This window comes from Lutra lutra, chromosome 2 (genome assembly GCF_902655055.1).
Source record: "Lutra lutra chromosome 2, mLutLut1.2, whole genome shotgun sequence".
Taxonomy (NCBI): domain Eukaryota; kingdom Metazoa; phylum Chordata; class Mammalia; order Carnivora; family Mustelidae; genus Lutra; species Lutra lutra.
In genome coordinates, this window is record NC_062279.1 from 11,991,822 (window position 1) to 12,136,000 (window position 144,179).

Below are 144,179 nucleotides of genomic sequence, written 5' to 3' on the forward strand. Positions count from 1 at the left end.
AGAACGTTCTCTGTTTGCTTTCTCCCACTCTGCAGTCCCGAGTTGGGGAACCAGAATCTGGCCAAGCAAAGGGCGGGGGGCAAAGACCAAAAGACCCGCATTTTCAAGAGCCCCATGGGATTGTGATGCATGTGAACATTTGGGCAATGCTGTACTTTACCAGACTGCACTGGACACTGAGCTGTGTACCAAGAATTTTTCATGGTACTGAAAAGAAGTGGCGAGAAATATTGCAGAAGGAGAATCAGAGGTATGGAGGGGCTCTTAAGCGGTGGTCAGTGGTCCTACAGAAAGGTTCTAAATATGAAATTATCAAACACCCTGAGTCATGCGCCATAACTATGTACAATATAAAAATGGTTTATAGAGGCTGGATAGTAGCTCTGCGTCTCTTGGACATGTGCTCACAGTTGAACAGATATCAAAGGATGAGTGAGCACTTTGGGCTGGACCAGCTACTTGGCTGACTGGCATAAAATTCTAATCTTGTGAGAGTCGTGGATTTGCTCACTCTTTGGATCATTTAACTTTAGCTAGACAAAAATTACAGTCTGCCCCTCTACAACGTGCCCCTGTAACGTCTCATAAATGCCATCTGCCTTTTACCGCAGGGAAGGCTGGGAAAGAAGGAATGGTTACTTCCTCACCATCCCAACGTCTCACGGAGAACCGAAATAATCCAGGCCAAGGCCACCTTGAATAGGGAGCATGTGATTTATGACTAAGGGATGGGGTTCTAACATTTTACCTTATAACATTCTCCACATTAACAGAATCTCCTCGGAAAATATTAGCTCTGCTTTGACTAAGTTGACCACGTGGGGCTCCATATCCTCTCTCTTGTGCCACAGAGTGTATAATATGAAAGTTTGAATAGTAGCCTAGAGGCTAAAAGAAAACTGGATGAAACCTATTAATAGCAGCCAATTACAAACATATTTAATATATGGCAGCAATCTTCAAGTTTATTCCCTGGCCCTTTAATTAAAGTAAAATATTATGCCCTCCTGTAATACTGGTTGTGAGTCAAAAATGCAGCTAAATATTGTGACTAAACAAATGAAAGCTATGGGGGGGAAGGCGTTGCTTTGCTTCATACATTGCTCCGTGTGCCTCCTAGCCCCCTTCCAGAGACCTGCGTGAACGGCCCACTTTGACAGTCACAGTGACAGGGGCCGAGGGGGCACCGGGATTACGTGTCCTGCTGAGTGAGCTGTAGTGAGAATTCAACGCGCTGTTCTCACTCTCTCCTTGTGTGTCTCCAGATTGCCCCTGCTAAGAAGGGAAGGGTGCCGAAAGCAAATTGTGCAGTGATATTTGCTGATGGCATGAACCTACAGCACAAGAGCAAATTTGCTTTCCTGGAAGGCTTGTTGTCAGTATTTGCAGACTCCAGGTTTGGCAGATTTTCCAAGAACGCTGATAACAATGCATGTATAATAAGATCAACATAGAACTTGAGTGGGGAAGAGATTAAGATGGTCCAGTCCCTTAATAATTACCACAGGTTCGTGTCCAAGGAGATATAGCAAAATTCCTTCTCTTTAATCTCCTATCACGGAAATGGAAAAGAATCCTTTCATTCATGAGTGGAAATTATAAGGAATATGTATTTTTAGTTGAACGAACACCTTGTTACAGAGATTATTTGATTTATAAAATAAAAATTGCAAAATAAAATAAAACTCAAAGACATACAAATAAAACTCCAGTATTTAAAGCAAAACCAAATTGTGTTTGTTAATGATAAAGAGTCCTTTGAAGTTCACACAAAACAAGACAAAAAATAGATAAGAGGTCCAAAAAAAGTCCTGTGCTTACCCTTCATGTTCATGATTATCTCTTATGTATAAGGGATGGCTATCCTTCTTATGTGGTTCTCAGCCTTGGTCGTACAGAAAAACCAGCTGGGAAGCATTTCCAAAACACTTCTGCCTCCAGAAACACCCCAAAATTTTGATTTCACTGGTCTCTATTGGAGCCGAGGCATGGGTAGTTTTTAAAAACCCACCAGGTGGGGCGCCTGGGTGGCTCAGTGGGTTAAGCCGCTGCCTTCGGCTCAGGTCATGATCTCAGGGTCCTGGGATCGAGTCCCGCATCGGGCTCTCTGCTCAGCAGGGAGCCTGCTTCCCTCTCTCTCCCTCTCTCTCTCTCTCTCTCTCTGCCTTCCTCTCCGTCTACTTGTGATCTCTCTCTGTCAAATAAATAAATAAAATCTTAAAAAAAAAAAAAACCCACCAGGTGACTATAATGTGCAGCTGGGGTGGAAAGGGTGGGCAGAAACTTTTATAACTAGAGCATTTTACAGTATCATGAAGCTGTTAATGGAATGTGCATTTTTTTCCCTCTATTAATGATCGTCTGCCAGCCATTCAGGAAAAAAAATTGGTCTCTGCTTCAATACATGTCATCTGTATAGACCAACCTTGAAAAACATTATCTCTTAATTAGATTCTAACCTTCTGTCCCTCTCTTTCTCCATGCAAAAAGCAATGGAGAAAGGGCAAGGCAGAGAGAAAAGTCATTTGGGTGACCAAGGACTCAAGGGTTAACGCCATATCAATCTTTACCTGCGGGTCAATATTTTGATAAGTGGTAAACAGCATTAATGAAGGATTTACAAATAAAGATCGTTTGAAGTAGTTGTTTATTCTTTCTCCTCTAGAATGTAGTATAAATGTATTTTAAGCCATCTTAAGCCCTCTGTGCAGTTAGGAGTGCTTCAGATGTATGTTTCATGATCCTAGGGTGAAGCACATTTTAAATTCAAATATATACAGAATGGAAAGCTCCTCGTTTCTTTTATCATCAATATGTTGTAAGCAATTTGGAAAATCCGATGGACAAAGCAGTCATAATAGCAAACCTCTAAGTATTTCACAAAAGACCCACAGTTTCTGTAACTTAAAAATTGTGAGTGCGCATGTGTATATGTGTATGTGTGTGTGTGTGTGTGTGTGTGTGCACGCACTTGATTTATAAGTCCATCATGGTTTTTTCCTTATTATTTATATTACAAACATATTGGTTTATCCTTTATTAGAAAATTGCTTATTTTTACTACTCTAATGAGAATAATTATTTTAGGTCTAAAGAGAATAATATGGATGCAAAGTGCTCAACTTTAAAAGTGTCAGTGGTGTTTGTATGACAGGTAATGAGGCAATTTGGCAGAACATCAGAAACTAATTGAGCTCAGCTCACATCAATGAGGCTTGTTCAGCTGAGGCTGTGCCTCCTAAAAAGAACAGTGGAATTAAATGAGACAATGTGACATGTACAATTTTAATTGGAGACTCTAATTTAAAATATTTAAAGGCATGTTTAAAATAATTTGTGAATCCATACAGATGCTTCCTTCTCCAGCTAATTAAGAATATTCAGTGGGTCATATAATGTCTGGGTATCAAAAATATGAATTATTGAAGTCCCTGCACATATAAGTATACTTGCACCTTTAGGCAAGATCAAATTTGGTTTAACAGAGGGAAATGGGAAAGACACAATCCTCAAGACTGCAGAAGAAGGGTAGGTGATTTTTAATTTGATATTTTTACAGCCACTAAAAGTACGATATTATGAAATCACACAACTATTTTGAATACTTGAAATGATAATTATATTTCACAAGAAAAGTCAGCCATGTAAAACTTGAAATGAAATTTAGAGATATGGTGAAAAGATTATTTTGATTTTTTAGGGATGTCATTGCTCCTTTTTTTATTGGTTGTGTTTGGCTCTTGGTCCACATAATTTGGAAGACAGCATTTTAATAGCCCTAAAATTCTTAGTTTTTAATATTGCTTCAAACTCATGGCCACTGATCATTTGGAATTCTTCATTATAGTAGGTTTTTTAAAAAATGAATTTAGGGGAGGAAGACAAGTATTGTATTGCAAATATATTCATAACCCGTAATAAATCACTTGCAGAAAAGAAACTTGTGAAATCTGATACCTGCTAACCGAAAGTATAATCAGAGTCTACTAATGATTTAGAATAACACAAAAACGACTTTTCTAAAACGATGGCAGCCTATCTGCAACTTACTTCAGTAGCCTTAATGTGATTTCTTCAGGAGACTTTCCTAAACTGAAATGTGTACTCACATTTTCTGTATGTTAGCACATGATATCGACAATGAATAATTAGAGAACACAGTGTTTATCATGGCTTTCTCATTTACCTTTTCATCACCATCCTGGGTTGACAAATGTTGGCAAATGCAATGGATTAGTCTCGTGTAGCACTTAAAATTAGCAGAGTTCTTAGAAAAGGAGAAATGTGTCAAAGGTGGGAAATTCTTGGGAAAACAGGCAAGGAAAAATGTGATACAAGAAAGAGAATTGGGGGGCGCCTGGGTGGCTCAGTGGGTTAAGCCGCTGCCTTCGGCTCAGGTCATGATCTCAGGGTCCTGGGATCGAGTCCCACATCGGGCTCTCTGCTCAGCAAGAAGCCTGCTTCCCTCTCTCTCTCTCTCTGCCTGCCTCTCCGTCTACTTGTGATCTCTCTCTGTCAAATAAAATAAATAAAATCTTTAAAAAAAAAAAAAAAAAGAGAATTGGGTTGGGTGAGCGAAGACTGATGTAAGGGAAGCAAATGAGAGTCTACCTTTGAACAGGAGTCCGGGAAAGCAAATCCAAGGACTCAAACGTGCTGAGAGGAGGAAAAGAACCTCATAACATGAGAGCAGGCAATTTTAAGTAAAATACTTGTCTCCAAGCTGCTATACTTTTGTTGTAAGCACTGGATCTTCTTTCTTTAAATTATTTTGTACATAGCTATTACCCAGGGTCCTTAATTTTTCCTGCAGAATTGCAGAGGGAAGGTAAAATTGCAGAGGAAGGAGCTGTCCTCATGCAAAGAAAAATAAGACTGAAATCCTAACTGCGATCATACACTCTGTTATGTCCCGGACGTACATGTCACATCACACATACATGCACACACACTGTGTGTGTGCATACACACATGCAGACATACACAGCACAGATACACCACGTCTGAATGCATCCGACATGGCCAAGCCTCGTGAAGACAGGTACCTGGGTTCGAACTTTTCTAACTCCTGTTCTGGTTCGGAATGGTAATGATAACCGTCTCTCCCCTGATGTAGTCTTGGCTCTTGAGCTATTCTTAGGTATAACCTTTTTTATTCTACTTAGGACCAGAATTGAAAAATGGGCCTGTTTTATTTCTCCGTGAAATACAGCCTAATTTTCTGCCATCTTCAAAAGGAAATGATTAATCTTTACCTAGTTTTAGGCCATGTTCCCAGGCAGGTAACATGACCTGTCAGCATCGCTAACCTGTGTGGGTTTTATATTCGCACCATGTATTAGGATGAACCCAGAGTCACAGAACTTTGGAAACAAATGGAACTTGAGAAAAAAGCTTCCCTGCATTTAAGGGTTGAAAATTTTATTGCTCAGTTTTCATAAAACAAACAAACAAAAAACCAGAATTTCTCCAGGAAATGATATCTGTTAATCATCTACATTGTTGCATTGTAAAACAAATTTAAAAAATAGCTATTCATTTTGTTGTGTAGCTTCTAAGTGTCCTTTAGTAATACTTAGCAAATAATTTTAACTACATATACTTGGGCTCATTTAAAAATAATTTATACCTAATTATTATGCATTACTCCAAGGATTCAAATAATGTAAATAATGGCTGGAAGTGAATTCTCCAAACATATGGACGGTTGGCCTGTGAAGTTTATAGCTCCTTAAGAGAAATCTCCTCTGGTCTCCTAAGAAAAAGAAATCACGTCAATAATCTATGACCATACACATGAGATCTTAGAAACTGCACCACTAGCAAACTGATAATACCTTTGTGTGCAAACCTTTGCATTGTTCTTTTTGTGTAAATATATGATAGTTACTTTCTCAGCTACATGATGCTTTGTGGTACCAACAGTTTGGCTTTCGTAGATCAATGCGATTCAAGAAAGGGTTGTAAAATGTAGTATAATGTATTCTTGGTAATCCTATCGCACTGCACACATGCCAATCTATTTCAATATGTTTTATCTGTAAAATGTGCCTTACAGTCCAATAAACATAATTCTTCCATATGTTAAAGGGCATGCAAGTTCGAGTATGGTGGGGCTGGGGTGGGATGCTGTGTTTGGAATGTTCTCACAAAGCTATTTTTTTTTCAAAGTAGTTGTACAGAGTTAACATGGTTTTCTTCGGGAAACTCAGGCAAACTGTGTTAGTATTCTTGGTGTAATTCTAATTCATTAGTTATGTTTCATTTTTTTGACTAAATGAGGGAAATAAATGTTTTAAGCTTCGTAAAGTAAAAATACCTAGAGCAGCATCTCTCATAGGATTGGACACTCCTCAGAGCATAGTTTTTTCTTCATGCTTCTTCCCAAACCCAACATTGCCAACCAAATCACAAACCCCCCAACGTGGGACCTCTTAAATTGGTTTTCCTAAAGATGTGTAGCTCGGCAACTGATGATTCAGGCCTCTTTGTTAAAACATTTGTAAATAGACATTTCCAGAAGCAGATCAGAAAAATCAAACACTAATTTTTGTGTGAACTCTATTTTTCTATTCACTTAGTATATAGAGCAATTCATTTGAGTAGATTTTATTACAACTTACTATCACCTAGGCAGGCAGCCTAAATGTTTCTTTATTTTGCATTGAAATTACTGGTTTGATTTTCCCCAAATTGAAGACAAATGTACTATTTTAAATGAACACTGAACCTAACTTAGACTGCAGCCAAAAATTCTCAGAAACCTATGGGAAAGAAGATTAGCTAGCATTTAATCACAAGATATACTGATTAACGCTGATGTGATTTAGAAATATAATTAAGTATTTTAACTATAGCAACCTTATTTTATCAAAAACTTGTGTTATCTAGCTGCAGATTTATGACTGTACATAAAGGTAACCCCAGCTTGGCAAACAATAGCTTTTCCAGCAAAGTCATCTTGTGTTACAGAGTATATAGTGTGTCCAGTGAAAGATGATTTGTGTCAGCTGAAACCGTAGCCTGGAGCTACACTTGGTGTGTTATTACTTTAATCTAGTTATTGCGGCCTTGAAGTGTGTGTTAGCAAGTTGAAGAAAGAAATGTCAAAAGCACAGCCAACCCGATCATTAAGAATTTCTAGGAATAGCAAAAACCATCCCCATGCATTCCTCATTCAATTGTTTATTTTGGAATATGTTGACTTTTTACCTGAGAAGTAGTATTCTCTAATGGAAGATAATATTCAGATTTTACCAGAGTTTCATTATTGCCTACCATGATTAAACTTTTGAGAATTTACTTAGGTATGCCAATAATGTAATAATCACATAGATGGAAGATTTAAGATCAAATATAACTGTTAACACTGAATAAGGAGAAGAAATGTAAGACTACTCTTGTGGACTGTGTTGTGGGTTGCTAATTATAAAACTACAACATTTATATAAATATGAGTGTATGTTTAGTAGCAGATAATTCTAAGAAAAATATAGTTATAAAACATTAATAAACAAAGTAGAGCTAGCAAGGTGAATACTTAGTTATCACAATTGAATAAACAAGTAAGTCAGTAATAAGTGTTATTTAAACATCAGTATTTCACCAGTAAAGTGTATTTGTCTTTTTTTTTTGCCCTTTTGCTGATGAAAGGAGGGACATTCAGATTTTTCAGCTTTTTATGTCTTCATAACTTATTTTTAGAAGTATTCATTAAAAGTATAAAGGACAGACAATTCTTTTTTGATGTTGAGTTTTAAGTGGCAGAGTAAATTTTCCATTTTTGTTTAAAGTATTCTTAAATTATTTTTAGTAATGAAATGCTATATAATTTGCTTAAGCAAGTCAAGTGCACGGAGGACACATTGAAATCAGAGTGCAAATTACTTTAAAATTATTTTCTGAAATTGAAGAAACTGGAAATTCTGTTATTTGACTTAAATCTTCCCACGCTCAAGCACAGAAATTATCCAATATATATAAATGATTTAGTAGCAAAACTTTCTTCTAAATGTTGCAGACTATAGGATGATTTTCGAATAATTTTTTTTAAACTTTACTTCAGTGTCAGAATACAGCTTCCAAATATCACCTTGTATTGTTTAAAAAGTTGATAGCCTGTGTTTGAAAGAGTTTTCAAATGTATTTCATCATATTTACCTGTATTAAGTGCAAGAGAAAGTAAAAGTAAAACAGCGAGTCTGTTTGAAAAATCCCACATGGTAATTTTAGCTTTATTGTTATATTTAGCATGATGAATAATATTTTCAGTTAGAGAAAGAAAACTTAGCAATAATAAATATATTTGTGAACAATAGGATGACAGAATTATCATGGACATCACTGCCTACACTTTTTAGTTTATTTATTCTCACATCTTCTATTATAGTCATTATTTTTTTTTAAGACCTACCTATTAACTTCTCCATGAAGGGTTCATTACGTACTTGCCATTCTGCCATTCCATATTTTAGTGGTAGCAAGGATTCTATGAGATATTCTAACCTGAGGGGAGACACCTGGTGGGTTTAATTGGATTACATCTGGCAATAATTAGGAGCAAAGGATAAAAGTTGAACAAGCTCTAATAGTGTAGGTGACTTCCATTTACTAAGACAGTCCAGGAGGAAAGACTTCCAACCTTGCGAAGACCATGAAGATCCCATGGAAAGGTTTTGGGTAGAGAGGTTGAATAGGGAATTAAGAACCTTAGCCAATATTTTCTAACAAAGAGGTTGGTCCTATAGTCTTTAAAATCCATGGAAAGCCAGATCTACTCTACAGTAAGCATTTTGAGAATACTTTTAGAAATTGCCTACCAACGGAGTAGAGGAGGAGTTGGAATGGGATGGTGAATATTTCACAAAATATTGTCTTAAAATTGTGTTTTCTTCAGCTCTGGCAACTCAAATAAATACAGGTCCAAGTTAGAATTTAAAGAGGTTTTATTCACTTGGTGGTCCACTCGGTTTACTCACATTTGGTGTGTTAACGGCCCTTTGTAGTGACATTTATTGACAGAAGGGCAACAATTTTAATGTTACATATTTGTAACCTTCTGGTATCAGAGGCTGCATCGCATGTGTGTTCTGTAAAGGTCTAACTGTGGTTCACAGCATTTGGAGTGAGTTCAGGAGAGAATAAATGCCAAACTTTTGATTGCGTTTTTAATTTTTGAAAATGAGATCATTGATTTACGTTTTGAATACCTACCCATTTCTTAGACAGCTCTGACCACTCCCTTCATTCTTGCCCTTTGATTTGTATTCAGATGTGAGATCATTGTTCAAACAAACGAATGTGTTGAGATGGGCATGGCTATTTAGTTTAGCTGTTGCTGTTTTGTTTTTAAACGGGCATGTGCTGTACCCGTTTGGATGAATAATGCTGATGTACCAAATAAGAAAGTGTCATGTCTCTCTGTCTCTCACTAGATGTCCTGCATTATCTTGTGCACATGTGATTAATTTCTATTTTTAAAAATATTTTATTTATTTATTTGATGGGGAGAGAGACAGGAAGAGAGAACACAAGCAGTGGGAGCAGGAGAGGGAGAAGCAGGCTTTCCGCTGAGCCGGCCCAGGGCTGGATCCCAGGACCATGACCTGAGCCAAAGACAGAGGCTTAACAACTGAGACACCCAGGCACCCCATCAGTGATTAATGTCTAAAGCTATAAACATGATTTAAACATGATTTTTTTTCTATAAATGCAGATGTATTTCTCCCTGAAAATCCCTCTTGTAGGTGATTCCAAAATTACTAATCAAATTGACTAATATATCCTTGACTAATAGAAGTCAAAGTATGGAAGATCAGGTCTGTGCAGTGAACTTTTTGCAGTGATGAAAGTATTTTCCTGAGCTATCCCAGAGGCCAGCCACTTGCTACACATGGCTGTTCAGCACTTGGGAGGTTGCTGGCATGATCAGAGAACAGATTTTTAAATTTGATTTGATTTTCATTCATTTGAACTTACATGGCCAGGTGTATCTGGTGGCTATCATATTCGCAAGGACCTAATCCTTGACCTGCAGGGATTTACAAATTAAACTGTGATGCAGGCACCCTACCCAGCAGAATGATAAAGGAAGCTGGAGTATCATTGCCAGTTTCGTGTCGGTGGATCTTCTTGTTTATTTTAATTCTAAGCTTCTGGAAAATAGGAGCAAGATCTTACCATTTTGGGGGGTATTCTTCATTGATTTTTAAGAAGTTGTAGAAAAATATATTTGAGAAGCAAAATGAGTGACTTGGATAATTATAAGGCTAGAGATGGGTGCCTGGGTGGCTCAGTGGGTTAAGCCTCTACCTTCGGCTCAGGTCGTGATCTCAGGGTCCTGGGATCGAGCCCCGCATCGGGCTCTCTGCTCAGCGAGGAGCCTTCTTCCCCCTCTCTCTCTCTGCCTGCCTCTCTGCCTACTTGTGATCTCTCTTTCTGTCAAATAAATAAATAACATCTTTAAAAAAATTATAAAGCTAGAGAGAAGAAAATGGGGGAAATGAAAAGTAATTCGGGACAGTGAGTTTGCAAAGAAAGGGTTTTTGCCTTGTGTTAGTTATTTCTTTACAACACAGCCTGAGAATTTCTATCCTGCCCATCTTTGTGAGAGAAGAAAGCAGGGGGATTTGCACAGCGGCGACCATTGAGTTCGTAAGCATGGTCATAGTGTGAGCTGTGCCCGGAGAGCAAGCAGAGGGATTCCCTGCACACAGCACTCCCATTCTTTCGTGTTGGGTTAGAAGGCAGGGCAGTCACTTGTCAAGGACTGACTTGTTCCTTGGGTTTTAGGAACTGCACCTGATTGCCATATAAGGAAAGGATTAATCCATTTTGGTTAATAACGTGGAGAAAAAGGTATTGTCATTGAGGTAACTAGTAGCCATTATCATCTTCACCACCACCACCATCATCATCATCATCTTGCTGGTTTTATAAGCCGGAAGCTGTGCTTTACAGCTAAAACAACAACATGAGCAAAAACCAACAACAACAAAAATAAACACCTAACATGTCTTGATGTCTTGAGCACTTACTACCTGGCCATCACGGTGCTTACTGTTTTTAAGTATTAAGCTGCAGATGAACCCAATCTATAGATACTCCTATTCCCCATCAAGTAAGAAACGAGAACATTGTGGCTTACACATTATGAGCACTTTGTCCTCATCTAGTAAGTGGGACACAGTGCCCAGAGTTTTGACTACACTCTGTGGGCCCTACTTTTCTTCTGGTTCACAAAAGAGGAGGGCTCGGCTCACAGTGCCAACATATGTAGAGCCGAGTTGTGGTTTTCATTTGACTCTGTATGGAAGCAGAGAAATAATATGAAATAAACTAAAAAAGAAATTAAATAAATTAAAGCAACTATTTTCTAAACTATGAGTGCTTTATGAAATGTTTTGGGTGTGGAAACCCATGCTGGATCATTTGGCTTGATCCTGTCAGTCACCTTTTTAAATAGCTTTATTTCAAATCACAGATTTGACATGTCCACAGAATCTGCTGGGTGTGCGCATGCATTCAAAAAGGGAAGTTTGTCATTAAGCTCTAACTGTCATTATCTCAAATTTTGTGTGGAAAAAGTTGATTTTCTTCATTGCTAAATTTGGAAAGCCTATTAAAATGAAGATTGACTTGTTTCAAGAAAGGAATTTTAAATACAAATTTTGAATTCATACAATAAGCATATCCTGCCTCTGTTCAATCACATTATACCACCCAGGACTTATGTCCGTCACCTCAGAAGCCGATGCCCCTAGGAAAAGTAAACAGTACAATATTCTCAGGTGACACAAAGGGTTAATGCACCATCAAGTTCAGGTTCTGACATTCAACTAGCCGAGAGAAGGCTACGGTCCAATTAAACAGCCTCAACAGCTAGTGTTTTCATTCTTCTCATCTACAGCAAGCCTCTTGCTTAAATGCTATGAAACAATAGTGGCATGATTGTGCATATAAGACAAGGAAGATTCCTTGAGATCATTCCATTCAGTTTCCTCATTTTACAGATGCTGAATGAAAGGCTCACAGAGGGGACGCTGGGGTGTCTGGGTCAGTTGGTAGAACATGTGACTCTTGATCTTGGTCATGAGTTTGAGCCCCACATTGGAGGTAGAGATTACTTTAAAAAAAAAAAAAAAAGTGAAGTGATTTTTCAAGATCCTAGAGCTGTGGTCTCCAAAATGGCTCTCCTGGCGTGTTAGCTGGTGGCTTTTCCACTGGAGTGTTTTCTCTCTTCAAGGTTTCCCCACTTGGCTTTTCTCTTCAGTCGGGTACTCTCTCCTTGGATGTGTTTAGGATTTTAAAAAGTATATATTTGTTCCCCAAAATTCTAATTAACTAAATTTTTCAAAATACATCAAATTTAAATATTTAAAATTGAACTGTATTTTCCTTTTTGAAAATCATTAAATATTTCATTAAAATGGTACTAACATATTGTGATGTCTTTCACAAAAACTTCACTTGGAAATAAGGATAAAGAATACACTAATTTGAAAGCTTTTTAAAAGTTCGGCCATTTGGGGGCATATGGGTTGATTAAGCATTTGCCTTTGGCTCAGGTCATGAGGCCAGGGTCCTGAGATCGAGCCCCACCTCGGGTTCTCTTCTCAGCAGGGAGCCTCTTCTCTCCCGCCTCTGCCTGTCTTCTGCTTGTGCTCTCTTTTTCTCAGATAAATAAAATCTTTTTTTTTTTAAAGTTTGGCCCTTTTGATTACTGGAAAAATATGATAATTGACTTAAATGATTTAAATATATAAACTATATGCCCTTTTTGATGTTGACATACATGTAATTTTTTAAGTTTTTCATGAAGTGTGTTCAGTCTTCCTAACTGACATGATTTATTGTTGCCTAACTGGTTCAGTCAGTAGAGCATGTGACTCTTGATCTTGGGGTTATCAGTTCAAGCCCCATATTGGGTTTAGAGACCACTTAAAAATAAAATCTTAAAAAAAAAAAAGAAGAAATGTGATTTATTGGAGTATAAGGATGGGCCTTGCCTTTCCTTTTCTCCTCTTGTATCATTCTTTCTTTCTTTTTTTTTTTTTTTTGAGAATTTATTTATTTCAGAGAGAGAGAGAGAGAGCGCATGCATATGAGTAGGAGGGGTAAGAGGAAGGGAGAGAATCTCAAGCAGATTCCACACTGAGTGGGCAGCCTGTCACAGGGCTCAACTTCGCAACTATGAGATCATGACCTGAGTTGAAATCAAGAGCCAGTCACTTCCCTGCACCATTCCAACAACGCCCCCCTTGTATCATTCTTAAAATAATTAGGATAGTACTTCACCCATCCTGATGGTATTTAACACAAGGGAATATTGTAAAGCATAACAGTGTGCTTTATAACAGAGATTCTTTGCCTATCGACCAGATGTGCTGCCATTTTTCTTCTGCTTGGACAGTCACACGGTCTCCCGCAAGATTCAGCCTCAACTTCTAACTTCTGTGGTCATGATGAGGATTATATAGGAATTATATATGAGGTAAGTAGGTGCTGGAACTGGCACAAAATAGACATTCAGTTGCTGGAACTTACTTCATTAAGATGAAAATTTCAATTACATTTGAAGAATGTTTGTTTACCCTTATTTTCTTGTATGATCTTTTTCATGTTAGGATGGAGAGCTGGATTGGTGGTCTCTAGGATTAGGATAGGTGAACTGCAAAGAAAGAACAGAAATCTGTCTGCTTTTGTTTTTCATAATAAGTTTTGCAGCCCATTTTTAAAAACAAGCTCCATGAAAGTCTCCCTTTCTATTGTGGGAGCTAGTCATTTAAGGCAGATATTTCAAAAATATCTCTTTGCATCTCAAGGCCCAGAAATTGCAGAACACACCTAGAGTTTTATTATAAGTTACAGAATGGAGATTTTCCAGCAGTCCTTATGTAAGATACACGAGGATTCCATTTCCTGCCCACAATAAGCTTGCTGCCTGATGAGGGGGAAAGATATTCAAATGCATGATTATAATATAAGTAACACGAGTTATAATAAATTTAAGTACACAATGCTGTAAGAGTAGAGATAGACAGTTCTTTTTTCTGCTTGGGTAAAAAGAGAGCCATCCCAAGGGAATTAACTTTTGAAATAGTTTGAAAGTATGATGCAAATACATCACATACAAATACATATACAACAAATACAAATACAAAAATACAAATACATACAGATACAACAAATTTTGAAATGTGATTTTTTGGTTTATTTAAGATCTGCACTTGGGAGGACACGAAGGAGGTTGAACAGAATGCAGGGAGAGTTACATATCGTGGTTAACACATTGAGTTTGTAGGTCCTCTTTTAAACGTGAGTATCCCTCAAGAACGCCCTTTGCCTTCAAATTCCAGAAATCATTTTGGGATCCACAGAGAAGGGAGGCTTTAGACTTGTAAGTGCATTTCAAAATCTGATGACAGCTATTTGAAAAGCGATTCAAGGATACTTTGAATATCAGAGGATACCATGAAAATGATGAAATATGGATCTGTAAGGAGATGATAATATGCAATTTAAAATCAAAGATTGTAGAAAACCAAATAACATTTACATCAAAAGGAGATTGGGATATACTGAGGGAATGGACATCAGGGATTTTGTATTGATTGTGTGTTTAATTTTACAACATGTGACGACATTGTTTTGATCATAGCAGGGTGAAACCTTTCAGAGAAGGTCAATACCTTCTCTGCCCCTAAATTAAAAGTAGAAGAACAGTATTGCAAAGCAATGGCAGCGTGCCTACAGACTTGACATTAGTGATCACCATGGAATTGTGTGTGTCCAAATGTAAGACACGTGTTCCATGAGTGGTACTTTTTGAAGAAACATTGGAGAGATTATGAAAACATTCCCATTTAGGTTTTGACTGAATAGTTATTAATGTCTGTATTTAGGTAGCCCTAGGCTAATACTCAATACACAACACTTCTAAAACTCAAACATGCTGAAAGTATGAGATACTTTTATTAAAATAAGACAGAAGGATATAAGATAAATTAACTGCATGAAACCAGTGTTTAAGTATCATACAGCAGAATGTGTTTATGAAGTTTCTATCTTGACGAAAATATTTGTTTCATTCCAATATCAGTTACAGCAAAATTACAAGGTACTGCTGTTTGGAAAGGGGTAGGTCAGGCAGGTTCAAGGTCACAAGCCGCATGTGCTCTGTGAATGGTGCCATTTGTGGATAATAAGAGTTGCTCAAAGGATGTGGGGATGTTTGTGCTCAAAGTATGTGGCTACCTTGTGTATCTATTTTTCTGCAACCAGTCTCCTCTGCCCCAAAACTGAGTAGATGTGAAGGAAAACTGACGACGTGAGTCTGTCAGGTTGTTCCTAAAAGACCTGAGGAAGTGATTTGTTTTGGTGGCTGGGCGCCTGTGAACTCCAACAGCTACAGGGTTTCAGAGGACTTTGGGACTAGCCCTAGTTAGGATCCCTGTATTCCTCTATAAATGTATAATGCTTTTCCATTCCTTGTGGCACAAAGTATTTCCACACAGACTTAACCTGGCTGAAACAGCATATACAAAATAGAGAAACTATGCTTCACGAAGGCAGTTCCATTTCTAGTCTTTTCTCACCCTAGGGAGACATCTGGGATCAACACTTGATCTGGAGTAAGTCAGTTTTGCCGGTGTACCTACAGTGATGCAAATTTAGGTTTTTAAGACCCAGTGGGATTCATGAGCCATTCTGGATTCCGACAAAAACCCATCACTTCTCCACTGCAACAAAGGGGAATACTGGCCGGCTGTGAAGAGGTTGTTGGGTAGGCTTTTTAGATCTCCCTACTAGATGGGCTGTCAAAACAGTGCATGTTGTTTAGCATATTGATGATTAATTTGACATAAGATCGCAACACAGCTGTCTCTTTGCCTCTTCATGGGAAGTTCCTGAGATCCCGTTTTAATTCAAAAGTTCCCGTGCAGGCTCTGGGCAGAGCTTTTAAGAAGGTCAGCAGGCCAAAGGCTACTAATTGATCCTTCTGCTTACCATGGCTAATTCTGCATTTGCACTGTCAACAGAAAGCTGATAAAATCTTCCTGGGTTCTAAGGAACAATGCTCTCATGTTCCCAGAGGAATTTTACCTGTGATATCTAGTAACTGGCTTGTTGAGCTGCAGTGTTTACTCACATGGAAACTCTATTTTCTTTCCTGTTAAATACAGCTGCACTGGGGAGCGCATAGAGCTTGATTTCTTTCTTTCTCTTTCTCTTTCTTTCTTTCTTTCTTCCTTCCTTCCTTCCTTCCTTCCTTCCTTCCTTCCTTCCTTCCTTTCTTTCTTTCTTTCTTTCTTTCTTTCTTTCTTTCTTTCTTTCTTTCTTTCTTTCTTGATAAGTCTTGTCTGAAGAAACTTTCTGATGATTACACAGACGTGACTTGTATTTTGACTGAAAGCCATGTGCAGTGTAATATGGCAACTAAAAAGAGGTATAATCTTTAAAATAATTTTTTTAATGAAAAAGCATAAGCGTCATTGACCTTCAAGACCAAAAAAAAAAAATAACTGATGAAATAATCATTAGGGAAATTTTAAATTTTTATTAATAATACATCTTGAAAATAGTTTTGTATGTTGTTTTAATCTGGTAGAATTTTTAAAGGCTTTATTTTCTTAGAACATGTCAAGGTTTCCCACAAAATTGAGAGGAAGGCGTGGAGATTTCCCATCCACCCTCTATCCTCCACAAACGTTTTCTCCCGGTACGTTATGGTCATCACCAAGGATGACCCTACACGTCATGATCACTCAAAGCCCATGGTTTACCTTAGGATTCATTCTTGGTGCTGCACACTCTCTGGGTTTGGAGAAAAGTATCATGAGCCATGCCCATTATTAAAATATTATTCTGAGTACTTTACTGCCCTAGAATTTCTCTGTGTTCTGCCCTTTCATCTCTCCCTCTGCACTGGCAATCATGGATCTGGTTATTGTCTCTGAACTTTTATCTTTTTCAGAATGTCATATCGTTGGAATCATATAGTATGAAGCCTTTTCAGCTTGACTTTCTTCACTTAGTAATCTGCATTTATGTTTTTCCCATATCTTTTCATTTTCTGTTAGCTCATTTCTTTTTAGTGCTGAATAATAGCCCGTTGTCTGTGTGTATCGAAATTTTATCAACTCACCTCCTGAGGGCTCTCTTAGCTGCTCGCAGGTTTGGTCCATTATGCGTAAAACTTCTGTAAACATCTTTGTGTGGGTTTTTCTCTGGACATTCATTTTTCAGCTTATTTGACTAAATACCAAGGAGTGTGGATGCCTGACTGTGTGGTAAGAGTTTGATTACTTTTATAAGAAACTTCCAGATTGTCTTCCAACATGGCTGCACCATTTTCCATTCTCACCAGCAATGCAAGAATGGTGCCCACCAGCATTTGGTGTTCACAGCGTTCCAGATTTTGGCCATTCTAGTAGGAAGTAGTAGTGGAATGACATTGTTTTAATTTGTATTTCCCTGATGGCATATGATGGGGAACAAGTATGTCTTCATATGCTTATTTGTCATCTGTATATATTCTCTGGTGGGGCGATTAAGATTGTTGGCCTATTTTTAAATCAGTTGTTGGTTTTCCTGTTGAGGTATAGGAGTCCTTTGTATCATTTTGGATTAATCCGATGTATCGGGCTGTGGCCACAGGAAAGAAAAAGACCATGTGAGCTCATGCGAGAGTTTATGGCAATGTACATCTTTCCCTCAGAAGTCAAAGAAGAGTCAATTGCTTGCCTTCCTCCACCCCAGCCTGAGAGAATTCCCATCTCCCTTTCCCCACATCCACCATGGACTCATCTTTGAGCTCACCCCCCAATTCACCCCCTTCCTCCTGTCTTCCCTCTAAGGGTAGGTTTTGCCACTGCCCGCCTCAAAGACCCTGTATTTATGTGGGTTTTCTGTATATTTAATAAGATGCACCTTAATTTTTTTAAATAAGACCTAGAGAATAGATTAAAATATTATCAGATGCATCTTCTGCAGATATTTTCTCCCAGTGTGTGGCTTGTCTTCTCATCCTCTTCCATTGTCTTTCGCAAAGCAGAGTGTTTAATTTTTATAAAGTCCGGCTTACCAGTTATTTCCTTCCTGGACTAGGACTTCAGTTTTGCATCTAAAAAGGCATCACATCCAAGGTTATCTTGGTTTTCTCCTGTGCTATCTTCCAGGAGTTGGGCACTCACGCATTTCACATTTAGATCTAGGATCCATTTTCGGTTAAGTTCTCTGAAGGTTGGAAGGTTGTTGGAAGGTCTACGTGTGCCTTCAGTTTTTTTCATGTCAATTTCTAGTTGTACCAGCCCTGGTTATTGACAAGACTGTCTTTGCTCTACTGCATCACCTTCACTTCTTTTCAAAGATCAGGTGATTGTAACAGTGGGGTCTATTTCGGAACTCCCCATTCTGTTGCATTGGCCTATTTGTCCTCTCACCAAGACTACACTGTCTTTTTTTAAAATTTTTTTATTCCAATGTAGTTAACATACAGTGGTATATTAATTTCAGGCATACGATACAGTGATTCAACAATTCCATCTATTACTCAGCACTCATCAGGAGAAGTGTACTCTTAATGCCTTTCACCTGTCTCGCCCATCCCCCACCCACCTCCTTTCTGGTAACCATCTCTTTGTTCTTGATAGTTAAAGAGTCTGGTTTTTTGGGTTTATTCCCCCTTCACTCCTTGTTTTTTTTCTTAAATTCCACATATGAGTGAAATCACATGGTATTTGTCTTTCTCTGGCTGTCTTATTTCCCTTAACATTATACTCTCTGTTGCAAATGGTACAATTTCATTATTTTTTATGGCTGAATCATATTCCATTGTGTATATATACTATGTCTTTTTTATCCATTCATCAATGAACATTTGGGCTGCTTCTATAATTTAGCTATAGTAAATAATGCTGCAAAGATAGTAGGAGTATATATATCCCCATGGATTAGTGTTCTTGTATTTTTTGGATAAATTCCCAGTAGTGTGATGACTGGATCAAAGGATAGTTTTGTGTTGGTTTTTTTTTTTAATTTCTTGAGGAAAGTCCATACTGTTTTACACAGTGGCTATACCAGTTTACATTCCCACCAACAGTGCACAAACATTCCTATTTCTCCCATTCCTCAGCGACACTAGTTGTTTCTTGTGTTTTTGAGATACTGTCTTGAATACTGTAGTTTAATTGTCTTATACTCAGAAACCTCAGTTCTCCAGTTTTGTTGTACTTGAATACTGTGTTGGTTGCTGTAGGTCTTTTGACCCTCCATAGACTTCAAAATCAGTTTGTCAATATCTATAAAATAATTTGCTGGAATATTAATTGGGATTGCATTAAAACTATAGGTTAATTTGGGAAGAACTGACTTCTTAACAATATGGAATTTTTCTAACCATGAAAGTAGACTGTCTCTTCATTTGATTTAGTTCTTTGATGCCATTCACCAGTTTTGTGGTTTTCTTCATATAGAAGTGGTAGATATTTTGTTTGGTTATACCTAAGTATTTTATTTTAGAGGTGCTAATGTAAATGATACTGTGTTTTTAATTTTAAGTTCCACTTTTAAGACTGTATCCTTGGGGAAGCTTCAAGTTTCTCACCATTAAGTATGATGTTAGAAGTAGGTATTTTTTAGATAGTCTTTATCAACTTGAGAAAGTTCTCTTTCTAGCTTGAGAGTTTTTATTATAAACGGATGTTGCATTTTTGTCAGACGTTTTCTCTGCATCTACTTATATGATCATGTGATGAAATGAAGCTATATTAATTGGTTTTCAAATGTTGAAATAGCTTGCATACTTGGGATAAATCCCACTTGGTTGTGCTGTATAATTTATTTGTACTTTTTTTGGATTTGATTTCTTCATATTTTGCTGAGATTTTTGTATCTATATTCATGAGAGATATCTGCTTGTAATTTCCATTCTTATAACATCTTTTTTTTAATTTTATTTTTAATAAACATATAATATATTTTTATCCCCAGGGGTACAGGTGTGTGAATCACCAGGTTTACACACTTCACAGCACTCACCATAGCACATACCCTCCCCAATATCCATAACCCCACCCCCCTCTCCCAACACCCCTCCCCCCCATCAACTCTCAGTTTGTTTTGTGAGATTAAAAGTCACTTATGGTTTGTCTCCCTCCCAACCCCATCTTGTTTCATTTACTCTTCTCCTACCCCCTAACCCCCCATGTTGCATCTCCTCTCCCTCATATCAGGGAGATCATATGATAGTTGTCTTTCTCCGATTGACTTATTTCGCTAAGCATGATACCCTCTAGTTCCATCCACGTCGTCGCAAATGGCAAGATTTCATTTCTTTTGATGGCTGCATAGTATTCCATTGTGTATATATACCACTTCTTCTTTATCCATTCGTCTGCTGATGGACATCTAGGTTCTTTCCATAGTTTGGCTATTGCTGCTATAAACATTTGGGTGCACGTGCCCCTTCGGATCACTACGTTTGTATCTTTAGGGTAAATACCCAGCAGTGCAATTGCTGGGTCATAGGGTAGTTCTATTTTCAACATTTTGAGGAACCTCCATGCTGTTTTCCAGAGTGGTTGCACCAGCTTGCATTCCCACCAACAGTGTAGGAGGGTTCCCCTTTCTCCACATCCTCGCCAGCATCTGTCATTTCCTGACTTGTTAATTTTAGCCATTCTGACTGGTGTGAGGTGATATCTCATTGTGGTTTTGATTTGTATTTCCCTGATGCCGAGTGATGTGGAGCACTATTTCATGTGTCTGTTGGCCATCTGGATGTCTCCTTTGCAGAAATGTCTGTTCATGTCTTCTGCCCATTTCTTGACTGGATTATTTGTTCTTTGGGTGTTGAGTTTGCTAAGTTCTTTATAGATTTTGGACACTAGCCCTTTATCTGATATGTCATCTGCAAATATCTTCTCCCATTCTTGTCAGTTGTCTTTTGGTTTTGTTAACTGTTTCCTTTGCTGTACAAAAGCTTTTGATCTTGATAAAATCCCAATAGTTCATTTTTGCCCTTGCTTCCATTGCCTTTGGTGATGTTCCTAGGAAGATGTTGCTGCGGCTGAGGTCAAAGAGGTTGCTGCCTGTGTTCTCCTCAACGATTTGGATGGATTCCTTTCTCACATTGAGGTCCTTCATGCATTTTGAGTCTATTTTCGTGTGTGGTGTAAGGAAATGATCCTATTTCATTTTTCTGCATGTGGCTGTCCAATTTTCCCAACACATTTATTGAAGAGGCTGTCTTTTTTCCATTGGACATTCTTTCCTGCTTTGTCGAAGATTAGTTGACCATAGAGTTGAGGTTCTATTTCTGGGTTCTCTATTCTGTTCCATTGATCTATGTGTCTGTTTTTGTGCCAGTACCATGCTGTCTTGATGATGACAGCTTTGTAATAGAGTTTGAAGTCCGGAATTGTGATGCCACCAATTTTGGCTTTCTTTTTCAATATTACTTTGAAATATTCCTTTCAATATTCCTTTGGTCTTTTCTGGTTCCATATAAATTTTAGGATTATTTGTTCCATTTCTTTGAAAAAAATGGATGGCACTTTGATAGGAGTTGCATTAAATGAGTAGATTGCTTTAGGTAGCATAGACATTTTCACAATATTTATTCTTCCAATCCAGGAGCATGGAACATTTTTCCATTTCTTTGTGTCTTCCTCAATTTCTTTCATGAGTACTTTATAGTTTTCTGTGTATAGATTCCTAGTCTCTTTGGTTAGGTTTATTCCTAGGTATCTTATAGTTTTGGGTGCAATTGTAAATGAGATTGACTCCTTTAATTTCCCTTTCTTCTGTCTTATTGTTGGTGTAGAGAAATGCAACTGATTTCTGTGCATTGATTTTATATCCTGACACTTTACTGAATTCCTGTACAAGTTCTAGCAGTTTTGGAGTGGAGTCTTTTGGGTTTTCCACATAGAGTATCATATCATCTGCAAAGCGTGATAGTTTGACTTCTTCTTTGCCGATTTGGATGCCTTTAATTTCCTTTTGTTGTCTGATTGCTGAGGCTAGGACTTCTAGTACTATGTTGAATAGGAGTGGTGATAACAGACATCCCTGCCGTGTTCCTGACCTTAGCGGAAAAGCTTTCAGTTTTTCTCAATTAAGAATGATATTTGCGGTGGGTTTTTCATAGATGGCTTTGATAATATTGAGGTATGTGCCCTCTATCCCTACACTTTGAAGAGTTTTGATCAGGAAGGGATGCTGTACTGTGTCAAATGCTTTTTCTGCATCTATGGAGAGTATCATATGGTTCTTGTTCTTTCTTTGATCAATGTGTTGTATCACATTGATTGATTTGCGGATGTTGAACCAACCTTGCAGCCCTGGAATAAATCCCACTTGGTCGTGGTGAATAATCCTTTTAATGTACTGTTGAATCCTATTGGCTAGTATTTTGGCGAGAATTTTTGCATCTGTGTTCATCAGGGATATTGGTCTGTAGTTCTCTTTTTTGATGGGATCCTTGTCTGGTTTTGGGATCAAGGTGATGCTGGCCTCATAAAATGAGTTTGGAAGTTTTTCTTCCATTTCTATTTTTTGGAACAGTTTCAGGAGAATAGGAATTAGTTCTTCTTTAAATGTTTGGTAGAATTCCCCCGGGAAGCCGTCTGGCCCTGGGCTTTTGTTTGTTTGGAGATTTTTGATGACCGTTTCAATCTCCTTACTGGTTATGAGTCTGTTGAGGCTTTCTATTTCTTCCTGGTTCAGTTGTGGTAGTTTATATGTCTCTAGGAATGCATCCATTTCTTCCAGATGGTCAAATTTGTTGGTGTAGAGTTGCTCATAATATGTTCTTATAATTGTCTGTATTTCTTTGGTGTTCGTTGTGATCTCTCCTCTTTCATTCATGATTTTATTTATTTGGGTCCTCTCTCTTTTCTTTTTGATAAGTCTGGCCAGGGATTTATCAATCTTATTAATTCTGTCAAAGAACCAGCTCCTAGTTTCGTTGATTTGTCCTATTGTTTTTTTGATTTCTATTTCATTGATTTCTGCTCTGATCTTTATGATTTCTCTTCTCCTGCTGGGTTTAGGCTTTCTTTCTTGTTCTTTCTCCACCTCCTTTAGGTGTAGGGTTAGGTTGTGTACCTGAGACCTTTCTTGTTTCTTGAGAAAGGCTAGTACCACTATATATTTTCCTCTCAGGACTGCCTTTGTTGTGTCCCACAGGTTTTGAACCGTTGTGTTTTCATTATCATTAGTTTCCATGAATTTTTTCAATTCTTCTTTAATTTCCTGGTTGACCCATTTATTCTTTAGAAGGATGCTGTTTAGTCTCCATGTTTTTGGGTTCTTTCCAAATTTCCTCTTGTGATTGAGATCTAGCTTCAGAGCATTGTGGTCTGAACATATGCAGGGAATGCTTCCAATCTTTTGAAAACAGTTGATACCTGATTTAGGACCGAGAATATGATCTATTCTGGAGAATGTTCCATGTGCACTAGAGAAGAATGTGTATTCTGTTGCTTTGGGATGAAATGATCTGAATATATCTGTGATGTCCATCTGGTCCAGTGTGTCATTTAAGGCCTTTATTTCCTTGTTGATCTTTTGCTTGGATGATCTGTCCATTTCAGTGAGGGGAGTGTTAAAGTCCCCTACTATTATTGTATTATTGTCAATGTGTTTCTTTGATTTTGTTATTATTTGGTTTATATAGTTGACTGCTCCCACGTTAGGGGCATAGATATTTAAAATTGTTAGATCTTCTTGTTGGACAGTTCCTTTGAGTATGATATAGTGTCCTTCCTCATCTCTTATTATAGTCTTTGGCTTAAAATCTAATTGATCTGATATAAGGATTGCCACTCCTGCTTTCTTCTGATGTCCATTAGCATGGTAAATTCTTTTCCACCCCCTCACTTTAAACCTGGAGGTGTCTTCGGGTTTAAGATGAGTTTCTTGTAGGCAATATATAGATGGGTTTAGTTTTTTGATCCATTCTGATACCCTGTGTCTTTTGATTGGGATATTTAGCCCATTAACATTCAGGGTAAGTATTGAGAGATATGAATTTAGTGCCATTGTATTGCCTGTAAGGTGACTGTTATTGTATATTGTCTCTGTTCCTTTCTGATCTACTACTTTTAGGGTCTCTCTTTACTTAGAGGACCCCTTTCAGTATTTCCTGTAGAGCTGGTTTGGTATTTGCAAATTCTTTCAGTTTTTGTTTGTCCTGGAAGCTTTTAATCTCTCCTTCTATTTTCAATGATAGCCTAGCTGGATATAGTATTCTTGGCTGCATGTTTTTCTCGTTTAGTACTCTGAATATATCATGCCAGCTCTTTCTGGCCTGCCAGGTCTCTGTGGATAAGTCTGCTGCCAATCTAATATTTTTACCACTGTATGTTACAGACTTCTTTTCCCAGGCTGCTTTCAGGATCTTCTCTTTGTCACTAAAACTTGTAAATTTTACTATTAGGTGACGGGGTGTGGACCTATTCTTATTGATTTTGAGGGGAGTTCTCTGAACCACCTGGATTTTGATGCTTATTCCCTTTGCCATATTGGGGAAATTCTCTCCAATACTTCTCTCCAATATACCTTCTGCTCCCCTCTCTGTTTCCTCTTCTTCTGGATTCCCAATTATTCTAATGTTGTTTCATCTTATGGTGTCACTTATCTCTCGAATTCTCCCCTCGTGGTCCAGTAGCTGTTTGTCCCTCTTTTGCTCAGCTTCTTTATTCTCTGTCATTTGGTCTTCTATATTGCTAATTCTTTCTTCTGCCTCATTTATCCTAGCAGTGAGAGCCTCCATTTTTGATTGCACCTCATTAATAGCTTTTTTGGTTTCAACTTGGTTCGATTTTAGTTCTTTTATTTCTCCAGAAAAGGCTTTTACATCTCCCGAGAGGGTTTCTCTAATATCTTCCATGCCTTTTTCGAGCCCGGCTAGAACCTTGAGAATCGTCATTCTGAACTCTATATCTGACATATTACCAATGTCTGTATTGATTAGGTCCATTCTTATAACATCTTTGTCAGATTTTGTTATTAGGCTAATGTGCCCCCATAAAATGAGCTAGGAAATATTCCCTTTGCTTCTGTCTTCTGAAAGTGGTTATGGAATGTTGATATGATATTCTTCTTAAATGTTAGAATTCACTAGTGAACCCATCTGGACCTGTGTTTTCTATTTTCAAAGGTTATTCATTATTGATTCAGTTTCTTTAATAGATACAGGATAAATCAGATCATCTTTTTCCTCTCGTGTGAGTTTTAGCAGTTTATATCTTTCAAGAAGTTAAGTTATTTCATCTAATTTATCAAATTTGTGAACATAGAGTTTTTCATAATATTTCTTTACTATTACTTTAATTTCCATGGCATCTATAGTGATGTCCTATTATTCATTTTTGATATTAGCAATTTGTGTTCTCTCCCTTGCATTCTTAATTCTTAAAGCCTGTGTAAAGGGTTATCAATTTTATGGTTCTTTTGTAAGAACCTCATTTTGGCTTAATTGACTCAATTTATTCCTAGTTTTCATTTTCATTGATTTCTGCTCATTTTTTTTTAAACTTTGATTTAATTTTCTCTTCCCCCCCTAGGTTTCTAAGGTGGAATTTTAGATGACTCCTTTTAAATTTTTCTAATTTTCTGTTATATATCTATATCTATATATTTTATCTATTTCTGATATATATATATATGCATTTTATATATTTCTGATATGTTTTTATGTATATTATATATACTAACACTGTAACACTACTTTTGCTGCATCCCACAAATTTTGATAAGTTGGAATTTCACTTTCATTTAGTTCAAAACATTTTGAAATTTCTCTTGAGATTTCTTTTTTGACTCATGTACAATTGAGAATTATATTGTTTAATCTACAGTTATTTGGGGACATTCTAGTTACTTTCTGTCACTGATTTCTCATTTAATCCCAATGTGGCCTGGGAGCAGATATTGAATGATTTCTATTCTATAGAAGGATTTTCAGAAAGTTCAGTAAGTAAATATTAGGCATTGTTGTCTAAGAATATAGTCCTGTGTTTGCCTTTATACAGAAATGGATTCTGAGAATGTCAGAAAAATTTTTTAAGACCCAGAAAATAATTGCATTAAAACTTGCCCTCCATATTTTATTATAAATACTCCATATTTTATTACCTTGTGCTTTATTGGGTGATTAAAAGCTGGAGAAGTGGTTGGGTACATCCCTTTAGTGACTTCATGTCAGTCAGTATCTGGGTTCAAAGAAATATTTAGATGTGAAAGGAAAGAGATTTAGAGATCAAATCTGACTTCCACCACTAGGAGAGAGATTAAAGCAGGCCCTTATGTTTATTACCAATGCCACATATGTAAGTTTTCCAAGGATTAACAGCCATGTACAAGGTGTCCATGTTCTGTACTTTATTAATTATAGAATATTTTCTTATCTTAAAAGTGTCCGGATATCTTCACAAAATTATATACCCATTCAAATAAAAGTTCTTTATGAACTTAATTTATCGCTTTTAAATATCATTTTGTTCCTCTCTGCCCAACACCCTTTCTCAAGATCTTTGACTCGCAGTCCTCACCCATTCCATTAATTGCCACGATGCTTAGAAACACTTAGATGTTATATTTATCTTTTTTCATTTTTCTTATATGCGGAATTACTGATACTATGTTGATAGGGTTGTTAAAACAACACCATCAACCACCAAACAACAAATAGAGATGGATTCTTTTTTTCCCCTCACTTTCTACACTATGAGCATTATCTGTATTTACTAAATCACCTGCTTGATGGTTCACTTAACCTCTTCTCCCTATTAACATAGATATATCAAATTAGAATACTTTCTGTGAAATAGTTCTCTGTTTGAAAGAAATAATGCATGTTAGTATTGACCTTCAAATGCTATTAAAACAAGGTGTTGACCCAGCATTATTGTTTATCAGAAATGTTACATAAAGTATAAAAGGAAACAAAAATAGGTCAACTTTAAGTGTTTTTTGTTTGTTTGTTTGTTTGTTTGTTTGTTTTTACCTAAACAAACCATGCAGAAATTCATGGAGTTGCAGAAGGCACATTATTATGTTGATTTAAACTTTATGGCTTATAAACTGTGCAGACTATCTCAAGTTCTTAATGATTCTGAGTCAAAAGGAAAACATTATGTTTTCACAGGAAATAGAACTCTTACATTGACCGTATCTCACTATCAAAATGATGTGAATAATGGGTCTTAAATAAATCTGTACCTCAAATGCATGTATTTAGAAAAACCATAAATGGACGGGACATCTATGTTATGTACTTGGTAAAAACTTCAGATAACAACCAGCAACTTAAAGTAATAGCAGATACCTCCCTCATCTAGTGCTGTGGTTCCCGGAAGTACTTTATTGAAGAGGACACTGTCCTGTCCTGGAGTTCAAGGAAAAAGTACCATAGCTCTTACTAAGGACTTCAATACAGGAGAACATGCTCAGCTTAGAGCCTTTGTTCTGGGTCTTCCTTTTGCCTGCCGAAGTCGTCCCTCTCAAATTCATATAACTACTCCCCACTTTATTCCAGACTTTGAGCCACAAAGTCTTCTGCAGCAATTCTGTTGAAACTGGTAACTTGCTCCCCTTCTCTTTCCCCTGAACTACTAATCTTTCTTACTCTGTTCTAGTCTTTGCTAATACTTAGGATTCTCCACCATGGTGTATATTATTTATTGTATTTTTTGTGTGTGTGTCAGTCCCAGCTAGACTGTGAACCACACAAGGGCACATTCTGATATATCTCAAAGGTCCTAAGTCAGTAGGAGGCACATCCTAGGCATTTCCTAACAATTTTGCTAAGAATTTGTCATTGCTGGTAGAGATCCCAAGAGAGCAACCCAAGATCCTCTCAATGATTAAGGTATTAAACTTGCAAAGAGTATTTTAGGTATGATGTCAAGTAGAAAATAGCTATAGTATCCATGCCAACCTTAAGAAAATTAGAGGGGGATGAAATGCATCCATGGCATCAACTGCCCTATGCCTCGTCAGACTCAGCAGAATTATTAAATAATAGGGCTTTAAAAAAAAAAGATATTATTTATTTGACAGGGAAAGAGGTCACAAGTAGGAAAAAGGCAGGCAGAGAAAGAAGGGGGGAAGCAGGCTCCCTGCTGAGCAGAGAGCCTGATTTAGGGCTTGATCCCAGGACCCTGAGATCATGAGCTGAGCTGAAGGCAGAGGCTTAACCCACTAAGCCACCCAGGTGCCCATAATAGGACTTTTTATCTTTGAAACCGATTACCACATATTAAGCCACTTCCCCCTCCCTCCCTTTTTTTCTAGACACCCTGGGAGTACAGAGTATAGAATGCAGGAATGAAGTTGGACTTATATTCAGTTTCTGGCTCACTTACCAAATATATGACCTCAGCAAGTCGAGGCACCTACCATGAGTCTGTATTTCCTTAATTCTAAAGTAGAATTGGTCATCTGATTCCTGTGTTATAATACATTTGAAGTAAGGGGAAAAAATGACCACAGATAATGCAGTGACTGAATAAAATAGATACATATTTGACAGAAGCTATTCATTATAAGAAGTTAAGAATTTTAGATAAGATTTATAGTTTGGAAGGCATTTTATAATACATCATCTTATTTGATCATCTCAATATCACTGTGAGGTAAATTTTGTCTAAACCTGTTGACTTTAACAGCCTCTGTGCCTCCAAAGTAAATTACTTGAGGTAACTGAATATATATTGAGTTAAATTATGCAAAAAGATATTAAAATGGAAACAGAGTTCCTAAATCCATGTTAAAGGAGAAGATTTCAAACATAATAACCACATAAGCTAAACATTTATATTGTATTGCATTTTTTATTTAGAGCTAACTTTCCTGGCATCTAAAACAAAATGGGCTTATAGGACTATCAATTATTAAAAAGGGTGTGCCAATTATTTTGTTAGAGAAGTCTGGGCACCAAACTAAGTTTTGAAGATTTTTATTGCATTGGACTGTATATAAGAAATACTGGATGACTTAAAAACAAAAAAGTGTTTGTACATCATATTGCAGAAATTGAAGAAGGAATGTAAATTAGAAGGTAGCTCAGTAAAAGACATGTCTTACAGGGAACGAAGGTAAAGAAGACTAGTTCATTGTCAAGGTAGGATTTAGACAAAACCAAGAAGTGGGTAGAGACCATAACCTTCAGACTACCAGGTTTGCATGTAATTTTTCTTAGCTGTGAAAGTTAAACTTTCTGCTTTGGTTATCAGTGTAAAAAGTGGCAAGTGAGACATTCTGTTACAAAAGATGATAATCCAGAATGGTGGTCTCACCCACGTACTCAAGCCTCTCTTACTCATGGGGAATGCTGGAAATAAATATGGTCTGGCTCAGCCTTTTCTCATAGCGAAGTCTATTCCTATTCTTGTGGTCAAATATCCGTCAAAAAGGAAACGTTGTTACTATAGTATGGCATTTTACTGAAACTTTACTTTTTTTTTTTTAATCACACTTCTCAAATGTTTAATACAATTTTTATATTAAATTCCTTTTAATCTTTTCTGTCAGGAATAGTAACAAAATCAGGAATAAAATAATCTAAAATGGTTGCATATGAATAAAAATAAAATAAGGCATAGTATTCATTATTGTAAGGTATAATTGATTAACATTAGGATAATTAATGTTTCCATTTGTCAAATTATAAAGTTAGCATTCTCTGCTCTTTCTGCTAACCTCCAGAACAAAATATTATGATTTTTTTTAAAAAAATGGCTCTCATTAAAAAAAAAAAAAAAAAAAAAGTCTGGTTTTTTGAGGAGTCAGTTTGGAAATACATAGGACCTTGAAAGTTTTTAGCTATCATCAGAATACATAAAATTAAAACTGTAGGCAACTTAAAGACTGCATTTTTAGCAGAATTTTACCAGAATAGTATGTTGATAAATGTAGAATTAGAGAGAAAAAGGCAAGAGAGCTGTACTTTACATGTTGACAAATGACATGACAAATGATTTTTAAGATTTTTTTTTTCTTAATGTGTTTGTCAGAGAGAGAGAGAGCATAAGCAAGGGGAGAGACAGGCAAAGGGAGAAGCAAGCTCTCCTCTGAGCAAGGAGTCTGATGTGGGACTTGATCCTAGGGCCCTGGGGTCATGACCTGAGCCAAAGGCAGGTGCTGAGCCATTCAGGCATCTCTGCACAGAAATCATTTTGAATACAATATATGTATGTCTCAAAGCTCTACCAAACATTGCTTCATTAATATTGAACAGAAAGTGGGGTGCCCTGGTGTTAGTCTGTTGAACGGTGGATCCTTGGTTTCAGGTCAGTTTGTGATTTCAAGGTCATGGAACCAAGCCCTATATGGGGGGTCCACACTCAGCATGGAGTCTGCTTGTGATTTTTTTCTCTCTCCCCCTCTGCCCCTCCCACTCATGTTGTCTCTCTTTCTCTCACTCTCTAAAATAGATAAATAAATCTTAAAAAAAAAAATCAAACAGAATGTTTGATAGCTCACTTATGTGAATACTGGTTTCCTTCTGTATTAATAGAATAAAATTGTCTTATTTTCAACTACATCATGTAAATATAGGAACGTAAGTGTGTTGCTCTTAAAATAATATATGCCTTGTTTCTATTCATATTTAATTATATGTACCAGAAAATGAAAAGATTTTTATTAATCTTTATGTTACTATTTTTTATTTTATTCTTAGTCTCTTGATTTGAAATTCATCCATTCAACATGTACTTATCCAATGCCTGCTAGATGCCAGATATTGTTCTAGGCACTGGGGAAACTATGAAAAGCAAGGGAGGGGGAAAAAACATCCTGCTTCTGTGAAATGTTCATTCTCATGTGAAAAACAGATAAGAAATAAATAGACCTGTAGGTAAACAATAAAAGTTACTAAGTTGTTAGCAATACAGAGACAAAATAAATTAGGTTAAAGATACAGAAAATGTTGAGGATGCATCTTTGGATAGGATAGTGAGAAATTATATGAATAATGTCAAAAAGAGAGAGAAAACTAGTTATGGAAACATGTTGAAGAAAGACTCAGAAGGAAGGAGAAAAACATTTTTGAGAAGCTTACAAGACCTGCTGATTTAAGGACTGTTGAGTTCAAGGTGAGGTGAAGAAGCCACGTAGACAGCAGATCAAGTAGAACCTTGTAGGTTTTGGTGAAGTTTTAAATTTCTTTTTCGTATGGTGACGGGAAGTCATTAGAAGGTACAAAGCACAGGGGGCACCTAGGTGGCTCAGTGGGTTAAAGCCTCTGCCTTCAGCTCAGGTCATGATCCCAGGGTCCTGGGATCGAGCCCCACATGGGGCTCTCTGTTCAGCAGGGAACCTCCTTTCCTTCCTCTCTCTCTGCCTGCCTCTCTGCCTACTTGTGATCTCTGTCTGTCAAATAAATAAATAAAAATCTTAAAAAAAAAAGAAGGTACAAAGCACAGGAAAGACATAATACAACTTTAAAAGAGCAGTGTTTGCTGTTGAACAAGGAGACTGTTTAGAGACATGGACTTGAAGCAGTGATGGAAGGGGTGACCTATTTCTCTAACTCAGGAAGAGCTCATATGGGCTGGTGACCTTGTGGTGGTAGTCATGGCAATGATTAGGAGAAGTGAGAAAGTAAAAATGCTTTCTCACGGTTTCAGTGTTGGGGTGGAAAAAAGAGATAAGGCTAAAGGATGATCCCTAGTTCTTGGTGTGACTGGATGAATGGGCATGGCCTCTTACTGATCCAGAGAGAAGGCAGTGGGAAGAGAAGAATGGGGAAGTCAAGAGTGTTTTAGACAGGTTATATCCAAAATGCCTATTAAATATCTGGGCATATTAAGATATTATTTAAGACAGGAATTATTGGAAATATAGGAAATCCGTTGGGGTCAAAAGAACACTATAGTATGTTTATAAATAGAATAATGTAGCTCTTTGCCTTATATCATAATGAACATGTGTACCCCTACTACTACTTTCAATTATTTTTTCAATTATTTTTCTATTACAATTTATGATAACTTAGTGCTGTTGATGTGTATGACCCTTTTCCTATAAAGAAAAAATTTATGATTAGTAATATAAATATAGATAGATTCAGATGAATTGTTTGTAGAACTGCCAGGAATAAGGATTATTAGGTAGTAATGGGTTATGTGTGAAAATCTGTTCATTTCATTCCTTTTAATTCACTTCCACCAGTATATTTGATTGTGTTCTCTCCTCAGCTCTTCAGTCATTTTTTATTCTTATGGATCTTCTAGAATTTCTTCAGCAGTGAGCTCCCTAGGGTGGTTTGATGTGGGAACTTTGCACTCAGTTCATTTAAAGCAAACAGAGTGGCTGGAGATAGGCTTCCAGCAAAAGGAATAAATATTTTGAGTAAATGTTGCCAATACCCATTAAATACTTGCAAATACATTGTACAGTGTATTGCTTCATTATCAAAAAGAGCTGTGTTAGAAACATTGCCTAAAACTTAGAAAAAGGGAAGAGATATTCCTGAGTATTCTTTCTGAATGGTGCTAAGCTTAACTTAATATTTTGTAAGAGCTGTTTTATAGCTCTATAGAGGTAAAAGTTAACTTGTAAATTTTTGTCTAGCAGAGATGCAGATAATTGTATCAAATGGAATAGATAACCCCAAAGGTTACAGTTTATGGCCCAGCTGCAAATTATCAAGTATCCTATCTAACCCAGAAAACCTATTCTAACATTGCCTTGAAATACCTCATTTCTCAAATGCTCTTTGGGCCAATTTTAACATCCTGCCAGTTTCATCAATAATGAAGTTGAAGAGAAATTTTACACTTTTTCCCCCAAAAGTCATCTGAGAGTTATGATTTTGTCTTTTTTGAAAAATTATATGTTACCTGAATATAAGTGGAAAGATATCCCTCCTGCCAATATTTTGAAATGCAGTATCAAGCATCATGACATATTTACAAAGCGTAGGAGAAAATAGCCACCTCCGTGTTTTGAATAGTTATTTCGAGATATTCTTTACTATATAAAATATTTAGTATATTGACATAACATTTAGTAATAGAAAAAAGCTAGTCCATTTCCAATGATAAGCAGCATACAACATTGTACAATAAACCCCTCTACATGTATCTTGTCCATATGCTTCATTTTTCAAGGTAAATCCTGTACATATTTAAAACTGTACAAATATCTCATTTCCAAAATTACTTCGAAAACATGAATAAAAGCATAGGGGGTGAAGCACACCCCTGTGGTAAACTTTTGGTTTGTAGGTAAAGTTTTTAGAAACTGTTTTGTAAGGGCATATTCTGAGATCTGAGGTGGCATGAAGGTGTTCTAGGAGAGAAAGTTATATTGTTAGGAAGTAGAACGCATCTGTATATTCATTCACAGAATTTGTATTCATTGAGGGTCAAGTACATGCGAAAACCTCTGTAGGACCCCATCAAAAATAATGGAATGGAAGAGCATAACTCTTTTCCATAGTAAGTTTCCACTTGTAGCATTCATTATTATAGCTAGTCTTTCTTGAGTACCCACAATATGCTATTGACTCTACAAGGTGCTTTACATTATTTGTCACATTTAATTTTATGGATGGGAAAAGGAAGACTCAGAGAGGTTAAGAGGTTAACTCGAACAAGCTATTAGTTTGTAAATGGAAGATCCATCTTATTCCAAAACCTTGCTCGTTCTCTATTCTATCTCTCCATTTCGTAAGGTGCGTGCTCGTGTGTGCATGTGTGTGTGTGTGTGTGTGTGTATGTGCATGTGTGTATGTACACCAGGGCACAAATGGAATTGTAGTGAGTAACAGAATAATCCAAGTTTGAAAGTTAGGTCAACACAAGTCTCCTGGGAATTCATGGAAGAGAGGATATGTTTAAGTGGTAGCATTAGTATGTATTACTTGGCAGTTGGGTTTTGATTTAAACCCTGACAATAGTGGGTGTTTAATTTTCTGAACCAGGAACCAGAGTAATTTAGGAGGAAGCAAAACATCGTTCGCCAAAGACCAGTTTTAGAAATTGGACTTAGCCCAATTTAATTGTGAGTGTCAGTGTATGCCCAGGGGGACTAGAAAACATGTTTGTCCATAATCAAGTCTGTTAAGACCACCAAAGGCCAAAGGAATGAGGTGATTGGTATATTGCAAGAAGAGGTATACTTGAAAACAAAGGAGTATGAAGCAAGAGGCTTATTCAAACTAGGTTAAAAAGTAAACAGGATTGTCTGTTGGAGGAATAAAGAATAAATCTGAGGGCTTGGGTTTGCAGGACTGGTAAAATAGCAATAGAATTGGAAGAAATGAGGAGATGACAGAGAAGAACTACTGCTTGTCCCCGCAGGTCTTCTCTCTATTGAACCACCTGTCACGTTCCATTATTTCTGTCTACAGGCATTCCTCATTTTATTGCACTGTGATTTATCGCCTTGGCAGATACTGTGTTTTTTACAAATTGAAGGTTTATGGTAACTTTGCGTCGAGCAAGTCTATCAGCACTATTTCGCCAACAGCATTTGCTCCCTCCATGCCCCTGTGTCACATTTTGGTAATCTTCACAATATTTCAAAACTTTTTCATGATTATTATATTTGTTCCAATGATCTGTGATCAGTATTCCGTGATGTGACAACTGCAGTTGTGTTGAGGCACCACAAGCCGTGCCCGTAGAAGACAGAAAACTTAATTGAAAAATGTTGCGTGTGTTTTCCGATATCTTCATGGAGCAGCCATTCCCCATCTCTCTTCCTCTCCTTGGACCTCCCTATTTCCTGAGACATAAAGATATTGAAATTAGGCCAGTTCATAGACTACACTGGCCTCTACATGTGCCAAGTGAAAAGAAGGGTTTCACATCTCTCACTTGAGGTCAAAAGCTAGAAATGATTGAGCTGAGTGAGGAACGAACCCCTGTAGAAAGCGAGATAGGGCAAAAGCTAATTAAGCCCCTTGCACCAGTTAGCTAAGTTGTGAACACAAGGAAATGTTTTTAAAGGAAACTAAAAGTGCTACTCCAGGGAACGCATGCATGATAAAACAGACTCACTGATGATGTGGAGAAAGTTTTCACAATCAAAATAGAAGATCAAAGCAGCCATAGCATTCCCTTAAGCCAAAGGCTAATGCAGAGCAAGCCTCTTACTCTTTTTAGTTCTGTGAAGGCTAAGAGAGTTTAGGAAGCTGTGGAAGAAAAGTCTGATGCTAGAAGACATTGGTTCATTCATGAGAATTAGGGAGAGACACAATCTCCATAACGTAGAAGTGTAAGGTAAAACAACCAGTTATCCAGAAGATCTAGCTAAGAGAATTTAGGAAGATGGTAGCTCCAATGAACAACAGGTTTTCGATGTAGACAAAATAGTCTTCTATGGGGAGAAGATGACATCTAGAACTTTGGTAGCTAGAGAACCAAAGTCGGTGCCTGGCTTCAACGGTCATGCTAACTTTCTTGTTAGTCATTGGTGACTTTAATTTGAAGCCAATCTTCATTTACCATTTAAGAACTGTGAAGGCCCTTAAGAACTAAGACGAATCTACTCTGCTTGTGCTCTGTAAATGAAACAACCAAGGCTGGAGGATAGCACATCCGTTTACAACATGGTTTACTGAATATTTGAAGCCCACTGTTGAGATCTGCAAAGAAAACAAACAAGCAAACAAAAAAGTCCTTTCAAAATTTGACTGCTTATTGAGAATGCCCCTGGTCATCCAAGAACTCTGACAGACTCCTCTGATATATCTCCGTCAAGGAAATTAAAAATCTTCCAGAAAGGATTCACCATTTTAGATGCCGTTAAGAACATCAGTGATTTACACAAAGAGGTCAAGATAGCGACACTACCAGGCATTTGGAATACGTGGATTCCAGTCCTTGTGGGTGACTCTGAGAGGTTCAAGACTTCAGGGAAGGAAGTAACTGCAAATGTGGGAGAAAGAGCAAGAGAACCGGAATCAGAGGTAGAGCCTGAAGGTGGAACTGGATTGCTGTAATCTCACGATAGAAATTTAACGGATGAGGAGTTGCTTCTTATGTCAGAGCAAAGAAAGTAGTTTCTTGAAATGGAGTCTACTCCTGGTGAAGATGCTGTGGTGATTGTTGAAATGCCATCAAAGGTTTAGATTATTACACAAACTTAGTAGATTAAGCAATGACAGGGTTTGAGAGGACGACTCCAAGTTTGAAAGGACTTCTAGTATGGATAAATGATATCAAACAGCATCACACACTACAGTGAAATACTTCATGAAAGGAGGAGTCAATGGACATGGCAGACTTCACTGTTGTCGTCTTTCAAGGAATTGCCATGGTCATCCCAGCCTTCAGCAACCACCATCCTGGTCAGTCAGCAGTCATCAATACTGAGGCAGGACTCCCCACCAGCAAAAAAGATCACCACTCACTGAAAGCTTAGATGTTGCTTAGCATTTTTTAGCAATAAAGTATTTTTTAAGTTAAGTTGTGCATTGTATTTTTAGACATAATGCTGTTGCACAGTCAATAAACTATAGTATAATGTAAACATAATTTTTATATGCCCAGGGAAATAAAAACATGCATTCTGCTTGTTTTATTATAACTGCTTTAGTGTGGTAGTTGGGAGCCAAACCCTTGATATCTCTGAAGTATGAGTATATTTATATGTTTCTCGGTTGTGAATTGCACAATGGCAGTGGCACATGGTTGTGTAGTACTCATTCTTGTATCCTGGTTGGTGAACACAGTGTCTGCGTCATAGTGACCACTGTTTATGGAATGAATGAACGAAGAATGACAAAGCCGCCTGAGGCCAAGCAGTCAGATTCTCCATAGGACATTTGCGTAGATATCTTACTAGTAGTTCCAATTCCAGAATGGGCTTGCAGGGGGAATACGACTGTAGACATATCTTTGGAAGTCAGCTACACAGAGATTATAGCTTAAATTCTGAAAGTGCTAGATGAGCAGTAAGGAAGAAATCAGGGAGTATGAAAAGAGAGGAAGATGGGAGTAGAAATTTTGAACTTTTTCTATCATTTATGGGTGAGTTGAAGATGAGGGAGAAAAGCAGTGACTTAGTTCAGGCTGCCGTATATCACAGAATACCACAGACTGGGGGACTTCAACAATAAACATTTCTTCCTCACAGTTCTAGAGGCTGTAAGTTCAAGGTCATGGTATCAGCAGAGTCAGTGCCTGGGGAGGGTCTGCTTGTGGTATACAGATGGCTGTATTCCTGTGTCCTCACAAGGCAGAGAGCAGAGATGGAACAAGCTCTTGGGTCTCTCAGAAGGGAATCCTGGTCTTGAGGGGTCCACCCTCATGACCTTCTTCTTGTAAAGGCTTCACTTCCAAGTATCACCATACTGGGCTTAGAATTTCAACATAGATTTTTTTCAATTTAAATTGTGATTTTTTTTTTTTTTTTTTTTTTTGGCTGGGAGAGGCACAGACATTTAGTCTACAACAAATACAAATACCATAGATGATTATATAGAAACTGTTAAGCAGGTGAAAAGAGAATAAGAATGTAGTCTCACAGAGGGGTGCCTGCATGGCTGTTTGTTAAGCTTCAGACTCTTGATTTTGGCTTAGGGTCGTGATCTCAGGGTCCTGAGATCAAGCCCCACACAGGCTCTGCACTGGACGTGGAGTGTGCTTGAGATTCTGTCTCTCCCTTTCCCGTTGCCCCTCCCACCCATGCACATGAGCTCTCTCTCTCTCTTTCAGGAAAAACAACAACAACAACAACAAAAACAAACAAACAAACAAACCCAGTAGTTTCACGGAAATCAAGATGGAAGTTTCAAACGCTACAGCTGTTCTAAGTAGTGTGGACTTTAAGGAAGGTGTTTGGTTTTGATAACTAAAAGGTCATTATTGACTACTGAGAGGGATCAAGAAAAGAATCAAAATGCAAAGAGTTAATGAATAAGTGGAAGCTGATTTAAAAAAAAAACATACTCTATCTTCCTTTCAATAGTAAAAATCAGGCACATTAGAACAGTGGTACCATGTGTGGTTGGTACGAAGATGAGAAATTACAGGGTTCAGTGATAGGTTGATTTGCAACTTATTCATTTGGTGAGGGAAATGGTTTCACCTTACTGATTTCTCAGCGCTAACCAAGTCATGTTTGCCTGTTCATTAGAACTTGCTTCATTTCTTTTCAATTTGTTTCTTTATCAATTTGACACTTCTTTGTGTCAGGGTATTGCTTTGTAGTGCAATTCTCAACTATTGATGGATGTGACTTTCCCACTCTGAAATATGAAAGGGTATAAAATGCAGCATCATCATGGGGAACACAGATGCAAATTTACTGGCACAGACGGAATGGTTGCTCCGTTTCACTCTATTAAAGCCCTTGTAGAACAGTTCTTATTTCCAGATATGAAATAACAATAAATATTAAGGAAATAAAGATCTATACTTCAAGTATTTATTTGTACACAGTAAAAGAATAAGTACAGATCCCTTAGCTGACTCTTAACAAATTTTATTAGGCATATATATTCTACTTTATTATATAACCATAAAATAGCTCAAGAAAAATTAAATGAGCTAATTCGGCACTATTTACTAAGGGAAACTTCTCGTTGAGTTCATTAGGAGTTTTGCCCGGGAAAAAAACTAAATAATCAGGTCTTTTTTTTTTTTCCCTCCCCAAGAATATTCACAGTAGTACAGAAAGTAGTTTTTCAATGTCTAAGTGCTAGTGTATTTCTGCGTGAGAAGTCAGCTCTCCAGAGTATGGATAGGGTACCTTATTCAGAGTACAGCCACTATGTGACTTATGACGTGAGTTATAGCTTCAGCCTACTGCTGTTAACTCCACTTGAGGGATCAGAATGTTATGATCAACTAGCTTTTTTTATTATTATTATCCAAAGAATTGTAGTCAGTACATGATTTTGGCAGAAATATGCCATCAGAGACAAACTGGTATATCAAATGTACTCCTGGGGTGGAAATAAATTCCTTACTCCAATCTAAGAGAAACATGGCGTGTCTTAAGTATGCGATGGGGGACATGTTAAGAAAGCTTTTTGCCAATGTCTGAGCCATACTTCAGTTAACTTGCAGGCAAGGATCCGGGGCATAAACTGAACCTGGGCGTTAGGACCTCGCAGGAGACTATTAGCAATTGGTCCAAGAAAACAAGTTGTTAACACGAGCTTTTTGCTAAATTTGAGCAGATTGTTTATTTTCTCATAGCTTTTGGTGTTATGATTCTGAGAGACTTTAGAAATATTCCTTCTCTCATGCTGTTCAAGGATCAGATTCTGACTTGTTGAATTACTTATAGAGATGTGCTCAAAATAAAATATGTGCTATGATAGGTAACCCTCTGAATGTGTTTTTTAGTTCCTATCTCTGTCTACACAAGGGGCCACTATGGATAAAAACTTAGATTATAAAAACCCTAGTTTTTCATTTGTCCTGGAATAAGGATTTAAAGTATATTTATTTCTGATCCAGAAGCAGGAAATTAAGCCTCATGCAATGTACAGAATAGTGTCACATTTTAATGCACATTATAATAGAAAGTTAAACATAGAAATTAATATATTAGTATACCTGCATACTAAATCCGAATGTGGAAGTGACATATTTCAGAAACCAGTTCTGTTGGAAAAGTAATATGGTGTTCTGTATTAGGTTGTTGACAAGATACTAATAGCAGTTGTGGCCCTCCTTGTTTTTCTTCCTCATTTCAGGAACCATGTTTCCTTCTTTGATAGCCCTGCTTTGATCAGATGGTCTGGAAAGTCATTACTGAAACATACTATTTACCAGGAGAGATCAATATTGCCTTTTGAATGCAGTGTAAACCGTATTTTGTGTTGTAAGACTTAAGTTCTTAAGGGTGTGGAGATGACTTTGTTCAAAACAAATTTTGAGACACAAACTCTTCAGCTTTATAAAGCTTAAGGAAGATGTGGACAGTTCTCTGTAAATGGAAGGGAGTTTTAGATAGGGCTGAAATACTGTGTAGGTATATCTTGTGACAATTTATTGGCCCAGGCAAGCTCCCAGTCCTGTATAAGCACAGATCCTCCTCTCCCGCTGTTCGGCAGGCACTGGTGGGAGTGTGCTCTCTTTTGCTCCCTACATCTTCTTACCAATCTCCAATCATTTATTAAAAACCTACAAAGAGTAAGGCATTTGCCTCAGTGTTGGGGATTCTGACAAGCAGGGAACCTGATCTTGCCATGTAAGCCCATGGTCTGGGGGTCACATGGCTGCAAATACTGTGATTGCATGTGAAAGGAAAGGCATGAGTCTCCCATCTCCAGAGCCTGGTAATGCTAGAGAAGGCTTTTCAGAAGCTGTGGTATTTGGCTTTTGAAGACAGAATGAATATCGTCCAGGTGGACAAGGTGGGAATGGGCTAAGGACAGAGAACAGGAAAATGGGAACAATGGACAATAGGGACAATACATAAAAATACAAGAGGTAGGAAAAGTTAGCCCTATGACAAAAGTGTCTAACAGTTACGGGGCATGTGGTTGCTCTGAGATGAGGATTAATCGAGGAGGAACCATAATCATGAAGTTCTATTCTAGTCATTGATGTTAACTTTGTTCTTTGGACAGGAGACAGAGGGATTTTAAGCAAGAAAATGTGGCACGATTTAGGTTGTGTTTTAGAAAGACTGTCAGTGGATCAGTGGAGCTAACAACTGGCGGCCAGGAACCAGCCATGAGAATCTGACTGAGTTCTAATATTTTCCTTTGTACTTTGGAAGGATTTATTTATTTATTTTTGTTTGGTTGGTTTTTAAGGTTTTTTTTTTTTTTTTTTAAATTTGAGAGAAGAAGAGAGACCATGGATGGAGGGGGGAGAGTGGCAGATGGAGAGGGAGAAGCAGACTCCCCACTCATTGGGGAGCCCAGCGGGGGGCTCGATTCCAAGACCCTGACATCATGACTTGAGCCAAAGGCAGACACTTAACCCACTGAGCCACCCAGGTGCCCCTGGAAGTATTTGATCATATTACCAAATAGGGGGAATTCTGGAAATAACATTGTGGTAAAGATTGGAGTTTTACAGACTATTTATATTTTATTTATTCTATAATGCATCTTTATGCATTAATCACAGTCAGCATTTCTTACTTCAAAATATTTACTGTTAATCTTAATTTCTCTCCCCTGTTTCAATTTATCTATCTTACATATTTCTGTTTTGCTGTACTTTGCGTACTTTCTGTAAACTGCCATAATTCCTTTTCTTAAGCAGAATGGAATACAAATTTTCCTTTAAGGAAGGGAAAAAACCTTATATTCATTGATTTACATTGGTTCCTGGGTTCAAAAATAATTCATGTAAGTCAAGGTCTTTATTTCCTTTCTTGAATTAAAAAAAAAAAGTTATGACTAGAAAGCAAGATGAATACCATCTTTTAAAATCATAATATGTATTCTATTGAAATAGTTTATAGATACAATAATTTTTTCTTTTTTAAACTTTTTGTGAAGATTGACAGAATTCTTCAAATGATTTTAGAAACAGAAATCACTAGTCAAAATTAAGGCTTCATGATTACTGAAATTTCTATCATATTACTGTTTATTTTGCATTCTCATCTGAAAATACCACATATTCATAGAAAAACAAAATCCCATTTTCCCTTGGCAGGTAAAACCAATGTGCAATTTTTTGCAATTTCTTTCTTTCTGTTACGTTAGCTATGGATATTTTGCATGCTGACATTGACGTGACTCTGCTTAATGTGACATTGCCCTCTCTCTGCATAGTTCTTGGATTTATTAGAATATTTTGCTTATATATGCCTTTCGGGGAAAAAGAATGAATTACAGAGATGCACATGGTTCCATGCCAAGAGGTAAAACACGTAGCAAGCTTGAATGAAGTTTAAAAATTCTGCGTCCTAAGCTCTGAAAACCTTTGGCCAGCCAGGAGCCATGTTGCAGAGAGGTAGATGGAGGTCCTCTGGAATTGTCAAATAACACAAAACTCCCCTTACATCCCACTGTATTTGTAGTAAAGAAAAATTGCATTGCAAGAAATATATTGTCTGTGAGCAATGCAAATGAGTTTTTTAATGACTAATATAAAATCTTAATGAGATGATTGATTCATACATTAACTGAGTATCCAAAGCAATTGATTTCAGAACAAAAAAGACATAGAAAAATAGGACAGACTTGCCTGCGGGTTTTGTTTTGCAGTGCAAATACCTTGCATGTTGGAAGATCTTTTAAGTTTTATACAAAAATTTCAATCTTGAAAAATTTACAGGCCCTGGGTTACAGGTTACAGGACAAAATGCCTTTGGGGTATCCTATTTGTACTGCAAGGTTCAGCAGAAAGTAATCCAGTAACCTTGTAAATGAATTTGTTACTATAATTTATTTTTTTTTAAATTTTTAAGCTTTACCAAACATCGTTGCATCCATTGAAGCTGAATCATTGGATCTCCATATTATATACTCCATCAGTATATAAAAGAATGTTTTCCAAGAGCTTATACCTTTCATTTATCATTTTGTAGTGATTCTCCAAAACCCCATTTTGGAGAAATTAATATCATGAATCTTAAAGCCCTTAGTAAAGACCAAGGGCTTTAGGGTTTTAAAGATCTGGATTTGAATCCTAATCAAACCATTCCTTTACTGGGTCATCTTTGGTGATGACTTAATCTCTTTAACCCTCATTTTCTTCAACTGTGAAAATGGACAATTTTACTTAATCTGTAGGGCTTTGAGAGAGGTGAAATAAGGGGTTATCTAAATAGCTAACTACTATAGCAAAACTCAAGAAATTATTGCCGTCACTACCACGACCACCACCATTATCATCATCCATATCTTTATCATTGATTTGCTAAAAGAACCATATTCTGGCTTGTTTGGGTTTTTTTCCTTCTTTTTTGGAACTTTTTTCTTAGTTACCTTTTATAGAATCTGAGTAAAAAGAAGCAGCAAATTAAAAAAAAATTTTTTTATGTGGAGCTCTTTTTTTTAAAAGATTATTTATTTATTTATTTGGAAGAGAGAGAGAGAGAGAGAGAGATCACAAGTAGGCAGAGAGGCAGGCAGAGGGAGAGGGGGAAGCAGGCTCCCTGCTGAACAGAGAGCCCGATGTGGGGCTGGATCCCAGGACCCTGAGACCATGACTCGAGCCAAAGGTAGAGGCTGAACCCACTGAGCCACCCAGGCGCCACTCAAAAATAATTTTTTAAACTAGGCTCCATGTCCAGCATGGAACCCAATGTGGGGCTTGAACTCACAACCCAGAGATCAAGACCTGAGAGGAGACCAAGAGTCAGATGCTTAACTGACTGAACCACCCAGGTGCCCCAGGAAAGGCAAATTTAAATAGTATGGGAATAATATCAAAATATGCCGTGCAAATCATAGTATGTATAAAGCTTGTCAATGTACTTAGCTAAGCAAGTGTCATGACTGCATAGACAGTTAAAAAGAATGAAATCTGTCTTCTGGCTTTTGAACAATTCCAGTGACTTTCAAAACAGTTGATCCAATCATGCCGTATATAAAACATCATTTTCAGGGCAATATATTTTAATTGCTGTTGGAACTGTGTCTTGACAACATAACTATGCCTGAATTGAGTTGTTTTATTTGCCTCCAAATATTTTTTTTTTTCTACACGCTAAACAAAATGTTTGTAGAGAGGGCATCCAAAACAAACAAACAAAAAAATAAACAGGCTAGAATTCAGATGATTACAGTAACAGTGCAATGAAATCCTTTCTTCCCCTTTCCCACTGAATGTTATTTCTGTTTAAAAGTAGATAAATATAAAAAATGAATGACTGACTAAATAAATAAATAATGAATAAACCCATGCAAATAGCCCTAGAAAAACGGCATTCAATAGGTATAAGCAGTTTTCCCATTTAAAAGCTAAAACTTTGCAGTTACAGACCTACCAATGTGTCTGTACCTCAAATTATACTTTGAGTTCTACATAATTTTAATGGAAGAACAGAGCAACCTTAATAAAGTTAATGTGTGTCTTTATCCCTTTTCTTAGATTGCATTTTGGCAATTAAGGAAGAAAAGGATTATAAATAGCTTTTTTTTTTTTGCCTCATAACCAAGTTGAACTGTATTAGTCTTAGATTGGGGGGAAAGGGTGATGGTGGGTGGCAGGAGAAGTCTTTTTATTTATTTCTTAAATAAGGAAAAGGCACAGCTCCCCACTTATGTTGGTCCTTGCTACCCCCTTTGTAGACCCATTGTAACAACTAGTGGAACAATTAAAATCATTGTACAGTCTCCTGGAGGACCTTGCTAAACCTCCCTAAGTTCCATTCTGCTGCAGGTAGAGGAGATGAACTTATCTTGGAAGAGGGAGCTTCTGGTCTACTAAGCAGAGGAGAGAGGAATGAGAAAGTCAAAGACTCAAGCCAGACTGCTTGAGTATGCATTTTTGCTCTGCCTTTGGCCAGCTGGACGAGCTGGGTCCTCTCCTTTAACTTTCTGCTTCAATTTTTTTTCATCTGTAAGATGGGATAAGACTTGTACCCTTACCATAGAGTTGTGAAATGAAGTGAGATAATCAAATACAAGCTTGTGCAATACTTAACATGGCTTGTGACACGTGTTCATTGTCATGATGGTTGTGTGACAATGAGATCCCATCTTGCTGACCCAACTCAAATTTTGAAGGCCGTATACTCTTTCGACAATTCCTTTAGAAAGGTCAGGAAGTTAGCGGTGCTCTGGGCGTGGATGCCGTATGTGTGCATTGACTTACCCATGACTGAGCATAGAGAAAAATGTGTTAGCTAACTAGCTGTGTTAAAATGACTGGGTTTATATCAATGTGCTGCCTCAAATAGCTACAGGTTGAGGGAAATGGTCCCTGGTTATTCTAAATAGTGTAGGGCTGGGGTTCACTTTTAGTTCTTGACACTTGGCACGTCAGCATTCAGGCATAGGGAAACCACTCAGTCGGAATGTGGTCTACACCATTGGTTGGATCTGCTTATTGTGTTGTTCCTATTTATTTCTCTTTTTAGTGCACGAGCTTTTAAATTCGATCTTCATTTTCAGTAGTATATTACACAGGAAACATCTCTTTACTGTTCCAATTACCCCTTTTATTTCATTTTCGAAAAGGCATTATGTTACCCTCTCTTGTAAGATGCTGAGGTTGAGAACTAATGTCGTTAAATACCATTTTTAAAAGAACCCTTTCCTGTCTTCAGGCACATTATCATAAAAGAAAAGAAAAAGAGAGAAATAATGAAGCAGAGTTTTTGTGGGGCACAATGAGATGGCATTAAAATGGCACATACTTATAATGAGAATACAAAGTGACTGGAAAGAACTAAGATTTGAGGCATAAAAGATGTTTCTAATCCATTTATGTTCCTCTAATGTTGCTGATTGAAAGTCCTCATGGAAATGTAATCCTTTTTTTAAAACTCAGTCCTCCAGTAGAGAAAACAAGGGCCAACTGTTCCAATGATCTTGGCAGATGCAGTCTCACTTCTAAAACAGTCTTTCCAACCAGTCCCCTCGCCTGAAGGAAGATAACATTTCACTAGGTGCCTGTCTTTCGTTGGGGAACCAGTTTATGCAAATCCTAAATAGTGACCCCATGTGGTGGTTTGAAATGCAAAACCTTTAGAGAGAGAAACAGAGGCTACACTTTGTACTTTGATATAGCATTGAATTTTACTAGGAAAGAGTTTGGAAGAGCATTAAAAATGAACTCTTGACTTTTATGATGAGATTTCTATTCTTCTTTCTTCCTGAAGTTACACTATCTGCTTCACCTAGTTCCTTGACATCAGCCCACATCCCTCTCAGGAATTAAGAAAGAGTAATTCTGCCTGTCATACTTTGAGAGTTCATTTAAATAGACTGGATTCTCATAACCAGTGACATCAGCAGGATGACATTGTAAGAGACCCCAGCCTCTGTCCCCACAGTGAAGAACAACTTATAGACAGCTATCCAGGAACAAAAGTAGTTCTGGGAGAGCTCAGGAGTCTATTTTAGAAGCTTCAGCAACACAGAGACCAAAACAAAATTAGAAAATAAAACGAAATAAAAAACACCTAGAATGATTACACAACACAGGATAAGGATGAACAGTTCCGTTTTGCCTGTGTTATCTCATGCCCCAGGTCAGTACTACTCAAAAGCAAGAAGGAACTCCTCTGTCCAAGGGAGTTCCCCTCACTGGGAAAAAGAAAGCAGATTTGCCAGGCTTTCCAGGCACTGCTTGAAGGGATCCCTAGGAGATGTGATATAAATCAAGAAGGCTTCATGAATGACCACATGGGATTACATCAATGGAGGGATGACAAAATCCTGAAAAAAGTGCTCGCTGTTTAAGGATATAGGTAGACACATGTCCAAACTGAACCTTGTACAGTAGACTGTCTTCCTGATTTCAGAGTGGAGGGATTAAAGTATAATCAGAAGTCAGGTATCTTTTAGAGACTCACAGGATTACCTAGCTATGTTCATCAATATTTCTAACATTTACACGGAGCTATTTAAATGATTAGTTAATATTAGTTGATTAGTTGATTAGTTTAATAATAGTTGATTATTAAAATGATTTGATAAATGTTAAGTAATGCTGATGCAGGAATTGAATTTTCCGAAGAAACCAGGGTAAACATAACTATGTTGCCTTCCTTTACAATTATTTTGGACACCTATACAGCAAAGATAAGTATCCCTTATAACTCTTTGGACTGTGTACCTGTGGAAAATTTTGAGAACCAGTTTTACCTTGGAAATTGTAATGCCGCGTGTATGTGTATGAAACTGTTCAAATTTTATCTAAAATATTTCTATATGCCCTGGTTTATTTATTCCCAAAGATCGTTTTGCCATTGCGGACACTGAAGCAATAAACTCTGTATAAGTATTTGCAAATGCCCCTTTCCAATTCCCACGTTGAAAAAATATGCATATACTTCTATGTGACAAAATGTTATTTTCACCAAATCAAAACATAAGATTTTATTATTGTCCACTGAGATTTGATGTCTTTGGATCGAAATCATACTTGCCCTCTATATTGCAAATGCATTTCCAAAGAGACTGTGGGAACAACTGTTATTTTCCCACTGTTGCACTGTCTTTTTAATAGTGATAGTTTAAAATTAATGCTTCTCTAGCTTGACTGGGGACATTAGTCAAACCAAGTGAAAGTGACATTTCCCTAAGATGCTGAATCTGTCGGCAACTCTGCTTACCTATATTTACACCCCAATTATTCTTGAAAATAAAATTAGAGCTGCATGCATTATTTCATTTTGTGAAGAAAATGAACTTCATATTTTAGCACTTAACAATACTCCAAGGCGTGACCTTCAGACTCTCACTGTTAGGATCACTTTTCTTTGGAAATCTTTTTCTTTGATGATTTTCCTATTGACAGTATAATTTTGCAGATAAAAAAAAAAGGAAAAGAAAAGAAAAGCCCACCTTAATTTAAATGTATTTGTATTACTGGTTTTCAGAACTCCAACGAGCCCCAAGTTCTAGGGTTACAGACCCCTCCCTTTTTAAAGCATGCTTCCAGGTTTAAGGCAAACCCCTAGGTAGCAAAATATTCTTGTATTATATGGTATACTCTCCTGGCCCACGCAGCTGTGCACATCATGTACGCATTTCTTGTAAGCTCTGTTTTCTAAATAAGAATTTTATTTTCCCGTTTGAAAGAAGTTGGCCATGTTCTAAAAACAAAACAAAACAAAACAAAACACCCCATGTTTCAAAGGACATCACATGGTTCAAAAGAACATAAATACTCTTTTTTCAGTCTTTGCAGTACCTAAGAAAATAAGGTCCTAATTCTCCACTCCACCAACACCTCTAGATTTATTGTCTTGAAAGTAAGTCCGGTCTTAGGCTATCTCTGTGGACAACAGATATATGTTGAGCATGGGGAAAATGTACAACAAAAAAGCCTGTAAATGTAAAACGAAAAACTAGATGGGGATAGATTATAGGGGGCTGTCCAATGCCCAGTTAAAATAGCACTATGCGTTTTCTATGTTTTGTTCAGTTAACGAAGTTTTGTATCATTCTTATTTTAAATATACACGTGCATGTTTGTGTTTATATGATTAATCCAGATTTATTTTATATTCTTACTCATTGTTTTTCTTTTGTATAAACAATATGTATATGACATGTATGTGTACACATGTATGTATATATGTCATATATATGGTATACAATAAACATCCTTATGCATACATGAAAGTGTGTGTAATATATATAATAAGCCACACTGTTTTTATTCATTTTTTGAGAGGCTCCTTCTCTCTTTCTCTTTATGTTTTATTTTATTGTAGCATATATAGGACCAAATATGATCATCTCCATCCCCTTCCTTTGAAGTGTATGTCAAGATCTAGGCCTCAACTAGTTGTACCCTCAGTGAAACTAGTCATTCTCTCTGGGTTCTGTCTGCTTGGGCTACTTTTTTTAATTTTTTTAAGATTTTATTTTATTTATTTGACAGAGAGATCACAAGTAGGCGGAGAGGCAGGCAGAGAGAGGGGGTGGGGGAAGCAGGCTCCCCGCTGAGCAAGGAGCCCGATGCAGGACTCGATCCCAAGACCCTGAGATCATGACCTGAGCTGAAGGCAGCGGCCCAACCCACTGAGCCACCCAGGCGCCCTGCTTGGGCTACTTTAACAAAATAGCTTAGACTGGGGACTTAAACAACACACATTTATTTGTCACAGTTCTGGAGGCCAGGCCATCTAAAATCCAAGTGCCCACTAGTCTGGTTTCTAGTGAAGCCCTCTTCCTGGCTTGCAGAGTGTGGTCTTGATGTGACCTCACATGGCAGCACGAGAGAGATCTCTCATGTTTCTTCTTATAAGGGCACTAATCCCATCCTAAAGACTGCACCCTCATGACCTCATTGCCTCCTACAGATCACTATCTCCTAAAGATACCATCACATTAGGGGTTAGGGCTTCAACATACACATTTTGAGAGTGACAGTTCAATGCATAGCAATAGCGATTTCTCCAGAATTAGTACCAGCCACGTTAAGTCACTGGTTAGTGATGGAGTTCTGCTGGGCACATTCCTTCATGATCATGTATTCATTTTTATATCAGTTCATTCATTCCGTAGAAGTAAATTTCTAACAGTTAATGATGGTTTGGGTGCTACGACCACCAGATCTCATTTGACTTGTGCTTTCAATGCCTGAGTGAAATGAGTGAGTGATGTAAACAATCCCAAGAGTATAGGAAAGGTTGGAGAAAGGGCATGTCCTAGAACCAAACCTTGTCCTTATGGGAAGATAGAGTCCACATCCGTCCCTGGAATTTCATATACCTCCATCTCCACTGTTTGTTTGATTCATGAAATATGTCATTATTTACATTCATCTATTAATCCAACAGATATATTTTAATATCTTCAAGACTCTTTCAAGAACATATCTTCTGTTAGGATCTTACAGGTATTTTATATTATTAACCTCACTTGTTCATTTAGTTAACTAATGTGCTATCAGTTTGCCAGAAATAGATGAATAAACATAAGTAAACACAGAAACAAGTCAAGTGTCTGACAGAATAGTATGGGTTTTAATGACAATATCAGCAAGAGATTAGGCAGTGAGATAAGACAACACAAAGTAGAAGTTTAAATGAGTACGTTGTTCTAGATCACACAAATAGTGAAGAACTTTGAGCCAGACTCAAATTCTGTTCCCTGTCTGGAAATAGGAATGGCTAAGTCAAGGAGGAAATGGACCCAGGGAAGAGACAAGGCCTCAGGTCACAGAATGGATCTCATTTACCTTAGAATCCCTCCCTGTTTTCTTTTTATTTCCCTCTTGTTTCCTCTCCATAATGGACTCACACCTCACCTCACAACTAGTATTAAGAACGTTCTTCATGCTTGTAACACTAGAGATCCAATAATCACTCCGGATACTTAAAACTTCAAGGATAGAAAATCTTGATGACAATAAATGGAAAATGAAAAATGTCTTGGTTTGAATGACTGGATGGTCTCTATATCTGTTCACCCTACAAAGCTTTGTGACTACAACCAGGTGAACATACACAGAATATATATGGATTTATATATGGACACACCTACGTGTGGTTTTAGTTTAGCTTTGGATTGATTCGATTGTTGAATATTTCAATATATTTGTGGGCAGACTGTATTTACATTGAAATAAAATATATGCTAAGTTATTAGAATGAGCCAGAATGATATTTAGAATCAGCTAACACAGTGTATAATTTCTTCTCACACCCCCATGGCCTGGTGTAGTGCCTGGCAAATATTAGAGTTTCAATAAACGTTTGCTGAACTGAAATAATTTAAGAGGGCTAAACTGAATTTTCTTACTTAGTTTACAAATTATGAAATCAGGGGCTCTTAACTGTTTAAGATATGTGCCTAAATGCTCTAATTCCATTGAACAATTTATATTTTTAACTGCCACACTAATTTATGCTGAGAAATTACATTACTTCACTATAGGATTACTGATATAAATATATTTCATCTCTTTTAAAAGAAACAAGATGAGGAGTTTTCAACAAATGGGTGCTTTTCTGTAGTAACTCGAGGATCTATTCATATAAAATCCAGTATGGATGTTTAATTTATTTCAAATCAGAGTACTGTCAATGCATCATATTTTCAAGTAACATCAAATGATTCATGTCAATCATTTTGGTAGTTCATGGAGTTAGTGATAATCAGTAGTTCATAGAAATAAAATGCTAACTGAACATTTGAATATGAAATCAAGTATCTTTTCCTTTAGACTCCCAATCTGTAAGTGCTGTTTCTGGAAATGCTGTTATGCTGACCTAATATGCCTTACAGTTCTTTTTACTCCTCAATGCTCATCAGTACTGCGCCAAAATTTCAAGACCTATATCCATTTGTGACTCCGTTTGGGAAATTTCTACCCCAGTTGAGAGAGCAGTAGGCTGCCTGCCATGGCTGATTGCTGACACTTCATAATGCTGCCATGTCATATTTGAATTTGTGCTTTATAACACTTCTGGTTCCCTCTCTTAAATTCATCTCTCAGCTCCCCCCAGAATGCTCTCTTAGGTATTACACTGTCATTTCTAGTTCAAATACGTTGACTGCAAAGCTTCTGTGTCATAAGCACAAAATGCTGATGGGCAGGAAGAGTTGTTCTATTATGAGCAGGAGTTGATCCTTCTGGTTTGTCATTTAATGTTGAATTTGCTTTAGATAGGATCCTTATTTAAAAAAAAAAAAAATTCTGCTAAGCACAACGGAAAGTCTTTCCCAAATCCAGCATTTACAACTAATGGCACAATAGGCCTGTGACATTTCCTTAAGTGAAAATGTAAATAAAGAAGATACCATAAATATCATGTCACCTTGGAAGGGAGATGTGAGTAGGAGTGACTCCTGGGGAGGAAACAATCATGTTTTGTATATTTAAATGGCTGGAAAGTCCTTTTTAGGAATAAGTAGCTTCTTGTTGAGCTATCAATTAGAGAATACCTTACATTTCAGTCTCTGAAGTAGGATTTTGGGATCTTCCCAGCCTGGCCTACTTTGCCTTCTCTTTCCTTCTCTCTCATCACTGAACTACTGAGAAAGATAAACATTTACATCTTTTAATGCAAAAGTTAGGCAACTTTCATCCAGGATTACAGTTTAATCTAGAAAGCGATGTCTCATTAACTTCAACTGTAGCCAACAGAAAAAGAAATATCTCTTGTTCTAACGTTATGATGTTTTATTATAATGGTACCTGATTTTGTCTCTACAATTGAGGTTAAATCAGTTGAAATATCAGAATATTGTTTGTAAGAAAAATGTTTATAATGTCATGTGTAATAGTGTATAATTATACAAGATATATCAAGAGTACAAACACGAGGCATCTGGATGGCTCTGTCCATGAAGCATTTGCCTTCAGCTCAGGTCATGATCTCTGGGTTCTGGGATTGAGCCCCACATCAGGATCCCCGCTCAGTGGGGAGTCTGCTTCTCCCTCTCCCTCCGCTCCTCCCCCTGCTTATGCTCTCATCTCTCCCCCAGTCTCTCTCAAACAAATAAAATCTTAAAAAAAAAAAAAGTACAAACATGCAATGCATTATTATCAATTTAATATAAAATAAGACCACACGTTGGTACTGAAAGTAACATTCAGTCAAGTACACTGTTTTATTGATTTATAGAGAGAATACCTAATCATTGTAAATTTGAAACCATACTTCCTTTTTCATTGCTTGAGGTTGCTTGACAATAGTCTTTTAAAAGCAGATAGCTACTTAATGGCTTTTGCATCATGACTAGTGAAATTCCTGCTTCAGCTGAAGAACTGTAATATGTGCATATTCTAGATTGAATTATTTTGATATTATATAGTGTTCAGCATAGTTTGGCATGCAATAGATCAACCACAATTGTATTTGAAATAATAAATGTGGCATTCATGTCATTAAAATGCATTGCACTCCTAATTAAGAATACATTATAAGTGACTAACTTTGCAAAGTCAGTGTTTTTAGTCATACTGCAGCAGGCTTTGTTTGTGATCTCTATATCTATATACACATTTTTTAAGAATAGTGGACTTCGGGGCCCCTGGGTGGCTCAGTGGGTCAGAGCCTCTGCCTTTGGCTCAGGTCATGATCCCAGGGTCCTGGGATGGAGCCCTGCATCGGGCTCTCTGCTCAGTGAAGAGTCTGCTTCCTACCCCCTCTCTCTGCCTGCCTCTCTGCCTACTTGTGATCTCTCTCTGTCAAATAAATAAATAAATAAAATCTTAAAAAGAAAAAAGAGTGGTGGACATCATGTAAAACTTTTTAGGTATAAAGATAAAGAAAATTCTATCAACTTGTGCCTTTATAAAATGTTTTTATAGTACATTTCATGATCCTGCATGCTTAAAAGGTTAAAAATAAGTAGTAAAAAATATGGCTGGATTGTCACGAAAAGGATATACACTACCAAGTTATTTTTTTTAAGTTCTATAAAATTAACTGCCTCTTTCCCCAGCATCAGTACACATTTTTCAAAATGTGTGTCAGCCAACATAGACTTTACCAGCATCCCAAGACCTACTTAGGGTCACCTTATAAACCCCAAAGTAATGTGCCTGCCAGTGGAGATTCTAGTCCAAGGGTACATTGAAAGTTCTAATTTAATAACAGGAATAATATAAAGATAAATGCGAAATGTTGTTTAAAATGCTTAGGGGCGCCTGGGTGGCTCAGTTGGCAAGCACCTGCCTTCAGCTCAGGTCATGATCTCAGGGTCCTGGAATCAAGTCCCCCATAGGGCTCTCTGCTCAGCAGGGAGTCTGCTTCTCCCTCCCTCTCCCTCTTCCCTGTCTTGTGCTCTCTCTCAAATAAATAATTAAAATCTAAAATAAATAAACAAACAAAATGTTTAAAAAAGAATTTGCATCTATTGGGAATTAAGAATGGTTGCCGTTGCAAACATGTCGATTATGGCTTAAACAAGATGGAAATTCATTTTTTCTCTGACATGAGAATCGGAGTTTAACAAACCAGTGCCGCTCTCGTGGTGTGCTGTGATGAGGACCCAGACTCCTTCCATTTATTTTACTGTTCAGCCCTCCTCAATGTGCAGCTTTAATCTACTGATTCTAAGATAGCTGTGCTGCCTGTGAGCATCCTTCTGCATTCCAGATGGCGTTAGAGAGAAGCCATGCATTCTCTCTTTAAAGATAAAGGTGAGAAATTCCATGGTTCACTTCTCATGTACCACTGACCATGACTTAGTTCTGTGTCCATACCTAATTACAAGGGAGACTGGGAGAGATGGTCTTTATTATTTTTTGAAAAAAAAATTCTATTTGATTAATTTAACATGTTATATTTTATAAACTGAAAATGTACAGTGTGTTATTTTGACACATTTATATGTTTTCATATGATTGCCCTTGAAGCATGTATCGCATTACATCATTATATTACGGCATTGTTTGTTAGATCTCAATGGCTTATTCACTGTTGTTACAAATTTGTACTCTTTAAATGGTTAACCATGTGGCTAGCTAAAAATCTTAGATACCATTTTTTTTTTAAGAGAAGTTTAAAAGTAGCTTTTCTTGGCTCAGAGCAAGGTTAGGAAAGTACTGTACAAAGGCGTTCTAAGTTTCTGGAAGGAAAGTAAAGAGCAAAACTGAGCCTAAAACAAAAATATGAAAAAGAAAAAAAAACTAATTATGTCACCTTCCATATATTTTTAATAGAATCAATATTTTGAACATGATTCAAATTTCCAGGTCTGTTTTACATCAACTGCATCTTTTTCTTTTTACCTTTTGACCCTCTTCATCCATTACTTCTACTCCCCACCCCCACCTTTGGCAATCAACAGTCTCTTCAGTATCTATGAGGTTTTTATTATTATTTTCATTATTTTCGTATTTTTTTTTAATTCTGCACATATGAGATATATTTGTCTTCCTCTGACTTATTTCACTTGGCATAGTGCCCTTGAGTTCCATCCATGTTGTTGCAAATTATAAGATTTTATTCTATCTTATGGCATATTCTATGTGTGTATATGTATGTGTGTATATGCATCTCACAATTAATCCAGTCATACATCAGTGAACACGTAGGTTGTTTCCCTGCCTTAGCTATTGGAAGTAACGCTTCAGTGATAATGGGGATGCACATACCTTTACAAGTGTTCTGCCTTCTTTGGATAAATACCTGAAAATGAAATTGCAGCATCATCTAGGAGTTTTATTAATTTTTTGAGAAACTTCCATAATATTTTCAGTAGTGGCTGCACTAATTTACCTTCACACCAGCAGTGCACAAAGATTCTTGGTTTTCCATGTCCTTGTTGGTACTTGTTACTTCTTGTGTTTTTGGTACTAGCAATCTTAACAGGTGAGAGGTGATTTTACTTTGCTTTTCCTTGAAGAGTAATGATGTTGAACATTTTTTTTTCATGTACCTATTGTCTATCTGTATGTCTTCCTTGGAAAAAATATTCTGCTCAGTTTTAAATCAGATTATATATTGGGTTTTGCTATTGAGTGGTATGAGTTCTTTATATATTTTGGATTTTAGCCCCTTATCAGAGATATGATTTGCAAGTATATCTTCAATTCAGTAGGTTACCTTTTCGTTTTGTTGACAATTTCCTTTGTGGTGCAGAAGAATTTTAGTGTGATGTTGTCCTACTTGCTTATTTTTGCTTTTGTTGCTTTTGCTTTTAGTGTCAGATTAAAAAAAAAAAATCCTCACCAAGGCCATTGTCAGGGAGCTTACCATCTATATTTTCTTCCAGAAGTTTTATAGTTTCAGGTCTTATATTCAATACTTCAATTTATTTTCAGTTAGTTTTTGTGTATGATGTAAGAGTTTCATTCTTTCCCATGTGGCTATCCAGTTTTCCCAGCAGCATTTATTAAAGAAATGGTCTTTCCCCCTTGTATACTCTTGATTCCTTTGTCATAAATTATTTGACCATGTAGTGTCTGTTTATTTCTGGGCTGTCCATTGTGTTCCATGGGGCTGTGTGTCTGTTTTTATGCGTGTATCATGTGGCCTTAAGTACTATAGTTTGTAATATTGTTTGAGATCAGGGAGCATGATGCCATCTGCTTTGTTCTTTCTCAAAATGACTTTGGTTTCTGGTTTTGTTTTGATTTTTGTGATTGGTTCCATACAAAATTCAGGATTATTTGTTTTATTTCTCTGAAAAGTGTCATTGAAATTTGATAGGGATTCCATTGAATCTGCAGATTACTTTAGGTAGTATGAAAATCTTACCAATATTGAGTTTTCCAATCCATGAGAATGGTCTAGCTTTCCATTTATTTTTGTCATCCTTGATTAATTAATGTCATGTGGTTTTCAATATACAGACTTGCACCTCCTTGGTTAAATTTACTTGTAGTTATTTTATGATTTTTGCTGCAATTGTAAACTGGGGTTTTTGTTTGTCTTTTTATTAGTTGATTATTTGTGTATAGCAATACAACAGATTTTTATGTATTGATTTTGTGTTCTGCACCTTTACTGAATTTTAGTTCTAACAGATCTTTTAAAGGGAGTCTTTAGAGTTTTGTTTTGTTTTTTTAAATATATATAATGTCATATCATCTGCGATTAGTGATAGTTTTTCTTCTTCTTTTCCAATTTGGATGCCTTTTAATTCTTATCTAGTTGCTCTGGCTAGGACTTCCAATATTACGTTGCATAGGAGTGGCGAAAGTAGGAATCCTCTTGTTTCTGATCTTAGAGGAAAGCTTCTAGCTTTTTAGCATTGAGTATAATTTTAGCTGTGGGCTTATCATATGTGACTTAATATGTTGTATATTTCCACTATATCCACTTTGTTGAAAGTTTTTATCGTAAATGGATATTGAATTTTATCACATGTTTCTGTGCCTCTGTTGAGGTGATCATATATTTATTTATCTTTTGCTAGTGTGGTATATCATACCGATTTGCAGATGTCAAACCATCCTTGTACCCATGAAGCGATTCTTATTTGGTCATGGTGTGTGATCATTTCAATGTATCATTGAGTTTGGTTTGCTAATACTGTGTTGAGGACTTAGGCATCTGTGTTGATTCAGTATATTGTCCCATAATTTTCATTTCTTACAGCATCCTTGTCTGGTGTTTGTGTCAGTTATGGTGGCCTTATAAAATGAGTTTTGTAAGATCTTCCTCCTCTTCTACTTTCTGGAACAGTTCAGGAAGGATTAGTCTTAGCTATTCTTTGAACTTTGGGTAGAATTCAGCAGTGAAGCTTTTTCCTGGGCTTATGTTTGCTGGGAGGTTTTGATTACAGATTCAGTCTCCTTACTAGGAAATGGTCTGTTGAGGTTTCCTGTTTCATCATGATTCAGTCTTGATAGGTTGTATGTTTCTAGAAATTTATTCTTTTCATTTAGGTGGTCTAATATTCCATTTTTAAAGAAAGGAGGAAAATAATATGTATTACGAGGACTTTCAAATAAGCAAGGCATAATTATTAATAATTAACATAAATTGTTGTAGTCTAGAGTAACCTTGAAAAACAGTGCCATGTTTCTCTTTTATGCCTAGGCTTAGACATCTTTCTAGAATACTTTTAATTACTTCCACTTTATACGCTAATTCCTGTTTAGTTTTTGGTATTTCTCTAAGATAAACATTTCCCAAAGAAACTTTTATTGACACCTAGGTAATTATCCATTGTAATGGCTTCAGTAATCCTGTGGTGTACTTCCTTAATCGCCTGCACAAATCCGCTTGGTTGCAGTTGTAGTAATGTCTTCTAATTGTTTCTCTCTGTATCTCTGTTCTCCTATTCTCTAAGAACCTTCTGGCAAGGACTATTTTATTCTTTCTACTCCTAGACCAAGACCTAGTATATAATATGGACACAGATACATTTTTTAAAAGACTTTATCTATTTATTTGACAGAGAGAGAAAGCAAGAGAGGGAACAACAAGCACGGGGGACCTAGAGAGGAACAAGCTGGCAGATCTGAGCGGAAGGCAGACGCATAAGGGATTGAGCCACCCAGTCACCCCCTTCCCCCAGATACTTTTTAAATGAATAAATTAATGAATACATAAATGAGATTACTCTGAGGTACTCCAGAATATTCACTTAAGTGTAGTGGGATCCCAGACATGGAAATGTGTACCCGTCACAGACTTTCAGCTTCAGAACTAGAGGCCAGTGTTATCTCATTAATGAGCATATTTTGTTCTCGATACACAGAGTGCTGTATCTCTCGGAAATGCTAAATAAATGAAATTAAAGGAAGAGAAGACAAATTTTCAGGGGCTGGGTGCAGAAGGGAGTGGTCATGCACACCTTTAGGTGCAGACATTCATAGGGGCTATAAACTCAAATAGTGCCAACTTGCACAAATACATCGGCCCGATATTTTAAGTTAAATGATTTTAACTTTGTTACACAAAAAATAGAAGAAGCATCTTAAAAATATGAAATATGTTACCAAAATAGTTCTTATAAAGTGAATATACTTTAGATGTTTAAACATTGTAAGGTATTAAATATAACACAGAGAGAAATAAAGTGTCCGTGATAATTAATGTCATTTATAATTTTGCTTTGAAAACCTGTGTGTTTATTGTTTATATGTTATATATAGAGAGAAAGACATGGAGACATATAAAAGAAAAAGAAAATTTCCTGCAACAATTCTCAAGTACAAAAAAAACTATGTTTAAAGATTTTATTTATTTATTTGACAGAGATCACAGGGAGGCAAAGAGGCAGGCAGAGAGAGAGAGAGGAGGAAGCAGGCTCCCTGCTAAGCAGAGAGTCCGATGCGGGGCTCGATCCCAGGACTCTGGGATCATGACCTGAGCCACAGGCAGAGGCTTTAACCCACTGAGCCACCCCAGTGCCCCCCAAAAAACTATGTTTAAATGGAAAGTTTATGAAAACTAAGTTGTAGAATGCAATCTAATTATAATCCTTTGTGTATGTGTGTGTTTATATATATATATACACACACATATTTATAAAGACATATATATACAGATATATACACACATACGCATATGTATAAGGACATATATATACATATATGTATATGTACATACGTATGCACACACACATATTTATATAATTATATAATCAATCCTTGGAAGGTATTCTCTTCACTTCTCTAATTTACTATTATTTCAACCTAGTTGTTATTTTCTTTTTCCTAGTTGTGCTTTATGAAATTTCTATTAGCTTTTGATTTTAATATTCATATAGGTAAGAGACTATCATAATCCCTTTATAGTTGGGTAGACGTAACATTCTTATTTTGATACTGAATTTTTTTTTCTGTCAGTTCTGTGATCTTTATTTACATTTGATTTTCAATTCAATACTATTCTGTATTTTTACATCCTAAAAATTAGTTTCCTTTATGCACTTTCTGGTAGTTTCTAAAGGGCATATTTAAAACAAGGTCTTGTTGAGGGTTAATGGAGGGACATGGGTAGGAGATGGGCTAAATGGGGGCGCCTGGGTGGCTCACTGGGTTAAAGCGTCTGCCTTCGGCTCAGATCATGATCTCAGGGTCCTGGGATCGAGCCCCGCATTGGGCTCTCTGCTCAGCGGGGACCCTGCTTTCCCCTCTCTCTCTGCCTGCCTCTCTGCCTACTTGTGATCTCTGTCTGTCAAATAAATATATATATAAAAAAAAGAGATGGGCTAAATGGGTGATGGGGATTAAGGAGGGCACTTGCGATGAGCGGTGGGTGTTGCATGTAATTGATGAATCATTAAATTCTCCTCATGAAACCAACATCACCCTATATGTTAACTAACCAGAATTTAAATAAAAACTTGAAACAATAAAAAATAAATAGACAAAAATATAAAACAAAGGTCTTTTCTCATTCATTACAGTTGTGGGGTTTAAATTCGGTGTGCATTTTGGGATCATGGTTAAGGACTGGATTCCAGTTAAATGCTTTGCCACTTTCTTTACATTTGTATGCTTTCTGTCTAGTATGAATTCTGGAATGTTGAGGAAGGTGTGAGCACTGATGAAAGGCCTTGACACCTTCTTAAAAATTGTGCTTTTAAATAAGTTCTTTTTAAAGGTTATCAAAGAAAAACAATTGGTCTTTCTCAAAATGGAGTCATTGGTTAAGACATTTTGTTTAGTATATGTGCTGCCGAAGCGAGCACGGTTAAGACATTTTTAAGCAGACAAATGCCTAACTGATCCTAAGTTGGGCATTCTATTACTGTACCACGTGTAATTCTTGTCATACAGGTCCTCAATAAGTGTAACTTTTATTTTGAGTACTATGAATGTCAGATTAGTGTATATTATAATTCACATGTTACAAAGACAAAGTAATATTCTAGGACAGTGCCATCAGGTAGAACTTTCTGCGATGACAGAGATGTTCTGTACATCTGAGCTGCACAGTACGCTAACCACTATACATGTGGCTGTTGACTACTTGTGACTAGGACAACTGAAGAATTAAATTTTTAATTAATTTAAATTCAAAATAGCCCTAGATAGCTAATGACTACCATTGGATAGTGCAGTGCTAAAAGATTCTATAAGAACTATCTTTGAAAGTTACCCATTTTAATTCAGTCTAAGAATTAAACATTTTGCATGCGTTTTTAAGAGTATTATTGAAATCAGTTTGAATTTGTGCTTGGGACATAGATTATGTGATTTTGTTTTGTAATACACAGTATTTTTGTAAAAGAAAAGAAAAGAATAACTATTTTTAGTGTTAAAAGCTACTGTAGGGGTGCCTGGGTGGCTCAATCATTAGGCGTCTGCCTTTGGCTCAGGTCATGATCCCAGAGTCCTGGGATCTAGCCCTGCTTCGGGCTCCCCGCTCAGTGGGAAGCCTACTTCTCCCTTTCCCACTCCCCCTGCTATGTTACCTCTCTCGCTGTGTTTCTCTCTATCAAGTAAATAAATAAATAATCTTAAAAAAAAAGCTACATTAACTTAGGGATTCTGCTATTTAAAAATCCCACCCCCAATTAATATATTAAAATAATGGGGTGCCTGGCTGACTCACTGGGTGAAAGCCTCTGCCTTCAGTTCAGGTCATGATCCCAGCATCCTGGAATCAAGCCCCACATCGGGCTCCCTGCTCCACTCAGAGCCTGCTTCCCTCTCTCTCTCTGTCTGCCTCTGCCTACTTGTGATCTCTGTCTGTCAAATAAATAAAATCTTTTAAAAAATATATTAAAATAATAATGTTAGGTATCCATGTATAATTTGAATAATATACTCCATACTGAAATTGATAACCTATCCCATTTACATTATTATGAAATCCCAGGTTTGGGAGCAGGAAAAGAAGCCTTTTAGGATAAGGCTTCAAGGAACCATTCATGTCATTGGTTTAAAAAATACTGTACTTGAATGGAACAATTTAGTTGTTAATGGAGGAAATTTTAATATAGTCACACTGCTTTTAGACTAGATACAAAGTGATTTTTCACTATAGAAATGTCTTATTTTAAATAGTTAACAACCTCAGGCTGATTAGATTAAAATCTAAAGCATTAAATGATTAGCAGATAGCAAGCAGCTGGCAGCAAACACAGGTACTGTGTCTTACTGCTTTCTGTGATAGAGGTACAATCAGATGGAAAGAAAATAAGGAAATGTACATTAGGTGCCTGGTTTAAAAAAAAAAAAAAACTGTCTGCAATCAGCTACAGCTGACTGCAACAAAAATTAGTTTCCTGGGATCAAAGGAAATGAACGGCTGACCAGGGCAACTAGAATATCCCACAGTGTGTTAAATATTTATTACCAAGACACTCTGCCCCAAACAATTTGAATCCTGGCATATTTCCACTGAAATAGCTCATCAGTAATTAATTTGGCATGTCATTTTGCATAAAATTAGTAATTAATATTAGTCTCTGTGCATTACACTGAACCTTTTTCACCAAAGGATTCAATCTTCCTCCCTTCAGAAACATGATAAAACAGCCATTTTCCGTTTTGTTTCGAACTCAGGCCATCTATTAAAAAGGAAGAGGAAAAAGCATTGTACTCTCCCTGAAAGAGGCATCAAAGTTTATAGACTCGATTTATTTGAGGTTTTTCAAGGTTATTGCATTTTTCCCCCTTTCCACTATTTGATATCTTAAGGACTGAAATACAAGTGGATCTCTAGACCAGTCCCAGAGCTTTAATGAACTATTAAGGCATGTTCATGATATTTTCTGGTCTTTAAATGGGTCTCTTTCAAAGTTTAACAAGTTATAAATGGAACCTCTGCAAAATGTATCATTTTGCATGGGCCATTTTCCTCATCTTTTGAAATTAATCTCTTTTCTAAATAAGAGCACCATTATAAGCAGAGAAAATGGCTGTATTAGGTGATCTCGCTGTCATAAATAACTCCACCTGTCACCTTTATAAGTTTCAGCAAAATCACTTAGTAAGCATTATATGTTTTATAGACTTTAGTTTCAAGGAGTACATTATTTTACTCAATCCAGTTATTTAAAGTAAAGTACTGTGTGCCTACATTAAAAAAAAAATGCCCAACTAATTGTTGATTTCTATCTCTTGGTGATACTTCCTTTCAGATCAATCTTTGGAGGCTACTTTTAGCTAAGGATGATTTCAACAAAGTTTCTTTCTGTGGTTTCTTTTTGTGTGCACTTTGCTCCACATCTACTTTATGAGGAATTCTGTTAAAAGAAGAAAATCTTTATGTAGTTTTATTTGAGGGCTTTTTTTTTTTTCCTCTTCCAGAAAGGCATGGGGTTAAAGCACCGACCAAAGATCATTGCCCACATTATTGCCCTGCCCCTTTACTCCTTCTGTGGTTGCCTCGGGTCCCCACTGCCTTCTTAGAATATCTGGTCATTGTTTGTGCTACCCCTTTCCTTGCCCTCGGCTGCCATTTCTCTCTTCCGAGGTGGCACCAGACAGAGAGAAACTGGCTGAAAGGTAGAGAAATATTAATAGTATGAATCACAACTACATCTCAACTTCTAATGGTGTTGCTGTTCTCTGACACATGTCTTTATTTTTGTCTGGGCTGGCCATTGAATTAAGCACTTAGATTTTTGTGATCTCATTGAGTCCAACAGCAATCTCGCATATAATCTGCAACTATCCCCATTTTTTAATTGAGGAAACAGGAGAATTAGAAATCACTTGCTCAGGACCATTCAGCAATTACGGAACCTGGGATTCCAAATCACATCTGTTTAATTCTGCATATGGGTGTCTGTAAATGTTTGTGCATCGTTTATAGATATGTAACAAATGTAAATATATTATATGCAAATGCTATAAGCATAAATAAAACTATATGTTTATATATAAATATATGGTTTGGACCATATATAAACATTTGCAAACATTTGTAAATATATATGCAAATGTTTACAAATACATACACAGGAAGAATTATAGTAATAAACTCGTTTTCTCCATTCTGTATATAATGCAATGTCATTTTATACCCTGATAACTCCTTTAATGAAAAAAAAAACTGAGTTATTTTAAATTAGTGGTAACCTTTTTTGGGGGTCCTTTTCTTAAAAAAAAAAAATAAAAACCCCACAACCACAACAACAACAAAAAACAATAAAAACAACATCTGCCTCTTATTTAGGAAACTCTTACTAATTTTTTCCCCAGCCAAATACTGGCTTTTTCTCCCAGTGCCAGACCTATTTCATTTGTAGAGGTCATCTAGCTGTGACTTTCCTGCCCTCACCTCTGCACCCTGCCCAGCCCTGCCACAGCCCTATGCATCCTCCTTCCCCTTATGCTTGCTCTCTCTGTCCCCTATCAGACTGCACTACCTTTTCTGTATTTCTAGATCTTCACCCTCTGTTCCTTCCAAGCAGATAATTAGTAAACTTGAGAAAGTATTTTATATGGATATATGCTGATATCCTCCCCATGTTAGAAAACAGCAGGAGCCAAATAAGTCAACACTTAAATTGTAAGTAATACACAAGCATGGGATCAGAAGTCACCTCCCTTCTCCCACTTAAAAAAGTAATTTTTTAAAAAAGGTCTCCGGATACTTGATGATATTAGTTATTATTAATTTTAGATGTTCTAACGGTATAGGTTTGCAAAGAGTATTTAACTTAAGATTAGATACTGAATGGGATCTAGTAGACAGGAGAAGGGGAAATGAATGAACAAAAGCAGGAGTGGCCATGAGGGATGGTTCCTGATGTCGGGGTATGGAGCCTAGAGGTCAGTGTCGTTCTTTCTACCTTTATATTCACTTGACATCTTTGCTAATAACTGACAAGTGTCTTTAAGAGAAAGTACTTAGTGCTTTACCTTTCATTCCAACTTTGTTTAATAGAGTCTGTTGTGACTCCATGCCCAGCTTTTTCTTCCAACCCTCTCAAGTGAACATGTTCTTCCTTATAGTCGGGCAAATACCCAGTGGTAGAAGATTCTGTCGCATCACTTTATGGAGGTGCAAAGATGAAGTCAGCCAAACCCCTAGGAATACTCTTGACTGTCTCTTTAATGTATTAAGAACCTGGAAATGTGTGCTACACGTGACCCAAATTGTTACAGCATGCCATGCATTGTTCCAGGGACTTGATAAATGTTGACTTACTTTGTACTGGGGATCTAGGGTAGCAGCAGGTGCTGTTATCTCCATGCTGCTGTTCAAGAAACTGTAACACGAAGGGGTCACTTTCCTTGGCCGCATAGCTCACAGGTCACAGAGCTGGATCTGAATCCCAGCTGTCCTCACTGGGCCAGATACCTCTACCCAGTACTTCCTCAATACTTCCTCAGTAGTCCTGGGCCAATCTATTAGCTTTCCAACCTATTTTTATCTTACCAAATTCCTCTTTAAGCAACAAAGCAGATTCAGCACCCCCCTTTGTACTTCGTCCCTTCCCAAGTTCCTATCTTTAACTGGCTCTACCAGTACCCACCCTCCCGGAGACTCCGACTTTCCCACAATGTGGGATGCTAGTCACTGATCCTGCGGTGCCTGTGATCTCCTCCTTCCACGGGAGGCAGGTGGGCAGAACAAAACTCAAAGGCACACTCACTGATCTTCCACACACCAGCAGACTTATTTGAATGGCTCCCCGCTCCTGGCTCGACCCACGTGTTTCGGGATCAGTCTAGAGATCTGAGGCACTGCGGGAGGAGCCTGACAATGCAGGACCCCATGAGCAGGGCTTCTACTCTAAGAAGTTTCCCTAGTTAGAGTACTATCCCCGAAGATCCTGTCACTTGTAAGGGCAGCTTTTATAACGTGACTGGACTTCTCATGCTTGACTCTACTGCACCTAAAATGGAATCAGTATGACATATGTTAGTTTAGTTAACTTGTTGAACAGCTAGTAGTAGTCTTTCTTTTATTTTTTTTCTTTAACTTAGGACTAGTTCATGCACTAGGAATCACTTTCCAACTCAGTGACCGCTGTATTAACCACTATGCCTGGTATCAGCTCCTTAGGTTATAAATTGGACTTAACTGGAAGCACGCATAGCATGCTGGGTAGTAAGTTATGAGCTGGGAAATTACAGTCAAATGGGGGAGTTTGTAGCTTAGATAGAACACTGGGAAGTATCTGCAGAATGACAACCTTCTAACAGTTGAAGCATTTAGAAAAAAGGGAAGATGAGAAGAATTAAGGGACATATTTCAGTCTATCCATGATGACAACTGAGTGAAAATTTGTGTTTCATAATTAAGAAATCCACTTTTTGCTCTTTAGATTAAATGTCATCAGGTTGTTCATTTTTTTTTTTTTTCAACAAGCAGAGAGTGCCTAGTATGCAGAAGCCCTTGTAGTAGTCCCTTAAGGACTTCATAGTACAAAAGAAAACTGGAAATGGCTATTATATATACAAGGGATAGAATAGAGGAGTATGATTAAATATTTAGACAAGAGTTAAGACAAAGATGTCAGCTGGAAAGGTGGATACATTCACACTTAGCCAGTATGTTTCCTTTGCATTCCAGTAAAGCCAAAGGTAATGATAGGGAAAGAACCATTAGCTTTGGGTCAGAGAATGAGCATATGCTGAGACAATTTCAAGACCATAAAGTATTAATCAAATCTTAGTTATGGTGAGTGTATGTGCTTATCCCACTACCACAGTGGTTGTTTCTGCTCTCAGAGCCAAGCTCTTCCCCAGGAGATTAAGACTATTGCAAAGGAGATTAAAGTTATTTCTCTTTAGACAATAGAGTGTGTATGTGTTAAGTAGCCACTGGAAAACAAAAACAAAACAAAACAAATCCATCAGCTGGATGGTAATTTGGCTTTTCAGCATCTGGTACTACTAGTTCTCTCTCTCCCACCCCTCTCGCCCCCAACTGACTGATTGTTTTGCCTTTGTATAAAAGCCCATAGGAGTCAGATTTTCCCCTGTGAATTTCATTTACTAGTACCGTCAAGTACAAATCCTTATTAGACCACAGTGATGCACAGTGTAAACCTCTTTAATCACCTAATTGTTTAGTCGGGGAGAAATAGCTCTAGTAGGAAGAATAAAATTCCTTTAGTGATTACAGCAGTATCCTCTAGCCTTCTAGATTAAGAAGTATCAGAAGAACAGATTCTAAACTCATTGAGAGTACCGATTTTTTATTGGATCTTACCCTCTTTATTTTCCTTGTTTTGCAACAGGCTCTTTATCTTTCTGAACTGCGTGTGATTAATTATAACATAATACATTAAGATAGCATTTTTTTTCCTGAGTAAGCTGTATTTCAGAGAGGCTTTGTGATATATAGATAAGTTTATCTTGACATACGGAATGATTTAGAGACAAAGACAGCAGACCTTCTCAGGAAAAATGCTCTCTCTGGCTTACTAGAAAGCTCACTAAAATTTATCAAGAACAAAACTAAGGCTACCTTCAAACTCTATATTTCTTTGCCATTTTCAAGCTCTATTAGAAAAGATTTTATTTTTTTTAGCCATTGCTGTATATTCTCTGAATTTTAATACCTTAGATACTTTGCTAATACCTGGGTTATAAAGCTCTAGCACTGCACAAGAAAATAATCTTTTAATTGCAGAAAAACTACCCAGTGATGAGTGTGTATGTGTGGGGGGGAGACAGTGATGCTAGCTTTAAGTGATTAATGATATAAAGAAATAAATTAGACATATGAGATTTCTATAAGGATAGTTTAAATCAAGTACGGAACAAAATATTCCAAGATCTAAGGTGCGTTAGTTATAATGAAATTAGAAACCGACTTTTATCTTGGAGGAAGCACTATGACAGAACTGGAGGGAAGAATGAGCTAGTGGATGTGCTGGCTTGCATACGCCTGTGCTGCAGACAACTTAGAAGACAGCAGGTTGATACTGTGGTAGTAAAATGGGACAGGATGGATATCTATTCTAACCCAGCATTTCTCAGTTTTAGGCTTGCAGACTCTCTCACCTACAGGGATAGAACTTATCTAGGAGATGGCAGTCGACTGAAAGTTCATGTCCCTCCAATATTCCTAGGTTGCAATGCTAATACCATCCCTGAGTGGGGCCTTTGGGAAGTGATTAGGTCCTAAGCTTGAGGCCCTCATGAATGACCACAGAGCACTCTCTCACCTTCTCTCTGCCATGTGATGGTCCAAGGAGAAAATGATCATTTGCGACCCAGAAGAGGGCTCTCGGTGGAACCTGACCATGCTGGAACTCTATCTCGGACTGCTAGCCTCCAAAACCTAGAAATTTCTGTCAGTTAGAAGTCTCCCAGTCCGCAGAATTCTGTCATAGCTGCCTTAACCGACAGAACCGTCATGTGAACTCATTCATTTGTCCTGCTGGGTGCACAACCTGAGACACAGCCTCATCTTCCTACACAGCTCAACTCCTGGCCCCCCCCCCCACACACACCCAGCATTTAATCCAGCACAAAGTCTGCATTCAAGGGCACATCCCTCTGTGAGGGGTCTCATGCTCCTCCTGCCACCCGACTGATTCATTGTGACGGGGCTTTTGGAGCTTCTAAGCCAAGGCTGTCAGTCGCTATTGAAAATAGGCAGCACACCGGGCAGCTCGAAATTCACTCGAGATGTGGAAGGAACTACGGATCCCAGGGAGCCTGTTTGCCAATCAGGGTACATGCAGAGTGGTTACTGTTAGAAGCGTTTGCTCATAGCTGCAGGACCAAAAGCAAAGGATAGGTGTCTTTTCAAAGGTGTTCAGACCTGAAAGGAGTCAAGTGTTGAGAAATCTGTCAAGACAGGTAGAAGGCACTGGGAGGAACCGGCATCGTGACGTCTGAACACTGCACAGATATCAGCTTTGGTCCCTCTGGTGGGCATTGTGTTTTATTGTTCCCACCCCAAGGCACTGATTTCATATGAGAAAATAACTTAAGTTGCCCAGTGGCTTCTGTAAGTTCCTGGACATGAGGACAAGCCTTTAGACCTAGGAATACACCTAGGTGAAAATACTAACGATCTTTCTCTATGCTGATTATTTGAATATATTTATTAATATGTAAAATATTTTTATTTATATACTTATATTTCATATATTTGTATAATATATTTTGTACTTATAAATATTTCTTTGTAAATATAAATATTAATATATTTAATTTATTTTTATTTAAATCCAATTAACATTTTTTAATCATTTTTTTTAATTTATTTTCAGCATACCAGTATTCATTGTTTTTTGTACCACACCCAGTGCTCCATGAAGTCTGTGCCCTCTCTAATACCCACCACCTGGTTCCCCCAACCTCCCACCCCCCGACCTCTTCAAACCCTTCAGATAGTTTTTCAGAGTCCATACATTTAATGTATTATTGGTTTCAGAGGTAGAGGTCAGCGATTCATCAATCTTCTCTTCACCCAGGGCTCATTATATCACATGCCCTCCTTAATGTCCATCCTGCCAGCCCTTGAATATATTTTACATAATTAACAGTGAAGCAGAGGGGCACCTGGGTGGCTCAGTCATGAGCCACCGCTCAGGTCATGATCTCAGGGTCCTGGGATCGAGCCCCACATTGGGCTCTCTGCTTGGCGGGGAGCCTGCTTCCCTTCCTCTCTCTCTGCCTGCCTCTCTGCCTACTTGTGATCTCTGTCTGTAAATTAAATAAAAAAAATCTTTAAAAAAAAAAGAGTGAAGCAGAGTAGACATTTTAGGATAAAGTATGATTAAACTCTTATTTGTGGCAGGCACTGGACAATATCACATATTAGTATATTCTCAGCACTCCATACGATCAGGTATGGAAAATGAATGACAAGACTACTGAAATTCCAGATTAATCTGTGTCTAGGAAAAAAAAAAGTCCAAATTTATAAATCTGAGTTTTCCAAGGTGTTCTTGAAATATGTATGATATATAATATGTTTGTTATATATTTATATATTAAATATTGCATATTATATGTATATAAAATAGAGAAACATATATATAATTTTAGGATGTGCTGGGTGTGTCCTAACAAAGACTTTCTCTAGGTTAACCTGTTGCCTAAATAGTGAGAATTCTTAATACACTGTAAACATTGAAGGTAGAGCAAAACAAAATAAAAAAACTCTTAAACCCTACTCCTACTCCCAAAGAGTCTAATTAGTTTGACTGACATAACCCAGGGGCCACTCCCATGGGTTCTTTCATAAACAGATAGATTTGCTCCAATGTGACTTTCAGCTTTGAAGAACCCCTTGAGAGATGCAAGAAGTCACGTACTTACTGTTCCAGGCAAGGGATGGAAGGGACAGATGGCGACTTTATGGAATCGTTTAGCTACTTTTATTGTGTGCTGACTGTATGCCGTATACCAGTAGATGCTTTGCACACTATTACTGTTGTAATCTCCATAACAATGGATGAAGTAGTTGCTTGCCGGACCATTTTGCAAAGGAGAAGACTCAAGAGTTTGGATAAGTTGACCAAAGCCAAATCCAGAGATCCGGAACCCATTCTTACCTCTGCCTCGTGTTTCATTATTTACATGTTGAAAATGGTTTATGGAAATTTTAGCCACTACCTTGGACAATGGATCTGATGCCAGTTCCCCCCAAATTAAGAGTAAACAAGTCCGATGAAAGAAATCAGAAGAACGAGGGTTGAGGTAGGCAGAGTAAGAGACTGTTTCCTTCACCCGTTAACCTCCAGTTCGGTTCTCTTGGTTACAAAGGTGAGGAAAGAAAGGAAACATCCAACACATTACATTCTGTTCTGCCCCTGTCCCTGCTGACACAAACCAGAGGAGAACTTTTGAAGAATAGTGACAGATGGGGCAGGGTGTGGGCGGGAAGCAATCTGGTTTCTCAGGACAAATCATTGTCGTGCTGCTCCTCTATGTTAATGACGGTTCTAATACATGATTGGACTATGGAACGTTCAGCCTTGCCGTTGCTTTGCAAAGCACCATTTCTGAACATATTAGACCTTTGGCAACATTACTTACCTGAAGGTACATTTGCTTAGATTTTTAAATTTTATGGCCTTGGATTTAATGCATAACTTACGTAGCAAAGGAAGAAAAACTTACAGTGATAATCCCTGGATTTATCGAGGTCTTTGACCTCAGACAAATAATATGCTTTCTGTCCTCAGTTTCTCATCAGTTAAATACAGTTGCAATCCCTATTCTGGGGTAAAGCTCATCATCTGGAAAAAACCCACATAGAACGGGTCTGAACACAGGAAAGTAATACACCAATACAAAGTATTGAGGCAGTGATTCTGAGAAGCTGCAGAGCTCTGTCACTTCCTCTCTAACACAGCCAAAACTGAAAAAGCAGAAATTAACCGGAAGAAAAGGAAATAGCCTCAGGTGTAGGAATGATCACTTTCCCGGGATGACTCTGAAACCTTTGCAAGAGACGGAGCAGGTGCCACAGTCCCCGTCAGAGGGGTGAGCCAGCTTTGGAGGGAAAACCTGACTAGGCTACACCCTCCCCCAATTTTATTTCACTTATCAACCCTGACACTGGGGTATCCAGTCTCTATTTCCCTAAGTCCCTGCAGTAGTGACTGTGTCTGTCTTCATTACAGTTTTATCCCCAATTCTACCATGCTTTCTTGGACACACTCAAAGTACTCAATAAATACTAGGTGAAGAAATGGACACTGAGTAAATTAAGAATACACAGTATTATTTCAGTAGGGAAAATACTCATTTTCCAAGTTCATTACTCTGCATAGAAGATTGTCATTGTGTTCTTGGGGCTACTGAGCAGATACTCCTGTATAAAAATCAAACTTTGTTATAAAATTCAAGGAAACATAACTAATCATTGATTAAAATAAGACAAAAAAGTGTGATGTTGAAAACTTCAGAGAAGTTCAGATATCTGGACTATTCTTTGGACCAGTACTTCTTTAATCTTTGACTGCATAAATGTAAGGAAATATAACACACATTCAAACAGCTAAAGCCAGTCATACTAGGAATGGATTTCAGTCTCTGTTTAAAGAAAACATGGTACATGTGCCACCATTTGGTGAGATTATAGAGTTGCAAATAATTATTGCTAATTTTCACATCAGAATATAATAGAGAAGTTGCTCACATAATTTATATTTAAAATGAGAAATGATGCCTCTTTTTTTAAACCATGGCTTAAATAATACATGAAATCATAAAATAGAAATCCGTAATTTTAAAATGATGTAAATCAGTTTCTACTTTGAAGAAGCTTAACAGTTTGGGGTTAACTTGAAGGAGAGATTTTTGCTTCCCTGAACGCTCAGGGTTTTTTCGGATGTTAGTTTCTGACCAGTGAAAATGGGACCCAAGATCTTCAAAGCTTCTGGGCACCATTTCTTGTCTAAAGAGAAAAAAGGGGTTTGAGCAAAACTTTCACTTTGCATACTTATTGCCATCCAGTTTCTCTGTCATCTGTTACATTTGGACCAATTACTGGTAGATTTCAACTTGTCCCCAAGCAAGCACGAATTCGGAAAACCTACACATTCTGATAATTTCGGCTTTTTTTCTTTTCATTCTGTCTTATTTCCAAGTTTTCTGATTCACAGTTTCAAATAGAATTAATTTAGGGGCACCCGGGGGGCTCAGTCAGTTAAGTGTCTGCCTTCAGCTCAGGTCATGATCCCAAGGTCCTGGGATGGAACTCCAAGTTTAGCTCCTTTCTTAGTGGGGGGCCTACTTCTCCCTCTCCCTTTGCCTGCTGCTTCCGCAGCTTGTGCGCGCTCTCTCTCTCTCTGTGTTAAACGAATAAAAAAAATCTTAAAAAAATATAGTCTATGATTACTTCCAAAAACAAAAGTTGACATATAATTACATATAAAAAAATAGTCTATGATTACTTCCAAAAACAAAAGTTGACATGTAATTACATAATAATTACATATATTTGACATATAATGACAAAAAAAAAGTTTTGTTTGATTCCTAGGTCATTTTATTATTTATTACATTGATTAATGTTGCTAAGTCATTGGTGGTAAGGATTCGAAAGCAGAAGTGATAGAGCTGTTTTTATTTTGTTTTGTTTTCTCTTAAGTACTCTGTTTGTAAAAATGCAGTGAGACCTGGTGTTTTATACCCAGATTTGATGAGAATTTTGTAGACTATCTGTGACCGTGATTCTGTGGGCTTGTCAATGCAAAGCCTCTGAAGACTTCGCCTCTAGAGTATGGTGGCACACAATTTCTTTGTTGTTCACTGTTATATCTGGGGATGAAAATGCCCTGATATGTTTTAGGTAAAATTTTTTTGCTTGCAGATATTGGTATTTTACTTGCATTGTGTACCAATGAAGAAAGTGAAACTGGAAAAAAACAAAGACTCCATAGATAGAAATAGAATAAAATAGTTAAATAACAATGAAATTAGGTCTAGATTTTGAACTTTTTCTGAATCACAGGAATTTTTATGTAAATAAGATTTCCTTTTGGATGTTAACCAAATGAAATATGAGTAATATTATGTATGTAATATAAAATATATGTAATTATTTAGTATTAAATATGTTCTAATATATTAAATATATGTTAATTTATATATGATATAAATTAAAATATAAAGTATATATGCTATTTTAGACTTACTTTAGTAATGCTGTAGACTCATATAAAAGTACATTTTAAAACTATATTAGAATTTTCAAATTATCAGTTAAGTGATTACTATAATGATTTGATTATTTCAAGTAATCAGTATGAAATGACTTATATCTAGATGCTGTCCACATATTTCAGAAATACATGCATTATGTTTATCTTGAATTATTTTGCAACTTTTTTGCGTGAGTATATAGTACCATAAGAAAAATGTGTCTTTTCCTTTTTTTTTTTTTCCCTTTTTTTCTTTTTTGGCTGACTTTGCTCCTTTGAAAGTAGGCACCTGGATTAATAAATCACCCAAATGTATTATTTGTGCATTCCCTGTATTTTTCCTTACAAAGAAATTCAAAGAATTAGCAAAAATTGGTGTCACCATTTGTTTAAGAGTAGATGGCTATGAATGGTTATTTTCATTGTAGAATCCACCATAAATTCATGGCATTTGAAAATTTATTAGCTAGGTGGAATAATGGTTTATGATCAAAGTCAGTTGAGACTGGATGCAAGGAACTTGTGCTACACTTGAAGACTATTTTAGCACCTAGGTGCAGAAAGCACTTCACACATTTTAAGGTATTTTTTCATAACTTACCCTCAGTTTTATAATAATGTGAGATAGGGATGGGTGGGAAGGTGGGACGTGCATGTTGATATTTCATAATGCTGAAAATGGCACTTCAAAGTTAATGCACAATTATAGATTCTATGACTTGCCAGATAGTACTTCGTCAAGGAAAACACTTGGGGTTATTTTGTTCTCATCCTTTATGGTGTAAATTTCAGCACCGCACAGCCAAGGAGCTCAAAACTGTCAAGTGTGCCTGCTTTTTCCACTGTCACTGGCCCTTCCAGAAATACATAATAACCAAAGAGATCCCAACTCATCTTAATAGAACCTCTTAAAAAACTGCATTTCTATTAAATTTCTCCTCCTCCTTATCCAAGGAGGGAACTGTGGAGCCAGTAAACCTGGCAGTCTCGTGAGGAAACTTTGACAGGCTAAATGGTATTTACTTCATCCCACAAGTCCCGTCCTTGTTCATTCTATGTCCCCAAGGTGTGGAGATACTCACTGGTGACACTTGTCCTTACCGTCTGTGTGGCTGAGCAGAAAAAGCGAAATTCAGGCAACACCTGCAAAAAAAAAAAGCTGGGTGAACCTGGTTTACAAACAGATTAATGTCCTTTCTCCTTTTTCTCCATTGCTGGCTAACAGCTCCCTCCAAGCACCAATTTTTTGCCCTTTAATCTTACCCTATGTCATAAAGCACACTGCAATTGTTAGCAGCTAATAGTATCACTGAATTATTGTGTTTGGCCCACTGTCCTGCGTAACTGTGATTGTGACATTGATCATATCGCCAAATAGCACAGGCACGAGGAGTTATGGAGAAAGCATCTTTTAGATATCTTTTATACTATGGCATGCTATTATGTAGAGATTATTAGCAACATTGTTCAGACCATACAACCATAGTCAAATCTTCATGGGTACCATGAAGATTTAAGAAACCTTTTGCGATAATTCCAACCAAAAGCACGATTCCATGTTGGGTTTTCAGGTTTTCTAAAATGGTCATATAATTGACACCATATTGCAACCCATAGCATACAGTATCAGCAGTTCAAGTTTTGAAACTCACATGAGATGTGGTCTCCAATTAAGCACATTTAAGTCAAAGTATAAATTAGAAACTATTATCTTTAAAAGATCCTGGCTCTTAGATATGTATGCCAGAAATATCTAGTAAATTTTGCTTTTGTTTTGCTTGAGTTTCCTCAACAATTTCCTGTCTTTTCCAGAGTCATTTAAGTTCATAAAATTTACCTATCTGGGGTGCCTGGGTGGCTGAGTGGGTTAAAGCCTCTGCCTTCAGCTCAGGTCATGATACCAGGGTCCTGAGATCAAGCCCCGCATCGGGTTCCCTGTTCAACAGGGAGCCTGCTTCCTCCTCTCTCTCTCTGCCTGCCTACTTGTGATCTCTCTCTCTCTCTGTCAAATAAATAAACAAAATCTTTAAAAAAATTATTTATCTATAGCATGTAACCAGCCTATGCGTTACTTTCCTTCCCATTTCTTCATTTCACTGGGGATATTAATGATGGCTTTTTTTTTACAAATTTGATTAATTTTTATGGGTGATCTTCCTATGACTTACTTAATATCAACTTGAACCTAAAAATTGTTTGGAGAAAGATCCCGCATGCTACCAGTTAGCGTCCCACGTAAAGTGAGGAACGGCAAGTGACAGCTGCATGTCTCCCAAGTTTCACAGGGCTGAGATGCTGTTTTCCATGGAGTTGAAATAAAAACTGTTTGTAAGGCACATGAGCACGATTTTCTTTTCTACTTGACCTGGAGATTTTTTCAGCATTTCGGTGCTTTGAAGTATTTTTTAAGGGCTCTGTCTTGGCGGGCGCAGAATCAAAGTTCCTGAGAAAGAATAAAGAATATGCATCACATATCAGAATTAGCACTCAGAAAACATCATCTGCTGTGGTGTGGAGCAGAGCGTTTCATGTTTGTTTTCGGGTCAAGATAGGCTGCATATTGTTCAGACTTCATGCTGATAACTGCACACACATGATTAGAGCAAATTTGCCTTTCATCAGCCACCGCATTTCAGAACATCTTAGCCTGCTCAGTCATCTCATAGAGTTTTGTATATTTTTTTACTATAGAAAGCTGAGAAAATGGAACTGGGAGGGGAAATAGGATTCTGTGCTGTTCTGGTAGTTTCACACCATCATCAGTATCTGGTGTTGTTTGTGAATACAAATCATGAGAATCTTGGACTCTCCATTTTAAAGCCCTTTCTTCAGTTTGAAGCTAAATTTTAATAAGATCGAACAACAGGTTCCCCTTTTATTTTTTATTTGATAACACCTTCTTAATCCCAAACAGTCCTTAGAATAATGTCTCCATGCCATTTCTGTAAGGGGTCTTGAATAGGAAGCACTAACTAATCATGGATTAAGCTTTTCCTCAAATTTTTCAATTATGGACCCACACTCAAAAAGAAATCGTTTGATTGACAGACACTGAATATTGCTTTCAGGTTTTGCTTTTTATCAAGGGTAGCCATCCCGTGGGTCTATGACGCTTAGAAGAAGGATCTCGGATTAAGTCATTTTGATGACTAAGGGAAAGAAGGTGATCTTAAAACCTGGCGTGATAAATGTCCAGTTGCTCCTGGGACAATATTTGGGGTTTATGACTCCTATTGAGAAAGCCATCCTAGAGAGTTTACCGAAAATTACTCTCTTCTCACCTTTAATTGCATTATTCAAGTCGAATATTGCTCCTACTGAATGAAGCACAGGGAATAAAATTGTTTTCATTTATTATGCAAAGTTCTTTTCAAATAAATTATTGGGACTGATGGAGGAGTCAGGCCTTCTTTGCTGAATTACATAAAGATTGAGGCATGTAGACTGATTTGCAAATGCAAGAGGATTTTAATAGAGTTGAAACAAATACCAGTTTCTGTAGTAAAGAGAAAAAAAGGCAGACAGTGTTCTTTGGAATTGTTTCTTTTTACTGTTTAAGCCTTTGTATGTTACAGTAAGAACAACAAAACAACTGATTTCTTCTAAAAAATCACTAGAAAATTATTCCTTTGGCGTAAAGGTATATGGCCAATAAGTGTTCCTTTCTCCTCTCAAAAATAGTAACTCTTCCTCCATTTTAAGACATTTTTGAAGTACAACATATTACTTTTTCTCAAATTATTACTAAATTGAAAAATTATTATTTTAATAGCAAGCCTATAGGATGCAATTACTGTTTTAATTTGGAGCTAAATTAGTTTGAATAGTGTAAGAATTAGTCAAGATGGGCTTAATTAGAGCCATTTTAATAATTCTACTTTACTTGGACCTTAAATGTTATTTAATATAAATTGATGAGTGCTATTCAAATGTTAGAATACTGTGTGGTATTTGAAGGAGTCCCACTTGTAAGTGAAATCTGGTGATACTTTCCTTTTTTTTTTTTTAAGATTTTTTTATTTATTTGACAGACAGAGATCACAAGTAGGCAGAGAGGCAGGCAGAGAGAGAGAGTGGGGGAAGCAGGCTCCCTGTTGAGCAGAGAGCCCGATGCGGGGCTCGATCCCAGGACCCTGAGATCATGACCTGAGCCGAAGGCAGAGGCTTAACCCACTGAGCCACCCAGGCGCCCCTTGTGAACCTTTTCCTATGTGCCTGTGCATATTTCTGTTTCCAAGGGGTCTTGAGGAAGAAAGCAAACATGAAATTAGCATTTGTAAACTGTGGTGGCTTTTTCAAAATGTCATACACTTGTTTAAAAGAAGGTAAGTGTATCTTTCATAGATTCAGCAGCTTTCCCCTTAATAAGATGGAGATAATTAAGTGGGAAAGTATGTGAAAGCACTTTATAAGCTACAAAGTATTTTTATAATATTGGCTGGCATCATTACATATGATTATTTTAAACGTTATCCCTGGTATTTGCCATTACCAGAAAATGGCTAACAGTTAAACACACAGGGGTTAGGGATGCTGACCCTGTGTGTTTGATAATCCAATAAAACCTTTGACTCCCCCCAAAACTTAACTACTAATAGCCTCTTGTTGACTATAAACTTTACCAATGACATAAAGCTAATGAAAACATACTTGGTTATATGTGTTATATACTACATTCTTAAAGTAAGATAGAGAAAAAAATGTTAAGAAAATAATAAGGAAAAAAATTTTACAGTATTTTACTCTATTTATCTAAGAAAAAATTATCTATTTATCTATTTATTTATCTGCTTATAAGGAAATTGGTACAGTTCAAACCTGTTTTGTTCAAGGATCAGCTATACATATATTTTGTTTTAATTTCTTCCTTCAGTAACCATAATATATAAGTTACAGATGTAACAAGTAAGAATATAAGGGACAACGTGAGTCAGCAGATACTAAATATTAGTCAGTGGAACAGTTTCCAAGTCAATATTCAATGTAAATTTCAAGATTAAACTAATAAGGAAAGCCTAGGATTTTGCTAATATTCTACAGCCTGAGCAAATAATTGTCACTTTTGTCATCACTATAGTGTTGGTCAGTTTGAATATTATGTATGCAATTTTTTTGTTTGTCAGAATTTGCCTGTCATTTGCAACCCAATTCTATATGAATTTACAAATAATTTAAAATTCAGGAATTATACAATTTTTTTTAGATCAAGAAGCTATAGACTTAAGTTTCTTTCTTTCTTTTTTTTTTTTTTTTTAGACTTAGGTTTCTTAAAGAAGCTGTGGATAATATCTGTTATACTAACCTCCCAGCTGGTATTTCAATATTTTATTAAAAATAAATATATTACAGCCTGTAGCAACAATTTATTGACTCCAGATGGTCCACATGGTTTATCCTGGGCCTCTGATTCTACATTTTCTGTTTTTTATTTTTAAAGATTTTTATTTTATTTATTTATTTGACAGAGAGACATACAACAAGAGAGGGAAAACAAGCGGGGAGAGTGGGAGAGGGAGAAAGCAGATAAGCCTGATGCAGAGCTCAGTCCCAGGACCCTGAGATCATGATGGCAGACGCTTAATGACTGAGCCACCCAGGCACCCCTTAATTCCATCTTTTCTACAGGTCTTTTCTTTTGTTTTGTTTTTCCCAATATGTTTTTATAATATTTTGACAGTAAACAAAATATTTGAGGTCAAATGTTTTTAAAACTAATATTATTTGAACAGCCAAAATGGTAACTGACATTGTTTGGCAAAATCACACACACACACACACACACACACACACACACACACACACACACGAGTTTCCTTGACTTAAGTGGCTTCTCTTTTTAAAAATTAAATTAATAAATGCTGCTGCAAACAACAGCAATCATAGACTGGAAGTAAGATTTTGAAAAGATTCTAGAATGTTGAAAATTATTAAGCTATAAGCAATCTACTAAACCAAATAAAAGATAAATATTCAAAAGAGCAGTGGATTGTGGCCAGTAATGGCTAAAGCTATACCAAAACATTTCTAGCAGGTGTTAACGAATAGGACAGGAGACACGGGCTGTGAATATCGGTTTCCATTTCCTGTAACTGTGCTTGCCATTCCCACTTGGTCTCTTTCCTCTCTGGATCCGATAATGTCTATATCTCCCTGAGCCCTATAATCCATCTTCCTCCCATGTGTCAGCAGTCCTCACTGGAAAACAAATTCCTAACTTTGGGCTCAGAGTAAATCATAGAAACATATTTGTGCATGTTGAAATGGGATTTTGACACCAACTGTATCACCACAAAATTGAGACATTGGCAATGCCACTGGGCCACTGAGGATTGCCACATCCAGACACAACTTTGAGGTAGATAAAGGTGTCCCGAGAGAGGCGTTTTCCTTTATGTGAAAGCCGCTCCTCTGCTACGAGGGTACCCCTCTGCTGCCCCATCCTTCCTACTGCGTAAAAGAATGAGATTGTAAATTAATTACTATTGAGTAACAAATAGTACAGCCTCTGTAACAGATTTTTGCAATGAAATTTTAGAGATGCCATCATGAAGAGAACATTCCCGTAATGCGAAGTGCTGTATTTAGGAAAAAAAAAAAAAAATTCCTGTTCTGAACAGTTCTTTTTGTTTGGGTTTGGGTTTTAATGTGGGATGTAGAATTTTTCCCACATCTTTTGAATTATAGCACAAAGAGCTTCTTTTTGTTTACATCCATATTTCTCACATACCTGGCTCTCTAACTTACTGTCTAAAACTACTTATTAGGCAGTAGAGCTGGATCATGAATTCAATTTGAGTGTAAGGGTACAATTATGTATCTTTTCTAAAGGAGGAAAAATTGTAATTTTGACTTCCATAGTTGGTTGGCTTGAAATCAACATCTATCAAGCTTCTTCTATGTTCTTTCTTATTTGAAACATATGTTCCAGAAGAGAGAGATTTTTTTTTTATGTTTCTGTTGTTGTCCTTTGTGAATTTGATGACACAAAAAGATAGCATAGAGACAACAAGTTTTAGATAGATACAGACATACCTTGTTTTCTCACGCTTTGCTTTACTGCCCTTTGCAGATACTGCATTTTTTAGAAATTGAGGTCAGTGGGTACCGTTTTTCCAACAGCATTTGCTCACTTCATATCTCTGTGTCCTGTTTGGATAATTCTCACAATATTTCAGACTTTATTATTATATCATCATGGTCATCCCTGATCAGTGATTAGGACGGAGCTGAAAGCTCAGATGATGGTTAACATTTTTTAGCAAAAAAAAAAAAAAAAAAAAAATTTTAAATTAAGGTTAGAATATTGGGTTTTTTGGACATACCATTATTGCACACTTAGCAGACCAACATAACTTTTATATGCACTGGGAAATAAAAAGAAATTGACTAGCTTTGATGCAATATTCGCTTTATTGTGGTGGTCTAGAACAGAACCCACATATCTCTGAGGTATGGCCTGTAATGGAAACATCCAAAAGTGTGTTGAATGGCCTTGTCGAGCAGATATTGATGGAAATTTCTTTTCTCTCTGAATATGTGAATTGAAGAGATACCCCAAATTTTGATGTTATAACACTCATTACCATATCTCAATATGGAGATCATTGTAAGAAATAATTTACAAGTATTTAAAAAAGTAAGACCTCTACAAATTATAGCATCTTATGTGTATATTTTTTTAAGATTTTATTTATTCATTTTTAAAGAGAGAGTGCTCATGAGTGCCCACAAGGAAGGGCAAGGGGAAGGGAGTGGGGAGAAGGATCTGAATTAGACTCCACACTGAGCACAGAGCCCGATGCGGGATTTAGTCCCACAATCATGAGATGATGGCTTGAACCCACACCAAGAGCCAGATGCTTAACCAACTGAGACACCCAGGCTCCCCATGTGTGTATGTTCTGAAACATTGATTTTGTAGATCTCTCAAATTAAATTAGGAAAGTTTTATATAAAAAAGAAAATGGCCTCACCTGGTTACCCCATCCCCCCACCCCCATTCCTTCTGTAACCCTCATACATCAAAAACCTATGATGTACTATATGCTTGTCAAGTGATAATTTAAAAAAACATAATGAAAAAAAAAAGAAACTCATCAAGTCTATTTAAATTAAGGCATTTTCCCATCATAGAAATAAACATGCTTGTTTGAAGAATGCAGACATAGTGAATCCATTAAAAGAAGTCTATCCCCCCAAAATAAAAATAAATAAATTTTTAAAATGGCCTCATCTAACCAGACTAACATAAAAATGAACACATTTTTGTCACACTATTCTATGTTAATTATAGAACATTGATGTAGGAAAAGTAAGCAACAGATAAGCCAAGGAACATACCATAATCTTTCCTAAGAAATTTGTCTTTGAAGAATGAGGTGCTGAAGGCGTCCATATTCACTCACACACAAAGGTCCACCCATCACCTACTTTTGCTACTGCCCAAGACTCTGTGTCTCAGAAGGTAGACCAGATATCCCTGAAAGAGCACACCCCTCACCCCCAGGAGAAACAACCTTGACTACAGTGCATCATCATGTTCCCCCTGACTACTGAATTGGCCATGAAGAAAATAGAAGACAGCAGCTCCCTTGTGTTTCTTACAGCTCTCAAGGCCAACAAGCACCAGATCAGATAGGCTGTGAAGAAGTTCTGTGACATTGACATGGCCAAGGTCAACACCCTGATCTGGCCCTATGCAGAGAAGAAGACCCATGTTCCACTGGCTGCTGACTATGATGTTTTGGATGTTGCCAACAAAATTAGGATTGTTGAAACTGAGCCTAGCTGGCTGAATCTAAATATAAATTTTTTTTCACCAACAAACAAATTCACAACCTTGGACCTGCCATTATAACGTCTGTCCACTACTTACTCAGTAGTATTAGTATAAGCTTTAAATGACATAGCATATAAAAAGATTACAGTTCAATTCCAAAAGATTCTGCTATTGTGTTATGTCTGTCTCCCCCTTTTTGCTTGTTCTCCCTCTTTCAGCAAGCTGGCATGGGATGAGATCATCTCTTTCCTGCTTTTATAGACCTCATCCAACACTGGGTTAATAGCACTTCCACTATGGCAAGCCCTATCATGATGCCTCCACACAGGAGAAATCCGTGTTTTCAAGTTGTACTTCCATTTTGAAGGGTTACTGGTATGTGATAAAGGGTTTGACAAGTATGCATGATTATACATGAGCTAGGTGCAGCTGTATTTCAAACAAAGATGCAGGGCTTAGGAAGGGATGGTAATTGCAGCAGGGGTCATGTGTCCTAACACCCAGGGTTAGAATCCCAGTTCTAGTTACTAGCTGGCTGACCTCAGGCAAGTTATGGAAACTCTCTGTGCTTGGTTTCCCCCATTTGTAAAATGCGGCTAATGACAGCACTTCCCTTATGGAAGTTTGTAAGAATTACATTAAAATTCACACACACCCATGCACGCACACATGTAGCTCTATACGAAGCATGTATGATACAGAACAGGTAGGTAGAGCCCCAGAGGTGAGGGAGCTTGTTTCAATCCTTGGTCAGTCCATGCATGCAACAAAGCAAATGTGTAGTAGAATTTTTAAAAGGGAAATTGGTTAGGTAGTTTCCATTAGTTTACTTATGGCAATCTTTAGAAAAATAATTAAACCAACCCTATAACTCTATTCTGAGGTCATGGAGGGTAATGCAAGGAAAGATTTTTCTATTAAATCTACCTTATTAACAACTATCATTCGTGAGTAGAAATTATTGCATGTCTGAGTAAACACGTTCTGTTTTTGTTCAGAAGGTGGGCGTGCTTCCCTTGGTACTTACAGAGGTGGAGGCAAGTGATGATTACTGATAGAATACTTCCTTAGTGTTGTGTGGGAATGGGGAGGATGGTTCTGTAACTGATTAAGAAGTTCCTTCATCTTGTGAAGATTCTAATGGGGTCAAATGACAAAGCACAATCTAGGAGATTGAAAACTTGCCTGCTGGTTGAAGTAGCATATATGTAAATCTGGTAATCTGGTGAAAAAAATTAAGTCTTCATGAAAGAGGTAGAACTTGATATGCTCCTTGAAGATGTGAACAATTTAGAGAGAGAGGAAGAAAGGTAGAAATAATCCAGGGTAAGAGGAAAATACCAAGAATAAAGGCAAGAGTAAATTATGAAGCCCGGGTTGGAAAACCATGAGCTAGCAGAAAGGATCTACAATTTTCTAGGCACACCACACAACCAGAGGGAAGAGTCTGTATACGACTGCCCTCCTTTAAGACCCAAGTCTCATATGCAGAAGTCCTCAGGGCCACACTCACTTCAGACCAGGCAGTGACAAATTCAGGGGTTTCCATGGCCACCTTTAGATTCAATAATCCATACTCACAAAACTCACTTTTATATCTGCAGTTATGTTTATTACAGGAAAAGATACAAATTTCCCCCAAAGGAAGAGATGCATGGAATAGGATAGAGGAGAGATTCCCCCCAAACATGGAGCTTCCACTTGTCTTTCCTACATGGAGTCATGGATAGCATTACTTCCTCCAAGCCACTATGTGTGACAGTATCCATAGAATATTGCCAGTTAGGAAAGCTTATCCAAGTCTTTGGTGCCCAGAGTTTTTATCGGTGTTCTACCATATACTGATTATATGGCTGATTTTTGGTTTCTAGCCCTTCTTGGAGGTTGGAACTAATACCTTTGGTCTTCAGTTCCTATGGGGTTGGAACCTATATGGCTTATCTCAAAGCCCCCTCTATAAATCACATTGTTAGGCTGTCCTATGGCCACAGGCCTCAGACATCAAAGACCCTCCTGTGAGGCAGGATGTCACAGGAGCTTACTGATCACCTCCCAGGAGCTAAAGGCAAAAGCCAGACCTCTCTCTAACTAAAGCTAATTTTTCATTACACAGGACAGCATAGCAATCGCAAGGCAAGGCAGCCGCTACCATGAACACTCTATGATTTACTGAAATTAAGCAAGCATAATGGATGCAATTTTTTAGGAAGTTGGTTCTTATTAAGATGTGGAGTAGATAAAAGGAAGTGAAACATTTTGCAATAATACAGGTTTGTTAAAATGAGGACCTGAGGAGGGCCATATTTTGAATCTGTGATGTGTTAAGCCAGTTTTCATTGTAGTCATAGCACCTGACACACTCCCTGGCACATGACCAACGAAAGCATTGGCAGCAGAACAGATTGTTTGAACATTAAGGATGAAATATACCAAAGCAGCCAATGTGACTTCACTTTTCGATCCAGGGCTATGAAAATAATGGCGTCATGGAAAGACTAAGGAGGTTTGGAGATGAACTTGACAGCATGGGGCATAGTTTTAGATATGTTGAATCTGTGATTATGAGCAATTCACTTGGAAACTTTCTACAACTAGTTGGAATTACGGAATTCAGATATAGTTAAGAGATTAAGATAGACCTATTTCAGGCCCAACTACGTAGCTATGATACTGAGAGTCTGAGTGCAAATGATTCTTCAAAGACATGAGTGTTTAAGAGTAAAATTTGGTCATGTGTAAACAGTGGCTCATTTTTTTCAGACCCAGTTTCTAAATACTTTGTACTCCCAGGAAATATCTTCTCCATGTATCACAAATTTCAGTTATTTTCACCAGATAGCCATATATACAACATAAACCACATACACATACTCCCTTCCCATGTGCTGTCTGACAGAGACAGAGGGGAAGGAGCTCTGGAGGAAGACAAAAGAAATTAAAATGTCTTTGCTCTCTTGCAGGAGAGCTAGTGGTTGGCTTACTCATTTTCTTGTATCATCCCTTTTCTCTGGCTACCTTCCAGAGGGGTGACCATTGGACTCCGTCTGTAAATAAAACCAGCCAGAGCCTACCACACGGGTCTGTGTGGGCTTTGTCTTCCTGATGCGGCGTCACTCCTCTCTTCCTCTTTGACCGTCTGATGGCTGGAACGTAGCCTCCCGTGGCCGTGAAGAAAACTAGTCAGGGAGACTTTGGTGCCAACATCATTGAACGGGGGAAGGACCACCGGCTAACTGTGGACAACTTGTGATGTAAACAGTGAGTCTCCGCGTGCTCCAGACGTGTTATCTGAGTTGACTGATACAGCCCTATTCCAAACTTATAATCTTGCCAACTCACATTCCTCATTAGTAAATTGTAGATGATCTTAATAACACCGAACTACAACTGTGGCTGTGGGGAGTGAAATTATGTCTAGGAAAACTGCTCCGCAAATTGTAAAATGCTGTACAAATGTTAGTTGTGAGTGCTCATAAAATCACGCGTGCCCTTTCTCCACATCCAATTATAAAGCTTGACGAAAATGGTTGAAGTGGTGAATAAGTTTGCTGAAAGAGAGAGGAATAATTCTTAATGAATTATTAACAGCAATTATCTTCTGTGACCACATTGTGTAAATGAACATCTGCCTGTTGTGGTGCTGTGTTCTTGGATTCAGCTCAAGAGCACCTAAGAGGAATTTATATGCATAATCTCATTTCTCCCACGTTCATATGATCCGTGGCAGAATTTGTTACTTGAATTTCCGTGGCATGGAGAAAATCGTGTGGCTTGTGTTGATAAAAGAAATATGTGAAAAGGTAGAGTCCTGTTGTCATTGTTTTGTTTTGAAAACAAGGAAAGGTGCCACAGTGCACACATCCAAAAGTCTACTGAAGGAGAGCAAAATATAGTATTAAGACGGCAAAGTACATAGTTCATAAGCTAATCTAAGGCTATTATTTAATAAAACAGAGTCCATCCCCAGGGTATTGGCCATCATAGAGAAAATGGTGGTGGTGAAGGAGCTTCTTCACAAGTAACTGTGTCAAGCTGAAGGTACAAGTTGCAAACTTTCTTTTAATTTTTATGTCATTTTAACTGTGCATGAATTTCTTCTGAGTGAGTTACTTGATAATGGCCTTATGTCCCCAATGACGGCCATCAGATGAGTACGCAGGTAGATAGTGGCCGATTGAGTTCTGTATGGTGAGTGAATGTGGACTCTGAAAAGGACCTGACCTTGGATGTTATTCCTCCCCTTCTGGGAGGTTAAAGTAGGCCCCCAACAAAATAGTGCTGTAGCACAACTTCAGGAATTGACACAGGACAGAGGTGGTGTTAGGCGAGTGATATGCAAATTTAAAGGGATCCACAAAAAACAAAACCTCAGTTATCGAGATAAATACATTTCAATGCAGTATCATAATTTAAAAAAGCAAGATATCTATAGTGATCAAAATTTCAAAAAATATGCATTTATTTTGAATTTTTTTAAAATATAATTCATCCTGTTTCCTAAGGAGGTTTATGCGTTTATATACCTCCTTACATTTTATATCTAAGGCGGGTGTTTCACTCACCTTTCCCTAGTTCCAGTTCTGCTGGGGAAGAAAAATAACCTTAATTCCCTACCAGAAACACACACACACACACACACACACACACACACACAGTCTTTACTGTTTCTTCATGGGGCTCACTATTCATCACTGGAGTGGTTTCCTTAGAGTCAGTGAAATGACCACTCTGGGTCTTTCGTGGTCACCTGGTTTCATGTAACGTCAGACTTCTACACCTAGAGCGCCTGGCTCAGTGGCTTAAGCCTCTGCCTTTAGCTCAGGTCATGATCCCAGGGTCCTGGGATGGAGCCCCACATCAGACTCTCTGCTCAGCAGGGAGCCTGCCTTCCCCTCTCTCTCTGCCTGCCTCTCTGCCTACTTGTGATTTCTCTCTCTGTGTTAAATAAGTAAATAAAATATTAAAAAAAAGAAGAAGAAGAAGAAAGAAAGAAAGAAAAGACTTCTACACCTAGATCCTACCCTTGGAGTGCACAGGCAGGATTTAGAGAATGGGGCATAGTATGTGTATCATAAACAACATGTTGTTCATCATTGCGAATCCTCTATCATGTGTCAGCTTTTAAAACATCCTGCAAAATATCTCAGCCCACTTTCATAAGAACGGAGACATGGAGGGCCCACACGTGCTCTGCGGAATCTTAAACACACCTGTATTCATGGTTTCATTCACCAGTACTTACGGACTCACTACTTCTTCTGTGCAAGCAGTTTTCAAGGCACTGGGGAGGCAACATGGAATAAACTGTCTGTAAAATCACCTCACTGTGGTGACAGACAAAGTGAGAAAATAAATATGAAACACTGTGAAGGAATATACAATAGGGTCAGAGAGGAATGGGGATGGGAGGGTTTGCATCTTTGATATCAATTACATCATCTCTTTTCCCACTGTCATTACATTCTTAGTATTTGAACGGAATTGCCACCACGCTTGTGAAGTCTCAAAACTGTGGTTGCAGTGCCGGTGATGGCGGCTGTTCTGACGGGCCTTACTCATGAATTTAGTGATCTTCTCCAGCACGGGTGGAGCAGAGAAGACTGATACCACTGATTCATACGTAATTCTACTAGGAGCTGGTTAGGCATCGTGTCATTAATTCACTCAGTGACAATCTCCATCGCCCATGAGTATTGTCGTGGACGTTAGAGGTGACCCAGCAACAGGGGCCACTGCCAGAGTTGACTTCGACAATCTATTGGACGGTTGTCATCAGTGTCGTCATGCATTGTCAATATTATCATCAATTATGGTCCTGTCCATATGTCTTACACCATCAGTACACCGGAGAACTAGTTATGTAGGTAATCCTGCCGAAGTCCATAAGATTTAGGCTTTGATGCCTGGTATTTGTGTGGTTTGTTCTCTTTAAGGAAATACACAAGAGATGAGCATCACTTTAAACAGTTTTATTATGTTAGCATTGTTACATATGATATTAATTTCATGACTTTAGAGACTACTAGGAAGCTGCTCATCTGGACCAGAGAACATGCCAAGTGTGGGGAGGGAGCCTGAGGAGGGCGAGGGTACACACGAGAATCACTGCAAACCTTATGAAGACCGTGAAAAATCACGAAATGTTTTCTGCACGCCTGGGGGAACTGATCTGGATTTGGGGGTCAAGGAAGGCTGCTTCGGGGCCATTATTAACTTTAATCAAGAAGTGATTTAAAAGGAAGTCAATATTTGGGAGAAAGAAAATGAGAATGAGCATTACAGACTAAATTCATGAGGTTGGAACTTGTCTGTGATGTTTCAGGAAATCAAAGTAAGACCAGTGTGCTTGAAGCGTTGGCTTGAGAGCAGAAAATTGGCTTAGATGTTGGTGGGGAGGTTAGCAAGAGCCAGATCAGGCAATGGCGAGCAGAGCCATTAAGGAGTTTGGACTTATTCCCTATGAGGCAAAAGGGAGTGATCTTAGGGGGTTCAATGGTCATGAAAATATCTGTATTTTAAATAAATCCTTCTGACTATGCTGTAAAGACTGGAGGCAGTTTGAGACCACTAGTTAGGAGGCTAACGTACAAGTCAGAGCAAAGCATGATTGTCAACTTGGCTAGGGTACTGACAGTTGACATTGGACCCGGTGGGCAGAGTCCACGAATGGCAAGGCGGACCAGTTAGCAAGACTGAGCAATTGATGAGATGAAGTTCAGGAAAGAAGAGATAAGCATGAGGCCTGGATTTCTGAGCAACTGAGTGGAAAGCGATGAGCTTTCTTATTGCTACTGATGTGTTCCCAGGAGAGCAGATCTTCATGGAAGACTGTAAGCATTTTCTACACTCTTTTGGATGTTGCTCTCTGGTTTCTCAGCTTCAGGGGTATTATACTTCTTCTAGGGAGTATTTAGGAAATAATTTCAAATCAGAGGAGCCAATAGGGTCCCAGCCAGATTGCAATTACTAAGAGACTCGTGTGTGTGGCGGGGGGATTTGTTAGCTAAGAAATTCTGACCATAAGGGTTTGGTCAGTAGCTTTTCTTGAGTTCAGTCAAAAGCTTAAAAGGTCTGATACAGGATATGTGCTGTGCTGGGAGGAAGATGTAGCCCTTGTCAAATCGTATCCTACAGCTCTCTAGTTCTCCGATTCTGGAAATTTCCATGAATATCAGACTTGAATATCACTGGAAGACTTGAAGCCATTCTTACATACCCTCCCTCTTCTTAATGGTCCATCTCCTTTTTCTGTCCTTGTTTTTCTAATGAAAACACCAAATACATTTCTCTGTCCTTACAAGGCATATCCCACTTCCTAATTCTATTTTCCGTGCTTAAATTTTCAACATTTTCTCTGTTATTCAATGTGCTCTACCGCTTTTCACCAAAAAAGTCATTTATTGCTGATATTTCTGTTTGTTTATTACAAAGGATCTAAAAAAAAGTTTACGTTGGAAAAATAACACTAATTACTTTATCTTACCTTCTTGCAAATAGGCAAACACCCTGCAAACCTCTGCCTTTTCTGTTCCACGTCTGTGGCTTTCATTTGTTTGTTTTAAGACTCAACTCCAAATGTATTATTTGTGTATCTGGCTATATGTTAAATAATGACCTAATGGCATATTTAGATTATAAAGAGACATAATAAATACCAGCATGTAATTGTGCAAACTATGTAGGGGTATAACTGATAGAAAATCTCTATTAGTTTCAGTTTTCCATTCAGAATGTATATACTTGTTCTCATCTGTCAGGCATATTATCTCTCAGCCGCAGGTCAGCCTTTTGCCTGAGGAAAGCCAGCCACCCTCCACACTGAGGAGTGTGGCCTGATAGGTTCCTCTTCAGGGCACCTTCTTTTTGGAATCCATTCACTCTCATCAAAGAATAGGATCACCTTTGGAAGATTTAAAATCAGAAGTCCTATCCTAGGCCTGCTCGATGCACCTGTCTCCCAGCCCAGCATTGTGATTCATTTCCCCATTGAGAAAGCTCTAATAATTAGCCTGTGTTTTCTCTCTCTCTCTCTCTCTCTCTCACACACACACACACAAGTTCATAGCGTAGATTAGATGAATACTCTCAAATCCCTGTCTCATACCTTCTAGCAATATTGATCGGACTAATCTCTAAGCTAAAAGACTCAGAAATTGTTTTAAAATATGGCATCTGGACTTTCTTTGACAAGTTCATCCTTGATTCACATGCAGCGTCTGTTCCAGACTTTGAAGCCAAGGGGTAAATCAAGACACTCTGAACTTCTGCAGAAATGTTATTAAATGCATTCCCTGTGCCTCCATTTCCTCATTTATAAATCAAATGAGCATTAAGAGTCTAAGGCCACTCCTGGGCCTAACTTGGTATGTTTTTATGATTTGACTTTCCATATATTAAAAGCAAATAGGAAAATCAAGTTCATTAGGTCATCTACATAGATATTTTCCAATTTTCTTGACATGCTTATTTCTAAAACTTTGGTTGGTTCTTTGTAATTGAAAACCTCATGCAGCGAAATGGTATGTAAGTGATTTTTTTTGTTGTTCTAGTAAAAATTTGCTTGGCAACTATTCCTTTCTAATGCTTGGGGATAGAAAACTGTGTTACTAAGACTTACTCAGAAGGATGCCTTTAGTAGGAGCATATAACGAGAACACATTATATGTCATATGTTGTCATATAAGAAGTCATATTAAAGACAAATTAATGCTGAGTTTACCCAGTAAATTGTGGTTTTATCATAACAGCTTATTAAAATCTGTATCACCTAAATCTTGCTTTGGTTTATTTCCATTTATAAGCAATGAATATATTATGCAAATGTGTTATTTTATGTACACATGTGTATAGAAGTCATTTCTTTGGTAGGTAGGGTCATTGGTTATTGGTTTGATGGCTTTTTAAAGTAAAATATATTTTTACAATGAAAAGGAACCAGAATATTTTATACATGTTTATATTTTCTCTAGACATTCACTGACAACTTTTGAAAGTTCCATAAATGTTCAATATGACTAATATATGATCTGAGTATTTCAGCCAGAGAAAATAGAACATATCAAAATACCAGTTTTCTTTTTTAGTTATGAGAAATCAAGAAATTTGTTAAAACAAACAAGAGCAACAACAACAAAAAAATTAAAAAACCCCTCAATTCAGTGTCAACAAGGCAATCTGACAATAATATCCCCCAAAGCCACGTGTCATTTCATGAGAAAAAAGCTAACAGATGTGAACTATCCTCTTTCCTTCCACCTTTGCTTTGTGATCAGATCTTACTATGTAATGAAGGGAAACAATACTAATATTACTTGCTCATGAAGTGTCCGCTTTTGATTTCTCTTGTAATTTATCTTCAATTGAACTGATATTGATTTCGTGGGGAAAATTGCATAATCTCCAAGGAGATTTTTAAAGGACTAATCTTAGTTTGTGCTTTATTTTTGTTTCCACTGGTTTATTCTTCCCAGTGATTTATCTACCTAATAACATTATAGATAAAACCTGGTCTTTCAATTTATTTCTTCAAGTGCTGTTCATGTTTGAGCACGCTTGGTCCTTAATTGCCTGGGGATTTCAGATAGCCCTGTCTTTAGTGGTCTGGAACAACTTGCAATATAAGTAATTAAGGCACTGAGCAGCAGAAGTCTACAAATTGCTGTTTTGCTACCGTGTGTGATATTTAACTGATTGCTCATTGCTGTGAAAACCTTTAACTTCCTAGATGTCATGACTTTAAAGTGAATAAACATTCCTTTTGTATTTATTAAAATAGCATAGTGTATTAGTGAATACTAAGGCTTCCAAGCACTTTAACATACCACCTCTGTTATATATATGCTGTTCGGTTTAATTTCAGATTGTTGAAATTATCAGCCATTCCTTAGAAAACTGTAAATTACCTTTTGCCTCTACCAGGAGAGGATAGGATAGACTGAGAATTACAAAGGTTACAAAGGAGTAAGAGAAGGGTTCCCTAGGCAATCCCTGTCTACCCGCCCTACTTGACTTCTTTGGTCCTATCACGGTGTCTGTGGAGTTAGGGTTACATGAAACGATGGTAAATGGACCTTTCAGCTGAGTGTCTTCATGGGAGAATCAAGAGGATGTATATGGAGTGAAATGAATGCCTTGTACATTGAAACATTATAATCAAAATACATATCTAGAAGAAAGTTTCTGAAAAAGAAAATTTTAAGATTTTATTTATTCATGAGAGACAAAGAGAGGGAGGCAGAGGCAGAGGGACAGGGACAGGCATGCTCCCCGCTGAGCAGGGACCCAGGTTCAGGACTGGATTACAGGATGCTGGGATGCTGGGATCATGACCTGAGCCGAAGGCAGATGCTTAACGGACTGAGCCACCCAGGCACTGGAAAATTCTCTTTTAGTCATTCTTTTGTCCTTAAATATTAAGACATTAGTAGAACCTTTACGTGAGCCTGAAAATTAAAATAATATTCCTGACCAAACTGACAAATGCTGCTGGAGGGAAAAATTATCTTTGCTGCAGAAGAGGGAACGACCTTTGTGTCTACTTAAAACTTATTCAGGAAGTGTGACGTGTGAACTTGGTTCTTAAGTTCAGATCATGCATCATGAACTCCGTGTCTGCTGTGTGGTTGTTTGTTGTGGTGGTGCTGGTGGTGGTGCTGGTTATTTCCTTGCAGTTTTGCATGTAACCTTTCTCCCCGCTATGGCTTGGAGCCTGCTGTAATAACAATGCCCCCCAAAACAAATCCATATGAGTAAATAGCAGTAGTTCCTTTCATCCTCTCTCAAAGAGGAATCTGATGCCTTGTAAGGCATTTTCTTGTTTCCCGGGCCTTTAAAATGACCTTAATCTGCAGACACGATCGGGCATCATCACCGCCTGTAATAGAGATGTCAGTGTTAGAAGGCATACCTTTCAACAGTTTGCATCCTGGAGCGAACCCAAGTTGTAAGATTTCAGTCCTAGACGGCTGGCAGTTGAGGGCAAGGAAGATACACTTGAAACATTGTCTAAGGGATCTGTGTTTTGCTGTTTTGGTTCCCAACAAGAGAAGGGAAAGGATTTAAATCGGAAGCCGGCTTGATAAAAGAGGGGTTGCTTTAAAGCCGTGAGAAAGAACAATATTTTTATTCCCAGACACATGAAGCTTGTTTTCATCCCTACCTGCCTGGGGTGCTGTTTGCAGAACTTCTCCGCCGGCTGCGGAGGTTTTTATCAATGAGAATCGTGAAGCTTTGGCGAAGGTATACAGAGACGGGAGACAGCAGCTCTTACTAGGCCTTCTCAGCCATCTGGTATAAAATTCGCGTTTATTTTTGCAAACGAAACGTTCATTCGTAAAATTGCCTCTGACCTGGAAGTCATCCGTCTGTATTAGAAGGCTGCTTCTTCGCACCACTAGGTGGCAGTGTAGTCACGCACTTACGGTAATTCCTGTTCAGTTGCTAAGCACCTCGCGCATCCTGATGCTGTGTCTCCTTTATCCAAAGGACAAGCATATCTGTGCTAAATGATTTACTCTGTACACCAGACTCTGAAATTTCCACTTGTATGTGCTTTTGTTTTCAGAGAAAACACTTGGATAAATTCTCAACACAGGGAGTAGTTCACGTTACCCTGCTGTTCTTCAACTAATTTTTTTTTTTTAATTTAAAATGTTCACCGAGAAAGTGTTTTTATGGAGCATATTTTTAAAGACGAGAAACTTGAGAGGTGTTACTGTTTAAAAAAATATTCTGAACAACAGCAACAAAAAATCACAAAGCTTAAATCTGTCTCTTTTTTTTTTTTTTTTAAGGGGAAAATGAGCATAGGTGAATCAAATCTTGGAGTCTTACCAAGGGCCTCACTGTGTGAATTATTTAATGTATTTATTTAAAATATTTTTACATGAGCCTTTACAGAAATAGCTATGTTTAGAAGGATGCATTTTATGCTGTTACACTTTTTGTGTAGTTTAGAATAATTTGTGTAGGTTATTATAAAGTCTTTTCTGGAAATACCCTAATAATAACTGAGGTACTTTTGGATTCCTATGTAGAGAACTTTATAGTATCCCATATCATACATTTTTGGCAGACTTCCATGTTTCAGCCTGTCTTTATCACCTTCTTTGACACGCAAAGTGCAGTATCTGCAATTTAGAGGAGAAAAAAAAAAATCAATGAAGTTATTTCCTGCTTCTCACGACTTTCCTCAAACTAAAATTCAAGTCCAAATAGGTAAACATCTGACTAAACGTTTTACATATGCCAAATCTAAACTTTCTTCTTTATTTGGTATTCTTGTACACTCTTACTCTGATACTTGGTAGAAAAGCTGGTTTAGAAAAAATCCTGGTGGGAAGACTCATTTCTCCTCCAAAGGCTTAAGTCGGGCAGTAAGCACTGCAGCTTCTTCCTGAGGAGTGACCCCCACAACACCCGCCATCTCTTCACGCCCCACCCTCCTCCTCACCGAGGGATTCTGCATCGCCTGGACCATGAGGCACACTGAGCCCTTGTGTGAGGTCAAGGGAGTCCTCTGTCCTGTTCCAGGAGAAAAGCATCCATTAGAAGGAAGACCTTATTGAGAGAGACAATGGGCAAAAGCCAGAAGATTGTTTATTTTGTGAGCTGACTAGAATAGTGTTGGGACCCCGTGTGAGTCTGCAGTGGTAGGCTACTGGAACTTTGCAATAATGGGATAAGAATGTGTAACACACTGTTAAATCTAGTAAAACACGCTTTTCCTTGATGGACCCTCTTCAAAGCATGAATCTTCCTGGCTTTATAAATTCTGAGACTTCATTTTTCATCTTTCCATATGTATTTTTTTTCCTATTTCTTCCCTTTATAGGTGGGAGATGGTAGTGTAGGAAGAAAAGGGGTATCATCAACTCCTATGGGGAGTTTTATCAGTATTAGGTCTTCTGGGGCCCTTGGCTCCATCTGTGCTCACAGTGCCCCCTGGTGGCAGAATAGGTCTGGGATGTGCTCTGAAGTTGATGTTCTACTGCTATCAATCATAATCATTTTTAATTGTTTTTATCTGATCTTTTTTTTTTTGGAGATGCATTTCGTCAGATTGTCTTTTGTTTCTATAAACAATAATTCTTCATTCTTGAATTCATACATCAGGTTTTATGCCAGGCATCGTGGTGGTAAAGACAACTGGGGAGAGGCAAGCCCTGGGTTCCCCTTTACATGCACTGACCCTGCTGTCATCTGGGAGGCAGGAGATTTAATCAGGTTACTACTCTACAGCTCTCCCTTCTTTGTGATGTTGTTACTGGGTTTATAAGGATGTGACAGGGATTATGTACAAACCAGAATGCATAATTTATCCCCAGAGAACAGTTCAGGTCCTGGGGATCCTGGCGTGCAACACAGAGGAACACATAGATTTTCTTTCATCTCCATGTTTCATTACTCTAGTCATTTAAGTTTAATGCCCAAACAATTGACTTTTCAATATTTAAATTCCCCAAATTGAATGACATGACCACCCTTTTGCTTGTCACATTTTGGCTTTTTCTGGAGACTTTCATTATTTATCTATATTGATTGGGTGACCTTTGCCATCTATTTGCCAACCTTTAAAAGATTTAAGTCTTCCATACATATAATCTGGCTGCATTCTGCCCCAAATTAATTAGTATTATTGGTCTTCTGTCATATATTTATGAATTGTGTTTCCTTTACCTCTGCACCTGCTCTGACTCATTTCACGGCTGTGTTGTTTTTTTTTTTTTTTTTAATAAAATATGAAGATTAACTTTTATTGCACAACCAAATAAAAAACTGTATTAATTTTAGGGAGCTAAAATTTACTGCATTCCTATCAAGATGTGCTTGCTCTTTTCATGCTGAAAATATTGTAAATATCAATTACTACATTTCAAACATGTAAAGACAGTACTATGTAAAGTTCATCGAAATGAAATTTTTCTAGATTTTTTTTTCTGGCTCTGCAATAAAGAAACACTATAACGTAGCTTTGAGTAGCTTTTATTTCCTCAGTTCACTGCAGGGTTTCAGACTACTATAAACTTATTTTTTGAGCTATCTAGAATTTTCCAGACTTCTTTTTTTAAGATTATTTATTTATTTATTTATTTGACAGACAGAAATCACAAGTAGGCAGAGAGGCAGGCAGAGAGAGAGAGAGGAAGAAGCAGGCTTCCCGCTGAGCAGAGAGCCCGATGCGGGGCTCGATCCCAGGACCCTGGGATCATGACCCGAGCCAAAGGCAGAGGCTTTAACCCACTGAGCCACCCAGGCGCCCCTAGAATTTTCCAGACTTTTCAAAGAAGAATCATAAAGGCATATTCATTGTGATATAAAATAAGTACAATTAGGATACTGAAAGAAAACTGTTGACCACTTCACCATGTAAGAAATTGGGAAGTACTATAAGTCCCAGGAGATTTGTAAGGGTGTTTGGAATGAATGTTGATGCATGAATTTTCAAACACTTTTCCCAGAAGTTTCTGAAGAGTCCATGACTTCCTGCCATGCTTAGGCATGGTGGCTCATCTGTAGCAAATGTGAAATTTGGAGTCAAAGTGAACTTCCTTTCCTTGTATTTCTAGTACCATGTCTTCGTCCTCAAGAATGTGGTACCACAATTCAGTGAAATGAGAGTGAAACATCAGGGCTGTTGTGTTATGTGTGAAGGCAGTGTTATATCCAGCTTGAACTTGCAAGTAACCAGTTATGGTATTTTTAAGAATTACAAATCAAAACATTTATTTTGTTCTTTTGCACAGACACTGTTAAAATGTCGCTACTACAGCAATGCCTGCTGTCTACCAGCTTACAACATGAACTGTACACTCAGTGGAGGGCCATTATATTAAATTACACAGTGACGAGCTATTTAAAACATAATATAACATGTACGTTTTGCTGAGTTCTCACATCCTATCATAAACTGCCAAATACTAAGTGAATTTAGTTTCTAGACATAAAATTTTGGCTCTAAAGAAAGTTTAGCTCACCAGGCTTACTGAGAGTTTTGATTTTTTTTCCCCTGCTAAAGGTCTTGCCTCTAAAGAATGGCCTTTTAAAGGGTTAATACTACAAAGTAGGATCAGCTTGTTGTTATTGTTGTTTTTGTTTAAACTTATCAATTTTGGGGGAAGAGTTTGAGACATGGATGGAGTATTTTGATGGAATACAAAGGAGAGTCAAATTTCTAGGACCTGGTGACCCAGGGTGGGCAGAGCTCAATGGAAAGCATGTGAGCAGAGACTTTGCCTGAAACATGGAGGACTGAGCACTCCTGAGCTCAGGGTGACTTTATCGGTAACAGCAGAGGTTAAGGAACTCGCTTAGAATGCCCTTCATCTAATTTACAGTGTTGCCATTGGCCAGAGTAAGAAAGTACAACACCATAGCTTCCAGGTCTGGTATCCCCCAAAATGTATACTCTGGTGGGGGAAAGCTCCAAGCTAGCTTACTCCTGTCTCTGCTTCTCCATCTTCTTCAGTACCTCTTATTTTAAGTATGTTGGGTCATCTTCCATTTTCCTTATTCTTGGTGCAGAGTTATCTGAGTTAGGCTTATATAGGGTTACTTTCAAAGAACAAGTAAAAGAAGGCCAATCACGCATCTTAAAAGACCATTTGGTATGTAAGTTTGGATATGTGTTTTTGGCAGTTCTATTTTGCAAGAAATGGAGCTAAACGTCAGGGTCACTGCCTTGGCCAACAACCCAGCCAAAGCCACATCTTCTTTCTCTGCACAATTGTTTGCAAAGCACACGGTGGCTTCTCAAAAGGAGGCTGTGTCTTATTGATCATTTGTCGATGTAGAGTAACTGCACCAAGAACTCATGGTGCTCAAAATGTTACATTTGCTTCCTGACACTGGTTTAAATGTGAGCATAGTCAATACAAGGTATGAGATAATGCCAGAAGGACAGCATACTTCACTGGACCGTATTTTTTCCAAGGTGAAAATTCTACATGTTGTAGATGTTTCTGAAATGCACATGAATGTTTGTTACCATTTTTCTTTGATACTAATTTGTGCATCAAATAGTGTCTACAATTGAATAAGCATTGATGATACCATGAAGTGGCTTGTTTTATGTATGTGGGTGAAGAAAAAGGAAGGACTTAAGTGCCTCATCATCTCCTTGAGCCCTACCTAACATTTAAAACAAAGAAAAACAAAGAGACAAGCAAACTAAAGTTTACAAAGAGACAAGCAAACTAAAGTTACAAAGAACCAGGTAAAAACGAAATCACTCTTCTTGAAAGGCATGACAATCAATGCTTCCTATTAAAATGAATTTTGAATCCGATAATGTATCATTTTTGCTTTGGCATAAACCTTCAGCGTAAGATTCTAAAATCTTTAGGACATTGGCTCACTTTGTTTTGTGTCTTGGAATGGTAGACTTTTCTTGACTCTGCATGGCTTCCTGGGAATGTATGAAGTAGAATTCTGATAAGGAAAAACAAAACAAAACAAAAAAACCAACAATGAAACATCCTAGAATTTAATGATTATAATTCTAGTTCTGATAACTCTTAACATTTGTGTTTGGGAACTTGGTGGCCCTGTTTCTGCAATCTCAATTTCTAATGTAGCAACCAGCTAAGAACTTCACGTCACCTTTTTAAATTTTATTTTAAGATTTTATTTATTTATCTGACAGACAGAGATCATAAGTAGGCAGAGAGGCAGGCAGAGAGAGAGAGAGGCAAGCAGGCTCCCTGCTGAGCAGAGAGCCTGATGTGGGGCTCAATCCCAGGATCCTGAGATCATGACCTGAGCCAAAGGCAGAGGCTTAACCCACTGAGCCACCCAGGTGCCTCAATTCACGTCACCATTTATGGTGTTTAGTCTATAGCGCAAGAGAAGAAATGCTGAGTCAGCTCTCCCAGATAGCTTAGGTGTTTCAGGTCATGTCTCAACATGTATTGACCCCTTCATGTTCTTAGAATGCTTCTATTCCAGGCACCTGGGTGGCTCAGTTGGTTGGGCAACTGCCTTCGGCTCAGGTCATGATCCGTGATCGAGTCCCAAGATCAAGTCCCTCATCGGGCTCCTGCTTTGGCAAGGAGTCTGCTTCTCCCTCTGACCTTCTCCCCTCTCATGCTCCTCTCTCGGTCTCTCTGTCAAATAAATAAATAAATAAGATCTTTAAAAAAAAAAAAAAGAAAAAAGAAATGCTTCTATTCCATGGAAGCTTTAAACTGCCTCTTTTCCTATTTAGTGCAATGAGGAGCATCTCCTGTGTGGAATCTGTCATATGTAATCTACAAGCAAATAAGCAGCTTTGCACATTCAATTGTCTCCATTGCCCTCTTCAGTGTTCCTTAGTGATCGGGAAGAATTCAGTCACTTCCCAGAGCACCTGGTCAAGCGATAGAATTTTTACCGTGGAAAAATACGGTTCAGTGGAGTTTTATATTAGATGCATCTGCCTTGTCAAGCGCTAACCTAAATATTTTTCCACAAGAAATATTATTTCCTCACTCCCGCCTATGGCCTCATGGATTTTCATACAGTTAGCCTAGGACGGGGGTTTCAAAGGTGACAGAATGTCATTCCCATAATAATGTTACTCTCATATTCAGTTTCAAGGATTCCGTATCAATAATTTAGAAAGAATTAATAATATATTTATAAACACATGCTAGAAGTAGGATAAATTATTTATAAATGCTCAATAAATGTTTGATAACGTTTTTGCCATCGTGTTATAAATGATAAATAGATATCTATAGATGCCTTGTTAAAAATTAATGCCCAGTGGTTATGGTTATTCTATAATGGCTGAAACAAAGTTATTAAAAGAGTGAATTAACCTCATGCATATATTCTATAAACAGTTATGGCAAACTACGTAAGCTTGAAGTGGTTCGTAGGAATTGTTCGTTATTAGGGCTAACGGTATTTATTCGGGGCTCGTCATTTACTGCCCAAAATACTGAACACATGAACGTATAGTTTCTCTGAGTCCTAAATTCCAAATCAGTCGTTGCCAGACTGGGCTTCGTCACAACCCGAAGTACTGCTGTTTTAAGGAAATTATGCCTAGATCATCCACACTTGAACTCCACACTGCACTTTATGTAAGGAGAAAGGAAAGGCTGTAGCATTGGACTGCAGCTTCCCAGGGAGTTCTGTAACTGGCATTGTCACACGTTCTGTTGAACCATGAGTATGGAGTGAGAGGGGCTATCTTGCAGATTAGCTGGGTCCCTTCTGGGCAGTCACTGGGGTTACAGGTGTGCCATCCAGTTCTCTGCCACATCCCAGAAAGAGGAGCTACCTTACTGGCCGAGTCCATATAAGGTGTGAGCCAGCCCCCTGGCAGTGCACCTGATGTATCTCTACGTGTGTATAACACTGTGCAAACTCAGCCAGCATTTGTGTTAAAACCATCTAATACCCTTATCTCGGTCCGTATCTAGTAAAGTCATAGTCTTGCTTAACTTTTCCCAATGGCTCCCTGTTGCTTGCAGAATGATGTTTAGACTAATTTGCATTTTAATATAGCTAGGGTGCCAGGATACTAGATTGGAAGTTTTAATTTAGGCAACGAAGATATATCAGATACCAAAGACATGTGAGACAGATCAAAATGCAGATTTAGTGGGAGGGCGATGTCACTGGAGTGTGAGTCCAACCTGCCCCACGAAGGAGAAAGGAGAGGTTACCACCTTTTGACTCATGTCTACTGTCGGGACGTTTAAGGAGACAACTCTGAGAATCTGATATATGTCTACTAGCCTACTGCAAAGATGAGCAGCTGTGTCTTGTGGCCTAATGCAGAAGGCAGAGAGAGAAAGAGTTGCTACCTCTATCAGGTCACAAAGGTGCATGGATTCTTAGGGACAAACGTGAAAGCCTCAGGAGCGGTTCTCATCTGTGTTAGTCTAAAGGATGCTGCTTAAGAAACGCTTTACCAAAAGGGCGAAGGACTCCAATGAAAAGGCGGTTGTAGGAGCAGCAGGAAGAGCTAAATCGGAATTGTGGAGGCAGCTTTTCTGCACAGCTGGGCTTAAGTCGGTGCTACAGGAACTCATTCACCATCCCCCTTACTGAATCAGGATTTAGGCAGCCAACCGTACGGAGCGTGCACTGCATGGCGGGGGGACACGGCCATAACAGGTCCTGTAGGAAATGATTAATGAAGGCTTTTCTGGCCACAGCTCTGTGCCAGCTTAATGCACAAAGAAAGTCACACACGCACACACCCCGACTTGGCACCGTCACACTTATCTTTATTGATAAAAACAATGCGTACATTTCACAACTGTACAGAAACAGGCGTAAGCATACAGAGTGACCACGATATAAAGCCCATGATATTACTAGAGTTGGTTTAAAGAACTGGAACCTGGGAAGGACAGCTGAGCATCCCCACAGACAAGGGGAAGCAGATGCGGAAGATGCTGAGGGAGAAGAGGAAGATGTAGCAAGAGGAAGTGGACACGGCGTTCGAGGAAGGGTGCGTTGCACACGGTGTGTATCATCCCCACATGTGAGAAAATGAGTGCTATGTAGAAGTGAAAAGTCGGTTTGCTTTACTGGGGCAAAAACAGTGAGAGTAAAGACCAAGAAATTGAAGAAATTGAAGAGTTAACTAAAAAACTCAGCAATGACCTCTCCTCTGAATTCCGATGCCATGCACTGCCGGAGCGATTTATTTTGTACCTTCCAAGAACTGCCTTTCCTCATTAATAATATTTGACTTTTCGTCTCCTTAATTAAATTCTAAGCATTTGGGGAGCAAAAACTGCCTGCTATTCTTCACCGGCTCCCAAGGCACCAAGCCCTGGGCTGGCTACCTAACAGGCATCCAACAATTATTTGTGGATTTCAGGATTATTCCCAACATCGCGCAATGACGGTCACTTTGTCGTCTTTGCTTGACTTTACTGAATGCAGTTGCAGTAATTAATTCAGTTAGATCTGACTAGGACTCCGGCAGACCATGAACATGGAAATTAAGGGATCGACTTGATAAATATGGAGAAAAGCATCAGTAGGATTTAGTGACAGGCTGGATAGACTATGACAGAAACTCAGGTGCCATTTTGGAAAATGCCAAAAGCATCGTTGAGGGCAAAATCACCTGAGCAGGTGCCTTTATGCAATCAGGCAGCGCCATGAAGGATCTCGTTATCACAGGAGGATTTTTCTCCGTCTCCTTCCTGGTTTGCACATACTGTCAAGCTACATTAGCACCGAAAGGAGTTAGATTGCAGTGACCTTTACTAATGCACTGCATTTATGTTTGTACTTTTCTTGCAATAAATGTAACATTACAATTATTAATGTCAGCATTTTCTGTGGAAACAGTGGTGAACTCATTAAGAACACTGCCAGGTGTTACCAACCCCAGGTGTGAACCTCGTGGTTAGTGAGATGTAAATAACTCTTTATGGAAAATTTGCAGTCTAACGAATTAGCAGGCTCGCACAAAGCCAAGCTAGTTTCCCGTGATTAGCTTCATTACAGCACTAGCTGCTTTTGTGCAGGTCAAATAGGAAAGCAGCATATGCCCCTCCTTTTAGGATATAAATCAGATTAGCGTCTACCTCGTCGCCCACTGTTTCCAGAGATAGCTGTCAGCCTTTTCACAAAAATGTTGAAAAGTCTACACTAAAGGGCATGTCAGGACACTTGGTATGATTTTGCTCCCATTCTCTGAGATCATGCCCTGTTCGCAGAGATGAATTATGCCCGACCACTAAGAGATCCTCATACCCTTTGCTGCTCCCCTATTACTTGCTATTTCGAGGAATGACACCTGCTGATGAGGGGAGAGAGGGAGCGTGCTCTCAGATCCTTGTTCAACATCTGCTTCATGGCCAGCAGCTGCTTGGGACTTCCCTTCCTGGTTTCGACTCGATTTCCCATTTCTCTTTCTATAATCTCTGAGACAAATGTCAACCTGATTGTGACATGGAAAAAGCAAGCATTTGGGGATCTGAAAGTCCAGATGAGCTACTTTGCTGGGCTACCCCGACTGGCTCTTGTGAGTCTTTGACATGATCCTCTAATGCATCCAGATACGTGAACGGTTTGTGGATCCCCAACAATGTCGTGATAACAGGAAAGACAAAGCATCTGTAGGTACGCCGACAGCTGTACTAAATATGTGCACCTGAGAAATAGAGTTGATTAATGTCGTTTAGATGTGATGATTTTTAAAGCCGTCATTTTTAATTTTTTCCTTTGCTTTTTTTTTTCCCCAATATGGAGACTGTGTGTGTTACTTGTTTGGCATTGCCCTTTATATAGGTATTACCTGTGGTCATCTCAGTGAAGGACAGTTGTGTTGTAGAAGCCAGACCCCAACTGTAAGGGCTTGGGCAAGTTCCTGAACCTCTTGGGCAAAGTACAGGTAATAATTCCAACTTCATAAGGTTGTAGTGAGTAATGAATGAGATAATATGTAATTATCAATTAATACGGACTACATTATGGGTTCATAAATGCTGGTGTCCTGCTGTTTCAGTATAAGAGCAATCAATGGAATGCAGTGCAGATTTTGGTTCTTGGGTAAATATGCATTGATTTCAGATAAATTATGTTGTCGATGCCATTCATACGTTTGTATCAATTATCTCAAGTGTCCTCCTGGCCCAGTATCCTCACCTCTGCCAACACTGCTCATGGGAAGGGCTCACTATTAGGGAAGACTGAGTGTGTCACATGGAGTGCCCATCTCTCATCATACTCGGAAATGTCCAGATGTGTCTCTTCCTACAGTTTCTGGGTAGATGTGTGAAGTTGAGGAGAAGCACTACTTTTCAAGGTTCATTTTCCTTGTCTATATAATATGAAAATTATAATAGAATGCCCTCCTTGCCTTCCAACATTGCAAATATCAATTGAGTAAGTACAGAGAGATGCTCTGTAACCTAAGGAACAGTTTCACTGGAATTAGCTACACAAAAACAAGGACTGTCTTTTTTATTATCTTATGGTCATTTCTCAGACAAATGCATGTGGTAGATTTTCAACAAACATTCACTGAGTGAGATGAAAGAACCAGAATCAACTAGGAGGTCTCATGATGGATAATTTAGAAGTCTGCCTTATGACAATGAGCATCAATTCAGAAGAAATTAAATATAGTGGGTTTAGGTTTATTGGAAAAAATGCATTTAGTCATCTTAAGCTGCTCCTAGAAGGAAATGTACATATATTTTTAATCACAAAATAGCTTTATATTGGGGCGCCTGGGTGGCTCAGTGGGTTAAACCTCTGCCTTCGGCTCAGGTCATGGTCTCAGGGTCCTGGGATCAGGCCCCGAATTGGGCTCTCTGCTCAGCGGGGAACCTGCTTCCCCCTCTCTCTCTGCCTGCCTCTCTGCCAACTTGTGATCTCTCTCTCTCTCTCTCTGTCAAATAAATAAATAAAAAATAAAAATCTTTTTAAAAAAAGTTTTATATTTGCTATGTGCCACTGTTTATATAACCCTTAGAGTAATCCTATAAGGGCACGCTTGTACCCTTCATGTAAAGGAAGAAATGAGGGCAGAGGAAAGTTAGGTGCCTTGCTTTTGTTCCCACAGTTAGTTGGCCACAGTGATCTGACTTCCAGAGTCCATCCTTATCACATTATGTCATACCATCTATGTCTGATAGCTTGTTACGCATGATGAATGTGTGTGGGGGAAAGCAACATACAGCAAGGAATAAAAATAATACATATTTTTTAAAAATTGTGAAAAGAGGTAAGGAACATTGTAGTGCCATTGAGAGAAACCAAGAATTGGAGATTTGTTTCACTGAGTAAACAGGTTAGTACAAAATAAAAGTTCTTTAGCACTTGGTTCCTAGTCTACTTCTAGACCTTCCCTGTATATCTGCCCTCCATGCACACCCATGATTAATTCATAACTGGTAGTATTCTCTAAGGTCTATAATGCTTTGTCACTTCCTTTTCTCTCTTCTTACTATACCTTCTGCAGTAATCACCCCTCCAACCTCTACCACGATTGCCACCCTTTTTCCTGAGACTGAGCTCCCACACTAACTCCTCTAGGGATGAATCCCACAGAGCTGCATAATTTCTTCTCCATGCTTCTCTTGCACCTTTTGAGAACTTGCTTAGAACAATGTCCCTGTGTTCCCTAGGATCACACTTGTCTTTGAAAGCTTCATATTGCTGTATAAATAATTAGCCACTATGTTCTCTGCTGAAGTAAAGGTATTCAGTATCCTAACTTAGCTTTTGTGACTTTATGTGTTTTCTTAAAGATTTTATTTCTTTATTTATTAAAGAGAGAGAGAGATAGAACATACAAGCAGGGGGAGGGGCAGAGGGAGAGGGAGAAGCAGACTCCCCACTGAGCAGGGAGCCCAACGTGGCAGGACTCGATCCTGGGACCCAGAGATCATAACCCGAGCCAAAGGCAGACACTTAACCAACTGAGCCACCCAGGTGCCCTTATAAGTACTAGTTTTTAGCATTTTATTTGCATCATTTTGAGAGAGAAAATAAAGACTTGTATTATCCGAAACAAACATTCAGGTTGTGTTATCCGTGCAAACATCACAAACGAAGTACTGCCTTTCCACAATCAAATGATTCAGGGTTAGGAGAGGCAATGCGATTAGATGAAGATTTTAGCAGTATCTCCCGCCTTTGCTCTTCTAATCCCTGGCAGGAAGAGTCATTAATAAATTCTTCAAAAGCTTTTTTTTTCCCCCTTTCGTCCTCAGATCAAAGGTAACATCAAACTATAGGCAATTGTCCTTGGTAATTGCAGAACTAGAAGATGGAGTAGGAACTCAGATCAGATAGCATGACAGCTCATCCTTGGTGCTGTAGCAGGTGAATCCGTGAGACCAGGATGCACATATTTATTCAGGAGAGAGTACTTGTGTCTTCTCAAAGGAATATGCAGTAAATCAGGGCAACCTTGGCTTTAAAAGACAGTTTACCAAAGTTCCATACTTCTCCTGCCATGAAAGGCAGAGACGTATTCTGAAGACCTTCTCAGGAGTGACCTCTGTGTTTTAAGTTTTATTTACCTCACCGCTCACCTGTGTGTAAATGACAACTCTGGTCTTAACGTAAGTCACGGAGTTTAGATATCATTTGTCTTTCAAATATTTTAGAAACGTCCTCATCAATCCTTGCCTTTCCTTCTTGGTAGAAAGGAACAGTACAGTCAGGAAAAGTAGTTGTGTTAGTTCAAGTAGCAGGGTTGTAATGGATTTTTTTTTTTTTTTTAATCTTTATGATGTTACCCATTGCTTATCCTGTGCTTTGGTAGTTCAGAAATATGGCAATTATTAGCCAAGCAGACAGGGTCCCGGGGCTCTAAATGCACAGGGACTATAATTTTCCAAGCATTAGAGCCCATATCCTGTTGTCCTCGGTTTTTGAGGTCACCAGCACTTTACTCCAGTATTTACATTTAATTTTTTTGTGTGTGGCAAATGAACATGAGACCTTTAATGGATTCCATAATGCCCATTTTGTATTTAGTTTTTGTTCCTTACTTGCGTCTTAACAGGGTTCATTGTTGTGAAGCAGAATTGTCTGTTTGGGGGTAAAGGCTGGGGGCAGGGGCATAGGCTGAGACTGATTTGGATCTAGTGGAAAAATTTCGCTTTTAGGGATGAGATGTACATTCATCCTCTAATCAGAGGGCATAAAGGCTGAAGAAGTGTTATTTAAAAAGGGAGGTGATGCATTTTATGTTCCTTATTAAAGGAAACTTTTATTATATTTTAATTTATAATGTTTTCTTGATGAAGCTGGGATAATTAGGTATCTTATTTTTAAAATAATCATAAAGAGAAGTATATATCAAAATGAGTAATTTTGTTAGACCTCGTTTACTTACAAGATAATCCTATTAAAAACGATTTATATACGTCATACATTCATGCAGAATAATAATTACCATCTGTCCGATTAATATTGCAAACCATTTTATTTGAAATAAAACAGAACATTGACAAGAAACAAGTGAAATAGTACTTCTCATCTGCCATTCTACTCCTTAGCATTTTAAAAGCAAATTATATTAAGCTTTCCAGGAGTGTTCTATGTGAGTAAGACAGTCTTTAAAAGTAAGATGTTTCGTTGGAATGTCTTTGTTCCTTTAGTCATTAGGATATTCTTTAGGGTGTAATTGCCGCAATGAGTGATTTTTCATAAATAGTATATGATGTATTCTATAGCATAGAGATGAAATTTGTGTTTAAATATGCAGAAAGATAGAGTAGTGTGTAATGTTTGTTTCCAATTTGTTCTTTCTTCGCACAGCAGGACAGTAATAATAGGGCAGGGAAAGGATACAATGACTTCTCAAAGTAGCTTCCAACTCTTGTTTTCTGCTTACTATAATATGAGGTGGGAGGTCAATTGAAACACAAAGGAATAATTTTGAAACACAAATAATGTGTTTATTCCAAACATTCATGTGTTTGAAATTGACCTTTTTTTATGACCTATTCAGTCTTTGGGCAAATCATTACTACATTTGGGCTAATTTTTCTTTCGGTGGTCTTTAGTACGCCATAGACTGTGAGGGGCTGCTGCGTAATTTTTAGTTGTCCTCAAGCTAATTGTGCATGAAAGTCATGGAGGAAGAGTGTGCCAGACCGGAGTCCCCACGGTTGTTTCTTCCAATTATCATTTTGAGATGAGTCCATCCCGTGACCTTCCACAAGATGTGAGACTTACCTAGCTGTATCCTTGCATCATAGCCAGGGACTGTTCTAAGGACATAGTGGCCTCACGGACCTTATATTCTGCATAGGGGATTGAAAAATAAATAAGTATATGAATATTTAAATAAGATCATTACACCTTGCCACTGGTACCCTGAAGGAAATAAACCTGCTGCTCTGAGAGATAATAAAAAGGGTAGATCCACTTCAGATGGTGTCTCAGGACGTATCAATTAGAAGCACGTAAGTGCAGGGAACAGTGAGAGGTCAAAACCATGACCTATGATAACACCTGATCACTTCCCTCTCAAGCATGTTGTAAGAGGCATCTGAGGTCACAGTTGTGGAAGGACATGAAGAAATCTAAAATGAAATATATATGTACAATGTTGTGAATATTTAAGAGGGAGTAGAAAGATGGTTTTCTTTCCCCATTACTCAGAAAACTAGATGCACGTGACCGACCTTAGTCTCCTGCTAGGGTAGGCATGGGGTTGGGACAGGAATCAGGACATCACAGCAAATCCAAGAACTTTGTTTGATAATGCGATTTGGCACTCTATGCTACCACCTAAAGCCTAGCTCTGTTGTTCTAGTTTATAAAATCATTTGGTTTAATGGTACTTTTTAATATACTAAAATCCATTATAATATAAACACATGCAATTTTTCATATTCCTGAATTTTATCATAGGGTTATTTAAGTTTTTAAAGATTTAATAAACACTAATATAGAAAGCCAAGCAGAAGCACAAAAACATTTTTTCTCTAACAGCAGGGCCCATTTAATTTAATCTTAGAATACATGATTTATCCTTAAAGAGAGATACTGTTAGAGAAAAAATGAAAAACATTGTTCATGGCCATATGTTATTGTAAAACAGCATATTTGAATATTTTAAAGACACTAAATTTGGTCCAAATCAAAGTAGGCTTTTTTCTTTTGTTGACAGTATGAAGCATATGCTGGGGATATGAGCCATAATTAAGCAGTAAGACACAACAGGGTGTGTGTGTTGTGTTGGGAATGTGCCATTTACGGGGTGTGTAAAATGTGAGGCCAAGAAGAGAGAAGCCCACAGCCACTGTGGCGATGGCAAAATTCCAACCCAACACACGAGCATATGCCTTGCAGCATGCTTTTGCTATATTAACATGCCCTTATTATGAATCACGTCACTTTATACTATAGGAACATTTTAAACCGTTATAGTTTGGGCCAAACCCAGAAAAAATGAAAATTCCACAATGAGACCTTTTCCTTTTCTTGTATGTGAAAGGGTTTGCTTTATATTATTATTTCCTGTGTTTTAAGGGTATGCGCCAGATCGGGATAGAGCTTCGCTGCTGAACATCGCCGAGTAGTCAGCTGAAAACAGAGGCAATCTGAACCCGACAGGGAAGTGCTAACTCACAGATGAACCTTGAACACTCCCACACAATTGAAAACTGAAGTCATTTGCTTTGCTTCTCCAATTTTAGGAAATAGGTTTGACCCTCTGAAGTTCTTAAACAAGACAAACATAAATCTTGTTCCAAGTATCCCTTGAGCTTTCGAACATGGTGCATAGAGGGAGAGAACAGAGTGGACTTCAACTTTACCATTTCTTGTTACATTTTCAGGAATGTATTTGGAGAAATGGAAAGAACACAATGTTGCCTTTTACTTTAATTAACATTGTGGTGTTGCTTTTAAGAATTGGTAATGACTTAGGTATATTATATGTCTTTCAACCAACTGTTTAAAAATGCATACTGGCAAGGGATAGACATTAAGGGAGAGAAGGAAGATTTTTCGAGAGGAGAAGCCAAGGAACGAACTGTAATGTATTAGATAACATTGTTACTCTCAGAGAGTAGATATGTGTCTTTCTAGTACATACATCGACCTGAATGTCAGTGGGTAGAATTGAGAACATATAATTTGTAATAAAACTACATACAGTCTGTGTTGCAGAATATTTTTTTTTAATTATATGTCTTTGTTCAATTAGGAAGGACCATAATTAAATGAGACTCTATTTGTGGTCATATACAGTAATCAAAATGCCAATACTCTTAGAAATAGGATGAATAATGACCTTGATGTAGCCTGAGGAAGTTAAAGAATTATGAACTAAGTGGAGGAGAAATGAAATAGGAAAATATCAAACTATACCAAAATTTATATGCTAGTATTTTCTGGAATATGCTTACATTTTTTAAATTAAGTTCTTATAATATTTTCATAGTTAAAAAATCTTGAGACTATAATGTGAATTCAAAAAATATATAAAGTAGATAATCTATTTGCAACATAAAACTTACACATATATGAACAAGGAACAATTTCTTTTCTCAAGAAGCTTAAAATTTGTAAAAGGATTAGGAAATTCCCAGGGGATGGCATTATAAAGAAGGAATAGGTCACATGCTGTAGAAACAGAAACAAAAACTCAAAGGAAGGAACTATTGCTCCTTATTGGAGAAGCGAGGGCAGGCTCTTTGGGAAGGAGGATGGTAGTTCAGGTGTGGACGGGCTAAGGATAAGGAGGGAAGAGGTAATTTGGACAGTGATTAGACAATGTGTTGATCTACTACTGGTAGAGTAGTGACCATGCAGGGGGTGGAATGGGGAGGGAAGGGGATAGCTTTAGGTTTAGTTTGTCCTGGAAGTAGACGTCCCGAAGGTTGGAATGTTATAGAAGGAGAGGGTCTTATGAGCATACTTCTGATCACCCACCTTTCAGAGAACCTCAGTGCTCCCAGAATTGTTGGTTGTCTCAAAGATCCACAGTTAGAATGACCCCAGACTTGAATGTGAATTTGCTGACTTGACAGTCCACTGCTTTTTTTCAAACTGTGAACTGACTCAAAAGCAGAATGAAGAAGTATTTTATTTCAGCAGCAATAGAAAGCCTATGAAGGATTCTGCCTGAGGTAGGATGGAGAGAAACGATTAACAAAGAGTCTCTGAGAGTTGTATGTGGGAAGGATTGGGCACTTCACTCAGCTGGTGTCAGTTCTAAAAGCAGCGAAATACGTTCATGAAGATGGAAGTGTAACAGATTGTTAAGAGGGCATTTTGATTATATGGAGACTTTATGTAGATCTTGAAATTGTGGAAGATAATTTCCAGACCAAAGGAATTGTTATAATCCACCAGAGAACCCTATTTTGTCATGCTTGAAGGAACTTCTCATACATCCAAACTTGTGTTGTCTTCTCTCTCAAATATAGATCATGGTCTTGAGAAAAATAATATATGCATCCAAAGAGATTAATGAAATCATTAGAGGGACATGAATAAATGGGGGAAATAAGAAGATATTTTGGGGGGCACTTGGGTGGCTCAGTGGATTAAATCTCTGCCTTCGGCTCAGGTCACAGTCTCAGGGGCCTGGGATGGAGCCCCACATCGGGCTCTCTGATCAGCGGGGAGCCTGCGTCCCCCTCTCTCTCTCTGCCTGCCTCTCTGCTTACTAGTGATCTCTGTCTGTCAAATAAACAAATAAAATCTTTAAAAAAAAAGATATTTTCCTTCTTAGATGCACTTGTCATTTTAAACCAAGGAAGAGAGAAAGAAAGAAAGAAAGAAAGAAAGAAAGAAAGAAAGAAAGAAAGAAAGAAAATTAGTCATTAGTAGTAAGAATAAAATAATAAACAATCATGAATACCTGTAAAGCCAAAAGGAACTCAAGACGTTAAGATTTTAGACTTGAACAAAATTAATAACCTGGCATTTGTGGAGCGTAAAAAGCTCAAGGGAAGGTTTCCTTCCTAGATATCCACAATCTGGTGATAACATCCATCACAGTTGTCTTAAATATCAGGGTTGATTGATGAAATGAAGATGTTGCTCTAGAAGTTTATGTTTTAGGTTAGAGCCTGTGCTGTTAGGCTCCTGAACTTCTTTTGGATGGTCACGTGTGTGTCAGTTACCTTGGTCTTTTATTCCCATGGAGTGGCTCAAGCCTGGGGAAAAACAGGTAGATAGGACCAGTGACACCACTCACTTCTCTTTTTTTGTAGTCTTGGGGGAGCAAATAAAGGGTATTCCTGGTTGAAAATACCCCAGGAGGAGCTCTGTATCTTTTATGATCAGGAAGGAAATAAAAGTAAACAAGGAGACAAACTGAGGAGAGAGTAATTGAGATGAAATAGCTGAAAAAGAGATCGGTCTTTGCAAAACAGTTACTTTTAGGGGGGTAAGTCAGAAGTCTGTTACCCCTGAAATGTTGTTCCTCTATCACATTCGCTCGTACTCTACTACTGCAGACTGGAAACTAAAACGACCTCTGGAAAATAAAGGGAAATTGTTCATTCTTTGTTCATCATAATAGAGCCTGAAAATTTCAAATAACACTGCTCCAGTGGAAAATGCCACAGAAAACACAGTGCTGATCTGGCTCAAGGGGGCAGATGTGAAGCATTTGCTAAAAAAAATGCACCTTTAAACAGTGAGATGTTTCATAAAACTTTTTCTATTATACTTCAGAGTTGTCTAAATTTAATGCAGGCATTTGAGACCTATTAGACTCTTAAACATGAATTTATTTGAAAATGATTTAAATATTTTATTTTATAACTCTTGAGATTTAGGGATATTTTTGTGACTGCATAGGTAATTCCATATAATTTTTTAACATTGAACTTATTGTTGTTCTAGAGCTTGGAGAGGATTTAGCTCAGACAATGGAAGTGTTCAGACAATGTAGTAATGACATTAATAGCCACGGTTTGTTAGTAGTTATTAGGTGCATGGCATTTGTTGTTCCTTCAAGTACATCGATCATGTATAGGCTCAATATTTCTATTTTTATTCGCTAAATTTGGCAACCCTACTACTTACAGAAATAAGAAAATTAAAGTCAAAGAATTCTTCCCAAAACAGAGAGTTGGGAAAAAAAGTAGACTGGGACTGGAACCAAGATTTTTCTTTCTTTAATTTTTTCTTTTTTCTTTCTCCTTTCACAGCCTATATTTTAACTTCCATAATTCAGTATGTTCTCATGAATCAATGCAAAAATTCAACGTACAGAAAAACGTAATGACAAAAAAAGATAGGCAGAATATGTCTCATTGATAATGACTTTCCAATACTGTTAAAATGAAGGAAAGTATAGTCTAGTTTTCTTTGAACTTAGATTTGACATATTTATTATGCCTTTGGAGGAGGATAGGTTTTCCTTCAACTTGATTTGAACAGGCAGTGAATAAGCACAGCTGTTTCATGTTAACTTCGTCACAGAGAAGAATGTGTGCAGAGGTTCAAGAGAGTGAGCAGAAACTCTTGAGAAAAATGGAGCCAGAGGAGGAATGGAATTCTACCACTATGGAAAAGGAACACATTCTTACCATAAACCCCTCTAAACTGAAATGAGCACATTGATAACTATTCATTATGTGCCCACAGTGTGACCAGGACTGCACCGTCCACAGTGGAGTGAAAAGCTTGGGGGGTGGGGTGGGAAGGGATGCATGACTCTTGCCCACAGGTGGCTCAAAAGTAGCATGTATGTGAGACAACATAGGGCCTTAGGTAGCGGGGGCTTGAGGTGATGACTTGCAGAGTCTGGACAGAATTCTCTGCTCCTTCTCTTACTAGCTGTGTATCTCTCTGATCAGTCTCCTCATCTGCAAAATGGAGATCATAATTCTTCTGTTGGGAAATATAATTTAAAAAATAGTAATAATCTGCCAACCCAATAAATCTCCCCACAAACACAGAAGTGAAAGAAAACAGTTTTATTATTGCATAGGCCCTAAAGCAGACTCCGACGTGTGCTCATCCTAGGCAAATTCCAGAAAGAGATCGTAAAGGCAAAAAGAAATGTCGCCCGTTTACATAGCCAAGCAGAAACAACTCATGAAGTACATGTTCTCAAGATCAAGATTAGAGGATTTGATAGCACCCTTGGTTACACATAGTCCTACCTAAATTTACCTGGTGAGTGTGGTTAGTGTTTGGGTTAATTAACTGGCTTTCTCTAACGGAAAAATAAACTTCTCATATTGTTTTGGCAGTGTATTTGTCTAGCTTGGAACAGGGTGCCTACTGAGGTTAGGCTCCTGCCCTCCCACTGAATCCCAGGGACAGGGGACTAGCTTCCTTGATGAATACATTTCAAGGAGATGTTTCTCGGGTCTTTGAAAAAAGACATCCCTGACTCTTATAAGACTGAAATAAGGCTTATTTAGCTTTTAAAAAGATTTACATACACTTCGACCAAGGAGTCAAAGAACTTAGAATTACAAGTTTCCTTAAGTAAATTCTCTATGAAGAGGAAAGGAGGAGTCCGTCTCCTCATTTTCAATAGGAAAATTTAATCCTCTTATTTTTAATCTACGTTTGTCCTTATACTTACCAAATAGGGGAAGGTGTTTGGTATAGTGATTGGGATATCATAAATGCTGTAAAATATTATTTTTATTACCATGACTGTTGATTTTATATATACACACATATACGCACACACACATAAATCAATTTATATACAAATTGATGACAGTACACTGATAGTACAGTGACAATGGTAGTACAATTAGTTGATAATAAATGATTGTATAATCACTGATATATATCAACTGTGTAAATGTGTGTGTGTGTGTGTGTGTGTAGACTAAGCCCCAAGAAGGACAGGGTTTTGGAGTTATGGGAAGGTGTAAGAAAACAGCTATGAGGGGCACCTGGATGGCTCAGTCAGTTGAGTGTCTGCCTTCAACTCAGGTCATGATCTCAGAGTCCTGGGATTGAGTCCCGCATCGGGCTCTCTGCTCAGTGGGGAGCCTGCTTCCTCCTCTGCCCCACTTCTCCCCCACTCATGCTCTCTCTCTCTCTCAAAGAAATAAACAAAATCTTAAAAAAAATAGCTGAAGAAATTGCTAGAACAAATTGCTAGATGTCTACAGCATAGAGAGCAGTGCTTTATAAAAGAAGGTGGGAGGGAGAATGAAACTTTCACACATGGATAAAAATATATCTGCTAGGAAGTCTGATTGGAGAACATAAATAAATGGGTCTGATCTAGGGGTTACGCTGTGTTTGGGCAGAGGGAGAGCAATCATGCTGAGAAATTTAGGCGAGAGGTATTTATAGAAATTTTTTAATATGAACTTTACACTGGATGCAATGACAGAGTATCATGTAGGAGACGGTACAGGAGGAAAGCAATGGGCTGAAAAAAATTTTAATATGTTGAGTCTCTTCTTGGCGTGTAGGTAAAATGAGTTTTGTAAAAGCGAGGTTCTCGGGCGCACTGTATGTTAAAGAACCTGTGAGCTGAGATAAGGTCCCAAGTAAGGTGGCAGCCAGGGAAATGGGATGTTGCATTCAGTGTCCGGGCAGAGGAATAGAAGGAATCAGAATGACAGAAAAATGGTCAGCGTATACGATTACCTGAGGAGTAACGGCTTTAGAAAAATAAATTAATTAATTAAAATGAAGGACATCAGGATACTGCATCTCCTTATGTCCAAAAGTTGAGCTAAAGATGAAAAGCGAGGAGTTGGACAAATCTCCAAAAGGAAGGGCGAAACCAGTTACCGAAGTCTGTATTTCTAAGTTGGCTTATTATATCAATTGATGAATTTGCCAAATGCAAGAAATGTTAAATTTATCAAACATACCTATAAATCCACAAATTGAAGTACCCCTCATAGATTCCTAGGGGGCGTGAAGTCACAGAGCCTTTCATTTGCTCACAGGCGGCCCTCCCCCCTCCTGTCTCTAAAACGAACACGGGAAGCTGCCTATGGTTGTGAAGACGGACCTGGGGACGGATGAGGGACAGAGGTGTCTCATGACTCCTGAAAACCTTGCATGTGTTCACACCATGAGTCTGCAATCACGCGGAGGACGAGGGGTTTTTAGTCATTGTTTTACTTCCCAAGCACTTGGTCTGATGCTGGTTCTCTACAAAGAGTTGTTGAACCGAAATGTGCCTTTGAGCCAATGGTGGAAGAAGCAGTGTGTTCACTGAGAATCGCCACCCAGCAGAGTTCTGGGGGAGCAGAGGTGGTTTGGTGCAGATTCCCAAGCAACACCGAGGGCCACATAGATACGTACTGACTTAAATAAAGCCCTATGGCAATCAGTGTTCCTGGAAAAGAGTTGGGAGATGGGAGTAGAACCTAAGAAAGCAGAGAGTGGAGTTAATACAAAATTAGGCTTGGTGTGGAATACTCAGTAGATTGTCAGAAGAAAGAAGTTTGTTTTGAAAAACTATAATATAAATCCACTCCATTCAATTCTTTGTTTGCAATTTAAGGGAATTTCTCCAGTCACTCTTCCCAGCAAGAATTGTAGGCACCTCATTAAGCTGCCTCTAAATTGTATTGTATGAATATTTTATAAGGCAATTTTGTTCATCTAATCATCATATTGAGATGGATTAAAGAGAAGAGGAGTATTGGTTCATTTCAGATATCTGCACTATTTGTTGTTGTTGTTTAAAGAAACTTTCCTTGCCTCTACAGAATTGGATTTCATTATCCTAAGGACATTCATGCTTTATTCAGAATTTTCTGCCTATTTGAATTGGCAAATTCAGTACCAGTCCTTAACAATGATGTCTCAGAGGAACTTTCTCTTTCGATGTTGTCAATTTTTTTTCTTCCTTTCCATCATAGGAATAAAAAAAAAAAAAAAAAGTCATAATACCAAAGTGCCACAGGCTTTGGCAAAACATTTGTCCTCCACAGAAAAGTTCAGACTCTTAAAATTTTTACAAGGTTCTGTCCCCTTTGCTAAGAAGAGTAAGAATCTTCAGTGAGAGCTAGATGGTCAGTATTCAAAGTGGTATTTCTTTTCCAATTGTCAATAATCCCATGAACCCTTACACTATTTCCCTTTGTTTAGGGATAATAAGTAATTTGATTTCTAAAAACCAGAAAGAAAACAAACCAAGACAAAGACTAAAGTAGTAACTGTGTTATCTAATAATACTGAGAGGATTTAAAGAAGAAAGAAGAAAAAGAGAAAGAAACTTTTTTTTTCAAAAACTAACCTTTTTAAAAATTCCAGCTTAAACTAAAAAGCCTCTCATTACTAACCCTAGTCCTAGTATTATTCCAAGTTTTTCTGGTTGGGGATTTTCCCTTAAATCAAGTAAGAAACATTTTTCTTGAGATTGTTATGATTTATAATGATTTTATGTTTTTGGTGAACCACTCTCCTTCATCACTTTGGGATGAAAACAAAAGAAGCCATGGCCCCAAGTACTTAGTTGTCTAGGTCTCATACGGATTATGTTATTTTCCTGGATTTATGTTTTCAGAGCAATAGTCAGGAATGACAGCATGTGCAGTGGAGGGTAAGTGGGGTGGGAAAGGTCTAGACTTCTCAAGGATCTGATAATATTTAGCAAGAAGAGAAGGCTTGGGGACAGTTGCACGTGACTGGTTATCACTTAAAAACCATTTCAGTTGAGCTCCAAATACAGAGCAGCCTTTGTATAGCACAGGTGGGCAAATTTAGAAAGGGTATACTGAATAATAAATTTAATAACTTTAATTATGCAAAACTATAATGAATACACTCAGGAAATAGTTCTTCCATAATCTTCAGCAGCTTATAGAACAAAGTTATTTTCCATGGAACTCTTATAACCTTTGAAATGAGGTCTGTATGTGCAAAGTGTTTAATTCATTTTTAATGAAATATAAATAATATTACTTTTAATAAATACAATACAATAATATTTGGTCATATATTTGCTTATAAGATATTAGAAGCTTATGACAGTAAGATTTGAAAATTCAAATATACAAAAACATGTATTATATGTTAAATATGTATGTACTTTATATGACATAAAAGCATTTATGTTTGCTAAATTATAGTTTTCTCAAAATTTTATGTGATTAGTTTAAGTTATATATATATATATTTTTTTTTTTTTCTTTTTGAGAATCTTACTTTAACAACTGATCACACGAAAGGTACTTGTCCAATCTCTACTAAAACTTGTTTTTCTCACCAGCAGATGTTATTAGGCTCAATTTGCCTGGCTTTTTATGTCATTAGTCTGTGAAATATACCCTGGGCTCATCCATTAATATCTTCATGAGTTTTTAACAGGTTTTGAAAGAAAAATAAAATTAATAGGATCAGAATTTTCATAAGGGGGTACAGTTTTCTCTGCTAGATATCTGATCATTTTGGTGTCAAACAGCTCTTATTTCTGGGGCATTTCTACATGAAATGAACAACCTTATTAGCTTTTGCCACATAGCATGGTGTTCTTATGTCCTTTGCATGTGTTTAAACTCAAAAGCCTCAAAAGAAAATACAGTGAAAGCAAAGGATGCTGGACAAGTTACCTGTCACTTTGTATTCTAATGAGTTCCTGTGGTTCTAGAAGCCCTAGAACCTGTCTGCATCCCCACACTTTCCATGTGCCTAAACTTGATCTCATCTCCCTGGCTGGAGAATTATAGAGCTTGGTGGAAAGACTGATTTCAGAAACTCAAAGGAAGGCCCCAACCATTGGAAATACTCTCCCTTAAAATACAGGCTTACTGATCATGCATGTTTACTGACGTTGCAATGTGTAGGACACGACCAGAGCTTAACAAAGAGCTGACATTTCCTGCCTCCGGTAGGTTTATAAATTCAGTTTTATGGTGAGTGATTCAGGGAGGGAACTTGTTTTGGGGAAGGAAGGAGGCAATAAGTTACATTTTAAGCATATATGAGCATTAAAGTACTATCAGAACGCAGCTCTGGGGTCCTGGTAGTTGAGGAGGATGTAGGGCTGGGATTCACAATGAGTCATTTCAGTAGAAGTGGACTATGAAGGTAGAGAAGACAAAGCTAGCGAAGACGTCAGGGCTCTCTCTTCCTAGGGCTGACAGGAGGATGGGTGTAGCTTGTGGAGGAAGAGAATCAAGGTCAGAACTGAGTAGATGGAACCTCAGCTGAAATATTAAATCATGCAAGCAAGTCTGCAAGATGCCAATAGATTGAGAAACAATCCTGCTGTCCTCCACATTGCCTCTCCCTGTAAGTCTCTAGATAAAGCTTCTTTTTTCTATCCAGAAATCCTCTTGAGTTGACAAATCATTACACCACAGCTACCTCAGAATTAATATAAGAGTCCAATTCCTTTATCTTCAGAGGGCATTTAAAAGGCAACTCCTTTCCCCTAAGCATATACCTCAATGGATGCATCCCTTCACCCATGCTACAGAAACCTTACTGCTCAAATTCTAATAGAACACTTGAGAAAACACCCTCACTCACGTGTGAGGAAGTGTGGCTGCTTGTGTGTGTGTGTGATGCTCTGTTTAAGGATCCACTAAGCTTTGGAAAAACAAACAAACTTACACCCTTCATTTATATGCTTGACCTTTCCCAACACAGAGAAAAAGGACCATATGCTTAGAGTTTTTAAGACTAATGATAGATTCTGAGTATGGATGGGTAAACAGAAAATAGGCAATGACATATTTATGTAAATACTGAGAAATATGTCAAGCTAAAACGATAGGATTAAAAGGAATCTTAGAAGTCTGATTGGATAGCCATATATAGTAGATTATGAAGTTGCTTCTGTGTTTATGCAGGTTTTAGTAGAAAGGCTTTTGTGACTTAACTATTACTCTTATTTCAGTTTTATTTACTTTATTATATTTAATGCTTTATGGCAAAGAACACTAGGAAATAGGATTTTGCCTACAGTAAAAGCCCATTTCCTAGTAACTCGATGTATTCCAGATTTATCCATGGGTCTAACACCATCCCCCATGATAAGGTAAATTTTGCAAAACATAATCCAGAAAATATTCTGAATTATCTTTACCTTTTATTTGTTTTATTGTCTTCATCCGTGGCTTGGCCTACTATATTGGCGTTGTGATCAAATTTTTCATCTCAACATTTATGAAAAATCAATAGCAGGAACTCAGGTAGACGGAATTTTAACTGGTGTCTAGAGGAATTCCTCAGTGCCCGCCTCTCTCACAAGAGAAGAGGCCAGAATTGTGGTTCCAGAGAGTATCTACCATTTACAGGCCAATTTTCAATGAGGTAATTCTAGTCATAAATCTTAGTGGGGAAACACTATTATTGAACACTGGGTTCCATTAATGGAGAGGAATGTTGGGTGTAGGGGGATACTCTCCTTACCCAAGGGTCTTCTTGTTTCTCTGTGTTTGGGTGCACTCAGCTATTAAAAAACAAAACAAAACAAAACAAAAAACAAACAAACAAACAAAAAACAGAACAAAAAACCCATAACAACAACAAAAACCTGCACTGATTTAACTCTGGCCATTACAAGTGGGATTTCCAGATGCTAAGTGCTAATGTATCATTTAAAAGTATGCTATTTCCTAGCTCCTTTTGGGCGGCAAAGGCTTTTGTCTTCAAGCTAGAACCCATCAAGGTCGCTTCAAGGTCGGACTGAGAATAAACCACATGACGTAAACCTCTGTGGTTGGGTTATGTTCCACGAACAAGCCTGTGGTCTCTTAACTTCTACTTCTAGCTTGCAATAACTATTCCTTTAGAGATTAAAAAAAAAGTTGCTTGATTATAGTTGATCCAATATTTCTGGAAGGTTAAAATATTACAGTTGAGATAAAATCAGTAGTGAGGATAAAGTAAATTTTAATAGTTTGCAGTCATTTTAATGATGGGTATTAAGTCCTAGAAACCCCAATACTCTATATAAATTTCAGAAATTAATTTTGCAGTAATGGTTTGAGTTGACCAATTATATTATATACTTAATAAAATACATTACATCAAAGTATTCAAAATGGTATGTAATTCTGATGCATGTTTTTCATTTTTCATTAGGGCATATAGTTTTCTTTATGGAAACTCATTATTTGATGTACAAATCAAAAATTATGAAAAAATAAAAATGCCACTCAACCTCAAATTGAGGAATTTTTTTTTTTATAATAGATTAGTCAATGAGAATAAGAAATAAGACACTTGAAGCTTCCCCTGATACATAATTTTTGAATTGCATCTTTCCATTGTGCTGATGTGCCTTTCCTGTCACATTATGAGGTATAATACAGCTCTAGAAAGATTGGCAATAAAGAAACATTAAGTACCAGAAATTAATTTCCTCAATGGATCCTGAAAATTTTCATTAGCCTCGAGGGTTAATTTTATAATTTTAGTGCAATCATTATTTATCATCTCTTGGTTTACGGGAAAGAATTAGAGTTATTAGCTATTAAATTATCCATGAAAATTTGACACTCCTCTAGACCAAACAAACCCTGAGGCTTGCTGATTTTCCCAGTGTGAAACATCTGTGGCTTCAACTAGAAAGAACTTAACATTGTCTAATTAGATTTCCAAGATTTATAAGGTTCAAATACTCTGTTATTAGAAACCTGAGAATTAGCACAAAAGTTTAAATTCTTACTTATTAAAGTTTATTTAAAACATCCTTAACAAGAATGGCATTTTTTTGGAGGAGTATTGATTTGCAATTTATTCAAATCAACCAAGAGATACCTGTGATTGCAAAATTGGTCTTAGATAACATGCTTCATATAAATATGTACAAAACTATCTTCCCTTCCCCTCAAAAAAAAAAATTGAAAACAATTTTGACAATGTTTGGAAAGTACTGGAGAAATTTTAAACCTAACATTTTCTCCAGACCGTTGAATTAAAGGCACATGTACTTGCTAAAGATGTTGACGGGTCTCTGATTCTTGACTATCTGAGGATTAGAAGACAAACAACAGTGACTTAAAGTTATTCTACAAACTTCCACATCTGTTTTCCCACTGTATCTTTACCAAGGGAATTGGCCAAAAGAAATTCAGCTCCTGGCCGGGGAATTTGTGAAGATGTTGTGATCTCTATTTTATACTCTTCTTGGCATAATCTCCCAAGGAAACCAACAGAGTTGCCTCTTGGGGCTTTCCATAGAGGAGACCCTGGGATTGAATTGCCCTTCTGTTTTGTGAGACAGAGGACAAGTTTAGATGGGAACATCTGGATGTCCACTCCTGTTCCAGGAAGCTACATAAGGTAGCAGAATATTTTCTGCCAACCACGTTGCTACCCACCATCTTAACCCTACATTTTCAGTAATTTATCTCATCCAAGCTGGCTCCAGGGGTTATGTTGACAACAGAACCCTGCTGCCACTGTATAGGAAGGGTCTCCAGATAACTAAAACCAGACAGACTGCCGAATAGAACATGCCGCTTTCACATCAGGGGGTAGAACATGTTTATTCTCCCTATCTAGCAAAAACCCATTATGTCTTACTCTAATGGATTTCAAGGACTCACATTTTATTGATTCTTCATTCAACTTCTGAACTGTTATTTAAAGTACATGTAACATATAGTCAAATAAAAGGATTTAGCACATAATAAATAAACCATATATTATATATATATATCATATATAAATAAACCATATACATATAGATAATTATAATATATACATGTATATATATACATATATATGTAGTCAGTTATTAAAATGGATGGTAATTTTTCTTTGGCATGAATTTTTTTTCAGATACCACCTGGAATTCTCTCTTTTTTTGGAGTAATTTTGGGTTAATTGACAAAAATTAATATCCAGATACAACAAAAATTAGAGAAACCTTGTAAAATTTCCACACAGTGCTAGAGATGTGAAATTAACTATTTCAGAAGCTCTTTCAACAATATTGATATATCAGAAGAGGAAGAGCATGGTATCAAATGAAGCTTTGAGGTCTATAAGAAAAAAACCTGTCTTTTATCAAGTGGGATAAATAGGTAAAGTGGGAAATTAACCAGCCTACCAATGTTTATTAAGCCATAGAAAATAGTAAGAAATGTATATTCACTCTATGTTCCAGTCTCATGCATAACCAAACTGTACCACAAAATGAGTGCCGAAGGGAGTCGGTGATAATAACAGCACTAAGAAATTTTTTTTAAGATGTTTTATTTATTTATTTGAGAGAGAGAGAAAATAAGCAGTGGGAGCAGCAGGTTCCCTCTGAGAAAGGAGCCCGATGCGGAGCCTCAATGCGGGCCTGATCCGAGGACCCTGGGTTCATGACCCGATCTGAAGGCAGAAGCTCAACCGACTGAGCCACCCAGGTGCCCCAGCACTAAGAATTTTTAAGTTGGAATCATCACTGTGCGCTTACATAAAGATTGAAATCATGGAGGAAGGGAGGGTTTAAAACATGTGCAGGATTTAATGGACAAAGTGAGTCAGGGAGGACCTCCCTGGGCACGGTAAGAACACTACAGGTCGGGAAGAAAGAGTCGAAGACAAAAAGCCGTCATGAATCAGGTGGTTGGTCAGTGGAGCTGGATTAACGGGTCCAGTTCCTAAAACCCTGCTATGGGTATGTGGGTTTGTTGCCTGTAAACTTGTCAAGATTAAATCCCAATTACCTGTATTCGTTGGCTTTGGATGCCGTAACCACAGGATACCACAGGCTGGGCGGCTTCAACAGAACCTTTTCTCTTACTGTTTGGAAGCCAAAAGTCCAAGGAGGGTTGGGCTGGCGAAATTGGTCTCTGGTGAGACTCCCACCCTTGGCTGCCTAATCACCCTGTCCTCTCATGGCCTTTCCTTTGTGAAAGCTCATTCCTGGTCTCTCTTCCTCTGTGATGAAGTTCTAGAACATAGGTGAGGTTCGGTGGGGTGAGGCATAGAGCCGATGACCAAGAAAGAATTCTTGAGACATTTTTGGTGCAAAATGGTGGTTTATTAAAGCAAGAAGAGCCTCTGCCCCGGGGATGTGAGGAGTGGTCCATTATATACTTGTAAGTTGGGGAGGGGGTTAGGGAAAGTGTTAAGTCTCTAAGGAATTTTGGAAGCAAGTTCTCCAGGACCTTGAGGGGCTAGCTATTGTTGGAAGAAAGGTTATTTATTACCAGTAATAAAAATCTTCTCGTGAGACCCTTTAGATACATATCAGTGGGTCATATGCTTGGGAATGATTGTCGACACTATCTTGGAGGTTTAGAGATAAAGTTTCCTAAAGGAATTGTTAAAGTAGACTTACAGGATCCTGGTTGGGGATAGGGGGTTGGTCAGGCTAGGATTGTCCTTTGCCCTTAACAAAGCCTTAAGGTAGAGGTCACTCTGCCTGTTTTAAGGGCTTGTCAGTAGGTAAGAAAATTTCATGACTTTCTTCTGCCTCTGTGTCCCACATCATCTGTTCGTATGGACTCCAGTCTTGTTGGATTCAGGCCACATCCTTATGACTTCATTTAACTTTAATTACCTCCTTAAAAGCTCTACCTCCAAATTTGTAACATTGAGGGCCAAGGCTCCAACCTATGGCTTATGGTCAGGTAGAAATAAGCACCCCCTTTTTCAGTCTCAAACACTGTCTTTGCAACTTTAACATTAGTTTCCCAAGATTGGACTAGGAGGTGATCTTACAAGGAGAATATTCTCATGACCTTCCCATTAAAACTCTCCCACCCGCTTTCCATCGTTTTCTCAAAACTTAGAACACTGAATCTGAGGAAAGCAACAGCTCATTTGCCTGGCACCCAATTAATTAATTACAGGATGAGTCTTTGGAAACGTGGCTTTCCGAAGAAAAGAGATGGTGAACTGAAAATAACTCTCCTTTAAAAACTGACTCATGATCCCTGGGATTAAGTTTTTTAAAAATATATAACCTGATTTTATAGTCTCTAGGTTAGTATTTCTAGCAACTCACACTAACTTGAATAAGAGAACCTAGCATGAATTAGGCTTGTAATCCTGTTTTTTTCTGATGGCTCCTTCTGTTTTTCTATTTACAATCCTATTCCAAGAAAATGGAATAGTACACATCCCTTTATAGAAAGAACCTCAATAGTGCAGGGCAAGATGTGTGCATTAATGTCTTTTGGAAATCTCCTGGGCTCTTTCAACTTGAGCAGTGGCAGCAGAGAGAACAGATTCTGAATTCTCCAGCATGGGGAGGGATTTCCAGGGAGTATGACTTTGTGTTTGTGAAATAAAACCCTGTTTTTGACCTGAAAATTTTCAATCAAGCTTCTCCTCTATAGTTGTAAAAAGCCAAAAACCTTAGAAAGAAAGAAAAAAAAGTTATGGATTTTAGACTTTACCAAAGACATCTGTAATAGCCAAAAAAAGTAATAATAATAATTCTCTAAATCTCAGCATAACAGGAAGCATAATACAATCATACATATTAAAACCAATTTTCATATACACAACTGCAAAGGTCATATCCATTTCAGACATCATGTGCAAAAAAATCTGTCAGACAATTGTCTTATTCTTTTAAAGACATGAACTTTTTTAAGATTCAAAATATGCTGAAATTAATCGAGACTATTCTTTGGATTTGAAACTAACTCCTAATCATACAATAGGGGCACTTATTTCTTTGTCATCTGGAATTGATGAGGCTGTTAGATGCTAATTTCAGGGTGTCACTAGTAACCATTTGGGGAGTAAAGATTGATTTGAATAACAGTGGGTTTTCCTTGCAGTAAAGCAGAAATACAATTAGAGAAGGAAGCTCATAATTTATCTCAGCTTTATGTAAAAATATTATCAGAAAGGATAGGAGCAAATAACAAATGCTAAAATATGCCAAGAATTCTAAATCTTCTGTCAAGGTTAGACAAGAATCTGAAATTCTCTTTATTTTAGTTGGTCTTATAAATGGTGGTGAAAACACTGGTGTAAGTAAAGATAGTCTTAGGTATTCTATTTAGAGCTGGTTTAGGCCAGAACTGAGAACACATTTCGTAGTGTTACCTGAGCATGAAGGTATTCAGAATTTAGATCGCTAAAGGAATGTCGCAATTTCCCAGAAACATCAATATTTCCATTATCTCTCTGTTAAAAAATTTAGACAGCTAATAATAGCTGTTCTTCAGGTTGAAAAATCATCTTTATGAACTTAGAAAAATTGCATGAAAGTATTTCTGTGCCTTGCAGTATAATTCTAGAAGTTGATACTTAAACATTTAAATATAATATGAAGTGAGAATTTGTTCTTTAATAGACTCATTTTGAAGCAGATTATTTAACAAGCAAGTCTTCATTTTATGCTTTATATTGGAATCTTTGGTAGTTTATATTTTTTTATTTTTTTTTTTTATTAAAGATTTTACTTATTTTTTGACCGAGAGAGAGGGAACACAAGCAGGGGGAGTGGGAGAGGGAGAAGCAGGCTCCCCGCTGAGCAGGGAGCCCGATGTGGGACTCTATCTCAGCACCCTGGGATCATGACCTGAGCCAAAGGCAGATGCTTAAGGACTGAGCCACCCAGGCACCCTGGTAGTTTAATTAGATGTGAATATTTAAGGATTATTATGATTCTTTAGGTAGGATTTTTCTTCTAAACCATAGCCCATATAAAAAAAAAAACAACTCCACAAATAGTTTCTTTTGAGTAGTTTACCCCTTGGTTCACTTTTCTTATTTTAATTACATTATTTCTATAAGTCTGGCATAGGGTTTCTTATTGACATGTGTATAATGCATGGGGGAGGAAAAACTTTCCTTCTATCAGCTTAAATTCTGTTTCTTGGGCCTTTGATTTAAATTGACAAGAATAGGAGAGGGTCCCCTGGTTGGCTTTGTCCTGATCAGGGATATAGGTTGGAGCCCCATGTGGGGTACAGAGATTACTTTAAAAAATATACATTTTTTTAAAAGACCACAGGACAAAAAAAACTTATAAATTTTATTAGTATTTTTAGTTTTATGTTCACAAGGGCTTCACAGAAGAAAAAGTGAAAACCCAAAGATGCAGTTAAATTTTGGGACTTCTGTTCCATCTTAAGAAAGCATAATAAACTGCTGAAAGTGACTAGATAAAGGAAAAGGATTTGAGCCTGTAGGGGTAATAAATTATGCAAAGATGACTAGAAAATATACAAGGGGGGTGGGTGCCTGGGTGACCCAGGTCACGATCTCAGGGTTCTGGGATGGAGCCCCATCGGGCTCCCCCCCTCAGCTGGGAATCTGTTTCTCCCTCTCCTTCTGTTTCTCCCCTGATTAAGCTCCTGCTATCTTGCTCTCTGTCTCTCTCAAATAAATAATAACTTTAAAAAAAAAGAAATAAAATAAAATATTTGAGGGAAACTAATGGTAGATAGGATTATGGTGCATACTCTTCCCTGTACCATCTCTCAGGTGATAAGGATAGTTCTCTTTCTGGTATGGAGAAGGGAAGTTTATGTCCTTAGGCAGATAAGGGAAGGGCAGAGATCTTCCACATGGGCTTTTTCTCAGTTTCCTTTACCTCAAAGTAATCTCTACACCAAAATAACATATTTTGGAGTGTCATATTCTAATCCCCTCTAAATGCATTCCATTTACTAGTATGAATGAATGATGTGTGAATTTGTTTGCATGCTTATACCTTGCCTTATCACTAAAAAGCATTTGAGGTGTTCATCAAGCCTTTTAAAAAGTAAGAGGATATATAGACTTTACCCTTTGTGTGATCGAAGTAACATATACTTTCTGTATGAAGGTTCCTTAATATAGCAAATATTTATTTTAGGTATGTTTGTATTTGTTTCATTATATTTCTCATCAGTGTTTATTTTTATGGTCTTTATGTCAGTCTCATTCGTTCTGCTTGATTTTTAGTTTCGTTTAAATGCACTACATTTTAATTGTTGTAGTAAAATCTACCTTCGGGGATAGCTGGAAGGCTGGACTAGATGTCAGAATCCTGACCTCCTGCTGTTCATGCATAGCTTCTGAGCTTCAATGTTCTCAGCTGTAAAATGGAGATAATTTCCGACCGTACTTGAGAGCATTTACAACGGTAAGAAATGGAAACTTTCCTTTGGTGTTTCATGTATTCTTAACCTCATAGTTGAATTTTATGGAGAAAACTATTGTTTTAGTGTCGTCTTACATTTAACATGACACAGTGAATTATATTCTGTTTGAATAGTCGTCTACTATCCGTCCACATCCACGCATATGTCATAAAAATCTGTAGAATGTGTATTTTTCATATTTTCCATGAAAACAAAATGGTATTTTCCTCTGGTATGGCTAGGAGTGAGACGTTTTAAAGGGTCTGTATGATCATACTTCAAACTTAAGTTATTTTAGTTGTTGGAAAATTCCATGCTCATTAGCATCTGGCCTGAGTTCTGCTAACTGCACACCCTTGCTCTCTCTGAAATATTAAAATGTGTGTATGTGTGTTTTAATATTGGAGGGAATGGCCAGTGAATCAGAAAGAAGGAACCATGAGGCAAATTAAAGTAATACACAACAACTGCAGTAGAATATTTGAACTAATATAAGATCTTATCTGGACTCTTTTTATCATATTTGAAGTAGGGGATTGGGACTATATATGTACTATGCAAGTTAACAGTAAGTTATCTAAATTTTTTCTAAATATCCATAAGGATAGAACACAGCTTGCTATGAAGCAGGTCACTCTGTTAGAAGAGACACATTAATCTTGTTTTTTTTTCCTCACTAAATGCATGACAGCTAATATATAAAAACAAAGTGCTTTTAAAGGATAGAAATTATCTTATGTTTACAAAATATGCTTGGGTAACAATGCATCTCAAATATGCAACTGTATGAATTTATTTTCTGTTAGCACCAATCGGAATGAATTAATGTAGTATTCCTGTGAATCTTGCATATATTTTCATTAATGCTTTCATGTTCCATCAAAATACCATCATTGCTTTAAGAAGGAATTAATTAATATTGAATGGGCTTGTTTTTATTTCCTAAATGATTCTCTATAAAATTTGGCCATTAAAGATTTCACGTTAGCTAGTAAGTAATTAAGATCAGTTTCTTGGTTACTGAGACCTTTTATTTACTTTCCTACATATTATCATGGATCAAAGAGAGGAGATCTCTGTACTCTCAATAATGCTTCTTACATTACTATTCCTGCTTCCTCTCTATAAACAATAACAACATAAAATACCGTATTATCTGTCCACTGTTTGGAACTTTCTACTTTAAAGAATCAACTCCAGTTCCTATTGCATTGGGTGCTGTCTGTGTTGAGGGGAAAATTAGAGCAAAGGATTTCACACACCAACCCACAGTTTGTGTTCAATAATTTTAGATAGAATACACAGTATTTTGTATATACAGTATATGCAGTACGATTTTTGTACTTTAATTTTTTCATTGAAGTAAAGTTTACATAAAGAAGAATGCAAATATAAATATTATAAATATGTAGTTTACTAAGGTTTTACTGAATTTTCATTTAACCGAACTCACTCAAGTCACCAGAAGCCCCTCCCTCATGCTTGTCTTCTTGTCACTCCTCCTCTTTGGATTTCTAATAGTTTGGTTTATTTCATCTACCTTGGTACTTTCCATAGTGAAATCATTTGTATTTACTGTTTTGTGTCTAGATTCCATCATTTACTTCATGTTTGTGTGTATGGGTATGAGAGAGAGGGATGGAGAGAGATGGAAAGAGAGACAGAGTAGGAGAGAAGGAGTGAGGGAGAGAGATAGTTATAGGTACTTTTTTGGTTGAAGGACATTTGGGTCGTTGTCAGTATGAGGTTAGCACGTAACTTTTGGTGAGCAAATGTATGCATTTTGGGGGGTCTATTTATTAAGTGTAGAACTGCTGGGTCACAGAGTATGCGTACGTTCAGCTTTGCGGATGCCGCTATACAGCGTAGTTCAGCTTTGCGGATGCCGCTATACAGTTTTCCAAATAGTTTTACCAATTTGCGCTCACAGCAACAATGTATCAAATTCTAGATGCCTCCTTACTTTGACAAACACTTGGTATTCTTTCTCTCTCTCTTTACTTTTTACTTTTTATTTATGTGCTTTTTACTATTCTGGTGTTTGGTTCTATCTTGTGGATGTAATTTGCTTGTACCCACGAAGATGAACACTTTTTCGTGTTTACCAGCCATTTAAACGCCCTCTATTTGAAGTGCCAGTTCAAGAATGATGCCCATTAATCTGAGTTATCTTTTTCTTATTGGCTTGTGGCATTCCCCTTGTATATGCTGAATCTGAGTATTTTGTTAATTATATTTTCCAGTTGGTGGCATGTATTTTCATTCTCTTTTTACTAGTAGAGGCTGTTAATTATATTTAGTCTGATTTTTCTTTTTCTTTTTATCATTCCTTTTTTTTTCTTATCCAGTTTAAGAAATCTTTGACTATGCCAAAGTCGAAAGATATTCTCATATACTTTGTATAAAAACCTTTACCATTTTATCTATAATTGTTGTGTGCACGGTTTCTCTGGAATTGATTTTTTATTTGGTATTTGTGTCCCATTATCTCAGCATTATTACTCCAAGTCCATTTTTCTTTACTACACGAAAGTATCATCTTTACCATAAACCAGGGGCTGTATATGTGTTGATATGTTTTAGAATCCCATTTCTGTTTTATGGTCATTTTGTCTATTCATACACCATTAACAGAATGTCTGAACTAATACAGTTTTATATTAAATCTTGATATTTAGTAGTGTATATGCTCCAGTTTCATTTTTCTTCAAGGTTGTCTTGATTTTTCTTCCCTTCCATATGAATTTTAGGCTAGTTCTTTAATTTTCTACTAAACAACCAACCTGGCATTTTGAAAGTATTTGCATTGAATGTTAAGTTGAAGAGAATTATCGCCCTTATAGTAATGAATCTTTGAAAGACATGGGGCATCTTTCTATTTCTCTCAATAACATTTTATAGTTTTCTCTATAGAGACCTTAAACTTCATTCACTTGATTTATTCTTAGATACTTGATATTTCAATACTAATGTAAATGGTGTTTAATTTTCTTTGATTGTGGAAGATATTGGAGATGTGTATGCAACTGGTTCCTTTTTGTATATCAATCTTTTATCCATTGACCCTGTTAAACTTACTTAATACTTCTAATAGTTCGTAGATTTTATAAAATTTTCTGGGTACAAAATCATGTCATGTGAATTAAGACATCTTAAGTCTTCCTTGTAATCCTACATGTTTTATTTCTTTTCTTGCCTTCAGAGACTGGGATGACCTCTAGTAAACATTGGAAGAATTGTTACTCCTTTTCAGATTAAGGAAGTTCCTGTCTGTTCTTTATTTACTAAGAATGATTTTCCCTAATAACAATTGGGTTTGTTTTTTTTTTTTTTTGAATGTTCAATGTTTGCATTCTTTTTTTTTTTTTAATTTTTTATTTTTTCAGCATAACAGTATTCATTATTTTTGCACCACAACCAGTGCTCCATGCAATCCGTGCCCTCTACCATACCTACCACCTGGTGCCCCCAACCTCCCACCCCCCACCCCTTCAAAATTCTCAGATCGTTTTTCAGAGTCCATAGTCTCTCATGGTTCACCTCCCCTTCCAATTTCCCTCAACTCCCTTCTCCTCTCCATCTCCCCTTGTCCTCCATGCTATTTGTTATGCTCCACAAATAAGTGAAACCATATGATAATTGACTCTCTCTGCTTGACTTATTTCACTCAGCATCATCTCTTCCAGTCCCGTCCATGTTGCTACAAAACTTGGGTATTCATCCTTTCTTTTTTCTTTTTTTTTTTCTTTTTTTTTTTTTACAGCTTTATAAACATATATTTTTATCCCCAGGGGTACAGGTCTGCGAATCGCCAGGTTTACACACTTCACAGCACTCACCATAGCACATACCCTCCCCAATATCCATAACCCCACCCCCCTCTCCCAACCCCCTCCCCCCATCAACCCTCAGTTTGTTTTGTGAATTAAGAGTCACTTAGGTTTGTCTCCCTCCCAATCCCATCTTGTTTCATTTACTCTTCTCCTACCCCCTCAACCCCCCATGTTGCATCTCCTCTCCCTCATATCAGGGAGATCATATGATAGTTGTCTTTCTCCGATTGACTTATTTCGCTAAGCATGATACCCTCTAGTTCCATCCACGTCGTCGCAAATGGCAAGATTTCATTTCTTTTGATGGCTGCATAGTATTCCATTGTGTATATATACCACATCTTCTTTATCCAGAGGAGAAGAAAGCAAAGCACGGAACTCATGGCTTTCTCCCCAAAGGAAACAATTGGGTTTTAAGTTTTACCAAATGTGTTTTCTTCGTTTATCAAAATGAACATACAATTTCTTTCTCATTTTTCTGTTAATGTAAATAATTACATTAACTGAATTTCCTACTGTTAAAATACCATTGCTTACTTGGAAAAGACCATGACTTATTGACACTTATATGTCAGAATTTGGCTTGCTGATATTCAGATAAAAGATTTTACCATCTGTGTTTATGAAACAGATTACTTTCTTTTAATGCCATTGTTGGATTTCTACATCAAGGATATGATGGCCTCATAAAAATTAGAATTTTTGTTGTTGCTATTTTTATTTTTGTTATTGTTTATTTTTACTTTTTTCATTTTTTTGTCTGCAGAAGAGCAAGAAAAAGTAAGTTAAGCATGTTTGGATTATTTCTTCCTTATATATTTAGAATAATGCATTAGGGAAAACAAATTCTGGGCTTGATATTTTCTTTGTGGAAGATTTTTAGATGATGAATTCGGTTTCTTTAGTGGCTATAGAACTATTTAGTTTTTTAAAATTTCTTCTGTTATGTCTGTTACATTGGATACTTGGAGAAATTTCTCAAATTCATACAGAATGTTAAATTTCTTGGCATAAATTTGTTCATATAGTCTTCTCATTTTTATTTCTGATGTCTTTCTTTTTTCTTAGAGTTTTTAAAAGCTTAATAATTTTATTAATCTTAAAAACAGATTTAATCTTTGATTTTTATATTGTTCATTTTTAAATTTTTTAATCAAGTTCTTCAACTTATTGTCTTTCTTTTACTTTTTTGGGTTTCATTAGCTGCTTTTTTTTTTTTTTTTTAATCCCTACTTCTTTACAGGGGAAATATAGACCACTCCTTTTAAGCCCTTATTTTTTTTCTAACATAAATAGTTAAAGCTCTAAGTTTCCTTCTAGGAATGCATTTAGTACTGAATGCTTTATTATCAGTCAGTTTGAAATATTTTTAATGCATCCAATATGATCCATACATTATTTAGCACTATCATTATATTTTATACAGCTGAATTTTTCTACTTGTCTACTGGTTTCTAGTTTAATTTTTCTTTCTGATCAGGTAGCCTAGTCTGATTAATACCAAACTTTTGAAATTCGTTGTGAATTTACTTTCCATCCAAGCATCTGGTTAATTTTTATAAAATATTCTAAATACACTTAAAGCAAATGTGAATTCTATCCTTGTTGGGTGAAATAGTCCACTTATTTCAGATTAAGTTTGTTAATTGTGTTAACTTAATCTACTCATTCTATTTATGGAGAAAGGCTTACAAAGTTCTACTCTGGATTTATCTGTATCTCCTTTTATTCCTTCCAATCTGTTTTTGCTTTACATATTTTGAATCTAATTAGGTCATAAGTTTTATAGTTAAGTATCATTTTAATATCTTGATGTCTCTTTTTCATTACAACAGAAATTTTCTTTTTATCTTTCTTACTCTAAAATCTACTTTGTTATTAGTAGAGCTATAGAAATTTTATTTTGGTGAGCGTTTTTGTGATATATCTCTTCCCATTCTATTACTTGCAAGATATGAAACTTTACCTTATATTTTAAATGAGTTGCTTGTATACAGCATTTAGTTTTTGTTGTTTTCTTCTGATAATCTTAGACTTCCCCTTGAAAGATTTTGGGTATTTACAATTAATTTCATTAGACTTCCCCTTGAAAGATTTTGTCTATTTACAATTAATTTCATTTGATTGCTTGGATGTAGTTGTATTTCCATCTACCACCTTGCTATTTAGAGTGTGCTCAGTTTCCCTCTTTCATGTTTCTTTTTCTTCTTGCCTTCTTTTGGCTTAATCAAACATTTACTTGGTATTTTATTTACTTATGTGTATATTCTTTTCTTGTACTTTTAGTGGTATCTTAGAATTTACAACATTAGTAATTGATTTGTTACAGTCTACTAAAAACATTACTTTAATCACTACCTCATAGTGATCAAACCTTACAAAATTTAAAATCTTTTTGTACATTTGCATTCTTGTTTTGGTGTATTTTACTTCTAGATATAATTTAAATTTTGTCAGATGTACAAGTACTGCTTTGTACAGTTCATATTCATGTTTATTTACATACTTACTACTTCTTGTATCTTCATTCCCTTTTTTTAAAACGATTTTATTTATTTATTTATTTGACAGACAGAGATCACAAGTAGGCAGAGAGGCAGGCAGAGAGAGAGGAGGAAGCAGGCTCCCCATGGAGCAGAAAGCCTGATGTGGGGCTCCGTTCCAGGACCCTGGGATCACAACCCAAGCCAAAGGCAGATGCTTTAACCCACTGAGCCACCCAGGAGCCCCCATCCCTTTTTTTTGTTTGTTTGTTTTTGTTTTTGTTTTTGTGTCTCATTTAGGATTACTGTTTTTCTATCAAAAAAAGTCTTTTTAGTTTTAATTTTAGTGTAGGCCTGTTGGAGATCACTTCCTTTAGTGCTGGCTTGTCTGAAACCAACCATTCTGATTTCAACTTCAGTTCTGAAGACGATTTCATGTGGATATAAAGGTCTAGTTAGAGCTTTTGTGTCATCATCTTAAAAATGCCATTTCATTGTTTTCTGGCCTCCATCATTTACATTGAGAAATCAGCCACCGGTCTTATTGTTGCTCCTGTGAGGACAATGTGCCTTTATTCTCTGGCTGGTTTTAAGATTTTTGTTTGTTTGTTGTGTTTTGTTTTTGTTAGGTTGTCTGTTTTTGTCTTGGATATCAGTATATTCTCTGTGTAGGTTTTGTGTGTGATAGGTTCTATGTGTGTTGGCATACACACGTGCACGCACACACACACACACACATACACACACACAATGTGTTTGTCCTAGTTAAGACTCCTTAAACTCATGAACCTACAAATTGATACCTCTCATCAGTTTTGGAAAATTCTTAATCATGTGTCTTTGAATATTTGCTTCTGCCCCATTATCTTCTCTCCTTCTGTAAATTATAAGAATATTAAATATATGCATGTCTTACACAGTCTTCTCTTTCTTTATCCCCCTTAGTCTAGATACTTTATTTGTATATTTCTATTTATCTAACATTGAGATTATTAATTCTTCCTTTTGCTCTGTTCAGTCTGAGATTAAGTCCATGCAACAAATTCCTACTATCCAATATCATACTTTTTCAATTCTAGAATGTCCCTTGAATTCTCGTTCTAAATTAGAATATTTTGTTGAAATTCTTCATCTTTTAATTTACTTTAAACTTCTTGTATTCTGGAAATATGTCTCTTTTAATAATGTACTTATAAGTTTTGATTGAAAATCTGATGAGAGTCTTTCCTTACCTTAAAAAGCTGTAGGAAATACACCTGTGCTCTTCATGTGTCTCATTTTATATAGATTTAAAACTACTGTGTGCTTGAGGGGAGGCAGTCACCATGCTTGAAATAGGGCCCTTCTAGTCAGGTCTTTGTTTCCTAAGCATCACAAGACTATGGGAGATTTTCTTTCTGTAGTTTTGAAGTTTTCTGCCTAGCTCCAGAGCCTACATACAGCACCAAATTTCAGCAAATTTGAGCCATACTTTTGAGTGTCCTCAAATTTTCAATGTCCCATCAGCCCTGTAGTACTATTATAATCTTTGTTGGTTTCTTGAGGCATCTGGGTGACTCAGTCGGTCGAGCAGTGGACTTTTGTTGGTTTTGGCCCAGGTCGTGATCTCAAGGTCATGAGATTGACCCCCCAACATGGGAATCAGCGCTGAATAGGGAATGACCCTGAGATTCTCTCTCTCCCTCTACCCATGCTTGTGTGCATATTCTCTCTCCCTCAACTAAATTAATAAGTCTTCAAAAAAATTTTTAAAGTTTTACTGTTTTCTCTTTGTCTTTGGTTTCTTTTGGACAACCCAATTCAGCCTGTACCTATAATTGACTTATGCACTCAAAGAGAGAAAAATGACTGAAAACATTTATCTCATCACAGAAATACACCTGTGCATAGAAATTTGGTTTAATGTTGATTGCTCCACAGATCTCTAATGCATTTAAAGACATGACTTTTATTTATTCATTTAGTTTTTTGCAGAAGTATCTTTGTTCTTCAGTGACCTAATGTATTGTACCTGGAACTGTACTAAGATATTTAAATGTGTATTTGTAATATTGTGATAAAAAAATGCACTTAATGCATTTAATTATTCTGTATTCAAAATAATAGTTGACTTTTCTTTACTGCCGTTTAAGTACTTTTTGAAGTAAATATTCTTACATGAATATATCTATCATGGTTTTATAATTTAAGATGAAGGTAAGTTTGGGTCTCACGTGTGTAGCCTATGGTAGACAGTTCCCTAGATAATCCCTAATGATCTCCCCTTGATGTGCATTCTTGTATATCCTTGGTTGTGGGCTGAATTTAGTGACCCACTTTTAGAAAATACAATATGACAGACAAAATAGGACATCACCTTTGAGAATAAGTTTCAGAAATACTCCAGCATCTTTTCCTACACATCCTCTCATAACTCCCTAGCCTTCCTCCTCTGACTGAAGCAAAATGCCATGCTGTGGGAAACCCTATGGATGTGGCAAGGAAGTAATATGTGTGGCAATCAGGAAGGTCAACGTTAGCAGCCTGCTAATAGCTGTGGGAGTGGGCTTAAAATGGATGCCCATACAGTCCTTGAAATGATTATAGCCCTCCCAACAGCTTGATTTCCGGCTTTTGAGAGACCCTAAGTCACACCTTAGCACCTGGCTAATTCATATTCAGATTCCCTAACCCACAAATACTGTGAAATAATAAATACTTCTTATTTTAAACTGCTGAGTTTGGGGGTGATTTGCTACTCAGCAATAGATAACAATACAAATTTAGACTTTTTATGCAAATCCTGATTCCAGGGGTTTTTTTAGTTGTGCTTTTGTGATTAAGCTAGAGCACTTCCACAAGCCTCACTTTCTACCACAGAAACAAAGGTGGACTATCTACTGCCATAACAAAGGAAGACCCAGAGAAGGGAAGAGTCTTAGAAAAGAATGCTCATTTACTTGAGAGAAGCTTTGCGAGGGAATTTTAACTTTGGAATGCTTGCTTGCCAATAAAACAAACAAAAATCTGATGTGTACTTAAAAATAAAGATTACAGAATTGTCTAGGCTATAATTAGTTTATTTGTAGTAGAAAAACAGCAGTTTTTTCATCTGGTATTTATTATATTTGCAAAAGTCATCTTCACATAACAGAATTACAAAAATCAGGAATGAAGTTGTTTTTGTTAGTAAACAACACACAGGCTAGTATTAGCTCCAAGAGCTATCACTTATTTTCCTGATCCAAGGTAAGAGATTACTCTTTTGCTGTGGTCATGGATCATGAGGGAGTTGAGTATGCATGTGTGTCGTGAGTCTGATTTCTAGCATGTGTTTTGTTCATGGTACAGGAAAGGTGAAGTATTTATATTATATTATATTATATTATATTATATTATAAAACCACATGGTTTTATTCCACGTAGGTATGGCTTCAATGAGATAACAAATCTAAAGAACTCTTCCTCCCTTGTACAGTATGAGAATCTTTTCCTGGAAAACAAACAAAGAAAACCAAAAAAAACCTCTTATCAAATGTCTTCTACTCAGTATTAGAACATATCCTTTCTTACTCCTGATTTAAAGATGTTTTATCCTTTTCAAACAGTTTTTTCTATCCTCTCCAGTTCATTCTTATATTTAGAGTCAGTATTTCTAATAATTTATCTGTAGCTCTAGTCTTCATTCCATCTAATCTGGATATTTTATCTTATTATTTTCCCAAATAATTTACATTCACCCAAATAATAACTTCACTCTCTATTTTCTTTTACTGACATTGAATTTTTCCTGTTTGTTCAACCTTAGTTTCTAACTGATTTGATTTTTAATGATTTTATTTATTTATTTTCATTTATTTTGTAATTTTAATGATATTTTCTTTTGTCTTCCATGTATCTGCATGCTTGGCAGGTTAACATTGAAATTGAAAAGGCTGTGTTTGTTTTTCCACTGCAAGATAGTAAACATTGATTAGAAATTTAATACCTTGAAGTTCATGCTGGAGGTAGAATGGGGCAGTGTATTGTGAAGCATCCCAGAATTGAGAGAAAATGGTAGTCAGTGGGTAGGTTGAACTATGTCAAAATGGCAGGAGTACTTATTCCTAGACAATCTGCAAACACAAACTCAGGAAGGAGGACCAAGGAAAACCCAGCATGTGCTGTTGGAAATGAGACTCAGTTAAGGAACATAATGTAATACTGTATGCCCAGAGCTTAAATGAGGCTAAGAAACGAGGAAACAAGTGTGTATTGGATGAGTGGAGCAGCTTGAGAATTCAGCCTAAAGGTGAACAGTTAGGGTTGAAACCCTGGGGGAGAAAAGTTCCTCTAAAGAGCCCAGAGAATATAAATAGATAATTCCCCTGAAGGCAGGAGCCAGGAATACATGGCAAGAAAGGACCCTGAGGCTTGGAGATCAGAGATGTATCTGTAAGTGGAAGAAAGAGAAACTCATTGGTCCCAAGATAAACAGGATACACGTTTAAAAAAAAAAAAAAGTGCCAAGGTATCTAAGCAATGTGAGCTCTAGAGTGTAGTTTCCTTGAATAAAATTTTCAAGAATCACAATTTCAAAGGCAATTCTGCATAGCTGTTCAGTGCACCTTTACCCACCTACAGGAACACCTTCCCACCATCCCCAGGAGCTTGCTTTTGTAACTGTCCCTGGTGCTGGGATGTATGAGGTGCCTCTTCTATTGTTTTGATAGAAACAAAACATTAGTTTTGTCAGAAAATTCTTTATTCTTTGGTCTCCTATTCGCCTTTCAGTAACTGATTACTCCCTCTTAGCCTTAGTTCCACCTTTCCTTTTTTTTAAAAGAGTTTATTTATTTATTTGACAGATAGAGATCACAAGTAGACAGAGAGGCAGGCAGAGAGGCAGGCAGAGAGACAGGGGGAGGAAGCAGGCTCCCCGCTGAGCCGGGATCATGACCTGAGCCGAAGGAAGAAGCTTTAACCCACTGAGCGACCCAGGCACCCCTAGTTCCACCTTTTGAGACAACACAAACCCAATTTTCATGGTAGCTTTCCCCATGTGTGAGTTTATTCTTTATGGCTATTCTCCGTGTCGGTGAAAATATCTCAGCTTCCATTAACTATTTATGTGACATGGTTTTGGAATCCTCATCATTTTAATTGGCTTCCTCTTGGAAGCCTTCCTCTATGAGTTTCCTTAAAATATTTCAGATGGATTTTTTTTTTTTTTAAATAGCACTTCACCTTGCATGGGAAACATGCTTATCGTATTATTCAATGAACAAGAAATGACTAAGGGCAGAGGACACTATTCTGCAAATCTACTCTGGCCAGTGCAAAATATGAACCATTGACTTACCTCAGTGACTAAGAACCTGTGCTTCTATTTATTGCAACTAAGGCTGAATTTGACTTTGGTTTATGCTTATTGATTTTTTTATCCATACCGAAGCAGTTTTTGTATCAGGGTTGGCCCACTTTGTGTGTAAAAATGCATTTAGATCTTTTTCAGATGAACCACTGCCATTTCACATCTGTCTTGCTTATATTTGTTTAATTGATTAAAAAAAAAAAAACCTAAATTTAGGACTTAGTAATTACTTCACTTAAACTGTGCTTTGTTAGCTTCAGTGTTTTTGTTTGTTTGTTTGTTTGTTTTTGTAAGTTGCTGATTGAAAATGTTGCCTGGGATAATCTCCTGTCTTTGGAAATATCTACATTAGATGACACCAATCCAGTGTTCAACAATCTGAATTTGCTTAGTGAACGATAAATTTTACATAGCTGCGCAATTACCTAATTCACAACTTCACCTTTTCTTGGCAAGACTGGAACTAGGGCTCTGCCAAAGGCACTACTCAAATCAAAATTACCTATGGCATCCCCTGATAAACAAATCAATCATAACCTTAAACTCATTGACAGTTGTGTAGCCCTTCCTGATGCCTAGCGAATATTATTTTTGTTTCAGGGGTTCAAGGTACTTATTTTTGAACTCTTTTCTCACCTTTCTATAGTTTCCCAAAGATTTTTCAGGCTTGTGTGTGTGTTTGTAAATACTGAAAAGATGCAGCATTCTACGAGGAATGTTTATCCATTTCTAATCTTTTCCTTTTTCCAACAGCCAATACTTTGCAAATATTTCCAGTTGTGACTTTAATATTTCATATTTGGGGGCACCTGGGTGGCTCAGTGGGTTAAAGCCTCTGCCTTCGGCTCAGTTCATGATCTCAGGGTCCTGGGATTGAGCCCCACATCGGGCTCTCTGCTCAGCGGGGAGCCTGCTTCACCCTCTCTCTCTGCCTGCTATTCTGCCTACTAGAAATCTCTCTGTGTCAAATAAATAAAATATTTAAAAAATTATCATATTTGCTTTTTATATATTTGGGGGGTTGGTTCATGGAGGTCTAAAATCTTGAACTCATTTGAAAATATTAGAGCTTCTGTTAGCATCCCTAACCTGATTTGGGCCATATCCTACCGCCTGATTATAAGGGCTGTTTTCATTGCTAGATTTAAAAGCAAACAAACAAAAACAAAAGAGATAGGTATAAAATAGATTTATCTTTATACAAATTGTCTTGAAAGGTTCTATCTTCTGAATAGGGCTGGGAGGCATATTGCTAAAGGAGAATATAGAATCCCCTAATTTTAAAAGGGAGAATCAGTTCTTCTTGATGGCTAAAAAAATAAAACTCAGTAGGAGGGCACTTTGTTTTGAGAATCAGCCATTTCTCCCTGCTTGTCTCTAAGTAACATCATTCCTGTACTTTGAAATTTGAACTACTGCTGAGCAAATGAAATTTCCCTCAAACACTGTCATGGAAGAGTTGTAACTTCAGGAATCTTCCTCAGATTTATGTGCATCAACAAATAGTGAATTTGTGTTTAGTCATTGAACTTAATGTTACTTTTCATTGGCTTTACCATCTCACAGTGATACCCAATTAATCTTCAACTAGACTTACAAAAGGAGGGAGAACATGGGATCCAAAAATTTTGTTAATCCAAAAAACAAAAACAAAACAAAGACCCAAAACCAATTTGTAGATATTAAATTGATACTAAATTGGTTGGAAGAGTGAGTTAATAGAGTTCAGTTTTCTTCAGGATAATATATTGAAACCTTACTCTTGTTTAACATACCTTAGGGAAGAGCCAAGTGTGAAGCAGTTCTGAGCACAATTCTAAATACAATTGTACAGTTTACATTTATTATTTTCCTGCTGTGATTAGATAATTAGTGAGGTACTTTGTGTTTAGGTGAATTTTCATTAGAAAAGCAGTAGAATTAAATTGAAATGGGGAAAGTGCCACTTATATCTTCTCTTCTTCAGTGTGTTGATTTCTTCATGCCAGAGTCTGCAAGGATGAGCTCAGCGTGTGTTCTCACATAATTTAACCTTTATTTCTTATAATTAAATCTGAGCATATATTGGAATCAAGGTTACCTTGGTATTTTAAAGATATTCCTGGCAATTACAAATGAACATGATCAATTTTAATAAACTAAAAAGGATACTCATTGTCATTCATTAATTCAATGTGTAGTTGTAAGTAAGCAATCCCTCAGAAGACAAGGGCAATTTTACTTCTCTCTCAGAGGGACCACTTGATTTCTGTGGCACAAACATGCATTTTCATTGAAATTAGTTATGTCAATAAAAGGGTCCTTCGCAAATGACAGATGGGGGAAAAAAAGGTTTATTCTTACAAATTCCTGTTTGAAAGAAACTTGCTGTTGAGTTGGGGAGATACGCATATGCACAAAAATAAAGCAGGAGAGAAAAAAAAGAGCGTTCCATCTGATGAACAATGATACATGTTAGTGGTATTAAGGGGAGAGATGAGCAACCAATAGGGTTGGCACTGAAAATGCTTAATACATTGACGTGAATGATTGAGTACACGAATGAGTGCCTTATAAGGCTGCTAGTGAAGATGGTGGGCACCAGGAAATAATGATGGGATCAGAATGGGTGAAAAAAGGGTATGAAGATGTTTGCTAAGTGAAGATATGGATGGTATTCTGGAGGGAAGTCCCTCGTAGGCCAGATTTGGAGAATTGAGAACAATGTTCGGGGAAGAGGAAGCACTGAGAAGAAGACACAGCCATAGGGCGTCTGGGTGGCTCAGTCGTGAAGCCTCTGCCTTTGGCTCAGGTCATAATCCCAGGGTCCTATGATTGAGCCCCACATTGGACTTCCTGCTCAGCGGGGAGTCTGCTTCTCCCTCTCCCTTTCCGCCTCCCACTCCCCCTGTTTGTGTTCCTGCTCTCACTATCTTTCTCTCTGTCAAATAAATAAATTCAATATTAAAAAAAAAAAAAGAAAAAAGACACAGCCAGCCTCTAAGTTCTAATGGGGGCCCAAGAGGAAAATTCATTACATTACCTAACTTACTATGCTTTGGCCAGACTGTGTCCTTTTTGGAATGAGACTGATTTTTGCTAATGTTTCTAACTAGCTCTTGTGTTTGAACACAATATAGCCTAGGTCACACTGAAGGTGGTTGGATGAACACACTGGTTCCCCCTCTGATATCTCTTTCCCCTGCTTTGACCTGTTCAGGAGGCAAAAGTATGGAAAAACATCAGACTACCCTTAGAGCATGTTTTAAAGAACATAATGAATAGACATTTTGTCTATATTTATTATTACTAGAAGCTAAAAATACAACCATGTCGTTTTGAAAATTATCCCTATTTTTACACCTTTCCATATTTTAAAACTTTTCCATATTTTTAAACAGCCATATTGTAATTGTAAATTATTCATATTTTTAAGCTACTCATTTCCCCATATTCCAAATAACATAAGTGTTATAATTAGAAAGTGTTTAATCTCCTAATACTGAAATTAAAATCTTTCATTACCACACTAGAGACGAAAGCAGACATTTTCTAGTTTATTTTGTTCACTCCCATTAATCCCTAGATAATCCAATTCTTGAAAACATAAATCTGCCCCCAAATGTAGTAACATACATTTAAAAATGTAAAAATGTTAAGTGATCCATTTGTCTTCTTAAAGGAGTCTATATATTCATCCAGAAGATTAGGAAAATAAGTTATCCACCAAAATAAGTTGTTTAAAACATTATAGTACATTCATTCTGTTGTAGCATGAACCAAAAACTTAGGATATTGAGAAGTTTTTGTTTTTTGATTTTCAAATCACTTCTCCAGAGGCATTGCGTACACAGTGATTAAAAGAAAACCATCAAAGTACTGTTGTTCCATTCATCAGTAAAAAACGTATTTGCTGCCTCATCAGATAGAAGACACTGGGATTTGGTCCAAGTTCACTCCTGGGCTAAGTGGCTTAGCACACACACAATGTTTTTATTATTCAAAATTGTCTCAGTAACATTATTTTAACAAGCTATACATCATACTTTTAATGTTGCTTATGGGGCGCCTGGGTGGCTCAGTGGGTTAAGCCGCTGCCTTCGGCTCAGGTCATGATCTCAGGGTCCTGGGATCGAGGCCCGCATCGGGCTCTCTGCTCAGCAGGGAGCCTGCTTCCCTCTCTCTCTCTCTCTGCCTGCCTCTCCATCTACTTGTGATCTCTCTCTGTCAAATAAATAAATAAAATCTTTAAAAAAAAATTAATGTTGCTTATGACAATACTATTAAATCTGTAAATGATTTAATTTATTTCACAGTTAAACATTTTTCTATTCCTCCTGTTAAAGAGCAAAATTCACCTGGGTTAATTTAAAAGACTTTATTGGCATTGTTCAGCGATTCCTGAATCAGGGAGCATCCTGTCTAGCAGATAGAAAGGAGCTGCAAAGAGTCATATAATTTGAAAGTGTTCTGTGGACCAGAGAGCAGGAGCCTGGGAGTTACACTGGGCACATACTGATTGACTAAAGCAGGGTTCCTTCCCTTGTATGAAACCAGGTTAGGTAACCGGTGTTGAACAGGCCATGGCTGATTGTTTAATGTAGGTTTTCCTTCCCTGGACTTTAGTTAAGCTTTGGTTTGCTTCTGTGGAGTTAGCATGACTGAATCCCTCTCGGGCCTATTCTGATGAACACTCCAAAAGGGGCAGATAATTTAAAATGATTAAATCAAAGGTAATTTTATCAATGAGTCAGGGATTTATATTCTAGAAGTTTAAAAGAGCCTGAGTTCCTGTCCTTTCTTGCTATGTTGTATGTGTTCAAATAATCAGCAAATGGTGGATGGAAAGATGAACCTCAGAGTCTGGTCAAGCCATGGAAGAAAAATGACAGTCATTTGTTTGGAGGATCCTCACGTCCTCCCTGGTTTTGGTCAGGTATGATCATAGAATAGCATTTTATTTAAAAAGGGAGAAGATAAGGGCTTCTGGGTGTCTTAGCCTGTTGAGCCACCAGCTCTTTTTTTTTTTTTTTAAAGATTTTATTTATTTATTGGTCAGAGAGAGAGAGGGAGAGAGAGCAAGCACAGGCAGACAGAATGGCAGCCAGAGGCAGAGGGAGAAGCAGGTTCCCTGACGAGCAAGGAGCCCGATGTGGGACTCGATCCCAGGACGCCAAAGGCAGCTGCTTAACCAACTGAGCCACCCAGGCATCCCGTGCCACCAGCTCTTGATTTCAGCCCAGGTCATGGTCTCAGGGTCCTGAGATCCAGCCCCATGTCGGGCGTGAAGCCTGCTTAAGGATCTCTCTCCCCTTTCCCTCTGCCCCTCCCACCAGGCATTCTCTCTCTCTCAAGTAAATAAATAAATAAATAAACAAATAAATACAGAGAGACAGACAGACAGACATATATACATAAATGAAGGTAGACGATGGAAGGTGTCCCCTTTTTTCCAAAAACTCATTTTACACTCCTTGGCCCTTACAAAAGACCTGCCTTAGGAAGCAATAACCAAAAGATGTCTGAAGCGGATTTTTGCTTTTCCAGAAAAAAGCTGTTACCTACCAATGTAGGTCTTTTGCAAGAGTAAAGTGGTAGGAGGCGAACATCTGGAAAATGGGTGTATTTGTCACCTTATGCTTTTTTTGACTTAGGGAAGGTTTCCTGCAGACACCGTAAGATAGTGGGGAAACCTGTACTGAGATGCAAATCTCTCTCTCTTTCGTAGGGAAGTTGTGTAATTTTCCTCTGTCTTGATTTATTCATTTGGAAAATGAGAAGAATTTATTTCCCTTATGCCCTCATTGAGGATTATTTTGAGAATTAAATGAGCCAATATCTGTAAAGCACTTTGAATAATACTGGGTATTTAGCAAACATTAGCTACTTTTCTGACTGTTTCGCTGAAGCAAAGAATGTGAAAGTATTTGGCA